Below are 144,179 nucleotides of genomic sequence, written 5' to 3' on the forward strand. Positions count from 1 at the left end.
ACCGCGGCGGGTCACACGTTTTAGATGCGACGCTGAGAGCATCTCTTGTCGGCGGCCCTGTCCTTCCTGCGTGCGTCCGTCGTCGGCGGCGTCCGCACTCTCCTCCGCTCACCCCCTCTCCTCTCCGATAGCGAACACTCTCTCGCGAGGGGCATTGGATTGGATTGGATTGGATTGGCTTGGCTTGGCTTGGCTTGGCTTGGCTTGGATTTGTATTGGATTGGATTAAAGTGGATTGTGTTGGATTGTGTTGCGTCATAGCCGCGGCAGACGCACTGGCGCCGGCGCGTGCCCAGGTGAGAGCGAACACTCTCAACATCTGCGGGTGTGCGGCCCAGCGCGCTCTCACTCCGCCGGTGGGCGGCGCTGCGCGCGGTGCTGCACATGTGCAGTACTCTCTCTCTCCGCGGTCTCCTCTCCTTCGGGCGCGCTGCGCATATAACCGGTGTGCCGCTCTCCGGTGTCCTTTCAGTCGACGGTTGCTCTCCGCTTGCGCTTGAGTTTATTCTCATAGGAATGGCTTTGGTTGCCCATCGCTCCTTTTGCTGTCCTCCAGCACCGGCATTCTGCGAAAAACCGCCATTTTCATTTTTTTTTCCAATTCATAAAATGGCTGCCGCTTTAAGTAAAAAAGAGCACATTCGAGTTCCTACATGATTTGAAGCCGGGGGTCTCCTGTGAAGGGGTTGAGTGCGTTACCATCGTGCAACCTCCACACGTTGGGCAGCCGTGGAAACAAAGTGACAATAACGCGTGCTGCGTAACACGTGAACGTGATTACATGTGAGTAGAACAGGGGCACCCCAATCACGCAGAACTGTGATTCTGGAGAAGCAGTGGCATGTGTTACAAGTCTGCTTGTTGGAGTAATTCGAGCCAAAAAGGAAGAAGGAAACCAAAAAAAAAAAAGAAACGCAAATGCAGTGTAGCAGTGAAAATTTATTTGGTGAGTATTACCAGGCCTTCTTCCTCCTTAGCACGTCTGCAGACTTAAGTACCCCGAAGCATCACTGTTTGTATGCTCTATTTTACAATGCGTACAAGCGGTGACGGTGTGCGTCAAGGCGGACAGCGGCCGGTGCGTCGACGGAGGCACGTGGCGAGCCGCGCTTCGACTTGACGTACTTGCAACGTACTTAAGAAGAACTTGTTGCTGGGCGAGTTAATGAACACTTGAGATGGTTTAAGCACTAAAAAAGAACACATGAAAAACGATGTCCTCTCGCCCTTCATAGGTGTATTTATTTATTTCACAGTAACCCTAAGACCCTCCGGGGGAGGGTATTACGTAAGGTGAAGAGTACAACAGTGAAACGCAGTACAGTGTATTAATGTAAATAAAACACAAAATTGGTTAAAACACAAAATCAAAACAAAACTGAAAAAAAGAAGTTACAGTGCATCACGTAAAAAACGAACGCAGGGAACACACCAAAAATAGTAGTTATCAGAACCGCATGTAAAAACTAATGACAGCTTCACTGAGACGTTTACTAGCGTGCGGAAAGAAAAAAAACAAAAAGAAAAGGAAAAGATAAAGTTACAAGTGAGGCCGGGAAGTGGTATTAGGTCTGCATGCCATCTGTGTAGAGCATCTGTAAATTTACAATGTGCTATGGCAGATTATTCCATTCTATCGTGGTTAGAGGTGTGAATTATTGAGCAAATGAGATGGAACGGCGTGTCATGCGCTTGACTTTCTGCGAAGGATCACGACGCGGAAAGATGGGTGAATGCTCACGCACCAAGTCATTATGAAGGAACACGTAATAGTAAAGGTCGTGACATAGTGCTAAACCAGCTACACAGTGACGATGAGATAAGGCTTCAAGCTCGGCGCGATTTTTTATGTTGTTGCACTGCACACTAAACTTTTTTGCACCCTTTTAGCCCAAAAGGGTGTAGCTTAAGTGGGAAAAGGGTGTTGGGAGGCCTTTACACGCTTTTTCTTGAATCTCAACACCCTTTTCCTAGCGCTACACCCTTTTTCTGTGAAAAAAGGGTGTTGATCAACTTCAGCACCCTTGGTTTTTCATAGGGTGTTAAATGGGTGTGGAAAATGTGTTCAGCTGGTCATTGAATAAGGCCATGTTTGGATGCATATTAGCATTGTAAAGAAGAGGACATCGCCTCATATACTTCTCTACTCGCAAGAAATTTTCAAACGCAAAAAAATAATTGCTCACATGCAATGATCGCTCGTTTCCATATGCGGTGCACGTCATGCCCCAAGTTTAGCTTTGGCACGTGAAACACCAATTTGAACCTTCAAAATTAAAAAGCCTCTATAGTCGTGTGGCGAAAACGGTGTTGACCGACTGCAACACGCTTGGCTTTCGGTAGGCTGTTGAAACGGTGTGCAATAGGCGTTCAGTTGCAAAAAAAGAACAGCGGAGCTGGGGGTCGACCTAGTTTCTTCCGGTGTTGCAAAGTTTTGTTATGTTTGCTGAGTTTTGCAATGTTCTTGCTAAAGTAGGATGACCGCTGAGGGGTGAGGGCAAGATAACCGGACTTTACAAGGCTGTTCCAGTGTGCCCCCCCCCCCCCCTCTCACTGCCAGAGGATCCAAGAGGGAAACAAGCTAGGTTGGCCCCCAGCTATCCTGTTTCTCCAGCCTTGCATCAATATTGCAAGCTGTGCAATTTTTTTTTGCTTTTTAGAATCCGAAAAAGACAAGTAACTTTGAAATGGTACAGTAATAGGTGCACATACGCCTACGCCCCTTGTGCTCACATTCTAACATGCTCGAAAGCCGACTTCACTGTTATAGTACCCTATCTGCGGTGGTGCACCCTTTACAGGTGCCGAGTTCTTTTTCTTTGTATTTTTTTGCTGAAGCCACCGAACGTAGCTCAAGCTTAAAGAGCTTCACTGGTAATAAGTTATGCCAAGTCATATTGCTTTAAACATCGTAAGGTACAAAACATCCCCCACTTGTAGGAAATGTTCAGTCCACCCGTGTAAATAGGTACAAAATGCCTCCAAAGTTGGAGGTCTCTTCACCTTTTTCTTTGTTGGCGGTCTTTTCTTACACCCTTTTTCTTACACCTTTTTTTCTTTACGCCCTATTTCTTAGATTCCAACACGCTAACTTGTACCTTTACACCCTTCTGGGAAAAAGGGTGTTGAAATAATGAACCCCCTTTATGAAGGGTTTTGAGGTGGCGGGGAAAGTTTGTTTGGTATTGAATGAAATTCTATAAGTTATGGAACACAAAAACAACCTCGCAATTAAAAAGTGTTTGCAAATCCGCGTGTTGATTTGTACATTCTCATAGTAAAATCCATACTTCCAAAATTAGCGCTAAGATATCTGTTTTTTTTTTGCGACAAGCCCACCGACTCGATCGGGGGGCTTTCCTTTGCTGGATATAAAAGCAAGAACAGCACATGTATTACTGAGTAAGTATGCACTCCCTGTACCGTTTGCATCCAGTTGGTTTTCTTGATCAATTCATTTGTGTTCCAACTGTAACTTGTGCGTATTGACTGTTTGGGTTGAATTCTGCGCGCTCCGCCGATTCACATTGCCACTGCGCATGCCATCACCTTAAAAAAAGGTGTGAGGCTCAACACCCTTTTTTAATCTGTACACCCTTTTTTGCCAAAACACCTTTTAAGGGTGCTGGCCATGGGACAAGATTTTTGCACCCTTTTCGGCCAAAAAGGCTGAAAAAAGTTTAGTGTGTGGTATGCTGTGAATAATCCGAATAGGTGCAACGTGCAGCACGGTTTTGCAGGGATTATAAATCAGTAATTAGGTATGCGTAATTAGGATACCATATGGCTACAGCTTACCCTATTTTACACGTATTAGTGTTGTGTAAGCCAATTTGCGTAAGTGTGCAGAAGCATGTTTGAGGTTATGTTTCAGAAAACCAAGAGAACGGTTTGCAGATGCGAGAATATGGTTAATGTGATCATTATACCTCAAGTCAGGGGTTGGGTGAACGCCAAGGTATGTAGAAACCTGTTCCACACGACTGTGGTTTAGGATTTAAGATGTTGATGCGCTGAGTGCCTGATTAGTGAAAGGCATTAATTTTGTTTTAGTAAGATATAAAGGAATTAGCCAGAGTTCAGCAGCATGCGTTTACAGCGTTCAAGTCTGATTGAAGAATGTCATTATCACAGTAAGAATGAATATTACGGTAATTACACCGGCGTCAAAGTAACAACACGACTTTCTTTGGTCTGATTACTACCCCACTTCATCACAGCCCCTGAAAGAGAGTTGATGCCAACAAATGTTTGTACCCATAACTCCTCAAAGCAATGGAACGCTTAACTTATTGGCGTATTTTGGTACAACACGATAGTACACTTAATTATTGCAATACGCATATTACAAACAGTTCAGAAAATCTTTTATTAATTCAATGAATGAACGCCCACTTTTCGAGCTTTTTGGCCCTCCGTGCCCTTGCGCCAATAAAAGAGAGGGGCTACTAGTACTACTAATCCGTAATCTACACCGTATTTGGCACACCGTAACCTCCACGTGTTTAGTTACTGGAACCGCTAGATGCCAATGGCGCCATGACACAGCATCCAAGCCCCCCTTCCAAACAAACACATGGACGCGCACACGAAAATTGTGACATCTTGTGGCCCACCTATTGTGCACACACATATTGTGACACGTATTGTTCGTACCTGTCACATATTGTGACAGGCATTGTAACAAGGACGCACATAAAGCACGCGCATACACGTTGCTAGAGGCAATATAAGGGTAAAACCTGGATTGTGTCATCATAAGCAAAACAAAAAAAAATGTTGAAGATATACAGCGAGCTGCCTAAAACCCAAGTTTGATTGCATGCGCTTTTCGTTCAAACTACGGGCGAATAAGGCTGCCAACTAAACCCCTCCATTCCCACGCCGAACAGTTGCCAAGAATATCGAAATGCTATGAGGAAAAAAATTCCCGTGAGCTTCGCCGCAGCCATGACGCAGGTCTCCGTATACGGCAGTTCCAAACGTTCGCCTGTCGCACCTGTTCGCGAGTGGCACCCTCACCGCTGTACCTTCTGAAACAGAAAAATAGCGAAGCTCGGAGAGCAACAATAAATCCCCTATCCGCCACCTCCGCCGCGATAGGAGCGGGGCAGCGCGCACGCAGCCAAGAGTGACCTTCCACCGGCCTTTTGTCTCCGGCCATCAAAGCATCCTGGTCGAGCGTCCAGTGCAAAAAAGCGAGTGCGGCCGGCAGACGTGCCCGCCCGTATAGGTATACGGTACCGGACCCCTCTGGCAATGCACCACGCTTGGCCGTCGAGCATGGCATGGCCAGGCCGAGAGTACGGTCGTTCGAGAACCGTCGCCGCTGCGGCGTGGTTTCGCTTCTGGTTGGGTTTTCCTTTTGTGATGCAAGCGCGCGCTCAACCAAGCGTTGCGGCGCAGCCTCCTCGCCAGGGTCGAGCCGATCCTTTTGTTCTAGGGCCGCGCTGGCAGCGGCCACGGCCAGGTCTTTTGAACGGCTCGCGGCGCGCCGCAGCAACGCCAGCCACAGCCAATTAAAAGGACGAACCTGCGCTGGTGGCGTCGATCGTATACGCGGCGCCACCGGCGCCGCATGTGAAATCAGGTGCGCGCACACTCTTTGCTTTGCTTTTTCTCTCTCCTGTCTTTTCGTTGCGCTTGCCAGACTCCCCAAAAAGGCTCCCTGCCATTTCCTTCGGCACGTCCTCGAAGGCTGCCCCCGCTCTGCTGAAGTCCTTTGTTCTCTCGCAGATCGTGCGGCGTGTTTCGACAGAGCTTTTGCCCACGAGCGTATGCGATCTTATCGCGCCCCGCGACAGTCGGACAGAGATGACGCACACCGACCCATTCGTATTGTTTAGTTTCCTATTGGCATCGCCATCGACAACGTCGTGGATGCCCTTGTTGTTGTTTTTTACGTCTATTCGGGTGGGTTCGATCTAACCTGATTCATTTTAGCTGAGTCACGGGCTCGAAACTGCAACGAGAGATAAAGGGTCACCTTGTGACTCGGCCAATATGTAACAATAACGCCTTACGACACCGAGTACTATACAGCAACAAGGTGGTCCAAACATAACACAAAAACGCGAGAAGATAATGTTGTTTTTGATGTCTGGCTACGTATATTTTTTGATGCTGTGTTAACACTTCGCACAAAATATGGAAACTGTGATGGCGCAGCCATGCCTGTTGAGCACCCCTTCACTTGGCAAGGGGTCATTCATGCATAGCTTGCAGTTTACAAGGGATTGAGAACGTTAAACAAGAAATAAGGTAATTGGGTTCACGTAGCCAAGTGTGCATCAAACATTGTAAAGGGGTGGTCAACCCTGCATTTCCCAGATCCCTATGCGGTGGCTCCCACTTAAACTGGGGAAAAATATTAATACCTCACCTGCACGGCACTGTGTAGAACTCCGTGACGAGTTTTCAATTTTGACCCCCTTGAGGTATAGATTGCTCACAAACCTTCACTCCAGCTCACCTCCAAGGCCAGGTGCGTGATCCGCCACTGAAACCTGAATATCTGGCTTTTGTAAAACTGACCTGCGAAAGCCTCTCTCAAAGCGTATGGACTGACTCCAGTAATTAAACGTTTTAGTAAGCGTTGTTGGAATGACGAGTGAATAGATGTTCGTTTTTAGCGATTAACAATATTTTCGAATATGTTTTCTCTGCTCCAACATGTTTTATTAAAAAAATCGGGGAGGTCGCATCGTGGCTTCAGAGTAGGAAACCTGAAATACCAGAAAATAAAGTATTTATTCAAAAATTAAAGGCAGAGCCACACTTTGTAGTGCTTTATCAATCGTCGCATATCAGGAACTATGAAAGTACCAGTGGTTAGTCATTTTGCCCTTGCAGCAAAAGGAATCAAGCAAATGACGTGCTGGTGTAGGGCGGTGACCGTTCGTCCGAGCTCGCTAAGGGACGACTTGCCCAAAGATGTTGCTGTTACGTATCCAACAGGCAATGGGGTGGTTTTCAGCCCCCGCATAGCAGACTCCTCGCAAATAATCTTGTTTATTGTATGATAGAACCGCATGTACACAACTGTATTTGAAGGTTGTCGTTGTCGACTGCATTTGCATCGGTCTCTAAACCGGCTATGACGCAGAATTCAAACAGTTATTTTAGCTCACCTTCCCCGGTAAAGCCATACGAGATGTGTACGAGATTCTGAGACCAGGTTGTCGGATCATATCTCATGCCTTAAGCTACTTATCGTTCACGAATGAGACCTCGTAGCTCGAATGAGATCTCATGACTTGTACAGGTTTTCCTATACTAGGAGTTCTTGTATGTTAAGTGACGTCTCACCATTCATACCAATACAATTCTTGTGTGGAATCTCGTTCACAAGCGATAGGTTTTATGTGCATTCACATAAACGCACTAACAGTCAGATCTCAGCAGCACACAGCAAATGGAGGGAACCAATAATCATGTGGCTCCCAGAAAAGTTGCTTGACCTGCGGTGAACTTGATTCTATAAGTTGCTGAAAGTTATACAAAACACAGTTCTGTGATGCTCACAGTTGTCCTAAGCATTGATGCCCTATTGGTGCAGCTCAACTATGTGTCTGCTCGTTCGCCTTCAACCTTTTAGTGATGACATGGCTAAATGCATAAAAAACTGGGACCTGAAGTAACAAATACAGCGATCACACATAAGTACGATCTAAATTCAGAGGTGTCAAAATTGCATAAATGGAAACTGAATGCACAGAAAGGCTGTGTGATATGCTTGGCGAACTGGAATACTTCATTAAAAATAAATTTTACCACAGCACGGGTGATGTGACCAGATATCATGTGTCACTGGCTTTGATGGTTAATTCTATTTTGCTGGATTTAAAATAATCAATAGACAAATTAGTCAATAACAGAGCCCACCTTCCACATGAAAGAAAAGGAAAACAACAGAAGTTATGGTTCTCGTTACCAGGAATTCTCAATGTCCCACGGTTGCCTGCCCAATATAAAAAAATTGCTCCATGTACCCCATTCCATTCAGATCGTTCCAGGGTATATTCTTCTGGATTATGTATGACCATATGTATCTTTAACCTATTATAATATATTAACTAGTTTCTTAGGCACTGAAAGCAACTTTTGCAGGCAAGGTTTGGTTCAAACAAATCCCCATTTACCACACACTCACACATCGATAGAAGGACAATGGGAGTCACCTTCGTCGTGCAGTGGACATAAATATGCTAATGATGATGATATACATTACAGTATAACTTGTACATACCACAAATGTAAACGGTGCTCTTACTATAACGAACTCAGTCTTTAAAAGTGTGCGTGATAGGAAAATAATTCAAATATATAAGCTGGAGTCGTCTTACCCCAGTTACACTTCTTTTTTTTTTCATGCCTCACTTAATAGATCGGTGCCTTATTTTTCTAAGTCGTTATTAACAATTTCATAGCAACTATTGCAATTTGAGTTCCGAATAAAATCTCAAATCACCGTTTGTGACAGGTGCGGCCGTTTTCTTTCCGGAAAATAAAGTACGCAATACACAAAAATACTGTGGAAACTTGCCTGTATACCTCACAGGTGTAGGGCTATGTAGTGAGGACAACAGAATGAAACGTGACTGGGGCCTCGCACTGAGTCATTCTAAAACAGAAGTGCACCGATCTTGCAGCACGCACCCGGTGCAGCTGACTTGTTTCATCCACATGCAGATGCAATCCCACTTTTCCCTTTTTCTCGGCGTCTTCTCGCAGTCGACAACCCCACAGATTAGGTTTTTTTTTCACTTTCTTGTAATAGCTCTATGGCAACACTAGGTACCATGCTCAGTTGACGTACCAGTATGAACTAAACAGAGTGCCGCACAAATGTATAGACATACCAAAATAACTGCTTCATCCATTCCAAACGTCCCAGACGCAAAATGGACCCTCACGAATTTGTTCAGTAAAAATTGTGGGTTATCCCCTTATGGCCCACAATGCTTCCTCAAAATGTTTTAGCCCCAAAAAAGTTTGTTCTATTTCTAACCGCCCTTTTATCTCCAGGGTTTAGAGCAAAGTAAGGTCTGTCAAAAAATACATTAAAAACTCGCGTCTTTTTCAATCGCCGCCATTTTTTTTCGTGGACATCATATTAAGGCCCTGGGCTGGTTTATGCCGCATTTTAGAAACATTTTTGATTTTTTTTGCTGTCATTACGCCATTCACAAAATACACGATGTTTAGCACTTTCAAACATTTTTAGCAAATACAAGCACAGTCTCTGAGCCGATGAAGCAATTGTTTGTGTATTTCACCATCGTGGAAAATAGGTAAAAAATATATTGACACTAAAAAAGGGGAAATGTGCGAGAAAACATTTGTCAAATTAGGAAAAATCTCTTTGTGGGCCCACATTCACCCCAAAAATGCGCATTGCTGTGCTCGTAGTAAATATATCCAATACAAGGCATTCTTTCGTAAAAATGATCGCAGTTTATTTCAGAAAGTTTAATCAGAACAGTTTTTGTTATAGCCGAGAAAAAAAATTATGAATTCCTACAGCGACACTACTTCACCCCGTTGTTCCACAGAGCGTCCTCTCTGCGCGGCATGCACCTGCCTGCAAGAAAGACGCGTGAGCCAGCGGGTTCGCGCTGCAAGAATACCTTTCCCTGCAATGGTATTTCTTAGCGTCAGTACAGGAAAAGGGATAATTGGCATGTTGGTTGGAAAACTACAATGTGGAGCTAGCGGTGGTGCGCCCATTCTATGAGTACGTGTAGCTCAACGGCTGGCTGTACATCCGATGTGCATATCAAGCATCGGTGAAAAAGCATCGGCGCCAGGTCGAAAAAAAAATGTCATGTTCTAACAAAGCTTGACCGCTCGATTTGAGCATTTATAAACTTCACTGTGAGTGCTAAGCATAATTTCGCGTTTTGTACACGAGCGCTCTTCACGTTAATTGCCACAGAAATTAAATTTTCCCGGTTCGCCGTATGCGCCGTATGGAAGTTTCAACATGCGTATTTATATAGCAGCAAGTTAGCACACACCGAACAGGCAACCGCTGATTACGTGGAACAGGTATGCAAGGCTGGCAGCGGCAGTTGAGCGCTGCGGCTTTTTCCTCCTCACACGTCAAAACATGAAGAAGCGATCCCAGAAAAATACAACTTTCACAAATGCAGGGTCATTCCAGCCCTTCATATTCATAAAATCACGCGTCCAAAGCCGAACATTTTAGCGTAGGCGGGGAAGGAAAACTTTCAACACAAGCTTTAGAATGTTATTAATACGGGCATAATTGTATCATATGATGTTAAAGCCTTTAGGCTTTGCTAGTGTAAGAGAGTGCGTAAAAAAAAAATCAATTACCCCTCTGTCGAAGCGACGACGATAAAGGTACGCGAAGCTTTCCAAAATCAAGCCCAACACCAAACGAACTAACCCAGAAGCGAGTGAACCCACATCACATCACATTTGCATACACAAGAATGTATTTCTTCTCGTTACGATTTACTGCAGTTCGATTGTGTTCTCTAGTGCTTTACTTGATACGGGCATTCCATGACTTTCTTTAGCGTTCAACCATCGCCGTCGTTAGACGGAGGGGTACATTTTATATCTAGTTGTGCACTTCCATTCATACCCCCCCCCCCCTCCGCCCCAAATCCAAACTGCTTCGACCGTACCGGAATGACGCAATCGGATAGACGTCGGCTTCATAACGCGAGAGACCCAGGTTTTATTCCGACCACGGGAAGCGATTTAATTTTTCTTCAGTTCACCCACGATCATCATCACCGTCAGAGAACGTTGACTATCCTGCAGTGCGTTTTGGGTGGATAACAGAGGACGTCAGTGAGAGGTTGAAAGCTTCGCTTAAATAAAAGGACCCGAAGCCGCCAGGCAGCTTCATGCTGGACGAAACGCGTGAATAGGAAACTAGGGGACGGATGCCAATCGAAACAGCGCTCAGACAACCTTAATGTACAGTTTATCGTGATTAAATATCTATGATGGTTGGCACACACTACTTAGTTGGGCGCTAAGTCATAGTAACACCCAAAAAAGGGTACTGGAGCGTTACAGCACCAGTGAGAGCCACGGCGGAAAAAAAAGCCCACCATTGGCGATTGACGTCACATCGCCCAACATGGCCGCACCCAGGGCGCTGCGCTGTAAACGGTCTATAACTTCCCAGTTGCCACTTTCACTCCATATTTCATGGCACAAAAGAAAGAGAATGAACGATTAGCTTACGGACAGTGAATAAAAAAATTGGCCGCGTATCTGCTCCTTTCGTTGCAAATGTCGTCAAAAGACGATAAGACATTTGCCAAGGAAATGTCCCCCTTTGCTTTCCCGCTCACCTCTCATGCTGTTCGTGTACCGTCGCGCTCATTCCAAGGTAAACACACTAAAGGTTTGCGCAAGGCGATTTGAATTTACCGCGTTCCACTGCTACAGGCCGGGTTCCTCGATGCCAGCGCTGCAGTACGGCGGAGACGCGCGCGAATGGAGGCGGCCGACTAGGCATGCGGCTGAAAGGAGGAAATTATTCCACGTTTTGATTGGCTCCTGAAACCACTGTCAATTGGGGACAAAAGTTAGGGACATTTAGGGAATTTGTTGTTGCAGCGAGCAGGCTTGATGTGGCTTCGCGCGTCGCCTCCTAGGGAATTCCCTGTAAGTAGCTGAGAGGAGGCGATGGCCAGTGTCTAGCAGCAGACGACGCAAGAAACGGCTGGAACTGACGCTTCCTTTTGTAATTACTTCAATTTTTACGGGTATCTTGCTGAACGATTTTTTTAATGCGGAGCGTGCCTGCCTGACCGTGTCCATGGTGTCGCCCCGAGTTTGTCCTGCGCTGGTTCCTTTATTCTTAAAAAACTTCAAAATTTCTTTCTCCTCTGTGTGGCCCTAATATATTACTGCTGGCCCGCGCCAACCAATAATCAGATTTGGAGGAAGTCTTCTTCATTATTTCTCCGACACTTAATTACCTCTGCGTTTAAGTTTCTGCTTCTTTCAAGAACGATGAGAAAATCAAAGAGAAATTCCGTTCACGGCTGCGAGATTTACTACAACCGCGCGTGTACCCGGGAGAACAGTTATCGCAATAGCAGTTTTACTTGTGCAGTGTGCCACATTTAAACTAAAAAGAAACGTAGGATGAGATACTGCCCCTTCTAGTCAGTTTCCAGATGTGGTCATTCCAAAATGCATATTTATTGGCAATAGATGGTAGCGTAGCTTATTTAGTGGATCTAAGTCTAAACAAATTTGTGTTATTGCAGGATGCTTGATTGCTATGACACTAGCCCTTTGTAGTAACCGATGTAAAGCAAGCATTAGATTGCTTCCAACTTACAGGCTTCAAGAGCAGATGTGAAGGCCAGTATTAAAATATGCAAAATCTTGAGAACCTGCTGTTGTAAGAGAACCTGCAGTGTAGCATCTTTAATAATGTCTTCTTGTGAAGACCTTTAACATGTTCCTCGGACAAATGTCTTATAACCTTTCAGCTTGAGAGGTACTACTTGAATTGGTTGTGAATGTTGGCTACCTGGCAGTTCGTTTAAACTGCAGCATAAATACCAATAAGTGACCAGGGGACGATGACGTGCAAATGCTTGGGTATTGTCCTCCATGTTATTTCCACGTTCCTGTACAATGTAAAAGGAATATACCAAATGAAGGAGACAGTTTTTAGTTTTATTTCATTAGTTTTATTTATTTTATTTTAGTTTTATTTATTATTTATTATTTAGACGACATATCAGAGGTGCTCAGCACAAACATTGTAGGTGCATCCAGATGCTTGTTGAGACCCCTGTCACTGAAAAGTAAAAAAGAAATAGCATTTTGAAAACTGGTCAAGCACTACATATATTTCCTTAGGAACCTCCCATTCACAATTCAAATGAACAAACAGCTTAAACACAGTACACTATTATTGTGTTGCTTGCGTGTATGTTTTTTAGTATGCGTGTGGACACTGAATCTTTTTTCCTTTATTTTTTTTCTTGTACGCACGTGGCAGAATTCTCTTATGTTATTATTCTTCGTTTAATCTGCTCAGGTACCACACACCTCATTAATGTGCGTGGGGCCATAAGGGTATCTTGAATAAATAAACATAGAACACCAAATACATGGTGCTACATCTACAAATTAACGTTCCTGTAGCAGTTAAAAAATTTATAAAATAAGTAATAAGATGGCACATTTCCACACATTTCGTAATACAAATAAAAACACGGCCAACTCCAGCTTTCTTCAAAATTTTGTATACCAGTCTCTTTGAACCAGGCAAAAAAACTGTAAACATCTTGAAAACAATTTTATTTGCACGTAAATTGCAGATAGCTTAACTTAGGTGTCGCAGAAGCTGTTGTACAACAATGACTTACTTGCTCGTCTCTGTTTTTCTGATTTTGCCCTTCTACGAACAAGTCACATCCTACAGTCGCAATGAGGTTGGTCGACCTGTTAACATTTACAAAATAGAAAGCTATTGTATTGTGCTTATTTCTAACATTATTTTAAAGTTCTTACTCTCACTCCTGTGACACCTAAGGCTGATTCAGCTGGAGAGCACCCCTATGCAGCAAATTCTATAGCGGTATGAAGTGGCAAAGATTTGGCAAAACAAAGCCTTTTTGTGATGTAAGGATGATGCTCTACCAGGTGAGTGCAAAGGGTGGAGATTGCTTCACCTTTGCACGATAATGCATTAATCACGACTAAGTTCAGTTAGGTGTCCTCGAAATTTCAGAGAAGTGCCGAGCAAAAACTGTTTTGAAGAACAACTCAGAAAAACTAATGGCCAGAAATGGGCGGCTGGGCGGCCAGAATGTTACGGTCTCTCTTAACTCCAAACTAAAAACAAGTCAGCTTAAAACAAGTAAAAAATACCTTAAAGGAGTAGCACCACTATTAAACGTTCATAGCATGATTAGGCTCTACTTAAAAGGAATACTTGAAATATCAAAGCTGAGATACCTATGCAAAAAGTTTCCTTTGTAGCTGCAGATTTTAGTAGCAACCATTCAGCATAACATATTTTAAATCAATTTTAATATTTGCATGCACAAGAAAGCTCCGAATGAATACCCTTTCGACACTCGCATAAGCAAGATACGTGGAGTGCCTCGCCATGCAGTTCGCCCCAAACTGCCGACATTAGGGCTCCAGTGACTTAGCCAACACACTGGCTGCTGATGGTGCACGCTGCACTGCCTTGTGAATCATGTCACAGTTTTGGGACTGATATCGTGCAGCCCAGACGCGTGCGGCCATGGCCAGCTTGGGCCACTCTAGGGCACGCATCTAGTCTGACCATGATGCAATGAGAACAGCGACATCAACAGTGCCATTCTCTCATGGCGGCCGCCTTGGTGTTCGTTCTGTCCAAGCCAAAACTGACACGAATAAACAAGGCTCAAAATAATTATATATCCTGAGGTTGACTATCTAATGTTCCATTCTATGATTCCTGGGCTGGTAGGCACCCATAGAAATGGGAAAAATGCAACACGAAAATTTCATACCAGTATTTTTTTATTATATTTACATAGACAAATGAACTGCAAGCTAATGACCCTTTCTGCCAGTTGTTGCCCCCATCTGTCCATCATTCCTCAGCTGAGCATGAAAGACTGGTACAATAAAGTGTCAAGTTTAGATTTGACAAGTTTGCAAGCTCAGTGATTCACATTGAACTTTTTGTGAACTTTCTTTACAAGGATTTAACCTATAACCACTCCTCCCTGGCTTGGCTCATGTACAATGCTTAAGCTTCACGCACATACTGTACTTGGTACAGTTTCATTTACTAAAGTGAAGCATCCAGCCTCTCGCTGATGTGTCTGTAGTCCACCCAAAATGCACTGCAGAAAGCCAACTTTTTCTAATGATGACGATCGTGGGTGAAGTGAAAAAAACATTAAAACGCTTCCCGTGATCTGAATTGAACCTGGGTCCCTCATGTTATGAAGCTGACATCTATCCCATTGCGTCATTCCAGCACAGTCGAAGCAATCTGGATTTGCATAGAAGTGGAAAATTACACAGGAAATGTACACCTCCATCTAACGACAATGGTTGTACACTACGGAAGGTCATGGATTGCCTGCATCAGTAAAGCTCTAGAGAGCACAACTGCAGCGCATCAGACTGTCCCAATAAGAAACAGGTGTTTAGTACTGGGCTGGTTAATTTGGTGTTGGACTTGGTTTCGGAAAGCTTCACATCCCCCATTGTTGTCGTTTCAACAGATGGGCAGTTGATTTTTTGTTAAGTCTTCCCGTCAGTAACTAGGACACAGCTACATATTTGGTTGTCATACTACCAGGGTGGTCTGCGAGCAGACACAGTCTGTCTGCGGCTAATTTCGAGTGTACCACAAAACGACCCACTTGCGGAGGCATTCACCTGCTTTCCATGGGTACCCAGAAAGGATGTAGACCAAGCCTTGCTCTCCAGGCCCTGCACCAACATCGTAGGGGCCAAGTCCAAGCACTTCTTTTTTTCCACTGGAAGCCCTCCTATGCAGATGCTGCAGGAACAAGATTAAATGCTGTGTCAGCACAACTGAAAGTTGGGTAGGCTAATAATACATCTTTGAAAAACAAAATGCGTAAAAGATGGCGACGTGGAATAAGACCACACAGGACAACCGACTACAAGAAAAAGAACACACATACAGCGCATTGTCCTGTGTTGTTTTCTGCAAAAGCAGAAGTGGGCAATCTCTGCCGCATTGTTAATAACAAGGATTATTCAAGTAAAGAGAGGAACGAGTGCAGTGTTAACCTTGCGCAGCCTTTAGTTCATTGTACGATTGGCATGGTTTACAGAATTCCGTTGTCATGTAAGTCCGTGTATGTGGGCCAGACAGGACGCCGTCTAAGCGTCCATCTCGGAGAGCACTTGTTTACGGTAACGAAATCAACGGGTGCAAATCTTCTTGCACATGATAAAAAGTGTGGGTGCCACCCTTTGTTTGACGAGGCTGTGGTGTGTCCCTCCTGCCTGTACGCGTTATTTGTGTGCTTTCAAATTTTCAGTGGCTTTATGCCCTGCCACATCCTATTTGTCCCATATGCAGCTTCTTCCATTCACCTTCAAAGTACACTTTACTGACAGATGCTCCTGGTGCCTCCTCATAAAGGGCCCAAAATGCCGCTTAACCTTCACAGCCCCTTGGACGATCTGATTCTGCCGCTGTCATTTGGTCTATCCTTTCTCTCTCCCTCTTCTGTCTTTTTTGGCTCACGATTTCACGCTTTTGTTTTTCCCTTTGGCCGCGATATCCTTACGTTCTCTGTACAGAAGCGACGTTTTCCATTCATTTCCCGCAACGCAACTTAACTGCCCGAAGAGCTAGAACTCTGATGCGTGCACACGACATACTCGCGAGATTAACGCTATCAAACACATGCATACTTACGTTCGAGGCACTGCACCTCACAGATCCAGGACAGCGCTTCGGGGAGTACACGCCACCGGTTCGTTCAAACTTGAGCAGTGTTATGGGCTCCTACACAAAAGGAACAACAGTGAAACGCCTGAAACTGCGGCCGGAGTGTGTGGGGACATAGCATCGTAATTTGAATTTAGCGTGTGCTGCATACTTGAAGAAACAAGGACTGGGAAAAGACAAACCACAGACACGTTGGCTACAAAAGCAGGTGTTGGTTTGCGCGACAACGTCTGGTTTGTCTTTTTCCATTGTCTCTTCCTCGTCCAAGTTTGCAGCGCACGCTAAATTTGAATTCAAGATTAAACATCAATTGTCACAATACTATCGGGAACGAGAATGACAGCTAGGAGGCCGAGGCGGCCATGCAAACAAGAATACACAGTACAGTGGTATAAACACAAAAACTAAACAAACATAAAATAACGACGTTACTGACCTTGCTGGGAAAATGAGCGCATAGATGCCCTCTTTTCCGCTCTTCCGCGTCTGTGACAGCAAACGCCAGAGAGCGCCATGGCTGATCTACGCTGAGCTCAGGCTGCAAGTCTCTTGAAATGGGGTAGTAGTATGAAGGTAAGAAAGACACCTGATCGGATAGGAATATCGCACCAATACTAGCATTCACGGTATATTCACGCATTTGCAGCTTCAATTGATAGCAATCAACACAAACTAACACGCTGGGTACTGACAGCGCAAATCGTTCACTCGGGATGGACCCAGGGAAATGCTGTGCCTACTTCGGCGTTGTCCCTAGGCGCTCGAAAACAAGCCCAGTGACGTCACGTTTTGATCACGTGACCCAAGGATTTCTTTCCTCCTTTTAGCCGCTCCGGCCGACTAGAAGGTTTATAGAGCCGCGTGGCCGTGCTCCACGTGCGTTCCAAGCAGAACGTGGAACCCTAGCTAGTGGAACCTTTCGTTGCTGTTGCCGCGTGATTTTTCATATGCCGCCAGCAGGCGGCGGTTTTCTGCAGTAGATGTAGAATATCATTTGCCATCGAAAAACCAAGCATCCATGAATTTTTTAATAAAGGAACACTGTAAATATACCTTGTGTACTAATTTCCTGTCTTATATTTGCGTAATGTCTTGTTCTTGTTCAACAAAGTTGACAAGTATGAACATATAAACCGGGCTTAGACGTTTACATGTGGCTGCGAGTATATAAGACTATTGTGCAATATCAGTTTTACTTTGGCCGGGTGGCTGAATCGAGTCACAGACAGACAGACAGACAGACATACAGACAAGCCCAAATTTCTGTGTTTAAGTAGCCCAAGAAAGACTATCGTCCGCTAACACCGCTAAGTAGAAGCAATGATCCGAACTAATACATATAGATTCTTGCACGTATACCATTCTATAAGGGGGTGTCACCCCGCGCCTCCTAAGATTTGGCCGAACCTATAACTTGGCCATATTACAGCAAAGCTGTAAATGGCTAGGATCCAGCAGATCGTCTCCGGTCCCAGAGCGATGTAGACAGGAATCGCTAGCGAGCGTAGCACCACGTTGCGGAGCCCACTCCAGTCCCCGGAATCGTAAAACTGCTCGCCACACCCCCGGGGCATGGAAAAAATCACCTAGCGAGGGGCATTGGATTGGATTTGATTCGATTGGAATTGGCTTGTATTGAATTTAATTGAATTTGATTGAATTTGATTAGATTGGATTGGATTAAAGTGGATTGTGTTGGATTGGGTTGAGTCATAGCCGCGGCAGACGCACTGGCGACGGCGCGTGCCCAGGTGTGCTCCTCAATTGCGCAGTAGCCAAGTCTGACGCTGCGTCGGAGCCGCCTGATAGCCGTTTCACGTGGCTCGTGAAGAGCCGTGCTGAGCATGCGCGAGGAGCAGTGACTGGAGAGGACTGGACTTTCATGTAATATCCAGGAACAATGCTCAATTGCAAATTACAAACGACCCAGTCAAACCTCACGTTGAGGCTCGGCACCGCAGCTTTGCTGGCCATCCCTCTTCACGGGGTGGAAGGGCTCTAAATTTTTGTCGTAGCATTCGGCGGAAACATCCCATAAAGGGAGTGGCCTCCGTCCTGAAGGGGGGCATACATAGGCTGATCAATGAATGAATGAATGAATTAATGAATGCATTAATGTGGTCAGTGTATTTTATACGCAGATGACACAACGATATCTTCATCTGATAAAAACATTGGTGCTCTTATCTCAAAGTTAAATCTAGCATTAAGTGCCCTTATGAATTGGTGCAGCAGTAATCACTTAGTTATAAACCCCACAAAAACTAAATTTATGGTGTTTAAAAGTGCTCAGAGGTCATTATATACCATTCCCGTAATACGACTTGGTATTCATTCCATTTCTGCTTGTTCTGATGTCGTCTTTCTTGGCATACATCTTGACCCATGCCTTACCTTTTGCAGTCACTTTAACAATCTTAAGCAGAAGACGGCGTTTGGTATCCGCGCATTAATCAAAGCTCGCCCTTTCTTTTCCCGTGAAGCTCTACTGGCGCTGTATTTTGCGTTCATTCATAGTCATATTACTTACGGTATAGTCTCATGGGGCAGCACTTATGCTTGTCACTTATCATCAATACAGCACATTCAAAATCAGTCAATACGCATTGTCACTTCTAGTTCTTCGCAATCGAACGCCTACACATTACTACGCTCTTACAATATCTTGCCCGTAAATTTTTTGTTCCGGTTGAATCTCGTGACTTTATTCCACAAATTGCTTCATAATCAACTGGCATTCCCATTTATTGCATCTGATCTTTTGCAGAATAATAATGTGACCAGGTTTGCGGCTAATAAAAATTTCCTGTTACCCCCCGCTCATACTAATTATGGGAAAAAAACTTCCGCTTTCAGTGCGATATCCTTTTGGAATGCGTTACCTTCTAGTATTAAGTGTTGCACTTCATTTCCTTTGTTCAAAAAGTCTGTCAAAAAACATTTTCTCGAATAACCTTACTTGTGATCATTTACCTGTTTGACTTGTTTGTTCTTCAATTCCTTTTATAACATGTTGCGTGTTTTTGGCTTGATTTCTGATGTAAAAGTGTATTTTCATGTCCGTATTTTGTAAGAATTTTCAGTTGCTCTGTATAAATTTTACCGTCATTTTGTATCGATGAACCGAGGGTCCCACTAAAGTCTTTGGCTCTGGCACCCTCGTCTGTATATCCTAGATTTTGTAACAACTTATTTTTGGAAATAATAAAACTTGAAACTTGAAAGTTTATGTTGCTTCACCATTGCTTTAAAGGGACTCATGCTGTGTAAAGGGGCCATGCAGACAAAACACAAGTTTGGTTCATTAGAAATATTGCTTCATTAGAATCATGCTGACACCACATCTAACGTCCACTTCGCTCAAACAAGCTACATAATTAGGAAAAACGGCAATGTCCATGCGACTCACTAGCTCATTCCCCGCAATTGAACACATGACGTAATATGCACAGCTGTGCGATTGGCTGAGCCGGCAAAAACAAGCGCAACTTAGGCAGGGCTTATAAGTTTGCAGAACGAGCTATGTTCACTTAAATATAATGCATAATCATTTTATAGCAGGGAATTGTGGCGTAAGCAATGGAAGTTACGGAAGTACACGTAAATATAGAAGTACCAGTGCGTATTGCTGTTGGTAATGCGCGCACTGTGATTTTTATAGTCGTCCAGCAGTCCGGCGCTTTGGTATTGTCTCACACGACATTGGCCAATTAGCGTACGCGACATTGTCTTACGTGACCCTGTTTGTCGAGCTTAACCAATGTTTCCCGAAATGATTACTTCCAACCGCAACAAAAACAAGCCAGGTGTAAACACGGTCAGAATCAAAGCGAGGGCGGGCAGCGGTCCTGCACATTATGGTGGCGCCCAGTAGGAGGACTGCCGGTAAATAAGACGTTGCGGACTTCGCGGCAGTCTAAACGGCGTACTTATGTTCGCTTGAAGACCGGTCCTTGTTGCGTCATCGCAGACGTCACGAAACACACTATTTGGCGGAAGAATCGAAATTTTAACTTGCATTGATTAATTTCTCAGTGAATAAACCATCTTTTGCTCCGGACAAGGGCTGCGGGCACTATACAACACCAAATCTTTCGAATTAAACAAACTTGTATTTTGTTTGCATGGCCCCGTTAACAGTGGACGCTATATTTCGATTTATTCCATTTCATGATTACATGTTGATATGTCTAAATGGTGAAGTTTTTTTCTTTAGTTTGGGGTGAAAGAATGGTGCAATTTTCCATTTCTCCGGGTTTTTTAGATTTTAACCTTGTCTATTCACTTGCAATGTATTACAACTAAGCGATCCTATATATTGTTTTGGAGATTTTGTTATAAAGTAACGGGGTATATGCGGATAGATGCCTATACAAGATTACATGAAAATACGTTGAAATTATAAATAATCAGTGAATAATTTAGCCCAAGTTCAAGTAATATATGGCCTAAAATACGCATATTTCGCACAGACCTTCCTACATGTAAGGTAAGCTATAAGTTGTGAATCAGATCTCTGGTTAACGAGTTATGGGGCCTCAAATGGTATATATGATCTCACTAGGATGTGTGAAACTTCATATGTGATCCTATACGCCGGCGTAGATATATATACACATTACGGGTTATGACTCAAGATAGTTGTATTGTTTTCAACGGTTTTTTCTTCGGCATCACAAATATTACACCTACATCCATTTTCATTCAAAAGGATACTGCAAGTATCGGTTATATATTGATGTTTTACCTCGGGTTTGCCTCATGAGTTCTTTTTGCTGAACAGTGTTGACAAGCATGCAGTATGCTACCGGATTTTGTAGTTTTGAAATATTTTGCCTATGTAAACCTCTCGTTCAAGAATTCTTTTAACTTTTGGCTAGGCGGCTGAATCAACAGACAGACAGACAGACAGACAGACAGACAGACAGACAGACAGACAGACAGACAGACAGACAGACAGACAGACAGACAGACAGACAGGCAGACAGACAGACAGACAGACAGACCAAAACTTTAGCGTTTAAGTATCCCAGGAACCTTTACAGGTATCAACTGCTACCTAACAACTGAACAACTGAAATGCACCTAAGGCGTAACAATGATTTATTTGTATGTATTTGACACACGGAGTGGTAACACCACCCAACGCTGTTGAAATAGTTGCAAGGAAGTCACCGCTAAGGAATGTGCAATACCTGTGCGCAGTGATATCCCGAAACAATATGTGTCTCCGTGTGTGCAAGCGTCCGTGAAAGCGTATGTTCACTATTACTGTTCAACGATCGTGAACTTATTATACAAACTAGTGTTATTCACATTTGAGAAGTACCCGCAGACAGCTGTAGAGCGCTTGCTGCTCCATTTCCGCGCACCAGTTGCGTATTTTAAGCTCAGTGGGAATACAAAAACGTATAGCACGCAGCTCTTCAGTTACAACGACGATACATTGGTCGTTTCCCCCTTTGGAACTACATTTTGATGCGATTGTCGGCTTCTTCGCAAACAAGAGGGCGGAAAGTGTGAAAAAATTTTTTTCGGCAGCTTATTAAACATGAGAAATTTTATGGGACTCGAAGTGAATCTTGGCCAAAATTTGAAGCTGTTCTTGTGCAATTTTCAGTTTACATTAGGAAAAATTTCGCATCAGTTGCCCCTCTGCTCACTTTACTGAAACATTTACTAACGCTCATGCGAAACATTAAATTATTTAGTTGTAATTCGTTGCTGAGAACACATCCTGAATTTTTTCTGACGTGCCGCTCCAGAAAGGCGCACTATAGCCACGGCAACTGAATCTGGGGGACGACCATTCTTGTTTCGTATGTACTGGAGGTTTCACGTCACATGTTACTCTTTTGAGCGCGCAATACATCAAGGTCAAACTGAAGATTTCCCGGAATTTTTTTTAAAAAGCAGTCGTTCATAGGAGGTAGGCACATGCAGCTCTCTATTCAAGGGTGAACATTTTTATTAAACAAACCGCTGAAAATTTAGCTGGTTGTTGGCCATGAGCGGCGGACCTTCTAGATCTATAAGTGATCGATTGATCGATCGATAAATCAATCACTTGACCATTAACAATACTAAGATTACAAATTGATTGATTGATTGATTGATTGATTGATTGATTGATTGATTGATTGATTGATTGATTGATTGATTGATTGATTGATTGATTGATTGATTGATTGATTGATTGATTGATTGATTGATTGATTGATTGATTGATTGATTGATTGATTGATTGATTGATTGATTGATTGATTGATTGGATACCGGCATGTGTAAAGACATCTACGAGAAGAAAAATTTCTGTTCAGAGAGGCGCAATGTCACGACGACGGTCTCAGGCAGCATGGTGAGCCGGCCGAAGAATCCTCCAGAGCGGGTCCCGTCCCCACCGCTGGAGTCGGTCGACCTGAAGCAGGGCCTGTGCCAGCGAAGGGCCCTCGACGAGGGAGCCGGCGGCATGCTCGCCTGCACCGGCTGCCAGGGCCCCATCCGGGAGCGCTTCTACCTCCAGGCGAGTTCTCACACCTCGCACTCGCACCCCGACCATCTTGCTTGCCAACCCTTGTGCAGTTTCTTCAATCGGTGGTCATCTACAGAGCAGCAGAGCAGTGACGTAGAGGATAAAGAGAAACGTTCTCGCGTGAGCGGAGGGAAGGGAGGGTCGCTTTCTGTGTAAATTTACCTTATTTCCGTGGGGACTAAGCCCAGCAGTGCTACTATGGCAGATGGTCGTCTGAATCCAAGTAAAGCGAAATAAGCGTGACGGACAGTGCCAATCGACAAGCGTCATTGTAATAAGCAAAGGCGCCGGTGCTCCAGCAAAGTAAGCATGTAAGGCAATGTTCACACTACTGACGCAAAAGCCATATCGTGATCTATGGACGTAAAAAAACTGCGCGTCACGCAGTTCGGTTGGCTGAGAAGGGAAATGACGTGATTGTTTAAAGTTATTACGACAGTTGCGGCAACAGTTTGAACCCGGCCTAAGCGTCGACATGCGCTGTAGCTAAAGAAATTGGTCCAATCCACGCTGTGAAGGTGGATGGAAAGCAAAGCTGTAAATGACATAACAACAATTGGCCATGCGACGTCACTTAAATTTTCACACGCGGTTCTACAAAGAGTGAAATCAGAGATTCTGCCAGCCGTTACTTGGGATTCATGCCAAAAAGCGCCCTCCCCCTCCCCAGCCGCTGAATCAAAAACACAACCGAATTGGTATTCACCAATTTAGAAAACTGAGTCCCATTCGGGGCAACCAGTGCGCAAAAGGTAGCGTTTCTCTAGCTGCTAGATGTCTGTATGTTGTCTCTACATTTTGTTTTCCCGCCTTCCCGCCCTGCAAACCATTCCTTAACGTATCTTTGCCGTACGACCACTTAATTTCGTCGGGTCCGGGTTAGCCAGGAGGTGCTGTCGAACAAGTGAATGAAGCCGTGCGAAGGAAGCGAGCAATGGACTCGAAGCTGCGCCAAAACAGGCCCAAAACAATCGTCGCTAAAGAAGACGACAAAGCCGTACCGCCGACGCGCCCGCCGGCGAGCAGGTACCTCCGCGCGGGGGACGCTGGGTAAATTCGCCGCGCCATCTACAGTGTGCTCCGTGAGTACCCCCCCCCCCCCCGCCTCCGCCGCGTTGGGAGTTTATTGTTCCGTACGCCGCGAAAGAACCGTTGGCGGGTAGAGGTAGAGAGCTTTGCTTTTAAATCGAATTACGCTGGCGTGCTAGAGGAGATATTCAAGTATTACGCAGGGTATTCATGAATCCAAAAATGAAAAGAACTCTGAACTATGTGAAAGGGGGAGAAGTAGCTGGAGACCAATTCCGATTTCGTATCTTCAGGGCGTACAGCAGATCTGTGGTGCGCGGCAACCCGCGGATTAGTGCCGTGTGGTCTATCCGGTTGCCCGCAGGAAGGCACGGACAGGTCGACCACGGTACTTATTCCCGCTGGGCTGGCTGATATTAAAGGCGCCGTAAAAATGGTGGCGAAGGCTTTAAGGCCTGGAGCGTTCACCCTTTCCTCGCACTCTTTCCTCGCTCCGCTCAGCTGTTCGTCCGGCTTTTTAGTTTTAGCAGCCGGCGCGCCCGCTCCGCCTACTACTGGCTGCGTGGCACTGCTTTTCGCGTCGGCCGTGCTAGCTATGATACGTCAGTTCTAGCATAGGGGAGACTAGCGTTTGAAGGCCAGATAGGAGGGTTCCAAAAACAGCATGCTCGCTCTCCACAATAATTGAAGATTTCCACCTATGACTAGCAGCACCTGCCTTTCTTGCATACGGTGCTGTCGCGGCGAACAGGTATCTGCAAGGCCGGGTCGCGCAAAAAAACTTAGCATCGCCGCAGTTATTCGGTCACCGCTTTATGAAGCCGCGCTGACGAAGATCCCCAGCAGAGTCTTTCAGCGCACTATAATCTCTTTTACGCACTTGTAAAGTGATTTTCAGCAATAGTCCGGTCCTCGCAGGCGGCGGCGAGTTTTAGCTGCTCCGGTGTGTGACGATTCGTGTGCGGTCTATTACCTTTGTGAAGGTTGGTTGCCGCGGTCGCATGCGTAGCGTTTATGCCTACAGAAGACGCTCCGTGCTTGGCAGCGGTATTCATATTTTGTAAACGACGCGCTATATCAACAAACTGAGCTCCGCTTGGGTGACGGATGACGGCGATCGACATTCGTCCCTACAAAGGTACCCCGTTATGGAGAGTCGCTCTCGTAGACACCGCCCGAGCCGCCGGAAACACCTGCGGCTTCCCCGGAGCCGGAAACGTTGATTGGCTGCAGCATTTGATATAGCGGCGCCGTAGTCTTCAGCGCGAGTTGTGTCAGGATATGTCAGATGCGAGGAAGCTACGTTAAGGCTCCGTTGAATGGGGCAAGACTTGACAAGTAAACACACTAAACTTTTTTACACCCTTTTTGGCCGAAAATGGTGTAAAAATATAGTACCATGGCTAACACGCTAAAAAGGTGTTTTGGCAAAAAAGGGTGTGCGGATGAAAAAAGGGTGTTGAGCTCAACACCCTTAAAAAAGGGTGTTCAGGATGGTCAACACCCTAAAAAAATTGGGCCCATCTCCCCGCGAGGGGGACTCGAGTAAATGCGTCGCATAGGGGGTGGGTGTATTGCATTAACGTTTAGTGTTTGGGGAGTTGGTGGTAGTGAATGCGTTGTATCAGCAGCTTCTTGACGTAGTTTGAATGAGTCAAGGATATAAGGCGCGTTCGTAGCCTCCCATTCTGTGTCGGCTTTGTGGCGCAGTAGGTAGAGCACCATGTACATTGCGTTCCGCCCGCAGGGTCGAGGGATCGAAACCAGGCGCCGGATAGTATTTTTTTTATATAGTGTAGGGGGAAGGACATAAGGCGCGTTCGTAGCCTCCCATTCTGTTTCGGCTTTGTGGCGCAGTGGGTAGAGCACCATGTACATTGCGTTCCGCCCGCAGGGTCGAGGGATCGAAACCAGGCGCCGGATAGTATTTTTTTTTTGATATAGTGTAGGGGGAGGGGTGCGTACTACGACTACGGACGTCAACGCGGGTGACATCGTGAGTTACTGAAATGCTCTGCATTTAAAAACGGGTGTTGAGCATCCCCACATCCTTTTTTTAAGGAGATTGCATGCGCCATGGCAATGCAAATCGGCGGAGCGCGCAGCATTCAACACAGTCAATACGCACAAGTTACAGTTTGAACACAAATGAATTGAGCAAGAAAACCAACGGGATGCAAGCGGTACAGGGAGTGCACACTTGCTTAGTAATACATGTGCTGTTCTTGCTTTTATATACAGCAGAGGAAAGCCCCCCGATCGAGTCGGTGGGCTTTTCGGAAAAAACAGATATTTTAGCGCTAATTTTGGAAATATGGATTTTATTTGAGAATATCCATATCAACACGCGGATTTGCAAAAACGTTTTAATCACGAGGTAGTTTTTGTGTTCCATAACTTATAGAATTTTATTAAACACCAAACAAATCTTCCCTGCCACCTCAACACCCTTCAAAAAGGGTGTTTATTATTTCAACACCCTTTTTCCCAGAAGGGTGTAAAGCTACAAATTAGGGCGTTCGAAGCTAAAAAAAAGGGCGTAAATAAAAAGGGTGTAAGGAAAAGGGTGTAAGAAAAGACCGCCAATTAATAAAAAAGGTGAAAAGACCTCCAACTTTGGAGGCATTTTGTACCTGTTTACAACATTTTCTACAAGCATGGGGTGTTTTGTACCTCACGATGTTTAAAGCAATATGAATTGGCATAATTTATTACCAGTGAGGCTCTTCAAGCTTGAGCTAGATTCGGTGGCGTAGCAAACAATACAAAAAAAAAAGAACTGCGGCTCCTGTAAAGGGTGCACCACCGCAGATAGGGTATTATAACAGTGAAGTCGGCTTTCGAGCTTGTTAGAGTGTGAGCACAGGTGCGTATGCGTATGCGCACCTCTTACTATACCATTTCAAAGGTACTAGTCTTTTTTTGGATTCTAAAAGGCAAACAAATTGGTGCAGCTTGCAATAGTGGTGCAAGGCTGGAGAAACAGCATAGCTGGTGGCCGAATTAGCTTGTGTTCCCCCTTGGATCCCCTGGCAGTGGGGGGAGGGAGGGATACACTGGAACAGCCTTGTAAAATCCAGTTAAACTTGGCCTCACCCCTCAGCGGTAATCCTAGCTGAGCAAGAGCATGACAAAGCTTAGCAAACATAACAAAACTTAGCAACATCGGAAGAAACTAGGTCGACCCCCAGCTCCGCTGTTCTTTTTTTGCAACTGAACACCTATTTCACACGGTTTCAACAACCTACAGAAAGCCAAGCGTGTTGCAGTCGGTAAACACCTTTTTCGCCCCACGACTGTAGTCTTTTTAATTTTGAAGGTTCAAGTTGGTGTTTCACGTGCCAAAGCTAAACTTGGGACATAAGGTGCACCGCATATGGAAACGAGCAATTATTTTTTTTGCGTTTGAAAGTTTCTTGCGAGTAGAGGAGTATATGAGGGGATGTCTTCTTTACAGTGCTATTATGCATCCAAGCATGGCCTTATTCAATGAACAGCTGAACACCTTTTCCACACCCTTTCAACACCCTAAGAAAAATCAAGGGTGTTGAAGTTGATCAACAGCCTTTTTTTCACACAAAAAGGGTGTAGAGCTAGGAAAAGGGTGTTGAGATTCGAGAAAAAGGGTGTAAAGGCCTCCCAACACCCTTTTTCCACTTATGCTACACCTTTTTAACTAAAAGGGTGTAAAAAAGTTTAGTGTGAACAAGGAACGAAAAGAACGCTTATCTAGTGATAGCGCGCTTGAAACCTCGGCCTATTAGGCCCCCTTTAACAGTAGCATGCTGAGAAGTTTTAGAAATAACCCATGCAGTGGGCCCTGAAAACAATAGCGCTGCACTGAACCATTGGGGTGTACTACGAATCGATAAGGGCCAATGAGCAAGCTTAGCCTTGCTCATTGGCCCTTGAGCCAATGGCCAGCATGAGTTTGATGATTAGGGTGAGGTGAGGAATTTTCACGCTTGTTTTTCCCGTTCGGGTTACCGGTTTATCTGTGTGTGTTTGCCACGCCCCCTCTATATATCTTGTTCGTTTCAATAAAAAGTTTAGCTGATAGTCTGCACCCGTGTTGTCCGTTTCCTTTTTTTAAGTGTTAGTGTTTTCCCGCAGTTTCTCCCTATGAACCCATACAAATTTGCTCAGTTTATCGCTAATCTAACTCATGCAGAAACTATACCAAAAATTAGCAGCGTGTAAGGCGCAAGATATAAATTGTCTAGTGAGTTTTAGAAAGAAGTTATCTCGAAAGATCTGAAACTTATGTTACTTTAAACGAAGAAAAATATAATATCCACCCAACACCGCCGTTGGAGTATAAACGAGGAAGAGGGGTACAATGGTTCTCTTCTGAATTGTGTGAGCACCCTTGAAGGCCAAAATCAAATTCATTCGCCTACTAATGAATACAAACGTAGTACTACAGCTGCAATAAATACATCTTACTTGTTGATTAAGATGTATTTGCTGATGGTATTTCTTTCCGCTGCGAAGAGATAAAAGTGGTGGCTGCTGTCCATGAGAGAAGCCGTCAGCTATAAAGCGAATGTATCCACCGGGTGCGTGTTGGATTTAGTGCTCCTGCACAGGAGCTCAAAAGCGCCCGCCTTGCTATATAATCTCTATCACCCCTAACTAAACACGTTCGTAAAGAAACGTCTGCACGTTCGGCGTCCGCACAAGCTCTCTGCCAGGTGCGATATAATCTAAGGCAGCGAAAGACAGAGTTAGAGTGTTCTTAAGGGCCCAGGGGAAGACAAAACCCTAGGCGGTTATTTAGCTTTCATTCGCTCATTCACTCTCTATCTTGGAATGTGAGGTGCTGAAAAATTTACTGGGGGTGGTATCGGTCTACAAGGTATCAAACATCCTCATTCTGGCAGGAACCTCTTCCCTCTAGAATTACCATTTCTTTACTCTGTCCAAAGTCTAGAACCCTGGGAGCAATAACTTCACACACGTAATTTCCCCAACTACCCCCCCTGCCACTGGCTCTCATCCATACCACTACTGAGGTTCTTCATACTAATTTGAAAGGGAACAAGAGCGAAGACTTGTTCCACACGTGAGTCCCCGCAGTGACAGTCACCTTACCGTGACCCGCCCGCCCTTCAGGGACAACCCTGATGATATGTCGCATTCGATACATGAGCCCACAGGATCGCAGTCACAGCCACTGTTTCCGTTGCCAACAGGCTCTGGACCAGCCGTGGCACACAGGGTGCCTCCGGTGCTGCCTCTGCGGAACAGGTCTTGACTCCCAGGCGTCGTGCTTTGCCCGTGAGGGCCGCATCTACTGCCGAGACGACTACCTAAGGTGCGCCCCGTACCTTGGCTCCCTCTTTACTTTTGGGGGACGGTGACGTGTCAATGCATTCCAATGTTAGGTGTGTCTGACTTTGAGCGAAGAGTTGTCTTACTCCGCGGTATCAGCGGTGTACAATCGTGATACATTAAAATAGGAACAATAGAGAACGTGGATTTCAGTACATGCGGTGCGTACAGGCGACAGGCCGCGTATGCACAAAGCAAGTTACGAGAGTTCGTGACCAAGCAACAACCATCGTCTTACTATCGTTTGTTGGTCGTTCGGCATGAAATAAAATATAAAGGAATATAGCTGCTTGTGTCGTTCTCAGTTCGCGCAGCGACGAAGTTAGATAACGCTCGCGTGAGCGGGCGCCGTATGCGGCGGGAAGACAAACCAAAATGATCACACACCGAACGATGGTCATGCCGTACCAAGGTCGGACACGAACTCTCGCAACTTGTTCGTAACGCGGCTCGCCGCCTGGATGCGTGGCATGTACTTGATGTCACGCGCTCCGTTGTTCGTATTGTATCACGATTGTACATGGCGTGGACGGCCACCTATCGCTACTGCTGAGGTCACGGCCTCCGATTATGGGGGCGCTTCAGACTCCATAAATTCACCGTACGTACTACCGCGAAGTGTGGTGTGGCTCGCTGGTGACTGCTTCATCGCCACGCAAGGCCAGCGTGCGTTGGCGCCGCCGCACGCCGAACAGCCGCCACTGTCTCACTCTCCGTTTTCCACGTGGCTCTACGTATGCCCAGGCGTTGCCTAGCAGCGTGCGCTCCACGCTGTTTTGCTGCTGGCAAAACAGCCTGGAGCAAATCATTTCCCAGAGCTCTGAGGGCGCCGGAATTTTCCCGCGATCGGTGCACCGCTATGCGGGCGCTTCCTGGACTACTGCGGCGCCTCGGCCGAGGCGGCGGCCGAGGCCTAGGCGCCGAGGCAACGAGGCATGCAGCCGAAGCGGTGGCATGGGCCGCTGCGGCCACATGCCACCGCTCGCGCTGGACTGCGTATTGCGCGTCTTACTCAGGCGCCTAATCTGGCTTGAAAATATGTAAGTGCCTTTTTTATTCTGCGTGGCAGCACTCCACAGTCGCCATTTCACCACACAGCCCATTTAAAGTGAGCGAGAGCTAATTGTATGCCAGGTTTGCCCATGCTGTACACAGCTCGGGAACTCAGCGTGCCGTGTGTTGTTCTTGCCGAAATCACGGCCTGTGAAGGACCGAAAACATGTGCAGAGAGCGACGCACTATTCGCACGTGTTTTTTCCTCTCCAAAACCTGTTTTGGGGCGCTGTTCAAGAAGGCCCGAGTTCTGCCTACTCGAGTTCCCAGCTGCTTGGGTGAAGACAGTGTGATACCGGAGCATCCGATACACCTCGAGCGAAACAGGCGCAATCGTGCGACGCACGCTTGCATATTCAGCGCACCCTATAAATACGGGGCGATTACGTGGAGAAAGTACGGCTTGTGATAACATCGGCGTACAGCACTATCTGAAATCGAGATGCAGTATTTACTCCCTAGCGTAAAGTACATAACCCCATACTGCTTTCAAAACTCCGGACTGGCTGCAGGCCACGCCCAGCACGGGGCGGTCCGTTTTTCTCGATGTTCTATTCTTTCACTGAATTATGTTTCCCATGTGGCTTGAAGGTAGCCCCAGTGCAGCTCTATTTAAGCACGAATCAAGTAAACAAAGGGGTGCCCTGTAGCTTAGGGAACGCTCCCTGCTCCAGATCAGCTGTGGCTGTGTTTACACTTCTTTGGGTGTGTTGGCACGGCATGCGTTTACCAAAAATCGTCCAAATTCAGCGAGTGAAGAATGGGTTCGAGCATTGACGAGCGCGTTTTAGACGTTGAAGTTGTGTCATCTGTAATCGACTGTTTTCACGGTGTATGAAGATGGCCCCTGTACGAAAATCTTGTCGTCTCTCTTGCTCCTATCGGCTCGGACTAGAGCGAATTCCAGTTCGCACCTGACACCCTCGCGACTCTGGCAGCATTCGCTGACGGTGGCCTGTAGACTGCGCTATTGTTTGGTGCTAATTCCTTGTTGCTGCTAACGTGCATCGAATGAAGACGACTTCGTGGCTACGATGCTACCCCATCGACGAAGTCGATGCCATGGTTTGGGTGGGGATTCAGTCGCTATGCCGCGCCCACAAATGGGCTGGGTGTGTTTGATTGACACTATAGCTCGGAAGGAACTCGTTAATGATTTTGCACGACCTTCTTGAACTCATGACGCTCGTGGTAGCCGGCCCTGCGGCGTGGTTTATTGTTCATAGTCGCCGTAGCAGTCATATTTCTAGCCCGACAGATCTTTTTCTTTAACGAACCAGGAATTTTGAGCTCGTTTTCGTCTCGAGAAGTACTATGCATTGGCTGTGCAGTCCCCTGGCGACCGACTCTCGTGTGCGGTGACTCCCAAGCGGCTTTTATTCCATGAACGTCGCAGAGGAAGTGTGTGCGCTGCGGTTTTTTTACGCGACGGGCAGTTTCCGCCCATCGCGTAACCATATATATATATATATATATATATATATATATATATATATATATATATATATATATATATATATATATATATATATATATATATTTCCTGAGGAAGACCTGTCTCAGGTCGAAACGTTGGAAATAAAGACCGTACTTCTACTTTGTGCATATATATATATATATATATATATATATATATATATATATATATATATATATATATATATATATATATACACATGGTGTCATAGCTATCATGCACCAAGTTTTAAAAAAAGAGCGATGGAGTTACTTGAAGACAACCTAGTGCATAATGTTTGCAGTTCTGTGGAGGAACGGACAGAATTTTTTTACGTTAATAAGACTTCCTTAATTAATTGTAATTAATAATCTAACTCGAGAAGGACCCTCCTAATCATTAAAGTGTCAATGAGGCACTTGTAGGTAGCCGCGGGAGGCATCTAACTGCGGTATTTTCAGTGACGAACTAATTGCGTACTCCTTTATTCTGACTGATAATGAACCCCCGCGAAAATGAAAAAGACCACGTGACGGCTCTCCCGCCCTACCGCACTGATCAACCCTGGGGAAGAATACGAAGCAACTTTACTGATACAATCGACCCCAAAACCCGGCACGGCAAAATAAAGCCGCACACGGCCGTGATTTCGGCAAGAACGACGCACGACACGCAGCCTTCGCGAACTAAGTACAGCATAGGCAAACCAGGCTTACGATTAGTTCTCGCTCACTTTAAATTCGTTCGCTGATGAAATGTCCAACTGTGGAGTGCTGACACGTCAAAGAAAAAGGCACCTACCAAGATTAGGCGCCCGAATAAACCTCACTATACGCAGTCCAACGAGAGCATGCTTCCGCAGTTCCCCCAGGAAGCGCCCGCATGGCGGCGCACCGATCGCGGGAAAATGGCGGCACCCTGAGAGCGTCAGAAGATTCTGGTGTGTAGATGCCGGCAGCCGGACAGATTTTTTCCCGCTCAATGCACCATTTAATACTGGGGCAAGCATTCGCGAATAAGCATCTGTGGTACATTGTGTGAGTACTGGGACTCGCACGGAACGAAAAATCCTTTGGGTAAGCCTGGTCCACTACAGCTGAGGAGGCATATGCTGCTGTGTGTGTGTATGCAAAATCGCGCGAGTACAGGGACCCGCATCAGATGAGAAACTCATGATGTACGCACTCGCTATTATACCGCTGAAGTGTATGCGCTGCGCGTTGCAACCAATATGTTTAGAAGCCGTTTCGGGACGGCTGACTCCAACTTTGTCGCTGAACGGGCCATTAAGTGCTTTGGAATAAAAAGATCGCAGAGCTCAGCAATGAGCGGAAGAAAAGGAGGAGTATTGAGAAGGGGCCATCGTAACCCGCAGGGCGTTCGTGCGGTGCTGCGCGTGCGGGGCGGCCCTGTCCCCGCGAGACCTGGTGATGCGGGTGCGTGGCGGGCTGGCTTTCCACGTGGGCTGCTTCCGCTGCGCCAGCTGCCTGTGTCCGCTCCTCAAGGGTGACGTGTTCGGCATGCGCGACAACAGCGTCTTCTGCAGGCTACACTTCCAGGACATGGCCCTGCTGGCTGGTATGCGCTCCCCGAAGCGCCTCCCGGAAAGGTGTCTCTTTGAATCGGCAAATAGGCCACGCATAGAACTTCCGCAGCGCTGATCGCTCAGCATTGGGCACACACCAAAGGTTGCAGCAGTGCTGGTCCGCTTTATTACGGTCTGGATATATTAGCTATATCGGACGTAAATTTCTAAAGCTCTCACAACAACCTCCGGGAGAAAAACATGGAGTAAATTGAAATCAAATATGTGGTCATTAGACGCGCATTCAACAGAATACTTGACAGGCGATATCCTCAAATATTGGGCTACACCAAAATGTTATGGCGTGCTTAGTGCGATTATGCAGGACTTCTTCGCAGAGGCGACACAGAGCAAACCGGAGAGAATTTCTAGTCAGCTAAGATAGACAGATTCAAGTGAAGTTAGCGGTCGCAGCAAACGCAGCACCGGGACTAATATTTTCTTTTTTTTTTTTTTTGGGGGGGGGGGGGGGAAGGGGGCTGCCACATGGTTGCGCAAAAAAAAAAGCAATCTGCCTGAAATGAGCCCCATGGTCGAATTTCAGGTGGTTGGCACAATATTGTTGGCATTCAGTCCACGCATACGTCACTTTGCCTTACTCATACGCCACCCGTCAGCATCTTGTTACGTTCGAGATTGCTTATGTTTTCCCAGATAATTCATGCGATACATTCTCAGGCTTTCGATATATGCTTGCGCATAACGGAGTGCAACCTATTCTGGTGTGGCTGGCAACACCGGGGCTAACCAGACCGCAATCATTCAATCACGAATTTGATGTCATACAAATGTCCCAGCTTTAATAGACGAGACGCTACTGGGTTTCGCTACCAGAGTTATGACGTGCGGTCAACGATATTATGGCACCATCCAAAAAGGGCATACGCACCTTCAAGTATCATCGAAGTAGCGTGCCGCATCTTGGTGTCGGAAGGTCTGAGCAAGCAAGACAAGATTCACTCCATCGCATTTGAGTCAACGAGGTCCGCCGAAATAACAGGCCTTTAACAACCTACCTGTCCAACCTGCGGGGCACTCGACACTCACTACCATTCCCACTGCGAATGCCCCGCAGACCCGTGCCCCCCCGTTCCCTCCCCCCACCTCTAGGAGCAGATGTTGCGTGACCCGGGGGAGTCAGGCCAAGTCCTGACCACCTCCCGGGCCATGGCGGTCGCGGCGGCCCTGTGGGCCTCCTCCACCCCCAATACCTGATCCCGATAGACGAAAAAATGTATTCCTTCCTTCCTTTTTCCGCACGTTATCCACCGTCATACGTCGCGCGTTCCCGTCCAAGAACAACACAGTGTACGTGGAGGCAGCTACCAAGATGCAAGGAAAGGACACAGGGTGGGTATAGTCATCGACTCAGACATCTATGAGATCACCAGTGGTTTGCTGCGCCACAGTACCGTGACAGAAACCGAGGGGCTAGCGGTCGCTCTGTCCGCGGCGGAAGGTTTCCGGACCGGCCGATCACTTCCGATAATTTGCGGCTCGCGAGTCGCCTGCAGACATTTTATGAACGGAAGAGTAAGCCACCGCACATGCCGTGTACTCCTCAGGGCGAAAGGCGGCATACCACAACATCCTGTGCACCCAGCTACGATCCAACACAATATCATGTGGGCACCGGCGCCCGCCTTGATAGCAGGAAACGTACAGACGGCCAGAGTAGCTCGAGGCTAAACTACAAACCGAACACCCTAAGATCCTAATCTTAAAGGAGCACTGACACGAAAATTTTGTTACACTTTCATTGCTTTTATCGATGCTTAATGGCCTGGCGAACCTGAAACAGCACTTCAAATACTTCAGCGCGCGATAGTTAATTACATTGAACGGCCTGAAAATCGTTTGTTTCAAATTCCCGCGCTTTCATCCCGAACGGCGCATATGACAGACTCCCTGCCTGACCTCACCGCTTTGTGCGTACGTCACCGGCGCCCGCTTGAGAGGGTGTGGCGCCCGCTCGCCGCTCGTGGGGCCGCGCGCATGAAGTGACGTTACGAGCTTTTGACGAGCGCTGCCGCATCACTTCTTTTGGCTCTCCCTGGATGATGTCACGCTGATGTCCATTTGCTGAGTGCCGCTCCGCGCGCTGCTCCGTCGGCGCGATAAATGAGATCCAATTAAACTATGTTCTTCGCGTCGCAGGCCGCTCATATTTCACCCAGGGTATTCTGTTGAGTGAAGGAAGCGAACTGTGCAATAATATTAACGCCGAAAATTGGTGTCAGTGCTCCTTTAAAGAACCCACGCCAGTTCCCACGGAATACTCGGCAACACTGACATACCGTATTTGCACGATTCTAATGCGCTCCCTTTGTTGCAAAAAGTAGCCTTCAAATGTGTGTGCGCGTTACAATCGGGCTCTAAATTAAAAAAAAAGTATATAAATTAAAACTAAACCTAAAAATCGAAATTAAAAGCAGCCCAGAACTACTACTTCATCAACATGTTGTCTGAGAATAATACGCAACGCTCTGATGTTGTTTGGAAGAAGTTAAATTCTATGCTAAACCCTAATGCATCCACAATCATTCCTGATAACTTCGTACACAAAGGACGGGAATTGCGGGGTAGCTAACTGGCTACTGCATTCAACCGATACTTTATCCAGCAGAGTCAGGTTGTCAATAATGATGGAAGAAGTTCTCTTGCTCGCTACGATTCGTCATTGCATGCAAGTAACACCGAACAATCACTGTTTCTTACACCTACTGATTGCGCAAAGGTTTTTTCGTGTATTAGTGCCATTAAAAGCAGCTAATCTAGAGATGTAAATGGCTTCCAGATGAGACCTGTTAAGTATGTGCTGGACATTATATGCCCTGTGATTGCCCTCATCCATAATTTAATCCTCTGTTCTCGTGTGTTCCCTAAAGACATGCAAATTGCCCGTGTAGCGCCCATTTTCAAACATTGGGACAAAAACTCTCCAAGCAATCACAACCCAATTTTTATATTACCGCATTTTCGAAAAAAATTGAAAAAATAATTCATACTAGGCTGTTGTGGTACCTAAATAAGCATACCTTACTCCACGACTTTCAACACGGCTTTAGAAAACACCAATCAACAGATACGACTTTACTAACGCACGATGAAATAATAATAGAATCATTCAAAAACAAAACAATTATTGCAGGCATCTATATTGATTTCTCTAAGGCTTTCGACCTCATTGATCATAATATTCTACAATTCAAAATGTACAAATGTGAGATCAGAGGAATCCCGCATCCTCTGTTTGAATCATACGTGTTTCACAGGAAGCAATTTGTCAATGTTAATAACGCTGCGTCAGCTCCTGAACAGATCAGTGCAGGTTTCCTCCAAGGCAGCATATTGGGACCACTTCTGTTCGTGATGTATATTAATTATATAGTACAAAGTGTTAAAAATGCAGAGGTGGTTTTTTATGCTGATGGCAAAATCTTTTTTGTTACTGGCGTATCTGAGACAGAGGTAGAGGGAAAAGTAAAAGATGCACTAGTTGAACTAAAGAACTGGGCAGATGCAAACCGCATAAGAATAACTAGCTATAAAACGAAAGTGGTCCTATACCTACCGCGGAAGAAAGCACTGAGAGACATCAACGTTTGTTTGGGCAACGAAATAATAGAAATTGTGGACAATGTAAAGACACTTGGCGTTATTTTTTCTATGAATCTAACTTGGAATGACCATGTTAACTCAATTCAATCTAAAATGTCTTCAGTGGTTGGTGTAATGAATAGAATGCGGCATATTCTTCTAGAGAAAATGTGCGCCGTCGATAGCTCAGTTGGTAGAGCGGTGGACTGTAGAGGCTCCAGAGAAAATCAAACTACTGCTCTACAATGCATTGGTAAACTCAATTCTGCAATACTGCAGCTTAGTTTGGGGCACCACAGGAATGACTAACTTAAAAAAGGCACCGGCTTCAAGAGAGAGCTATTCGGTGCATATCAAATATTCTCTTTCTTTCGTCTACCAGCCAGCTTTTTTCTGAAATAGGACATTATTCCTGTGTTTTCATTTTATAATTACCGGATACTAATAACGTATAGATCGTTCACTAATAAGAATGACGACTTCATTACATGTCTGTCAAAATTGACAGGAAGAAGTTCAACTCGCCCTGCAGAGAAGGCATACACAGAGATGGTTTGTACCCACTCCCCGAACCACTGATGACACGCAATCGCAAACCTATAGTTTGCCGGTTCTACTTAACAGGCTGAACTCCAAAAATTTTCGTGTAACTTTCCATCCCAACTCGCATATTAGATTGCATTGCCAGCAATCTTGTAGCACCGTTTGAGCTCACGTGTTCTTTGGACATCAGTGTGTTCCTTGAATTTCTCAGAATTATTTTTTTATTCTGATGGTCAATCTTGTTGCAGAGAAAGCAGTTGAGCTTTTGGTTAAAAGCAAGAGTGTTTAATACTCGTGTATTTGTATATGCTTTTGATACTTTGTGAGCAACATTATGTATTATCCTAAAAACCGTTTTATGCAGTTCTGTTTACGATATGTATAAGGACTTTTTTGGTGATGTGGAGTATGTTTTTGTTGATTAAGGTTATGTTAATTATGTTTTAGCTATGACGAGTGTCGCACTGCCGACTCTCCTGCCATGTATACGGGGCTGGAGCCTCTGTCAAGCTGGGTCGCCAGCTTTTAGCTCCAGCCCCTCCTCCCCCCAAAAAAATAAAGAATTGAAGCGAATTGAATTGAAAGCAGAAATCGGCTTCAAAACAGCCGGCAGTATCGCCATGTACAGTAACTTCTCCCGAAATCGCACTCAATTCAATCCGAAACAATGCGTCAACATGACGCGAGTAAATTGAATTCTGACCTACACTACACATTCTCCGGGGGTCGTACCTTAGCCAGCTGCTGCGCATATTGTTGCTGGTGCAATTAGGACCGCGTTTCAGTCATTATGGCTCTGAAGAGGTACCACAATGAATCGTCGATTAAGTTCAAGGGAATTTTACTTACCCGCAGCAAAGGGAACTGAGGAGCATCACGCACATTGAATGAACCGGAGACATGAGTGCGCAGCGGGCGTAAACAAAGCAGTGCCCGTATTTTCGTACAAGGCCTAGAGCTGCGAATGAACAAACAGCCCGTCACGTCTTAAAATACGAAGATAAAAGCGCTTGAAATAACAGACGCTTTCAATGTTGTTTTCTCGATACGCGAGATAACGTAGCGCAAGGGATTTTCGCAGCCACAGTAGCAAGCGTCAAATAAAATGTCTTCTGCCAGGTACGTGGTGTCACGTTTTTTTTTTTTTTTTTTTTTTTGCACTAGCGTGGTGGAATCGGCGTCAAGTCTTTTTTTTTTTTTCAAATTTTAACGAGTAAACTTACCTGCGCGTTAGCGGCGTTACAAGCGTGGGTGCGTAAGAATCGTGCAAATGCGGTATTACCATGGTAACAAAAGAGATACCCTCCACCAAACAAATCCCTGATGAGGGCAGAAGCCACATACGGGAGGCAGCTGCAGACAGGCCCGTTCCCAAACTTAATACTGAGCAAAATTTACCCCACACAATATGGAGACACGTAACCATGGTGCCATCAAAAAACTCGTCCTCTAGCACACCAAACAGGAATTCCGATACACAAAGGCCGCCGCCAAAATTAAAAACCCTACTGAGGCACTGCTGGCCAGCGACCGTTGCGAAGACAAGATCCGTCAGGTTCAGCGGGTACGCGAGGCAGCAGAGGCCGTTGGAGTCCTGGACCAAAGACGCCCTTGCTGAACCCCGTCGGTAACTGTAGCACACAGCACGAGACGCCGTTGGAGGGCTGCCCAACCCTGAAAAATAAAGCTATAATACATATTTTTCTAGTCCAGTCCAGTCGTGAATCGCGTGCTGAAATCAAACTAGTTTAACGAGGGGCACTGTGTACTCTCCCGCGTGGCTGTGCGCATTGCCCACACCGTCTTGAATGCAGAGCACTTTAGAGGCTCGCCTTGTCGCCGTACCTCGCTGTAACGCGAAACGCTCGACTGCCGGAATCAGGCGGCGCAGCAAGATAACGGACCCAAGTAGAGCCTGGCGTACCGTCCGAGCGGCGTCTCACAGAGGCTTCGAAAACCAAGCGGTTTATAAAGGACTTGAACACCTCCAAACTAGCTTCAAAGAAGCTAACGGTCAGTTGTATACTGATAGCCTATCAACCCTAAAAGCAATTAACAATCCAAATAATCGGAACCCAAACATATTTAGAATTAAAGAAATGCTAAACAAAATAGCAAAACAGGTCAAAATAACATTACCTTACATTAAAGGTCACAGTGGCAATGTCGGTAACGAAATAGCGGACGAAATAGCTAAAAAAGCAGCAAAATATGGCGAAAAAATTGACTGGCCTATTTCACTACAATTTATAAAAAAACAGCTCAATATTAGCCTAAGAAAACATTGGAATGTTGAGTGGCGACAAGAAGGAAATGAAAGCTACACATTCCAATGGATAAAGAATATTCACAAAATTCCGGACCACTTTCCCACCAACTATTACACGTCACAGTTTATCACTGGACACGGTAGATTTCCGTTTTATTTTCATAGGTTCGCCATTACAAATAATAACATATGTGAATGCAGTGTTGTACACGTTCCTGTAAAATAGGAACGAAAGCTCGTTCCTCGTTCCTTCCCAATTTTGAAACGAGTTCCCGTTACAAGTTCCTTTATTGCGAAAGGAACGCGTTCCAGTTCCACTTCGAAAATTGGAGCGTGTCGCTACATTAACGTTACAATTAGGTTTTTAAATTAAAATATAGTTTCGTATAATCCTGGGGTGAAATTAAGTGAGAAATTTAAAACTGACATCGAACTACGTATATTATATGGATATTAACACCGCCGGCAGCAGACTATCTGGAGATAATAATAATCAAAAGAAAATCTCCAAGGCGAATTTTTTCAGTGAGCACCGGACAAACTCCAGACGGCGCTAGGACATTTCGGTGCAGGATGTTTCTGTGCGGAAATTTCGGTGTACGGACATTCCGGTGTACGGACATATCGGTGTACGCGCGTTTCGGTGCTCGGACATTTCGATGTGCGGACATTTCGGTTTGCAAACTTTTCGGCGACCAAATTATCCGGTGCTTGCCTGTTTGCGAGAGCCGTTATATATTTATTTCCGCTTAACGTGGGATATGGACAACAATCTGGAGCAGTGAATTTGTTTATTGATTGATGCCACGTTTGATCTTTGCCAGGTATTTTTAGAAATTCTACATTTATATATTTTTGTTTAATACCTATTCCTGGGGCACCGGTTTTGCAGCCGATTGAATTCTTTAGCACACGTTTTTTTTTTTTTTCATTTACGATTGGTTGTTAATTTATTTCGCCCTTTTTTAGCTAAGACCGGTGTTTACGATGGTCCGACGCCTTTTTTGTATTTTTAAAAAATTACACCCCCCCCCCCCCCCCAAATTACAAATTGCATGCACACTCTCATTATCCAAAACGCAAACATTAGCTAGCCCCTCAGAATGCAGAAAACCTTATGAAGGGTATTACGTAGGCTGGGCTGCCTTGCTAAAATGAATTTGCGAACACTGGTCTAGGATATTGTCGTGGAGGAAGAACGGGCCTTTTTGAAAACAGCCGCAGCTTCTAATGTCCTAAATGTTGATTAAGGGCGTACGGGTTGTGCATACAAATTCCACCCATCTTGTTCGGGAAAACCAACCTTCATTTTATGTTTACATGCCTACATTCACCAGATTTTAATTCTATGTCCTAGCCCCCCCTTCCCGCCTGCACGCTCGAATCTCGTCCACATTTCTTTTTCAGTCATAATATTTTTGGTTTCCCCTGCAAATCCTACAGGCGTGGCGGAGTTCACGGTCTCCGAAGCCTCACCGCAGCGATACAAAAAAAGCTTTACATTCACCAGGAACTCACGAAACCTCTATAATGTGCAACAAAAAGCCACCCAAAAAGGCGCTGAGAACACAATGGCCACTATCATTTGCTGGCTACGCCCTTCCGCGAGTCGCGGTCATACCGATGGCGCCCCCACTCCCGGCATCGCTCTTTCTTCGCCTTCAGTCTCCCCATTGGGAATCAACTCTTCAACTCGCCCATATCATGGACACCCCACGCATACATTGGTTTCTCCCATTATAAGGAGCAAAAAAAAATTGAATAAGGCAGTGTGACGAGAGCGGCGACAGTCGTGTTGAAGTTTTCGAAGTCCAGTTGACGCAATGGTGAACCACAAGTGACACCCCTCTCTCTCTACCAAGGGGGCTTGTAGCCGCCGGGCTCAGCCTTCCCCTCCCCTAAGTAACGCCACCGTAAGTGCGATCGTTGGTTGGTTAGTTTTAAGCAGAACCGACACCCAATGCAACAAATACGACATTGATGGAGAAAATAATTAAAACGGAATGCACACGCGCTTACTACATCGTTTTTCTGTGGCTTTTTTTTCGCAGATGCTTTGCTGTGTGTGTGTGTGTGAGGGGGGGGGCACAGAACGGACTAAAAGCAGCAGCGTCTTGCACCGTTGGGTGAAGTGAAAGCAAAGCGCTTCGATAACACTTAAAGTATTAGGGTTGTTCACATGAATGTTAAAATAAAAAAAAAGGTTGAACGCATGCAAATTAACAACGTTAATTTTTACCATCTACTACAGAAATTGGGTTTTACGTGGCAATGCTCCGCGAGGGTTTGGCGTTAGTTTTCACGCACGGCGGCGCAAGCACTAGTCTCGAACGTAAAATCATATCAAGTCACGAAATTACAATATTAAAGCTAAAATGTTCAAAGAATGCCTGGGAGATCCGTGACTCAAAATGTCTGGGCCAAGACGTCGTGCACCAAAATGTCCGTGCACAGAAATGTTTGCACCGAAACCTCCTGCACCTAAAGGTCCGAATCCGAAATCTCAGGATCCCTTATTAGACAATCTTTCCCCGCCAGGGACCAATTCTATCGGCCAGGCGCGCGTCCTGGCCTCACCAGGCAAACGATGAAAGGTCAAAAGCATTCTCGCGGCTACGCTATTCACCCGTCGAACGCCGCGTAAGTTCAACCAGCATGAAAGCAAGCACAAGCTGCGGCCTGCTGCGTGGTTATTCTTCTGCCTTTGACCTTCCAGGAAGTACTTACGGCTGAATGGCGGGAAAATTGACCAGCTTATAGGAACAGAAACGCAGTAGCGACTTGTGGATTTTCGTACTCGAGCCTTGGCATCAAAAACAGCCAAATCGTAGCGATGTAACGGCAGGAACGCCGTTCCTGCCGTTCCTTCAAAACCCTAACGAGTTACCGTTACAGTTCCACCGACCCTTAATAGAACGGCGGCGTTCCTCCGTTCCTCCAAAAAGGAACTAGTTCCAGGAACGCCGTTCCTTGCAACGCTGTTCCATACAACACTGTGTAAATGTAACCTACCAGCAGACAGTTTTGACCACTATTTACAGGACTGCCCAATAAACAAACACAGAGAAGAACTTCTTCATATCCATAGAAATTATCTCGTAAGAAGGAAACCAGAGCTAATAAAACATACAAAACCATTAAAATTTTAGAAGAAATGACTATACTAATTAACGCTAATATTCAACAATACTAACCCCTCAAATATTTTGTCACAATTTCACACACACGTAGAAACAAAGTCAGCGGCAAATAACGCGATAATAGCTTTTAGATCTTTTGTGTTTATCATTGTTCTGTAGTGAGTCATTTTCGGCGTAATTATCTTGTTTAATTACCTTTTTCCATTTTTTTTTTAATTTTAAATCCAAACATCCATTTTCAATGTATTTAATTTACCCGTTATACCTCGGTGGAACGGGAAGGGTTTCAGTTCATGAGCCCATTTAATAAAGTCATAACCGTTCGAAACTCGTGAACCGGTGCCGTTTGTCAAACATGTCCCCGTTGTTTAGCGCAAAGAACTACTGCAGGTACATTTAAGGCAAACTATATGTAATTAATTGATTGATTGTTGGGTTTAACGCGCCGACGCAACGCAGGCAATGAGGCGCGCCGTAGTGGAGGGCTCCGGATTAATTTTCACCACCTGGGGATCTTTAACGTACGCCGAAATCTCGTACACACGGACGTTTTTGCTTGATTGTAATTAACAGGCAGCGCCCGTGTTCTTTCAATTAGGAACGCTCGTTGGGTTGGTTTTAACGATAGCAAGCGAAAAAATTCCCCCGCATTTCCCCGAGGGGGAGAATGTGAAAGTGCGAATGCACGGTTGTCGGCCCGCTTGCGGCGCTTGCGCTCGGCCCCCGCAGCCCACCGCCTCGCCGCCTTCTCTTCCATCTCTTCCATCGGGTTTGTAGTATCACGTGTACACCACGCAGTTATCAAGCCGCTATAACGCCGCTGAGTCGCCAACGCACGCCGCTGACGACGTAGTTTGAATGCGTTAAAGATATAAGGCGCGTTACTCACACTGATATCATCGTGGCGTCCGTGGCTTAGTCGGTAGAGCGTCGCGCTGCGGCCGCAAAGTCCTCGGATCGAAACCTGGCGCCGGATGCTGTTTCTTTTTTAAATATAGAGGAGCACTGCGGACGCCGCCGCCGCCGCCGCCGGCGGTGGATGGTTTGGGGTCGCTTATAAAGTGCATTCGCACTTAAAAAAGTGGCAGTGCGAGAAAAAAAATGGCGTGTTCCAGACTGCGCAGAAAGGCGCCGGCACGTGCGGTATGAAAAGGAAGCCCAAAAAGAACAGAACCCCCACTGGTGCTGTTTCAGGCAGGGTGCGCGCGAGCACTGCGAAGGCGGGAAATTTGAATTGCATTGGACAAATCTCCGTTCCGCTCATCAAGAGAGGAGTGAGACAGGGAGCCGAAGAGTGTAATGGGTGGTAGCAGTGAGCGGACAACGGCGCTACAGGCCATTATGGCGAATCACTGCTCTGCACTTCCGAACAACTTTCCCGTTGAGTGGAACGGCTTTTATTTTGAAGGTAATAGCGCACAGAAACGGGGACAAAGAAAGGAACACACGGACAAGCGCCTTCTATCAACTGAGTGGTTTATTAGAAAAAACACAGACTTTTATACCCTACAACACTGCGCAGATCAGTACAAGAACCCATCACCGGCACACATAGCAAAAAACGTGTACACTCATCAAATCACACTAACGCTGATAGTAGCGACAGCTCCTTATCTAACAATGTTACTGAGGGATGGCTTACACAATCTTCTTTTTGGTGGGAAATATGGAATGCCTCAACGATCTCTCTTGACGTTTTATTGTGATGCTTGAACAAAACGACAGTGTTGTCGAAGCATGGTGTACATCCACACGCGTTGCAATGTAAAGCCAAATGTGTGCACGGGCGTCCTTTTAAACTAGATAAGTGTTCTCTCAGTCTTATATTTATACACCTTCCAGTCTGACCGACATACACATGACCGCACGTCATTGGTATCCGATACACGACATCTTTTACACAATCAACAAATTGCTTTCCATGTCTTACAGTACACTCATTCTTGCCTTCATTCCTTCCTTCTTTTTCATACTTTTGTTTGACCATGCAACACACACTTCCTATTTTGTTCTGTGCAGAGAACACCACTTTTACATCGTAATTTTCTGCCACCTTCTTAATTCTATGGGATAGTCCATGCACGTAAGGTATTACAGACACCTTAGACCGTTCCTCTCTGGGCCTGCTTTCTTCCGTCGTGCGCTGTTTTTCCTGTTTTAACTTTCGGAGCAACCGGCTACACGATGCAAGCAAAACATTTTGCGGATAACCAGCGTCCCGCAACCGGCGTATTTGCTGTCCGAAAGCGTCATTCATTGCGTGACAGCACGACTTAAGCAAGGCAGATCTTAAGCATGACTCAGCAATCCCATTCTTGACCAACCGCGAATGGTCTGAGGCGTAGCTAAGGAGAGGCTTTCCAGCACGGGGAGAATACGCCCAGCATACAACGCGTGTGGATGTACACCATGCTTCGACAACACTGTCGTTTTGTTCAAGCATCACAATAAAACGTCAAGAGAGATCGTTGAGGCATTCCATATTTCCCACCAAAAAGAAGATTGTGTAAGCCATCCCTCAGTAACATTGTTAGATAAGGAGCTGTCGCTACTATCAGCGTTAGTGTGATTTGATGAGTGTACACGTTTTTTGCTATGTGTGCCGGTGATGGGTTCTTGTACTGATCTGCGCAGTGTTGTAGGGTATAAAAGTCTGTGTTTTTTCTAATAAACCACTCAGTTGATAGAAGGCGCTTGTCCGTGTGTTCCTTTCTTTGTCCCCGTTTCTGTGCGCTATTACCTTCAAAATGAATCAGTTCCAACTAGGCCGGCTCGCAGTGATGCTTCGGCTTTTATTTTTTTTTTTCTTCGTGGTTTACTTCTTGAGGAACGTGCGATGGAATGTTCGCAGCCAATGGGAACATAACACAGCCAGCGATGCCCGGTTTTACCCTCAATAGGCCATATAATGCTTTCGCATTAATATATTTCGTAATCATTTCACATCAAGCCACTAAGCGGTCCCAGCAACTCCGAGCGTCAAAAATAAAGCGTGAGCAGTGCGTGGGGGTTCGTGGCAGTGCGTAAGCGTCAAAAGTAAGGGCGAGGTCTGGAGGAGCGGATGACTAGCACCTTACGCTGCTGAATAATTATACCTTATTTACGCTCATGGCTGCACGCAATGAATTTGGCTTCCTGCGACAGTGTTCAGCCATGACACCGTGCACCAACCAGGCTATGACCTTAGCGGTGTATACCATCACCCCACCATGTGAACGCTTCTCCGTGGGCGCACCTAGCCATAATGGCTGCCAGGGAGATTACCTCCCACGTTGGACCTTATCATCATAAAGATTAGCCCACGCGAAGCGGCACATACGCTTAACGGAGACTACAATGAAGCCCAAACGTATTCCTTACGCAGAAAAATACATCCCCGCTTCAGCGATTTCTGCTGTCTATACACCGCGGCCAGGTTCGATCGCTCTTTCAGACTCCAACATGACCGTCACAATGCTCGTTGTGGTGGTTCTTGCCCACAGTGCACAAGCGAAAATGGAAGGTATATCCTTTCGCCGAGACGCAACACTATCACGCAGCACTTTAGTAGCTCTCCTTCCTCGAGCCCTCCCACTCCCCCCCGCCCCCGGCCATACGGCACAAGAAAAAAAAACCTAAAGAAGCAAACCTGCTATCCATTTTGTCGCAGTAATAAATTTTCACGTTCTTGTAAAAACAAATCAACTCAGGTCAATAAAGCGTCCCTGAGTGAGCCTTTTAGATGCGACGCATCTCTTGCTCTGAGGCATGTCCCTCCTGCGTCGGCGTCGGCGGCGTCGGCGGCGTCCGCACGCCACCTGCGCATGCGCGCCTCTCCTCCGCTCTTCTCTCCGACAGCTGTGCGCAACACACTCACTCCGTCTCGTTATCATAAACAACAGCTGCGTGCGCGCGCTTCGCTCCGCTCGCGTCTGCTCCGGCGCGCAAGTGCCCGCATGCGCGACTCTCCTCCGCTGTCGCCTCTCCTTCAGGCGCTGTGCATATAAAGCGGGTAGCGCGCTGCGGCGGTTCAGTCAGCGCTCGCTCTTGTTCGACGCCGCGTGCCTTTGCTTGACGACTCCGTGCTTGACTTGATTCTTCCGATGAAGACGTGATGGAAGCGACGGTCCCTTCAGCGAGTGGGCTGACACAATCCAATACCAGCGTCAGCGCAAACGCTCAAGGCAACGTTACGACCAATTGAACCCCCCGATGCGTCGCATCACATCAGGGTTCCCTCGCTGGAAGATGGGCGTAATTTTGTTTTGTTTTTTTTTTGTTTCTTCGAACAAAGCTACGCTATAAGAAATTTATGGTGCACTGAATACACTCCGCGACGTTTCAAATGGCTTGCTTGGCACGTACGTTCATCCACGAAATTCGTCTGCTTGCAAACCCGTCCACAAGTACCCACGCAAGCATGAAAGTTTACTGCACCTTTCTTTTTGTCCACGCTGGCAGATTTCCGAGCACCGCTTCGGCGGCTTAAGCTCGGCGTGCGTGTGCAATTGGGCGGCGCACATAGCCGCCTGCAGAGGGATACGCGAGGGATTTCCTCGGATCATCTGCTACGGGGTGCGATGCAGCGATCTGGTGCGGCCCGCCCCTCGGCGTGTAAGCGGCTTAAAATCCATGGCAACGAGAACCACGGCTCAACAGTGCGCGCTTATAGAGCCAGAAAAATCTGCCAAGAAGCTCGCCGCCCCCACTGCGCTGCAGTTCCTTCGCTGTAAGAGCAAAATGACCAAGCGAACCGTGTCTGCATTGAACTGTGTGAATAAAGTTAGTAAACCGTTGCGTGCGTTGCTCTTTGTCACAGCGGATGCAACCCGAATTTTTATTCAAAGCACGGATGAATAACTGACATTCAAATTTGCGCATAATCCTCAGTGTCTGGAATGTGGGTGTAATGTGAACAGTAAAAAAGTGCGAGCTCAGTCTGTTCATCTACTTGTGTAACGTGCTGTAATGCGTTAGCATGGTTACCAGAAACCTTCAATTTACACGCGCAGGAACAATGGCTGGGACCACACATGCAAGTAAATGACGAAAGTTAGCCTCATCTTATAAGAAATCAACCTCTCAACTTCCAAATAACGAATTAAACGCAAGATTATCTGCGAGTTCTCATGTTCGTGTGATAATAAAGTGGTGTGAGTTTTCTGATAAACACAAGTTCTGTCGAAACACGCGTTTCTGGTACGCGTCAAAACTCAGGCGATTTCCATCATGATTAACGAGGATGGGCGGCATGTTCGGCGGGATACCTTTCGCATTCGTAGGTATGTAATTCGTGAACCTAAGCGTTCTTCAACTGCGTAGGATGTGGCTGCCCTGATGTATTAGTCGGTCGCATAATCGCAATACCGAAAGAAGCCTTAGCCCTGCAATGGACACAAACACACACAACTTAGAGTGATGCGGTACTTTCGCACAATTTCATTGCTCTCTTTGCAACCTTTCGTTTATATTTAAGGTACCTTGAAAGACGTGCCCTGTTAGGAGTAGCAATGTGCACTTGCCTGTCCGCTCGCGCCCCTTGGTTCGATTTTCATTCCTGGCACTGTCTGTTTAATTGGTGGCGTGCAGGATTTTGTTAGCTCCCGCTGCTCACAACGTCGTTTTTTCGCCTGATTGGGCACAAAATAGGCCTATTCTGTTTGCCATTTCGGACTGTCCAGAAGCGCTCCAGAGCAGCTCCGCATTTTCTTTGCCCATAGAATTTTTATGGCAGGAGCAGTATCGGGCAGCCCACGAAGAGCTCAGAGCTGCTCTGTACAGGCAAATAAAAGAGACCAAATGTTTTCGTATTAAAACAAGCTGACCGCAACACAGCCTATTATCGCGCCGCGTTAGAGCAAGCCACCAAAAACACATTCCAAAAATGTATATGCTATCTATGCCTTACAAGTTTTATCACATAAGATATTTCTGCATCCATCGATCTTGAGGGCGTGTTCCTCATGTTTTTCCAGCTCTCAACTGGTGGGACAACGCGAGCTTTACGTTGCGTTTGTCCGTATTTCGATACGCCGAACAAGAGCCAGCTTCTTACGGTCATTAGTTTGAGCAGCGCACTTGAACTGCTCTCGATTAGAGCTAATGTAAATTGGTCGATTTTTTTGCATTCCGAGGAACTAAATGCAAGAGAATCGTGACAAATTCCAACTACCATTGAGCGGTATTGCAATGTAATGATGTTCCGCAACATTGGTTTCAAGTAGACGGACACCTGCATCTATTTGAAAATACGTTATGCTACCACATTCTTAGATATCTTACCACTCATGGGGATCATCTCACAAAACACGGGTACACAGTGACTGGTCAGTGTCCGCAGACCGGCAGGAAACGGAAGTGGGGCTATCACCGCTGAACGCGGTAAGACTATTAGACCATTTCACCATTGCCATAGCGGGGCCATAAATACCGTGAGGGCTTTAAGCAATGAAATGGCGCCTTACGTTTATATGGGGCAACTCGAGCGCAACTGGGATGGACAATTCTGTAGCCTTGAATCGGACAACTTGCATCACAACACTTGATTTCGTCGAATCATCACCCCACGCAATGCGCTGGGCGTAGAAACTAGAAATTTAAAGAGCACATTCTTGCGAGGACAAATAGATGCACAACCATAATACATTTTTGTCGAATTTCAAGCTAAAAATTTTCAAAAAGGGCTTACCGTTTTTTTTCACATATTCTTCAATATCTACACGCCCATAAAGTTATCGAATCGATTCTTGTATCTGAATATTGCTCACACATTTGTCTCAAAAGCGAATTCCGTATTTTTACCCAGCTTGATGAACTCCGAAGCGGCCGTCTAGAGGATCCAGCAAGTTAAACGACAACCGCGGACATAAAGTACATAGAAGTCGCTAGTAAACTGCGGCGACTCCGGCGTATTACATGCGATTTAGGACTTTTGTCGCGACATGACATGTTCGTATTCGTTGCACGTGTTACACTGCGCCAATTGAAAGCGCGCTTTGTTTTAAAAACCGCGGTTTAGCTGAGATAAAAGTGCGAAACACTTACACGCACACGCACGCGCACGCACGCACACACACACACACACACACACACACACACACACACACACACACACACACACACACACACACACACACACACACACACACACACACACACTCACACACACACACACAATCACACGCAAGCACGCACGCACGCCCACACGCACACACACACACGCAGGCACACATGCACACGCACACACGCGCACGCGCACGCGCAAGCGCACACACGCACGCACGCACACGCGCACACGCACACGCGCTCGAGCACAAGCACACGCACGCACACGCACAGACGCACGCACGCACGCACACACTCGTACGGTGCGCAACACCCTTGTCTATAACACTGAGTTCAACTTCAACTAGTTACCTCTCAAAAATGCGGACTCAAACTTCTCACAAAAAACATTGAGGTCAAAATATATGGTTAAGACTTCAGAATGACACAATAGTTTTCTTTAAATGCTTTTCGGCCGAGGCAAGATAAGGCTATAAGTACGAAACCGGTGTTATAGACAAGTTTGTTGCCCTCTGTACACGCACACACGTACATGCACACGCACACACACGCACGCACGCACGCATACGCGCGCACGCACACGCACACGCACATGCACGCACGCACACATACCCACGCACAGAAAAGCCAGTATACTCCAACGCCAGCGAAGGCATAAGGGAAGGATATCTTAAGCGTGTTGAACTACGCTTATTTCTTGAAACGAAATTGCAGAAAAACGTGTTCCATAGATAGGCAGCGAACCCACGACCTTCAAAATTCGCGCAGTTCTACACCAAATATAGGCTACCGCGGAGGCGTTCTGCTGCTCAGCATGAGGACTTGGGTTCGATTCCCGGCCGTATAGCCGCTTTTCTGATGGAGGCGAAAAGCAAAAACGCCTGTGTGTACGAGATTTTGGCGCACGTTAAAGAATCCAGGTGGTCAAAATTAATACGGAGCCCTCCACTACGACGCGCCTCATCGCCTGCGTTGCGTCGGCGCGTTAAACCCTACAATCAATCAATCAATCAATTAATTAATCAATCAATCAATCAATCAATCAATCAATCAATCAATCAATCAATCAATCAATCAATCAATCAATCAATCAATCAATCAATCAATCAATCAATCAATCCGGCTACCACGGAGGCTGTGCTTCCCTCATATTTCTAGACTATTTATGTGAATGTAATGTGCGGCGGCCGTTTTTCTGATGGGGCCGAAAGCAAAAACGCCGGTGTGTAAGAGATTTCGGCGCACGTTAAAGGTCCCTAGGTGGTCAAGATTAATCCGGTGCCCTCTACTACGGCGCACCTCATCGCCTGCGTTGCCGCGTTAAACCCTACCATCAATCAATCCTTTCAATGTACAGTAGACGAGCCCCTCGTCCTCAAGTATGATTATATATATATATATATATATATATATATATATATATATATATATATATATATATATATATCATTGTGTCCTACTGAGAAAAAATACTGGTTCAGTTGAGGTTCTGGTTTGGGCGAATTCTTTTTTTTTTCGGTTCAGGTCCGGTTCCACTAAATCGCGTACCGAACCGGTTCGCGAGCAGGTTCGATGAGTTGAATTATCAGCTCAGTGAGAAAAAGAATACTCAGGATTTTAAAACCCCACTGCAAACATAATACCAACAAAAATTCCAAATGCCGCAGTTTCCCAATAACAGTGGTACAGTTTCAAAGCAAACGTTAAAAAATGGGGCCAGATATTCGGAAGAAAGATTGAAGTAGTGACGATTTACCAACTACTTTCCCGCCCAAACCTTATGTTGTCCTAAGGACAATATAACGCCACCGCCAAGAGATGTGTCTGTGGGATATATTCTCTACCCCTTCCGTTTTTGTTGAAATCGAAACCCTCGTTGTGAAATCTCCCATCACGCTAACCGTCAAACCCTAGAGTTAGGCCTGTGTACGGGCGCGTTTGAATACCAGCGTTTCATAGCAGTGTTTAATACCAGCGTTTAGTGCGAGCGGTGTAGCATAAGAAAAAAGTCCTGCAGCAGCAACATAAACGCTATCGATGAAATCGATTATTTAATTACCGAGAATAATTTGTCAGCTGTCACCTTCTCTAGGGTATAAGCCGCAATTCATTTGAATACATGCTTTAGTTAACCTTAGTCTTGTCATTATTGCTCTGGTCACTAGAATACACTTTGCGTGCGGTAGCTATCATGGAAGTGTGCGCCACAGTGAATATGTCATCGTTCCTCCTGACCCCAGGCCACGGTTCTGTCCGCCATATTGCGAAATCTTATAACAGATAATGCCATTTCAAATTGAAAGTATAATTTGACGAGTGAAGCACGAGATGGGACTTTGTGGCGGAAAGCTCTTAATTTCGACGATGGCAGTACACTCAATCCTGAACGAGTAGCAGTAGCAAAAATTCCCCGCATTTCCCCGAGAGGAAGAATGTGAAAGTGCGAATGCACGAGTTGAATTTGCGCGGTTCGGTAATGTTCGCGAAAGAGAGATCACACACACACACACAACTACAAAGAAAGAAAGATGCATTTATTCACAGACACCTATTTGTGTTGTCGTTGTACTTGATTGCTAGAGCGGATCTCAGCTTTGAAATTTCGTGTCAGTAATCCTTTAAGCGGGTGCATTAGCCCTTCTCACGCCCGATTCCTGGCCAATCCCTCACGCCCGATTCCTGGCCAATCCCCCACGTGGGTATATGCCATGTCAGCGGCCAGGCAGCGCGCGCCCATCTCCCCCCGTTGCCAAGGAAGACGAGGAGATTCCTGGCCAATCCCCCACGTGGGTATGTGATGCGGACATCGCCGGTGGACGCAGGTTCAGGGTCGCTTAAGGAGTGCATTGCACTTAATATAGTAGCGAGTTTGGCAGTCTCTAAAAGTGCACCCCGAAAAACAAATCACAGTTGAAAACTGCAGAACAAGCAAAAGAAACAGGCGCTGGGTAAATGGCACAGTGTGGGACCGGACTGCCTTGCATGCATGTGTTATCAGCCTTAATGCTGTTTTTCCTTCCAAAAAGAATTTTGTTGTAAGAGCAAGGTCGAGGGATGCAGTTTCTTGAAAAAGAAACATATGCGCACTATACGCTAACCGTTAACTCTGCTAGATCACTGATTATTTCTATCAGTTAAGAAAAATTCGAACTTGCCCGCTCTACCGTCCTGAAATACTGGCGATTACGGGTTAGGAACCACGGCATTCGCTTTCTTTGCATTGAGGACACGTTTGGTTGTGAAGGGTCGTACACAGAAAAGGACGCGTAAACAGCAGTACCCACCTTTTAGTGTTTTGCTTATTCGATTTTGTTTATTTTGCACGTAGTTATTTAAAACCACGGGAAGTGTTTCTCTTTTTGTAGTTTTTCAGTGGAAACACACTTCTGAATAATATTGGTGTGTTTGAAACTCCCACGCTACACCTCTGATGCTAGGCGCAGCTTATTTTGCCGGGCGGCAAATCATTTTGAACCAGTTGGGAATATTTAACGTGCGTCGAAATCTAAACCCATGGAAGTTCTCCTTTGCCGTATAGATCAGAAAAGTGGTCGCGGGGGAGGGCGATCTAACCCGCATCCTTATGGTCAGCAGCAAACGTCTTAGCCACTGAGCAACTCCTGCGGGCCACGCTTGTCAAGTATGTGCACCTTCCTGGTGGGCGACCTTTTCAAACAAAGTAGGAAATGAAGAACGTTTGCACGCTTCGGGTGTGGGCCTTCGCCATAGCGCAGTACAGCACTCTTGCAGCCGGATTGCTCCTGCAGAGTCGCAGCGAGAGAAAAGCAAAGCCTTTTAATATCGCCTGCAAGCTGCTCATAATTTCAATTCGTTTGATGAGCCTTGCCCTCTGTTCGCTCTACCAGCTGCCACATACCACTGTTATGTACTGGTCGGCGTTCCTTTTCCCTGTTGCGACTACAAAGATAGTGTTGATAGTGTTTTGGTTGGTATGGAGGGAAAAGTGCATGAGAGGATATGAAGTTGATGGTACGTGAAAGAAAAAGGCCTGAATGGCATTGAGTGCGCAATATTAACAACGGATGGTCGAAGCGTTTCGTCGTGAACCGGTAACCGTTATTTACATTTCGGTGCAGTTCCGGGGTTCGGTTCGGGTTTGGTTCCGGTTAGACACCAAGATATATATATATATATATATATATATATATAGCGAATCAGAATAGGAAATGAGGGGCTCGTTGAAAATAACACAGAAATAAGGGTTGGCAGTCGAGAAAACCTCGGAAAGCAAAGGGGAGGATGTGGTAGATCATTGAAACAGATTAAGAATTTGGAAAGAAAGAAAGAAAGTGAAGAAAAAATGCCCGCCAGGTGGGATCCGAACCCACGACCTCCAGAATACCGGTCTGGTGCGATAACCACTACGCTACCGGCGGGGCGATTTTCCCATTCACTTTCTGGGGTATTTATGTTAGGTATGTTTGTTTCCTGTGCTTGGGGGTGGTAGCCAGCGCCATTCGGACTAATCGGGGTGAAGGGGACCTTCTTTTTAACCCCCGGGTCGTGACTCGAGTGTCTACGACATGTCCAGAGTGGTCGACCAGCTTTGAACCCTCTTAAGCTCCCTTTGGCAACAAGACCACCCCCAAGCACAGGAAACAAACATACCTAACATAAATACCCCAGAAAGTGAATGGGAAAATCGCCCCGCCGGTAGCGTAGTGGTTATCGCACCAGACCGGTATTCTGGAGGTCGTGGGTTCGGATCCCACCTGGCGGGCATTTTTTCTTCACTTTCTTTCTTTCTTTCCAAATTCTTAATCTGTTTCAATGATCTACCACATCCTCCCCTTTGCTTTCCGAGGTTTTCTCGACTGCCAACCCTTATTTCTATATATATATATATATATATATATATTTAACGAATAAGAAAATGGGAAATGCGGGGCTTGACTGCCAACGAGGTTTTCTTGACTGCCAACCCTTACTGCCAACGAGGTTTTTTTGGCTGCCAACCCTTATTTTTTGTGTTATTTCACCGAGCCCCTCATTTCCCATTTTCTGATTCGCTACATGCTTAGCGAGGGCCTCTGTTCTGGCAGTCTTGGTGCCAAAGGTAGCTTAAGAGGGTTCAACGCTGGTCGACCACTCTCGACATGTAGTAGACACTCAAGTCACGGCCCGGGGTTAAAAAGAAGGTCCCCTTCACCCCGATTAGTCCGAATGGCGCTGGCTACCACCCCCAAGCACAGGAAACAAACATACCTAACATAAATACCAGAGAAAGTGGTGGGAAAACAGCCCCGCCGGAAGCGTAGTGGTTATCGCACCAGACCGGTATTCTGGAGGTCGTGGGTTCGGATCCCACCCGGCGGGTATTTTTTCACCACTTTCTTTCTGACTCAAAAAATTCTTGATATATATATATATATATATATATCAGGGTGTCGAACCGGAACCGAACCGAACCGAAAACCGGAACTGAACCGGTATTTTTGCCGGAACTGAACCCGAACCCGAACCGTTATTTTTTGAGCACGCTTAACCCGAACCGGAACTGAACCGAAAAAAGAAATAACGGTTACCGGTTCATGCCGAAACGGTTCGACCCTCCGTTGTTGACACTGCACAGTCAATGCAATTCGGGCCTTTTTTTCTTTCACGTACCATCAACTTCGTACCCGCTCGCGCACTTTCCCCTCCAGAGAATTGAACACTATCACGCTCTATGTAACAACAAGAGAAATGATTGATTGATTGTGGTGTTTAACGCGCCGACGCAACGCAGGCGATGAGGCGCGCCGTAGTGGAGGGCTTCGGATTAATTTTGACCACCTGGGGATCTTTAACGTGCGCCGAAATCTCGCACACACGGGCGTTTTTGCTTTTCGCCTCCATCAGAAAAGCGGCCGCCGCGGCCGGGAATCGAACCCGCGACCTCGTGCTCAGCAGCGCAACGCCTTAGCCACTGAGCCACCGCGGCAGGTAACGAGATAAATGAATGAGCACCAATGTAGCGATGGTCTGTTGCTGCTGGAAGCGCGAGCGTAGTGCAAGCTGACCAAACGACATGTCATTCTCCGCAGCTTGCAGGGGATATAAAACGACTTTGCCCTTCCCTAGCTGCGACTTTAGTGGAGCAATCAGGCTGCAGGAGTGCTCCAGTGCGCAGCAGCGAAAGCCCACACCCGATGTGTGGAAACTTTTTGCATTTCATAATTTGTCCCCCCCCCCCCCCCCCCCCCCCCAGGCGGGTGCCCAGACAGCAGCACCTAAGGCTCGCATAAATAAAGTTTATTCCTTCTCCTCCTCCTCATAATTTGTTTAAAAGGTCCGACACCTGCAAATTGTTAATACTTGACAAGTGTGACCGCAGGAGCTGCTCAGTGGCTAAACCGCCTGCTGCTGACCACAAGTGGCTTTGATGTCCCTTACCCACGACCGTTTTTGAGGACAGTACAGTTGACAAGCTCCATTTTTTACAAGTACAAATAACAACAGATATGTCAGGGAAAACTGTTAAGGTGCGCACTTAATCCCTTGGCAAGAAACTGCAGCCTTTGACCTTGTCTTGGAAGCAGAAACAGTAATAAAGCAGATGACACGTGCAGAAAGGCAGGCCGGTACCTCACACTGTCCCATTCGCCCAGCGATCATCTTTTCTGTTTGTTCTGCAGTTTTGTCTCTTTCAGATCTGCTTTTTTTTCGAAGGTGCACTTGTACTGACTGCCCAATTCGCTACATTACTTCTACTGCTACTCGTTCCGGAGGGGAGTACTGATTTGATTTGATTGTGGGGTTTAACGCGCCGACGCAGCGCAGGCGATGAGGTGCGCCGTAGTGGAGGGCTTCGGATTAATTTTGACCACCTGGGGATCTGTAACGTGGGCAGAAATTTTGTACACACGGGCGTTTTTGCTTTTCGCCTCCATCAGAAAAGCGGCCGCTGAGGCCGGGAATCGAACCCGCGACCTCGCGCTCAGCAGCGCCTTAGCCACTCAGCCACCGCGGCGGGTCGGAGGGGAGTACTGCTGTGGACGAATTAAAGAGCGTCTACCCAAAAATGTTCATCTCATGCTCCGCGCGTCAAATTTCCCTTTCATTTTTTAACAGCATAATCTGTCATAAGATTCCGCAATGTAGCACACGGAACGATGGCCGGGGGTCAGACGGTACGATGACATACTGATTGTAATGCACACTATTAAGCGCTGATATTAGAACGCGCCAGTACGCAGACCTAAATTTAAGGCTTCAAGGTTAGTGTGATGGGTGATTCCATAGCGACGATTGCGATTTCAACAAAAAATGAAAAGGCAGAAAATATATCCCACCGTCATCTCTTGGCGGTGGCTATATGAATAGCCGCTAGGACAGCATAAAGTCTGGAAGAGAAAGTAGTTAAGAAATCGTCACCACTTCATCTGTTTTTCTAATATCTCGTGAATGTTTAAAGTTTGCTTTGCAATTGCGCCACTGCCCTTGGGGAACAGCAGCATTTTGAATTTTTGTTTGTGTTTTGATTTTACTGTCGCTTTAAACTACTATTTTTTTCTAATTTCAGTGACAATTCAACTCATCGAACCGGTTCGCGAACCGGTTCAAGCTCCCGAACCGGTTCGCGAACCGGTTCGGTACGTGATTTTGTCGAACCGGAACTGAACCGGAACGAAATTATTTCACCCGAACCCGAACCGTAACCGAACCGGTATTTTTTTCGGTTCGACACCCTGATATATATATATATATATATATATATATATATATATATATATATATATATATATATATATATATATATATATATATATATATATATATATATATATATATATATATATGTGTGTGTGTGTGTGTATTGCAAATTCAAGATTCATTTATGTGCGCGAACAAAACAAACAGCGCTCCCTCCAAACAGAAATGAAAATGTCGAAATACGGCCGCCATTAGATCGCGTGGCCGCTGGTAATCTCCAATCGTCTTCAAAGTAGGACGCGAGTGCGCGGAGCACACATGGTTGCTCCCGAGCTTGCAAAACGGCCCTTTGGAAGTCCGTGCACTCAGCCCCGTCGCCCCGAGGGGACTTCGCTCGATCGGATTATGTCAAACGGCGTTGGGGGGAGGCGCCAGCGAAACACAATATCGATCTCCGCTTCAGGCTTCTGCTCCGCTGAAAAGCCGGCTGCGTCGCTGTCATGCTCCCCGCTTAACTCCAGTGCGCTTCGGTAAAAGCTGTAGCCGCGGAAATCTATTTGCGATAGCTCGCCCTTGGAGGGCCACTTGATGCAATGACACTCAACGCAGAGGTGAGTTTGTTCCTGAATGAAACGGCCCTTTGTTAACCCGCCAGGCATCTGCATGCACTCTTACTGGAAAGTTCGCTTAAGTTTCCTTTACCTGACGGTGTCACCCCCCTTTTTTAATGGCGTAATTTTTACTCCAGGCCCTGTTATGTATGCCTAACCCAGCGAAAGACTGCTGCGTGCATGCGTTACTAAGCTCTTCCTACCCTCTCAACTTTCTTGCGTTAAATATACCCTCTCTTGTGGCGTTTAGTGGCTAGCGCCTAAGGCAGATGAAATTGTTATAAGGCATGCGAAGTCGGCTTTTGTTTTGCCTTTATTATATACGTTTTTGTGTGCCGAGGTTTTATCTAAGTCATAACATTCTGTGCGCTGAACAGCTCCTTTAAAACGAGAATTTAAGGTGAATTCTTTTGGGGACCAGACACACCAACAAAATTTACCATTCCTTGCTAAAGAAAATTCAGAGAAGCGCGAAAGCTTTTTATCAACAAAACTGCGCCAAAAATGCGTCAACACCTTCGCTAAAAGTGCGTCCAATCGACAGACCGCGTAGTTATCCTGATCGTGCCGGCTCTGATGCACCGAATGTATCCGGAAGCATACCCTACTGCCAAGTGCCAGCTCTGCTGCAGGGAGACTGCAAACCAGAAGCACATCTTATGGAACTGTGTCACGAGCCCAATGGAAGCGAGGTCAAGAACCATCCCGCCACGGCTTGCAGAAGCCGCATGGAGCTACACCTACGAAAATCAACACTGGGCCGTCCAGCAGGTCCTGCGGGCGCTCGCAAGGCATGAGACTCGCGAGTCGGCAACGGCGAGCTCACGTCTCGGATGAGTAGCCACCAGGACGACGCCGAGGCCCGCGTCGCGGCGCGTAACAACGTCGTTCTGCCGGCTTAAATAAAGTTTAATCAATTCAATCAATCCAATCCAATCGACAGTGAAACCTTCAAAGACCCAAATCGCAAACGAAGCACGAACCCATGCGACGATTTTTCGCGCACTAAGTAAACGCATCTACGAACGATCTAAATGTACACCGATACGTGGTTTATAAAATAAAGATGTACTATTGTACTGCCTCTTGGTGATCGATGCGTGTATTGTCTTATGAAGTACCGTTCCTTTTTCGCGATTTTCAAGTAACCGTTTCGACACAGTGGAGGCCCTGTTTCACGCACGCGCCGTGTGTCCAGAAATCTTATCAGAGCTTTTCGGTCGTCCAACCGGTCTATGGGAAAATGCATTCGTTTTTTGACAGGACGCCATCGGCCCCATTAAGAACGCTTTCGCTTTAACATGGACAGACGCAAGACCAGCGAGTCCTGCAGAAACGCCACTTATTATACCTGTGGGTAACTGCCTTCTAGGATGGGTACAGTGGAACCCAGTTCTTTCACAGCGTAAGCACCCGCCGAGAATAGGGCAGTTGCAGTGTTGTACGGAACGGCGTTCCTGGAACTAGTTCCTTTTAGATGCAAAGCATCTCTTAGTCGACTCTCCGTCGTCTCTCGGCGTCCGGCGTCCGCACCTCTCCTCCCCGTTCCCCTCTCCACGCCAGCTGTGATGACGCCGCTCTCCTCCTCGCCGTTCGGCTCGTCTCGTGCCGGCTCAGGAAGACACCGGCAACACTCGCTCCAGGAGCCCTAACCAGCTGTTATAACGCCGCTCTCCTTCCCGCCGCTCGGCTCGTCTCGTGCCGGCTCAGGAAGACACCGGCAACACTGTCGCTCCAGGAGCCATAACCAGCTGTGATAACGCCGCTCTCGTCCTCGCCGCTCGGCTCGTCTCGTGCCGGCTCAGGAAGACACCGGCAACATTGTCGCTCCAGGAGCACGTAAAGGGGAAGCGTGCTCGTCTCGTGCCGGCCCAGGAAGACACCGGCGACACTGTCGCTCCAGGAGCCATCTCATGGTCGGGGCTATGTCCCTCCCTTGTTGCGCCATCCACACCCCCACTGCGCATGCGCGTCTCTCCTCCAGCTGCATAAAAGCAGGTGCACGCGCTGCGCCGCTGCGCGGCGTTCAGTCTGCTCCGAGACACCGCCTGCGACGGTTCTGCTCCGGTGTGGAACCTACACGGAACCCCCATGCTTTGCATCACCACGTAGTTCCCTTCGGGGAGATGGTGTAATTTTTTTTGGAGGAACGGAGTAATGCCAGCGTTCCATTAAGGGTCGGTGGAATTGTAACGGTAACTCGTTATGTTTATGAAGGAATGGTAGGAATGGCGTTCCTTCTGCAAACGTTACATCGATAGGATTTGGCTCTTTTGATGGCAAGGCTCGAGTACAAAAATCCACAAGTCACTGCTGCGTTTTGGCCACCCTTCCGCGGAACGTGCTTCCTCGAAGGTCAAAGGCAGAAGAATAACCACGCAGCTGGCCTCAGCTTGTGCTTGCTATCATGCCGGTTGAGCTTACGCGGCGTTCGACGGGTGAATAGCGCATCCGCGAGAATGCTTTTCACCTTTCATCATTTGTCTGCGGAGGCCAGGATGCACGTCTGGCCGATAGAATTGTTCCCTGCCGGGGAAAGGTTGCCCAAGTCCGAGCGGCGCTGCAGGTAACTTTGGAAACCACCCCACCTGTATATTGTCGGGGGTAATTACCGCATCAGTGCGGGCGAGCCGTCGGTGCGTTGTTATCGGGAGAGTTGCGCTCTCTGTGAGGTCATTCGAAGGGTCACGGGTTATCAACAGAGCTGGGCGCGCCGCAGTGTCTCGAGATGTTGTACTGCTCGAAGTCACAGGGCGCGCAGTTTGTCACAGCGCGGTATGTCGCCGATCTGGCGGGAATCGGTCTACGGGAGTGTCAGGTCCTTTTGTAATGCACGCGCCGTGTTGACAAAGTACAGGAATTTCGTCATTGGTGGACCTAATTCCGTCGCGCACCATATGGGGAATACCTGAGAGAGGCCGCTTGAACGTCAACGGCCAGCGTTCAGAGTTGCTTATCAAAGAGCGCTCGTCCTGTGTGCCTCGCTTAAGTCTTTGTTTCTGTCGGGCTGTATTATTAAGATGAATCACCAACTAGCCCAATACCACACTTTCCTTATCAAAGAGCGTTTGGGAAAATTGTCACCACAAGTTTTTGTAGATTTGTTTTGTTTTTTCGTTTTCGCGCGTGCGCAATGGTATGCTCGGCGTTATTTATGTATGTTTCTTGGTCGAATAATATTTAGTTGCAAAACTGCACCGGTCCTTGTGTACTTCTCTCTGTGTGGTGTCTTCCTTAGCACAGCTTACACCTTTTAATAATGTGAACCATGTCACCCAAGAACAAAGTCCGTCTAAAGTACTTACTTGCCTCGGATTCTGATGTCAATGTCAGCTAAATAGAGACACACTTTTTCTGTAAAAGCTAATTTAATTTTGTTTTAAAACCGTAAAACGTTAAAGATATTCTGGGCGCATTTACGTTGTTGCCTTGCAATTCTGCGAGTTTTTTAATTGCCACTGCTATCATTATCGAACGGCATTTTTTCGCTATGTAGACCCGCATGGCCAAAGCGAATGTCATTTATAGCTAGTGTCGTTCGCGTTAAATGACATTAAAGACCTATGTATTGTTCCTTTCTGCACGGTTTCTTATGCAAGAAATTCAATTATGTTCTTGCATGTGAGTAACTTTCTATTCGCATATCTGAAGTGCAGTAACCTTACTGCGCATTTGTAAGACCTAAGTGGGAAGTGTCATATGTGTTGCACCTATAATAAACGAGCACCAAAATCGCAATTAGACAAGTCGGGAGATTGTCTGGTGCTCCCCGAAAAAAAAAATCATCTAGGAGCGTTTCTTTGCATTCTTTTTATCTTAAGATAAACTGCTTCCGGTTGTGTTCATATTCCTATATTATACGTAGTTCGATGTGAGTTATAAATTTCTCACTTTATTTCGCCTCAGGAATCCCACACCATATTTTAATTAAAAATGAAATGTGACGGTAATGCAACGACACGTTCATATGTTCTAAGTGTAAATGGAACGCCTTCCGTTCGCAATAAAGGAACTTGAAACGGGAACTCGTTTCAAAATTGGGAAGTAACGAGGAACGAGCTTTCATTCCTGTTTTAGAGGACCGTGTACAACACTGGACAAATGCGATGGAAACGCTGGCGTTCTGCGCTCGGATTGAGGTTTCCCCTAAGCATTCGGGGCCATATCGGCCGTGACGTAAACACAGGCTGCCATTCGCATCCAACACTGACGAGCAAAAAACAATGTTTATAGTAAAGAAAGCATGGCTGCCTACACGAGATTTCGCAGCCCACCTCTACGCACCAGTCCATATTTTCCTCCTCCTCCTCCTCCTCCTCCTCCTCCTCCTCCTCCTCCGTCGGAGGTGCTGATACGAGCCGAACACCGTAGCTAGCAATTGGAACCTTGGGGTCATTTTAGTCCTGAAGCACTATCAATTACCCTAAATCTGGCGGTATAGTGGGAAATTTTGCAAGCCTACTTTGTGAAGCCTGCGGATGGAATCGGGATGACAGAAGTGGGGTGGCTGTGGACGGCGAAAGTTAACTGGCGCGCATACACGTTTCTATTATAGCAGCAGAGGGAGTGGGAAGCACTGTAGTGCTACTACACGAACCATACTGGTACCTTGGTACTGCAGGGATGGTTTTAGAGCCCGTTGTTCACGCAGTTAGCAGGTCCGAGGTTGTGGCATCCCGGGAGTCTGTGATAATTACTTGTGCACAGGCTAGTTGCCTGATAATTTGCGGCAACAACAGCGTAAAAAGTTGAAAATTCTGCTGCCGTTGAAGTTGGTTTGAGACTCAGGGTACATTTACGGCATATGTCTAGAATTGCTAACTAATAAAAAGACAGAACGCACAACTGTTACCTATACTTCATTACAACTTCATCCGGAATTAACCGCAGCCTAGCTAGCTATGCATGCGGTCATTGTATCCTATACAGGCGAAAGGAGTCATGAGTTACCTTAAAATAGCTAGAGTGGCGGGTCATTGAAACGTATGCGCACAGTCCCAGGCAATTAGCAGGACCAGTAGAGGCTTGCGCTACGGACGCGTCTTTAGGCAAGGAATGTAGACTGGAGATGCGCGGAGTAGGAATAAAATAGGGCTTCCAGGAATATCAAGGCAAACAACTCAAAGGCGATTAATTATTGGTTGACATGCTTTCGTCGTATAAAAACTCGGACACATTCAAGAAATAGCATTTTGGTGAAGCAAGATTGACAAAACCTTACGCGCCGCTCCATCCGCCAACAGCGCATTCCCGTAAGCCACGCGCGAGAAAGGCAGTTCATTGCGTCCCGCTAATGCGCCGAGCAAAAAGCGCATGGTCCGCGCCACTGCACCTTCCTCTTTGCACTCGGGAAGCGAGCCGACACATGTTCTCCATTCAAGAGCACGTGACTCTTTACTAATCCCTCTCGCTCCCCCGGCCGTATTTCGCCGCGATTATTAGGCATCTCGACCCTGAGCGAAATGCGGATTAAGGCGGCACGCCGGATGCTGCTCGGTGGCAAGTGGTAGGTTAGCAATAAGCTCTCCTAACACGACGGGGTGGAGGGGGATCGGGAGTCCGTACTGGCTCTTGACAAGAGCGCAGGGAGCTGTTGCGGTTAATCCTCGAGTTGAAACCCGAGACAGAGCAACTAGCGCAGTGGCACGCGCCAACGTCCCGCCGGGCCGCACGCGCAAAGCGACGCATTCTGTTTTGCGCGCTTTTCGGCGAGACAGGAGAGCTGCTCTAGAGGGGCTGTGGGCGCGCTGCCTCGGTGCTGCTACGGCGTGTACGAGTGGGCGAATGCGTTTTATGAGCTCCTCTGGGACCTTCGCGGCTTTGTCGAGGGTGAGCGGCGTGGCCTGCTAGAAGTGTCCTCATCTGAGGGATATTTCTCTCACGAGGATTTCGGCTTCCGACCCACGACTACCCCTTTCGAGCATATACGGGGCTCTTGTTGCATGTGAGTAGCGTGCGCATGTTGGTGGTCGTTGGAGGAAGGCGACCGGACGGAACCCGGGAAAGGATTCCATGTAGCTCTGTATTTCTGTCGATAAGCTTTCTGCACGTGGGATCAATTAAACGTTGAATAAATGCCGTTCGATGGTTTAAACTGTGGCCAGGAGCATCTAAAGCACGGCTGCGTATAAACGGTCACTCCAAGCAAGAGCTACAAACTATTTCTTTGCTTTGGTCCGAAATTCTTTGAAAGGACATCGCAATTATGCACACATCTTTTTTCCTACTGTGTTCTTACTATGCCCTGCCGTCGCCAAAAAAGGGAAGAATAACCACGAAAGTTTGGTTTTAAGTAGGTTCCACTTCAGGACGCTTGTAATGTTTTCCGAGTTGTACGGGTTATTGACACAAAATATTGAAATTCCTCCGCAATGTAACAGTGTCCAACCGCTGTCTGATGTCAAAGGCATGTATGAGACCATGGCTAACTCCTAGTTTTCAGCGATGTTGTTGGCAAGAATAAATGTGTTTTATTTAAAGACGGTAGTAAAAGTGTGGCTGCCACGTGAGCGGCGGCCCAAATACTTTGCAGAGCCACCAAATTAAAGCGCGCCAGCTTCCGAGATAGTTGCAACGCAGCGCCTACCTTATTTTCACGCATGTTCATTCGCCGGAACAAGCATTTCACTAAGTCGACGCTCTCCTGTTTGACAGAAAATCCAAACAGTGCAGTTCGGGTGAACATGAGCGACCAAATCGAGTTGACCGAATATGAGTCCCAATCTATTCGTACTTTAAAGCTCGGCTCAGAGACTCGTTTACAATGTGATTTTTATTTATCGCCCTACCCTAACTTTTCAGTGCTGTTGTAGTTTACATTTAGAATCTAAATCAAAAGCCCCGCCCATTTGTGTCTGCTTTTATGACATGAAATGCGTTCGACGTGCAAAAATAACTGGACAGTTTTAGTTAATATATATTTGTTCTTCTGCCGCTGCTGTGAACTTCAGTAACCACTAGCCTGAGCACGCTTAAGCCTGTGGTAGCGCCAATTACGCACACGTGGGTGCCGGTTTAAATCGTTGTTTGTTGCCGGTGGTGAAGGGGAGGCTTGCGGGAATGCCTGCGTTCGCGAGACTGTGTTTGTGTTCAAACATACCTCTAGCCCGGGTTAAGCTTGCCGACAGGCTTTATTAAAACCAGGCTTCAGCAGGTAGGGGTTTCCATTAAAGTCACAAATAACGGCTAGTTAACATCAATGGCCACGCTGACGAGAAGAAATTGAAAAAAGAGCGAACGCCTGTTAATTACGACACAAAGCCGGGCGCTGACATGCTCAAAAATATCAACCCACGGACCTGAAATGTGCTGCTAGCCACGACCGTCCTAAAAAAACTATAACCCCTTCCCTTTGGATACAGGAACGCATGCGAAGCTTGACTTCAGTGAAAAGGAAAACGACCAAAGCCGAAACCCACTGAGCGCAAAACGAAAACTCTTCTGCCAAAATCAAAAGGAAATGACCGAAATTAAAACGCAAAACCATCGATCGACCAAAACTAAACCCTTTCAGTTTGCTGAACTTTAAGCGAACACAAATGTTTGGTATACGTTATTGTAGATTAATCTTCTGCGAGTATCGGGGACGTTTATTCTTCAATGGCTGGCCGCTTCTCCCCGGAGTGAACCACGCGCGGTCTACATATGCCGCGATAGAAGCTGAACTGCCGAACGAGGGCGAGAGACCGCTCCTACGATGTGGCGTAATGCCAGCGACGACGCTGATTCGCTACCATTGTGGCGTGATATGCACGATACTTGTGCGCGCGCGCCGGCACCAACTGCTTACGGCTACAGAGAGCTGCGCCCGAGAAGGAGAATCGCCGGAACGGTTTCAATCTATAATTCACTCTATAAGCTCCAGCAGGGACACAGTCAACACTTTATCCCTGACCAATCCTCGTATTGTAGCTACGTGCCAAACACTTAAAGGGCATCGTCGTAATCATCATCATCATCATCATCATCATCATCATTAGCTTCATTAGAGCACGTGAATAACGTTGGCTTTGCCGCAAGGCGTTTCGGCGTAAAGCACCACCGACGGCGCCAGTCGGCCAATCCAAACTTCACTTGAAAAAATCCCTACTGCAGATGTCCCCACCAGAGTTAGATGTAATGCAGAAATCCAATGGGGCCCCCTATCATACGCAAGTGCTGAGGGATATTGTTATTGCAGTAAGTTCGTAATGTGCCGGAACAGGCAGGTGGTTATTTTATTTAAGCACTGCGAAGATGTTCTTAGAAAAAAAAAACGTTTGGACAAAGGCAAGTACACACCACTAATGCAGTTATAACGCATAAACTACGCATAAAACTAAACGTGCATAGAATCTAGAGCTCTTTTGCGTGCTGCTTTGGAAGAGACATGGATCGCTCCGCATACCCTTTTGGAACGAGCACGCGTTGAGCGTGTGATTCTACAGCGCGGCCCCTCCGCGTTACTCGCGCCTCGCGGCCTTCTGTACTTCGTGGGGCCGTCACAGCCATTTGCAGTGCCCGACACAAGAGTCAATCGCGCTTCGCCTTCAGTTGCCGTGTCTCTTGTCCACCGCAGAATTTTAGCGTGCCCGCTATCCCGTCGCCGCCCACTGATTTAAGGGACGAGCACTTTAGGGGCTCGGGATGTCGTCCGTCCAGTGTCGTTGGGCGTCACGCATCCAGGCTAATACTGAAACTAGGCAAGATAGGGCATCACAGCCGCTCTCATTATAAAGTCACTGGAACTACGGAAGTACCACCATCCGCGGGCAGCACGCAGGCGACATTGGTGTGCAATTGCCAGATTAAGTCCAACGCTGCGGGTGCGCCGTCTGCGTCGCATAGAAATCGCCGCTCGCGCATGTCAGAACTTTTAGATGCGACTGCATCTCATTCACTCGCCTTGTCCCTGCATCCGGCGTCGTCGTCGGCGTCCGCCCCTCCCCCATTCTCCTCGCCGCGCCAGCGGCGCTCTCCGCCGCTCACCACCTCTCCTCTCCGATAGCGAACACTCTCTCGCGAGGGGAATTGCATTGGATTCGATTGGATTGGCTTGGATTGACTTGGCTTGGCTTGGCTTGACTTGGATTGGATTGGATTTGGATTGGATTGGATTAAAGTGGATTGTGTTGGATTGTGTTGCGTCATAGGCGCGGCAGACGCACTGGCGCTGGCGCGTCCCTCACCGTTATGCGCGCTATAAAACGCGGTGCCTGCGCCGCTCCGCTCCATCGTTCCAGCGCCGTTCCTCCGCTGTCCAACGCTGCAACGTGAACCCCCTATGCGTCGCATCTACACAGGGGTTCCCGCGAGGGGAGGTGGGAGTTTTTTTATAGTGGCGCACTCGCCATTTCTGTGGGTTTATTTGAGAATTCCGTGTAATTTACGAACCAAATAAGAAACATTAAACAAAGAGGGTTTTTTTTTGCATGGTAACTATATTGACGCCAAGAGCAAGTAATACGCTTTCCCGTGCGCCATATCGGGACTTCGTGTGCCGTAGAGTTGCGCGCTACTGGCTTATCGAGCGCTTAAATTGCACGCACTGTTTAGGAACATATCATCTTTATCACAAGCTTGTTGTTCTTACCGAACGGCAAAAACAACCAGCGCTCGCATAATCGCTCGTCGCAAGTATGAACACCGCCTTATCGCGCGACACACGTCGCCCGCGTGTCGCGCGCCGTCGCGCGACGTGGGCGAGTCGCGAGTGGGGATGTGCCTTGAGACTGCGCCCAGGTTGGTACGCTTGTAAATAAATTATTGTCACATGGCAATTCACCCCACCCCCCTTCCTTTTTTGCCGTTCATTACGCAATGTTGCCTTTTTATTGACACTTTTGTACTCGACATTTCATACGTGCGGTATGTTTGAAAGTACATTGAGGACAATTAGCAAGTATGACCCTTTCGTTGCGTTCTCAGTTTATTTGGCGGCGAAACACCTTAGTTCCCGAAAAGTCCCGAATTAAGCAACGCATTTCTTGTTTCTAATTTTCCCCGCCGTGTTCTGAAAGCAGAAACGTCTCGAAGGCATTCCCGTCAATATGAACTCGAATTCTGGTGAACCTTTCTATGAATCGACGGTAAAACTCCCGGTCGTCACTTCCGAGCACCTTTGCAGCCTCCTGATTAATGTTGCTGCAGGATCAGCGGTACAATAGATAGTCCAGACAGTATGCCACTGAAATTTGAAGCAGTCAGGGTTTAACGCACACTTCTGTGGAAGCTGTACAACGAAAGGATTATCTGGTATTACATGGAAGTGAATATGGAATAACTGGTCAAGGCTGTAAGGTATTTGGTAGAGCACATATTCTGTGCTACCCAAGGTATCTAAAGGGGAAAGAACTGAATACACGTTTAGTTATCTATGAAGAGATAGTGGGGGAATGTTTAAGGATTCCGCATCATTAGGGTAGTGAGTGGTTATACTAAACCAAAGTAGGACGTGCTGGCTAAAGGTACAACAAATGCACATTTTAACTCCTACAAGGATGAAGCTGTTGAATGTTTCTACGAGAATGCCGGATCGGCAAGTAATAAGGTAAACACTCAGCACGTACTCGTAAACACCCAGTATGTCCCAAAAATACAAGAGAAGGACATAGGAGAACTTGCATCAGAAGCTTTGTAATATGTAGAGCAAACAACTGACGCAAGGTCCTCCTTCCATTAACTAAAAGAGATAACTTCAGAATAATGAATTTATTTGTACAAATGGAAGAACAGAAAACTTACACGGAAAAGTTCATAAATGAAATCGACTTACGCCAAGTGTTTGTCGGTGCATTGAGCAGTATAGGGAGGTGCAATAGATAAGGTATAGAAAAATGACCGCCGGATTTCAGAAAGAAAAAAGATGAAACAAGAAAAAAAGAAGCCAAGTAAAACTTGCAGTAAATAAGACATGACATCCAGGAGTTTAGCCTGATGGTGATAAACAAATTGGCGGAATTAACCGACGAGGATGAAAATACCATACACGTATACTGAATAATAACCTAACTTCGACAGCCCCAGAATCAGCTGTACTTGTAGAAGGTAGAAAACGCCGAAAAGATATCGCCGAACGTTTCTTGAAAACGCCATAATATGAAAGCCTCAACTTCGAGGGATATAGAGAGAGAGGAAGGGAAAAATATTTTTATTTGTGGAGCAGAAGCTGATGTGTGGGCCTCGCCCCGTGAACAGAATCCCTACACCGGGTTTCCTTGGCTTCGACTAGCTGTCCTTTCTCGGCTCACCAGGTTGAACTGGGTATCCGGGTCGGAACTGGCCAGGGAAGCCCTCCACTGCTTCAAGTGAGGGTTGGGAAGTGGAGGCAAATCGGGAGTACGTTGTAAAACCCATACATTCGGGTATAGGGTGCCAGGCTGGGGACAGTGAGCACAGAGGGAAGGCTGCTGAGTGGGGAAGATGAGGAAGGGGGGGGGGTGGATGGGGATAGGCATTTGTTTGGAGCCGCCGCCAAGTTGTAGCTTCGTCTCGGGAGAGGCGCCAGAGAGAAGGCAACCTTATCTAGTGACACTAGTAGTGGGAGGCTGCGGCGAGTTTGCCTGTAATGGGCGAGGATTTTTGTGTAGCCACTCAGTGGGTAGGGTTGATGTTGGGGGGCAGAAACTGGCCACCGTAGGCAAGGGCTTGGTGTATCAAATCGCCAGCCGTGGCCTGAGCCGCTTCATTGCTGGGGATGGCGGCGTACCCAGGAGCCCAGACGATGGGGAGGTCAGGGGTTGTCAAGCAGCCTGAGTACGGCTGATAGAGAGATTCGGCCATTCTGATAGTTTGGGCAAGCTGTCTGCGAGTTGGTGAGAATAGTGACTGGTTCAGGGCAGGAAGTGGCGGCCAGGACAATATGCATTTCTTCAGCTACACCGATTGAGGTTGGGGTAGTATGCGAGGCAGAATGCGAGGCCAGTATGTGAGGTAGGTAATTGAATTGAAAGAAGCACAAGTTAGTCGTTCGAAGCAAATCAATTTTCTGGTTAGAACGCGCCGAAAAACCTGAAAATAGAAAGCGTGCGAAGTTCACGATCAACGAAGAACCTCGCTATTGCCGGATGCACAAGGCGTACACTAAGAGATCCAACTGGCAACACAGCGAACAATATACACGAGGTAGTAAAAGTAGTGAAAATGTTCATTGCCAATTTCTACGCTAGCAACGGTGGGCCACAGAAAAGGGCTCATGGACTAACTTTATTCCCAAAGTTACTACAGCAATTAAAAAAGGTAGATGGGTGCTCGAGGAAGCGAAAAGGAGAAATATTCATTAAAGGAAGAAATAACTGTGAAACTTCTAAAAATGGAGAGAATATTGACAAGCAATGTTTACTAATTATTCTCACAATTCCTCACAACTTAAAAGAGCATCTTGCCTGGAAAAGTGCCCACCGAATTCTGTTCTACAAGAAGACGATGTCAAAGAGCAGAACTATGGACCCACTGTCAGCGTACAATGCGATGTGTCCAAGTTGCTTCCCATAGTATCAGTGGACCACATAATTGTCACAGTGGGTTTCTGTCACTTGGGAAAACGGGCCCTATGTAGAAAAGTTTGCTTAAGAATGCATCGCATTCACTACATCAATTCTGTGATCTAAAAATCCACAGTGCATAACAAACCTCTGCACATGGCCTTTATCAATTATGAATAGACGTTAAAATTGTGAGAACTCCTACAGTGAAGAAAATATTCAGAGACCAGAGAGTATAGGATACTTACATAGACTTCTTGAAGAGACCATGAAGGGTGTTACATCGATAAATAAGCGTCATTAAATTTTTTTCGTGAGCAAACCGCTGCTCAGCTCGGTCACAAACTTTTCACGAAGGTCGCATTTTGGGGTGTATTTTGTTTAACACCAAGAACAAGGATTACACTTACCTACTTATTTGGAAAATAAATGCAAACGATTTTCGCCTATGGTAAAATGGCGGCCAATTTGGACGTTCATGCCCAACTTGGTGCCAGGCATGTGCGAGCACAATAATTCTTCGTAGGAAGAATTCAAGCTTTCCTATATTAGGCACACTAGTGCACTCCATATCTCCTGAATTACTAACAGGCTGTCTAGAGGGGCTATTTTGTTACGATAATTGGGCAAAATATCTGATGCACATGAATTAATGGATATTATTTCAGCCACTTTAAAATTTATGACGCCTAAGCCTGTTGCGTAAATCAGCAGAATACCCGACTAAAATACTAGAGGAATTGTATTCAGCATCTTCGCAATATGGGAAAAGATAAACATCAGCAATTTGAAAGTAACGTTCAACCCCCAAGCAAGTAGTCTGACTCTCAACCTTCCAACCTACGTAACGAAATACAAGAGGTCGATGATTATAGCAAGCTAGTGCAAACTGTCAGTGCTGATCCAAACCACAGGACAGAAGTACGGGGTAAGTTATTCCCCGGGTTGCGGTGCACTCTGGAGGAGCTCTCGAGGAATGAACGAAAGGGTACTTTTGCCCCTAAAAATAAAGGTATGCCACTTGTGATGATGACTTAGCAGAAATTATGAGCCTTACTAACACGCTGGAAGAAAACTAAGGTCAGGCCAGCCATGCTTAAAAACAAAGATGGTAGAAATTACGCTTTGGGGGTAGGAAACAAGCGCCATGGATAAGAGAAAAAATCATCCCCCACACAGGTTAGGCAACTCGTGTGTACGAAAGACATCCTAGCTAAATTAGGGGCGCAGAGTCGGGCGGGACGGGTAAGGACCGCGGATTATAAGTACCGCATCTAATGAAAGAAAATATAACTCTCACGTGAAGTCATGTCAGCAGGTCGAAAAATTATTTTGCTACAAAACACACAATTTTCGAACTTTCCGGGCATGAGGATGCAAGTTCAACTCTTCGATGTACGTCCTCCACTCACTACATTCACTAAACCTAGTGCCGTACTTGCAGAGTACTGGGGAAGTAGGCCCTCTCACAGATTCGTGATTTCGTATAAAACTTCCAGGAAAGCGAATTCAGGGATGTTGGAAGGGGCCATGTATTTGCGGAAGCAAGGTATCACTGAAGGCACTAGGCCAGAAGTCTTCCAAGACGATGTACCATGTAGAGCAGTCGCTTAAATGCTGTTGTAGAGGACTGTGATGCGACATGCGGGGCCCTGGGTTCTATATCCCGCCACTGTGTTCCGAATGGAGATGAAACAGACACGAAAAAATTGGCCGCGTATCCGCTCATTTCGCAGCAAATGTCTTCGAAAGACAATGGTCGCCTGCCACCCCTGCCACGTAAATGCATCTGCTCTCTTTCCCGCTCCCCTTTCGCGCTCTTCCCCTCCACTGATCGCGTGCCATCCACTGGAACATTTCCTTCCTGTTGGACTTCTTGGAATGCACTACGCATTGCAGGACGATTGGGCGCAACAATCCCACACTCCGCCGTCTCCGACGCCCTCAGACGCCCTCACACGCCACGGCTCGAAAATGAACTTGCCATCTATACAGACGCCAGCGAAATCTGAAATATCATCGGAATGGCATGGACGTGCCCAGAGGTCTCTGCACTCTCGATGTATCACGCCATGTGTGAAGGAAAGTTTGACATCCACCTAAATGCAGCCATACGGCTACAAACTTTCAAACTTTCAAACTTTCCTTCACAGAAACTTACTCCCCCTTGGGGATTTCCCCTAAATCTGGTCGTTATCACGCCATGTACAACAGCCAAGTCATGAGCCTTGACGCAGAGCTTCATACCATCATCTATACTATACACATTCCTTGCATATGATACTGATTACCCTCTGCCGCCATAAATTCGTATCCTCACGGACTCGTACGAAACGTTGGAAACACTAAGGTCTTACAAGACCACAAATCCCTTGGCACACCAGACACTATACCAAGTGCATATTCTGCAAAGGAACAAAACATAGGACCGCATTGACTGGGTACCAGACCATAAAACCGCTTCCTCGGGCAACCACGCAGCCCACGAGGTCGCACTGGCGAGAACACAATTCCAACCTCCACTGGCGCCTGATGAAGAGTCGACACGGTCACCTACGCCCCTAGCAGCGAAGCCACTACACAGGTATAAGCAGTACCTGCGAGACCGGCTGAAAAACAAAAACCCAGCAGGATATTTGAGCGCTTTACAACCACGACAACGCTCCAGTGAGTCCTTTATGTACAAATTTCTCACCGACGTGGCCTACACACCTGAAATGCATCGTAAATGGTACGCTCCCCATTTGCCCCCAAGGTGACCATACTGTCGCAGAGGTACCCCAGCGAACCTCACTCATCTGGTGCTGTCATGTCCGGCTTTTGCCAAACAGCGAACATGCGCGGCACCACAACTGCACCCTCACCCGCACCAACTTGACACAGAATTACTCCACCAAATAGAACTTTATTTTCTCAAGAGTGGTCTGGCACGAGTTGCCTGAACGCGGTCCTAGTCGAGATAGACTATTTTGCCTGGACCGCCAGTTGGGATGGACTCATGCCAAGAGTGGGGCTGAAAAGAACTGAACGCTCATCAGCGCGAACAAGAAGTTACGCAGTGAGGTCCAGGAAATGTCCCATTGCCCCAGTGCTTTAACTCTCCTCTTTCCTTTCTCTTCCCCTGTTTAGACCAGCGGTTTCCCAGTTCATTAAAAAGTTTTACTAGTATACTTTTTTGGAATTCGGCCAGTAGGGCTATAAGGGCTGGCGCGAGCGCTTCTTGTATTTTTTGTGTCAAAACATTATTTTCACTGCGCATTTCGTTATTTGCTATCACAAAAATCAAGCAGCTATGCATTTTTATTAAAACGACACTGAAAATACCACTCATGTGTCGATGTTTTGCCTCAAATAAATCCAATGTTTTATTTTAGCTGCACAATGTTAACAAGTGTGAAGTGTTTTACCAGATTTAGTGGTTTTTGAAAGATTCGCCTATATATACTTCTTCGAGCACCCGCCAGATCAAGCCGAGCACGCATGCGTGCTCCTTGTGCTCGAAGAGTTTTCACTGGAAACAAAAGTTCCTTGGATGGGCCGACTGTGAAACTCGAGTGCATGGGAAGTGTGTGACCTGGCCAGATGAAGAGCTGACCATGCTGGAGTCTGGGGAGCGGCAGTTTACCTGCAACAAGTGTGAGTGTGCCGCCGCTTCCCTTAAGCCTACCCACGACATCGGCTTTTTTTTTTTTTTATTTATTTTACCCTCAGGGCATACAAGCATTGTAGAGGGGAGGGGCTTACATAGAAGAAAAAAAAGACGTCAAAAGCACGCGACAAAAGTTTAAGGATTGTACACACAAAAATATAAAACAATGTTTAAGAAACTGGTAAAGCAAATGCAATAACCACAGCCATAAACGTAATCACACTCGGAGCAAAAGTAAAAGCAAATGGTAGCGCACATCATTCGCCGTAAAAGAACACAGTAACGGCGGATCGACACAAGCACACAATACACTAAGAAGAAAAATAAAAAAAGAAACAATAAACAACGAAAAACAAAAAAGCACTCCTTACTAGAAAGTATTGGAAAAAAAATTCACAGCAAATTTGAACTTGACAATGCTTCCCAGAAATGGTTAGCGTTAGTAATGCAAGCTAATGAAGCAGGCAGGTGGTTCCACTCACGGCACGTTTTCGGCAAAGACGAATGAGAGTAGGTGACAGTGTTTTGGTGCGGGATATGAACTTTGTGACGATGGTCAAGACGTACAGATATGAAACGTGCGGGTTGTATCCAGCGTGATTTGAGTACATGGTTATTATGATACACTTTCTGGAATAGGCACAGATGGGGCAGTTTTCTACGTGTAGCGAGAGGAGTTAAGTTCAGACTGGATTTCATAGTAGTTACACTGGCCGTACGATGATAGTTAGAAAGTATGAATCTTACAGAACGGTTTTGTACAGCTTCAAGTTGGTTAGTTAGATTAGTATATCCAGGATCCCAAGTTGACGAAGCATACTCTAGTATGGGGCGCACATAAGTAACATATAACTGTTTTTTGAGAGAAGAAGGAGCTAAGGAAAAATTTCGCTTTAAGTATCCAAGCATGCGGTTAGCCTTAGATGTTATAAAATCAATATGTCGACACCAGGAGAGGTTGTTAGTTATGTGCACACCAAAGTATTTATATTCGACTACGGACTCTAATGGGGTACTGTTAAGAAAATAACCAGGACAAGTTAATTGATTACGGGATATCCTCATCACTTTACATTTAGTTATGTTAAGCTCCATATGCCAAGTTTTGCACCAAGTATAAATATTATTAAGGTCAGATTGTAGACATTCAACGTCAGAGGAACTAGTAATGTTACGATAAAGCACACAGTCATCAGCAAAAAGGCAAATAGAAGAAGAAATATTACTAGGCAGGTCGTTAATGTATGTAAAAAAAGTAAGGGTCCTAGCACAGAGCCCTGAGGTACACCTGAGCGCACAGGTACCTCAGGGGAGTTAGTTTGATTAGCAGACACAAACTCAGTTCGGTTAGAAAGAAATACTTCTATCCATTGTAAGACTTGGGGATCAATTTTCAAATTACGTAATTTCAATAGGAGAAGGTGATGATTAACTTTATCACACGCTTTGGAAAAATCCAGAAAGACACAGTCAGTTACAAAAGAGGAGTCAATAAATGTATGCAAGTCATTGGTAAACGTAATAAGTTGAGTTTCACAAGAAACGTTTTTTCTGAAACCATGTTGGGAATTATGAAAAAACTGATTGGACTCAAAAAAGTTAACCAAATGAGTGAATATTATGTGTTTGAGGATTTTACAAGGAATGGAAGTAATGGATATGGGACGGTAGTTTGAGGGGTTATGTGCGTCACCTGACTTGTAGAGTGGAACCACCCTGCCGGTCTTCCATTCCCTGGGCAAGTAACTTTCGTCAATAGATTTGGTATAAATGAAATACAATATAATGGAGCTGTACTCTTTAGTATTCTCAAGAAATTTAGAGGTTATGTCATCAGGACCACAGGATGACGACCTTTTTAATTTAGATATTATGGCTGCAATACCAGCAGGATCAAGAGTTAATGGGTCCATGGGGAAAAAAATTAAACTCTTGCACTCTGGCTTGACCGACGGAGCCGACGGAGCCTCGGCGCATTCCCAAACCCTACCGGGCGCGGCGATGGGGGTGCCCACTCCGTCCCCTCCGTCGGGGTCAGCGACCATACCGGTCAAGCAGGCTCCCCTGCGCGGGCTTCAGCAGGCTCCTTCGTCGCGCGGCCTTCCCGTCCGCGCGCTCGGGGGAACCTCCTCCGACGCCCAGCGCCCTGCGGACATGGAAACTGAGCACGGAGGCTCTGATCCTCAAATTTTATCCCATGACCCCGCTGGTATTGAAGATCGGCCGGCACGTACAGCTCCCACGTGGACCTAAGTCGTAAGCCGTAACAGCCGGAGGCGCCTCCGACAACAGCAGTCCCAATTTCTTGGTCAAACCTCCTACCAGCAACATGGATCCTCACCGAATGGCACCACCCCGCAGCGTCATTCCCAAACGGACAAGCGCCTACCCGCGAACCGCGACTGCCCCCTCTCCCGCTTGAGGATTACAAAGTGGTCATTCGGCCTCGTACCGGCCTCATCTTTGCCCAGTGGCTCATTCAGTGTGTCACCAACGCAGTCAGTGCCGCAGCGCAGATATCCGACGCAACACAAGACCGCATCACTTTTCCCATCCGAAGGGACCAAAACCTGGTTGTAGTGAGCACCCCTGACCTGGACATCGCCAAGAAGATCCAGCAAATCACCACCCTTAACGTGGCGAGCAAGCAGTATGAAGTCACCGCTCACATTGCTGTCCCAGACAACTCAATCAAAGGTATAATCACGGGAATTACAGCGAACACCCCCACCGATGAACCTATAGAGCATCTGCGGTCACCAAACGCTGAAATCATCCACGCCAGGATGATGGGCAAACCTACCACCGCCCTTCTCACATTCGTGGGTCTCCGTGTGCCTCATTACGTCCACTATTGCGGGGGAGAATACCGCTGCCGCGTATATCAACCTCGCCACCATGTATGCCGGATATGCCTTAAGCTCGGCCATCGAGCTGACGTCTGCCCGAGTCCGGACACGCACAGATGCAGCGCTTGTGGGACGGTGAACCCAGTGCCAGATCACGTGTGCGTTCCCCGCTGCGCCAACTGCCATGAAGACCACCGGCCCACGGATCCCCGCTGCCCGGTCCGCCAATGACGCCCATACAACCAGACGCATGTTCTTCGATCCTTGGCATCGATAAATCACTCTCCACCATTTCTCCCTTCCGCCACTACCCAACAGTGTAACACCACTGACTGTACCGGTAAAACTGTTGCCCATCAAACCCAGGGATTCCTGCAGTCCTCTGCCACCACCGAGCGTCCGCTTGCCGATTCGGAGCTACCGTCGACGGAGTCCCGTTCGCGCGGCCGCAGCAAAACCCGCGACCGGAGACGCGGGGACAGAGGCCGGTCAGCAAGCCATGGCCAATCCAGGGTACCAGGGTGCAGCCGGGAGGCCAGCGACAGCCGCGGAAACCAAGGTCCACCTATCATCCGGCCGCAGAGCACCAACCTCAAGGTGAGCTGGACAGAGTAGTCTCCTCCCCTCCCTTCTAACGACACCTCCTCGTCCCACCCCATCAAAACACCGTGCCCCACACCCACACCCGCACCCACAATACCCGATGCGCTCCAGGCGATGCGAACCAATCTCCAAGCCCAATTCACGGCCCCAATACAAAAACTACAAGCAGACGTCTACGAGCTCCGCCAACAACACACACGAACCTTACAGCACTACGCCGCCACCATCGACGAAATCCGGAGCCAGCTGCGGACGCATCCCGAGTCCCTTCAGAACTAACTCCGAACTCTCGTAACTGATGTCATCCGCGAGGTGCTCAAACAAGCTCAACCCCAGCCAATTCTCCCACTTACTCTGCCCGTAGACACGCATAGAGGAGACAAAGATCACCGAGACTTACGCTGCGTCCACCCCTACCCCAGACCCACAACAGATCGCCCGGCCAATGCTCCAAACTACGCCCAGCCGCCCCCTCAACACGGCTAGCAACTCGAGACCACTAAAACGACACACCGGCCATACTGCGAACCCCTGCGCATTTGTCAATGGAAGTTAGAGGCTACCACCGCAAGAGAGGGGCACTTTTACAATATATAGCCACGCACTCAAATTCGCCGGACGTAATTGCTCTTCAACAAGTCAGATGCGATCCCACCCTACCAGGCTACTCTCCGTACTCCACAACGGACGACCAGGTGTCTCTAGCGACGACATTTGTAGACAAGAGGATCGCGTCATTGATCACTCTCCAAGCAGTCCCCATCACATCCCGCACGTATTACTAGAAATCATTCCGAATACCTCCAAGCAAACAAGTGTATACTTCCTCAACATATACAGTGCGCCTCAGGCCAGACGAGACACATTTGACCACCTCAATGGTGGTCAAATGTGTCTCCCGTACTTATAGTGGGCGACTTCAACGCGGCACACCCTACTTGGCGCTACATGGCAGAAAATCCCAAGGGACGAAAGCTAGCCCTGACAATAGCCAGGTGCCATCGTACGGTTCTTACAGAACCTGGCCAGTCCACTCGCCTAGGTAACAGCGTTACACGGGATACATGTCCGGACCTCACTCTTACCCATGGCCTTAGCAACCACAGGTGGTCAAACCTTGGAGAGACACTCGGAAGTGATCACTGCATCCTCTTCACTGAGATAGCGGACTTCAGCACCAAGGTTTCCAACCGATCGGTTGCAATCACCGACTGGGTCGCCTTCCGCAAACGCCGTGCCCTGCCGAGTGGCGATAGCTCACCCGACACTGACCGCACATAAATTACTGGAGACCCCGAGCAATCACCTCTTCCTTCCCTCCCAGAGTGGATTAAACAAATTCAAAGCGATCTGGCAGACACTACTAGAACCGTACAAACGACAGCTCACACGCCAGACGGGGACAACCACCTTATATTGGGGATGCCCGCCGTAGCCTCAGCAAACGATGGTGAGGGAAAAGGCACAATCGGAAGCTTCGTAAACGGATCGCCTTGTTCACTGCCGAAGCCGAACGCTAGGCAGCAGGATTGACACGGGCCAACTGGCAAAATTTCTGCAAACAGCTGCAAGGTACTCTTGGAACAGCAAAGACATGGTCGCTGCTACGCAGTTTCCTCGACCCCAAGCAGACCAAAACAAACCACAAAAACCATCCGTACGTTACTCCACAGGGAAACCCTTGACAAAGATACTCTTCTCGCTACACTGAAACAGCGGTATATCAGCGTCGGTGCCCGCCCCAGTATCGGCCGTACCCAGACACCTCTGAGGCGAATATCCTGCTCTATGCTAACATGACAGAGGCGGAAGTGAGAGCGGCCCTTTAACACCTCACAAAAAGCACTGCACCGGGAGCGGACGGCATCCAATATAAGTTACTTCGCAACCTGAACGACCCCGCCATAACCCAGTTGACGGCTTACTACAACGACGCGTGGCGCAAGGCCACTCTACCACAGGAATGGAAGCACGCGGACATCATCCTGATACCCAAACCGGGCAAACCTTTTTCATTTGGTAACCTCCGCCCCATCTCACTTCATGTCTGGGCAAGCTTCGTGAACATATAATTCTTGCTAGGCTGCAACCACATCTCGAAGCCACCCACTTTTTCCCCGACACAATGTTCGGTTTTCGTTCTCACCTGGCCACACAGGATGTGCTCCTCCAACTCAAGCACGACATCCTGGATCATACCAACAGAGCTCAAACACGCGCCTTCCTGACACTCACCTAAAAGTTGCGTTTGATAACGTCGCACACGACCTCATTCTTGACAATCGGGCATCATCAAATTGCGGAGAACATCCCATACAATTACGTCAGAGCCTTTCTGGCTGATAGGACAGCCACCATAGGGTTAAGTGTGCACCGCTCACCACCCTTTCAACTGACTGGAAGAGGAACGCCCCAGGGCTACGTTCTATCGCCGATACTCTTCAATGTGGCCATGGCTAAGCTGCCTCCTCTACTCAACGCAATTCCGGAGCTTCGCCACGCGCTGTATGCGGACGATGTAACCATGTGGGCAACACGCAGATCGGACGGCCAAATACAGGGCGCCCTGCAAGAGGCAGCACATGTAGTTCTGAACTATGCCTCTCTGGGAGGCCTGTCTTGCGCAGCGGAGAAGACCGGGCTTCTTGTGTTACCTCCCCGCATGTGACCAGTAATCAAACCAGAAATCTCCGTTTTTTCGGCGCACGGCGCACGTTAAAGATCCCCAGGTGGTCAAAATTAATCCGGAGCCCTCCATTACGGCGCGCCTCATCGCCTGCGTTGCGTCGGCGCGTTAAACCCTACAATCAGTCCATCAGAAATCTCCGTTTACCTTACCAGTAATTTGATCCCCCTGCGTCACCAGATCCTGAGTTCTAGGCCTCCATCTAGAGTCTAACGGCCGCGCTACGCACACAGTTCACCTCCTCAAAACCCAAATCACGCAAATCACGCGCATGATCCGTCGCATCTCCAACAGACGCGCCGGCCTCAAGGAACCAGACACACTCGGCATAGTTCAGTCCCTACTCATCAGCCGCCTTGCCTACCACGTCCCCTTCCACAATTTGCTGCGCTCCGAAATCCAACGCCACAACACTGCCTTGCGGACGTGAATCAAAGCTGCCCTGGGACTTCCCCCTACACTTCTACACAACGTCTCCTTCAATTAGGTGTCCACAACACGATAGAAAGTGTATGACAGCTGCATGTTACCGGTACTTACCTACGGGTCAGAAACTTGGAGGCTCACTAAGAGGGTTCAACTTAAAGGCAATGGAGCGGACAAGAAGAGACCGGAGTGTGTCAGGGAACAAACGCGTGTTAAGGACACATTAGTAGAAATTAAGAAGAAATTAACGTGGGCAGGGCATGTAATGCGAAGGCAAGATAACCGTTGGTCATTAATGGTAACAGAGTGGATCCCTAGAGAAGGCAAGCGTTGCAGGGGGCGGCAGAAAGCTAGATGGGCAGATGGGATCAAGAAGTTTGCGGGGATAAATTGGTCGCAGTTAGCACATGGCCGGGGTAACTGGAGATTAATGGGAGAGGCTTTTGCCTGCAGTGGGCGTAGATAGGCTGGGGATAATGATGATGATGATGAACATGATAGAGGAAATTATTGAGGCACAACGACCTGGTCAGCTTATCCGCCTTATACCACCCGCACCGGTCGTCACGTGCTCGCCCGCCTAGGATACCCCGCGCCGTCGTCACCTCTCCCACCAAACCCTGTGGCTCTCGCCCCTGTCCTTCGTGCACGTTTACAAGTTGCCCCGCTCCCCAAAAACATGCACGCGGAGACAAACCAGGGCAGACGCCGCGCCTGAGCCGAAGCGCTGACCCGTCAGTACGGCCATGACCCACATGGGATCTACACCGACGCAGCCAGTTACCCAGCCAACCCCAACGCTAAAGGGGCAGCGGCTTCTACAATTGCTCGCAGTGCGCAAACAACTTGCTCTGTAGGCACCGATTCCATCAGGGTGGCTGAGGAAACAGCCATATTATTGGTTGTGCCCCACATCACCACCGCCCGACCCGCGGAAGCTGAGGACGACGATACCTGGGCAATTATAACAGACTCGCAAGCCGCCTGCCGTGCATATTCTGGAATCCTCTCCATCCAAGCAACCAACATTCTTCAACACTCCGATCCATCCAAGCTTCCCTTCATTCGTATCGTCTGGATCCTTGGCCATGCCTCCCTTCCTGGAAATGAGCACGCACACGCGCTCGCCCGAGAAATAACCCACCGGGCGTCAGTGGAAGCGGACAGACAGATACAGGGTGACTCCAAGACATCAGCTTCCATCATCCCATCCCACGAACCTCTCAACTATGCACTCACACTCGCCTACTACCGCACACCAAGAAAAACACCACCTCCACCCCACCACTCCCTATCCCGCGCCAACGCCACGTCACGGCGGCAGCTCCAGACACCCACGTTCCCAAACTTACACCACAAACACCCCTTCTTTCCCACCCAATACGCTAGCAACTGCCCGGCTTGCAAGAGCCCCACTCCCACCCTCTGCCACTCTGTATGGGGGTGTCCGCGTCCACCAGACGGGCTAACCTCTATAAGCACCCCTACCCTCGCCTCTTGGGAGACTGTTCTGTCCAGCAATGTCCCACAAGACCAGCAACGGCTGATCGAGCGGGCCCGCCGGATAGCGTCCGCCATTGGAGTCCTGGACTGAGGACCCCACTCATCGAGGCTGCTTTTCGGCTGACAAATGACTTAAATAAATGTTTTCACCACCACCCTTCTCGTACAATAATTCATTTTAAATTGTGGCCAGGTAGCTGAATCGACGGGATAGACTGACAGATAGACTGTCAGACGCAGACAGACAGATGTAGGAATGGATGGACACGCCAGATGGACGGACGTATCAATGGATGGATAGATGTACCAAACGGATGGATGGATGGATGGATGGATGGATGGTTGGATGGATGGATGGATGGATGGATGGATGGATGGATGGATGGATGGATGGATGGATGGATGGATGGATGGATGGATGGATGGATGGATGGATGGATGGATGGATGGATGCATGGATGGATGGATGGATGAACGAATGGTCGCATCGATGGATGGATGGATGCACCAAACAAATGAACGGACGTTAGATGGATGGATGGGTAGAATGACACACCAACGGTCGGACGGGCATAATTATCGTCGGATGGATGGACGCACTAAACGGATGGACGGACGTATGGATGGATGGAATACGACAGTAGAAGTGAACAGGCTTCTGTTGGAAACATGGTTGTAATAGCCCGACTACACAGCAATGAAGAAGCGCAGTACAGTTGCTGACGGACAAGAAAGCTGAATGTTAAGGGCAACGCACTTTGAAGCATACGCATACGCGTGCCAGACGCCACATATTTTTCTCAATTTTACCAAACGGGAGGCCATGAACCCTCGTACAACTACACTTTAACAAAATAAATGGTGAAAATCGTTTGTGCAACCTCCAGCCTGCCTATTTTCTTACGCTTATTATGCTTATTTTCTTCCCTTTGTATTAACAAAAATGCCTCATCTCCCTCAGCGACAATGCTCATGCGGTAGGGTTCTTGCGATTATGTCTTGTTGCTATTCAGCGTTTTTATTACCTATATTTGGTTCTCTGTCGTATTCTCGCGATGTTAGAATAATGCTGAAGGGCCTAGTTACTCGACTTTTATTACTGCTTTATTGCATCAGGCAAAAGAAACCGCGGATACCGACTCTTTTCTAGCGGCACCTTTCTAGCGGTAGCAGCCTAATGTCGCCAAAAGCCTGAAATAGATCGCTAATTTCGGCGTAGCTATCAGAGACGTGGAATAACCAATCATTGAAAATTGAGCTGGAAACATACTCGAGCACACCATTGACGACTTCCGTTCACTAAAGCAACATAATGGCTACGCAGAAAGTAAAGTGACAAGGAGCGACAGCCTTGCATGATTTACGCTTAACAATACCATTAATACCTTACTTTCGCGGATCAACATACAATATTCTGGTGTTTTGGCTTATATTTCCGTTTCTACATTTTTTTTTTTTTTTTGCTGACCGTACTCCCAAGAAGCAAACTTTACATAAAAGGCTAAAAATTGAAGTTTCTAGTAGAGAAAGGCCGCGGTGTCAAGCCGGTTGTATCACTTTAAGCTTGCAAGTATTCCTTAATATTTTTATCTCTCCGTGTTTATATGTATTCCACAGGCGTCACTGCCCGTTAGTTTTTTGGTCTAGTGTTACATATATAGGCGGTAATTTGGTTCATCTCGTTCACAACGAACGCTGGTTAAGAAGTGAAAAATAACGAAAAATAAATTCCTGTTCCGTGGTAGCGCCAAGCCTGTTGCTGTGCTTTATTGCGGGCCTGTTTAGTTTATTACCTCATTGGGCCCAACGTAAGATTCTAGTTATTATCGTGTTTTCTTTTCTACTTTTTCTCTCTTGCGCGGTGCACACGACCGCTCAACGCAGTGGACTTCTATTCGAGTTCGATCCGGCCTCATTACGGCTCTATCGTCAAATGCTGGTACAGTGGGACGCCCCAGCCCCCAGCCCCAAATACTCACGCCTTATATAAAGTCGGCGCTTGTTAAACAAAACACGCTTGCCTGCTTTTGATGCTGCGTGAATGTAAGCTTTACGTCGCCGCTGAAAAGAGAGGGAAAAAAAATTAGCAATAGACAAAGAGGGATGGGGAGAAAGTTTCTGCGCCATATCTTCCCTTTGTGCTGCCGAAACGTGCTCTATGCGGGGCTTGTGGTAGGGGCTAGCGCACTGGCTTTGCATCCCCCTCCTTTAGCTACCGAGCCCTGGGCCGAGCAGTGCCGTCGAGGGCACACGGGCGAGTGTGTCGCCCCGGAGACACGCGGCGCGCGTTCGTGCGCAGTCTGGCAGAAGGGCAAGTGTGCCCGACTCTTTTGTGTCGAGGAGGCTCTCCCCTGCCCGCCTTCTTCCACAGCCCGCGTACAGCCTGCTTGCTGTCTGCTATGTGTACGGTCGCTCTATCGTCTCCCGCTACTCGTGCGCGCCACTCGGAAAGGCAGGCTTTCAACGCTGCCCGGCCGAGGGGGCCCACCTTGCGCAACAACAAAAGTTCCTAAAGGGACGAGGGGGCAGTTGTGTCCCGGAGTCACGTGCCCCGAAGTGCTTTCCCAGCGGCGGGGGGTTCGGCGACAATGCGGCGCGCGTCATCCGGCCGTCATCGCGGCGTCCGGGACGTCGACGGAAGGGATCCGCGCGCGCGACCGGTGACTCCGCAGCCGCTTTCACTTGCCCGCTCGCTGAGTGGCGGCGTCGTCACGTACCCTGTGGGGCTCTCTCTGCCGAACTACGCTGGCTCCGAGTCGCGTGAAGAGGGGCAGGGAACGGCTAATATGGTGGTACCTGAGACACAGTCCGCACATACGCACATACGAGTAGCAGCAAATGACTTCCGCTATTCACTGTCTCCATCTTCAGGGTGTCCCTGTCATACTGAAGAGCTTAATTTCGGCTCATTTTTGTGAGCTCCACACGGTGCAACTCGGAAGTAGTTACGAGCAGGTGCGCTCAGCAATTCTGGCCCATGTGGTTGGGTTATATAATCGATTGATTGATTACGGTGTTTAACGCGGCGACGCTACACAGGCGAAGAGGCACGCTCCCGATTAATTTTGACCACTTGGGGACCTTTACCCTGCGCCGAAATCTCGAGCACACAGGTTTTTTCGCTTTTCGCCTCCATCAGAAAAGCGGCCGCCACGGCCGGGAATCGAACCCGCGATCTTGCGCTTAGTAGCACTACGCCTTATCCACTGAGCCACCGCGGCGGGTCAGCAATTTGGAAGTAACGTTCCACAGCCAAGCAAGGAGTCTTACTTTCAACCTTTCAACATAGGTAATAAAATCCAAGAGGTGGATGATTACGGCAAGCTAGTACAAGATAGTACAGCTGCGGCGCACCCTCTTCGCTGACCAGCGGTGTGTCGCCCGTACATGGCGCTATAGCCAAGTCTACGTACAAGCGAAATCATTTTTACACGTTTCTTAAAATGAAAAGACCCGGGGCCTCTTGCAAATGCATTATACGCCCATATGGGGTAGCTAGGAGCTCTGGCGCACGGGGGATTAGGGTGCGAAATAGCAGGGGGGAAATATTGGGTTGCGAAATAAAACGCCGGAGGGAGATCCAGACTGCTTTTGATAATTTAAAAGCTTGATACCCGCCAAATAATGGACTACATATACAACTAAATATCCAATATGTGCCTCATTGGCTGGAGACATCCCGCACTGCATAGCTACGCTGGTCGTCCTCCTTCAAAGAGTAGAATGGTGCTTATTTTTTGTCGCATACCTTTTAGGGCATTGTTAGAATGTTGTTTTCTTGACATTGGGAATGTGCTTTCAGTCAAATGCCTACCTTGAAAAGAAATACTGAAAACATTGCGACTAAGACATATTGCAAATGTAATTATTATATTGTATATGTTCGTGTTTCTGTTTTCCTCGGTAGGGTGTACTGCAGATTACACATTAAAAACATTGCATAATTTTTTTTACGAAAGCTACCATCCACAAGTGCTCAAGTGATGCCTCTGGGACAACTTCCATAATGAAGGGCTAATCCACGTCAAGGGTAAACTTTTATGTTGCTATTCTTGCTGGGAATGAATAATAGAAATATTGATTGATTGTACGGTTTAACGTGCCGACGCAACGCAGGCGATGAGGCGCGCCGTAGTGGAGGGCTCCGGATTAATTTTGACCACCTGGGGATCTTTATCGTGCGCCGAAATCTCGTACACACTGGCGTTTTTGCTTTTCGCCTCCATCAGAAAAGCGCCCGCCGCAGCCGGGAATCGAGCCCGCGACCTCGTGCTCAGCAGCGCAACGCCTTAGCCACTGAGCCACCGCGGCGGGTAATAATAGAAATATTCACAATCTCAGCCTTTGCAACCACTCTATGCGCAATCTGGCTTATGTCCTGATTTGTTACGTAATAAATCACAACTGTGTTAGCTATAGTTTTGACTTCACATTACTGGAAGGTGGTTGGGATTAGCGGCCATTGCTCATATCATATGGTAACTAAAAATAACATAGCAGCTGTCTTACGAAAGTACCACAAATCACACCGCGAATTGGTGATGATGTAATAGCCTGACCATTTGTAGCGAATATAAGGGTCAGCGAAATTACTTCTAATCCGTGCACCCCCAGTAGCATTTTAGTGTTGCGGCCAACAATATTTAGAAGTTAAAAAAAAATTTGTTCACTCTCCATGCTTGCCTAAATTAAGGAAAAATTCACAGCTGGGTAGCGTATAGGCGCATGCGGAGCAGCGTAAAAATTGGCCCGATAAGAGTACAGGCGAGCCCGCTTATAACGAACACAACGGGAAACCGAAATCACTTCGTTATATCCGCTTTTCACTATATCTGGACAGAAAATCTATGTATACCGATGGTAACGAGAAATGAAGATTTGTTCGTTATAACCGCTATATCGTTAAAACCGGGTTCGCTATAAGTGGGCTATACTGTACCTGAAACACGAAAAGCAATGTAGGAGATTTGTATGCTACTTCCTGTTTGCAAAGCGGCACCTTCTTTGGGGTTTTGATCATTTCAGCGGCTTTTCACGAGATTTCATAAAGTTCCAGTCTTCTTGTTTTGATCTTGCAGATAGGAGCAGCTGCAAGCGTATGCGCACTTCGTTCAAGCACAGTCAGCTCCGCGCAATGAAGGCCTACTTCACTGTCAACCACAACCCGGACTCGAAGGACCTCAAGCAACTGTCGCTCCGCACGGGGCTGAGCAAGAGGGTGCTCCAGGTGAGGACTTTCGACTTACATCGAATGGGCGCACGGAAGAACGGCTCGCACCACGTGTTCCGAGGTTTCATTTCCCCCAATAAGCGGAGCTTTCCTAGTAAAACTTAGAGCGCGACTGAACAAGGACGACAGAAAGACGACAAACACAAGGACGACAGAACAACGACAAACACAAGGAAGACAGAAAGACGACGGACACATGCGTGTCATCTTTCTGTCGTCCTTGTTCAATCACGCTCTAAGTTTTACCAAATATGCACCAACTTGTCCATCAGTGTGTTCTACTGGAGGAGCTTTCCTGCTCGGGGACTGGTAGCAAGCCAGCCACACACAGGTGTAGTGCACTAGGAGTATTCACAATCCAGCTGTTTCAAAACCCTTCTGCACAATAATTCGAGTTTCCTTATGGCGAACGAAAAAATAATAAATGTCCAAAGCTATAGAATGCGCAAGGCGCGCAGCGCGGCCCCATCCTCTGCATTTAAACGCCAATCGTCGCCTCTAAACGCCGAAGAGACAAGCCGAGTATTTTTACGCCATTTCACGTATGAGTGTTATCTACCATCAGCCATCCGCGTCATTTGTTAACAGACAGGGCAGAACAGGGGATCAGGAGTGCAACAGATGGCCGGGCACAAAAATAGCTAGATAACCATGATCTCTGGATTCAACAACAAAAAAAGCAAGTGACGGCATACATATTTATACATATTTGCAAATATTAGTGCGATAGAAGACCCCTAAGTCTTTAACGAGGTACGCCAATGGCTGTTGTACTCCTAGTTAACCATAGCGATTTAATAAACGCTTTACTAGTGTAACGAACCAATTGGTCAACTATTTAATTACATTTCGTTTTCAAGTACATAAAATGGCAATTTTTTCATAACACTTATGTTTTCATAACCACACATGCTTTCTTCATAACAAATGCAATACCAATATTGTTTCCCAGTTACCACATAAAATACTATCCAGTGCTTGCTTCGTTCTTCACTCATACCCTGTTGACAATGGTGTTTCCAAATTTGTTCTAGATAAAATTAAACCTCTACAACTACCAGAATTGTGAGGTTGGTGGTCTGTGGGAATTCTAAATCCCCGTTAGGAATATTACGACATATTAATGGTTACTACTTGCGTTCGCAACGCAGTTTCCTGTTACAAAGCATCTCGAATGCCCTTTGAGACAACTAAAAGATTCAGGCTTCCGTGCGTACGCATAGAAATAATGCAAACTTCGTCCGTGTTAATAGACATACCCGTTGCCGGACCCAATACAAAGAGATTTGCCTTGTTTCTTACTTCATTGCACACACGGACAGACTTACAGAATGTACATTTCTGCATAAAGAGGAAGCCCAGGGCCTGATATTTAAATCCCGAAAACAAGCTTGGTTGTAGTAATACTGCCTAACTATAAAAAATGGGAAGTAATAATGTCCTTGTTATCTAACACAGTGGTTATCTAACACATATGATTAGTTTCCGCCTAACCACAATCGCGAAGAGGACAGCCCCCAATCGGCTGGTCTTATTTCCTCTTTAGACACAGAATGAGCGCCTTCAGCACCGCCTTACAGCGACTCAAACGAGGTCTTTGGGGCCAGGATAAAGCACTTCTGAATCCTGAAGGTGCCCTTCTGCCTGTAATAGCGTTTCAGAATGACTTTCTGTGCTGATTTATAGAATGCAGCAAAAGGGGTGGAATGAGCCGCATGCATTAATTCCTCCCCGTTTCATGCACCCTCAATCAGATGTTGACAACCTGGGAAGCCATCCGCGAGTGACTCTATGGTCAAAAGGCGGGCAAGACTCGCTTGTGTAAACCAGCGCAATAAAGCGAAAGTAATGAGGATGACACGAAGCCACGGTGGAGGCATTGTCCAGTGTATTTGCTTCCCTGGTACGGCGCATTGCTTGCGATGTTTTCATTTGCATTGTGCATTAAATAGCTCTAAAACAACCGACCACATTCGCTTGGTGCAACACAGGAGAAGTTCTGTCACACCGAACGGGCTCCAACACCCAGCTCTGCATGCGCGTGCGCCCAGTGTTAGGCCCCTTTTCGCTTGCATGCGCGATGTGTTCCGCTATTACCAACTCGATATCGGATCAGAGCACCGCGGACGCGGCTTCCAGCTTGCTTGCGCTTCAGCTTGCCCCGCACTGACCACGCGTGTTTTGGCGGGGCAGGTGTGGTTTCAGAACGCGCGGGCCAAGTGGCGCCGCAACCTGCTGCGCCAGGCGAGCCACGGTCCCGAAGTGGCCCAGGACTCGAGCCCGCTCCAGGACCTGGGCGCCACCATCACGCTCGAGGAGCAAACCATACACTCGTACGCGAACCTCTTCTGAGCCGGCCAGAAGGATCCCGCGGCTGCTGCGCTGCCCGCCGGTGCTACACCGCTCAGACCCAAGGGCGGCATCCGGGAATGCCAACGTTTTCCTCCCAATGACGATTTCGAGCCACTAGATCCAACGCGTGACTAATAGATCCAACGAGTCAGTACATCCATACGTGCTGGTATTCACTCGTTGGATCTAGTGACACGTTCGATCTAGTGGTGACCTATGGGATCTCCTGTCTCGTTGGATCTAATGACTCGTTGGATGTAGTGACCATAAGCGCCAATGACGACTCCCTGTGTCTGGGCTGGTATACGTGCAGCTTCCTATGCTAGAGGTCTATAGGTGTTAGACGTTTAGGCTTTCGGGAAAGCATACGGTGCGAAATTGATCATAGAAACAGCGGCCTGGTTTTGATCTCTCTATTGTGTTTGGGGAAACGTTCGCCCATAGAATATGAAAAATTTGTACATTGCCACAGTCTCTTAGCACTAGCAGAGTAGAAGACATCTCTTAGTTCTTTCGGGCTTACTTAGTTGTTGCCCGCATGCAATATTTCAATACTTAACGATACGCCGCAAAATAATGTAAATTGCACATCACTCGTAAAAGTGAAAACCGAGAAGACTGTGCGTGAGGAGAGCTGTCGTTAAGCAATGTCACAGATGAAAAGACTACATTCCTAGAAAACATCAAACACTTCACACATACCCAGGACAATGCGAATTTCCATTCGATGCAATGACTGGCTGCGATTTCTCAGTAAGAGAGTGAACCATAGTGCCATGTCCGAAATATTGTAGTATACATGAAGCTGTCAGACCTGGCTCTGAATTCAAGAAAAAATGAGCAGCAACCGCACAGTTGTTGTGAATATGACCGTCAGGTGGGTTTTTTCCCCACTCAAATTCTTCAGTGACAGAAAATGGCCCGTTATGGATTGGTGGATTGTTTGACTCAGTTATGTCATTGATTGATTGTAATCGATTGATTGATGATATTAATTTAAATAATTTTTATCGAGCGTTTGCAAAGGCCGGTCGGTTGCTATGACCCAACGTATATATGTGTATGTATGTATGTATGTATGTATGTATGTATGTATGTATGTACGTATTTATGTATGTACGTATGTATGTATGTATGTATGTATGTATGTATGTATGCATGTATGTATGTATGCACGCATGCATGCTTGAATGCATGTACGTACATGCTTGAATGGACATAGACTGGCCGCAATCCTGTGATTCAGATTCGCCACGATGCATATAAATTCCCCAATTCATGCAACCAATACTAAAATATCGATTAATGACTATGCCCAGGCCACGATTTGACCCAAAAGTTTGGTATCCGCTGTGACATCGTGCTATGCAAGCTGACGCTCTGCATGCGCAGTGCTACAGCACAGGTCAGATTTTTGAGTCACTGTCATTCGCCGAATTGGCGTTGTTAGCGGCATAGATTGCTCGCTCGAGTGTATTGCAGTGAATCCGAAACGCAAGATTGCCTGGGAGAGTACTTGAGGTATGCAACGTGCGTGGTATGCATTTCATGTAAATGAAGACCTCAGCAATGCCACAGCTTACGGATGGGGCTGCAAGAAAAACGGATGGGTCTACCTGGTAACTGACATCCAGCAGCCCCGGATATACTAAAAATAATGTTTTATTTCGAAAAAGCATGTAGCGTCTAGTACCCGCATTCACTCAAAATACTAAGCCACTTCAAACCGTCAGCACTGGACTCACAGAGGGCACCGTATTTGACCTGAACCGTTTGCCGCTCGTATGGGGATAAACGATCTGCAGGCATGACTGAGTGAGTAGACTTGGGCTCGTCATAATAAAGACTCCTGGCCATAACACAAAACAAGCCTCTTGTTTTACATGAACTACTCTTATAATATATTCGAGAAAAAAATAGGAAGACATCGCCGTAAACTTCAAGTGGCTGAACACTGTTTTGAATTTTTGTCGCCAGTGGTTTTCAGGTGATAGTCGATACATGACTGCGCGAATAAATGTCACACATCAAACGTTAATGCTCTGCTGCGTGTCTACCTTTCACCGAAACATGCTGTCATCTGTGTAAGAATGGCCAATTGCAAGTGTTAGAGGTCGTTATTGGCATAGTTTGTTGTCGTTGCTGTGTTGCATTGCATCCAACAGAAATCAACGTTTCGGGCCCGTTGTGCATTTTCTATTCTTCCTAAGTAAAGGCTTGCCAACGGGCTCGGGATTTTTCAGTAAAGTTGACTGTGGCCGTTGCGCAGGTGGCGGCTCCTTGTTCATACTCCTTACGTTAAACGTTCACGCGCTGTGATGGTCGACGAAATAACATTGCATGCACAGTTATATTTTGTGTTAGTAATGTACATTATCTGTCATTGCAATTTTTGCCCACCCCTGGTGGTCAACTATTTCGGCGGCAATAAAAATACATTAACAGTGTTTCCATTGGTTGAGTGGCAAATTTCGCCTGTGTTTTCTTCGCATGGAACCTGTTGCCGTAGTCACCTGCAGACCCGTATTTTCCAACCTCTCCCGTCTCCTCCGAGCTCACGGAGAAAGTCTGCGCTTTCGTATACTTGCCTTTGCGTATAACGCTCCGCGGCGTTCATGTCACATCATAACACGCAACGCGCATCTCGATGTGTCTATAATCCGCGAGATGATCAGCGAGAGATGCTATATGGTGAAGCTTAAACCATTCCATCGCTTGACGCCACAAAAGTGCGGTGAATCGAGTTCACTTCCAATTTCTAATCACCTCTTTGCGACTATATATGCTACAAGGCTTACGTAAAGCACAGATCTGGAAACGTGAACAGATGTAGAAAGTTCTACTCCCCAGAGCTGCTCTTCTGTCCGCTGTACAAAAGGCTGTTAATACACAGGCCCCGTTTGACTGCCGCTAATTAAAAAAAGCAACCAAGCTTGTACGTCCTTGGTATAAGCATAAGTCCTGCTTAGATGCATTCGTCCTGCGTAAGTGGAGCGAGCTTAGGTGAGGTGTCGAATCGTAATCTAGAAATATTCGTGAGCCCGGACTAACATTTAAGAATATTTCCAGCGTTCCTTGTGCGGTGTAAAGAAGGCCAGGCATTCTGATGCTCAACATGAGTTCGGCTACGTTAGGGGTCATTCCACGCCGAACGTCCCAGACAATGCGCCCGACCATCTCCGATTGCACTAAGAAATATCATGGTTGATCACGTCAGTACACTATTCGTTACCGTAACCGATTTTTTGAAAACCTTTTGTCTGCCTCTTAGAGCAGTTAAAATATCGCGGCGGTTACGAAAACCTACATTTCGAAAGAAATTCGCAAAAGTAAAATGTGTACGGAAAACATTCAAGAAATTCCTCCTGATTAAAAAAAAACCGCGCTTCCTTGATGCAATGTATTGACAATTGCTATGGAAGTTGTCAATTCAGACGCGCTTTCAGGCACACACTTTCAAATTCAGACGCACATTTTCAGACACACTACAGTGTGTCCGAAAATGGGCTTTGCGGTGAAGCAGAGCGCGTTTTTTGGGCGATATTTACACGTTTTTACGGCTGTTACCACCTATCTAAGGACAATACAACTGCATACGTTGTTTTGTTGCTGGCGGTGTGTGCGGAAAAAAATATGGGAGCCCGGAAGCGAGTAGTTTCGGAGAGGTGAACATAGTACTTCAATTCCAAACTTTTCCAAACAAAAAAATTCCAAACTTTTCTGGTTCGGACGCTTGTCGTGCAGTGTAGCCTACCACGTAAAAGTGGAGGCTTAGGCTTGTTTTAAACGGTGTACAAAAGGCATTCATTTCTGAAAGTTTATTCGTGGTGACGTTTTGTTTTAAGGGCGAAAATACTTTTTTGGTTGAACGGCCACCCCGGCTTCCGTCGGGGAGCCGTAAGTGCACTTCACTGCAACGGGAGTGATTGTGCCGCAGGAGAGAGGTGCGGCGGCAGGGGAGGTCGTTACACTGCAGGTTCAATTGGCCTCTAACTTGGCAAAACAGTTTTTTCTATTCTACTCTAACGATGTTGCAGGCTTGGTAAAGGTTATTCAACGGGTATCTCCCGGCCTTCCGCAGTGCCGCAGACAAAGCTAGTTAGTAAGAGCGGAAGATTTTCAAGGACGGCGCCACTTGTCAATTAGTGAGTTTACGGCATGGTGCAGTCTCAAAGAAAGGTAACAGGTTTACGCGTAGGCTGGGCACGTTTAAAAAGCTTCTAGCCAGGAGGAAGAGGACACCAGCCCACTTGTTCTGAGTGTGGCCGGTACGAAGGAACAAAGACATCGTAGTCGACGTCATAGTCGACATCGCAGTCGAAGCCATAATACACCACTTCATGGGATGCCATCCTTCAGAAGAGACTGCGGACGTACGTATAAAATCACTTGCCGTCATTTTGGACAGTCCTGATTATACGACAGCGACCGTGGCTACTTTGAAGCAGAAAGGTTGAATGTTCGTAAAGACAAATTCGCTGCTGTCCGAAAACATCCCCTATTTTTCCAAGGGGCATCACCACAGTACAAGAACAAGAACAATTTTTATAAATATCTGCTGCCATGAAAAGTACTTCAATTTATCGGGTGAGTGGAACTTTTTTCCAGCGTCCTATGGAAAGAGCGCTTACCACGGGGTTGGCGGCACCATGAAGCAATTGGCAGCCACGGCCAGTCTTCAGGGACCTTACCAGGAACAAATACTTACACCCCATCAGCATTTTACATGGGCGGAAAGGAACATCAAAGGTATATCTTTGCTCTGGGAGCCATAAGATATGGTTGAGGAAATAAAAGAGCAACTCTCAAGAAGGTCTGAGTCGACAATTCCCTTGACAGCTAAGCGTACCTTTCAGCACTCTGTACCATCATCGCTAATAACTATCAGTGCTGGGCTCGCGTCTTACTCCACCACCCAGACTTTCCAAGTGGCAAGCATCCAAGTCAGTGACCACGGTGGAAGCTGCAGCATCCTAAATGCATGGAGGCCGCACTGATAGCTCATGTCCTACTATATCTGCAACACCTGTATGAACACAGCGAGGCGGAATTCATTTAAGAGCTCCAACAACTGATCATCTGCCGATGACGCCCTCCCGAAATCCAGTACCATTCCGCCGCACTCCTTTAAAGCAGCTAGCTACGTGAAAACGCAAGAGAGAGAGAGAGAGAGAGAGAGAGAGAGAGAGAGAGAGAGAGAGAGAGAGAGAGAGAGAGAGAGAGAGAAGCGGCGGCCACTGCATCTCTTGCTGTGGCGCATGAAGAACTCCCGATGCAGTGACGTGGACTTACGGCCCGCCGTTTGAGGCCAACGTGGCCGCTCACTATACAAATGATTTTTTCCCTTGAAACGAAAAGTACTCCGATTAAGCTTTCAGAAGTTTATGCCTTTTGTACACCCTTTCAAATAAGCTTGAGCCTCTATTTTTGCGTGGACCACCACACTGCACGATAAGCGTCTGAACAAGGGCGATTTCGCAAATTTTTCGAAGTCAATGTGTTCACCGCTGTTGAACTACCGGCTTTCCCGCTCCCATTTTTTTTTTCTGAACTTATCGCCAACAATATCAACAAGGTATGCAGCTACGTTATCTACAGGTAGCCAGTAACAGCTGTAAAAATGTGCAAATATCGCTCAGAAACGCCGCTTTGCTTCACCACAACAACCATATTCAGACACACTAGCAATCTTCAATGCACTGTAGCAAGAAAGCGCGGTTCTTTTTCTATCAACTGGAATTTTTTCAGCACGCTCCGTTTAATATTTTATTTCTTAGATGTTTTTTCCGCAGCGCTGCTTTCGCCACCACCGCGATATTCGAATTGCTGTAAGATGCAGAAAAAATATTTTTCCTCCAAACATCGGTTAAGCGACTGAATCGTGCTGGGATGTGATAAACAGTGATTTTTTATAGTACGATTGTACATCGTCGACCGCGTCATCTGGGACGTTCGGCGCGGAACGACGTTTGGAGTAAAAGCCAAATACAGGAAGAGCTGTCACGTACTCAGAAATCTGACTGCCGAATTCGACCCAATGAAGCCTTCGTTTATGGCGCCTCACAAAGTGAATGGCACGAAAAGTTTTCCAGGTTAGCGCCATCTAGTTCCGCCGCACTTACTGGTAGCTGTCACGAAAATTTGTCGCTCAGAAAAACCGCACTGACTCAAAGCAGAGAAGGTACAAGGTGCAGTGCTCGGACGGAGTTGTGGAACAATGCTGTCACATCTCGCGTGGCAGCACCGTCTGTGTCATCATTATGTCAAACACAGCACCTGTCGCTACTTTGAACACCTGACACGTCCGTCACTGCCGTGAATGGCTCCATCGAAGTCCATCGCGTTTACCACGGTATTACATGGGTTTGGAATCCCACCCGTCACTTCGTTTATATTATTTCTTTCTTCTAGCCTCCCCTCTAGATGCTTAGTGAAACGGTTCGCAACACCCTTAAGTCATCTTTAAAGGTTCGCTTTTAAAGGGGGGGTGCGTTCAAGAGCATGGTCAACTTACGGTCACTGAGAAGCGAAGCGGGGTGCTTGAGCTCTGCGGGACCGTCAAGCTGCTATCGGCGGCCACCGACTCAAAGTAATCTTTTTAGTCAAGGTCTGGCTTAATAGTGAGGCCGCTTGAATTCGAAATAAATGGTCTTCCGTCACGCCCTGCAGTGACCTCGGATGGAAAGGCAGTGTGCTACATCAACGGCACCTGTCAAGCTCAGCTGCATGGATGTGATTTTTTTTTTCAGTAGCCTGATTATATATGGACTGTTCAATGATACGTTTAGATGCAATCTCTGGTCCCACGCCGTGACTAGAAGTACCCTTGTAGGGTGACTGTAATTCCTCTATATAAAGTAGTGTGGGCGGTGGCGGTTTTCGCATAACTCTCGAGGGACGCACACACTCCACTTCATTGCAAACTCTTCGCTCAGTAAGAAAAGCGCCCACACTTTGAGCCCAGCCTCCTTGTGGCTTCACCAACCACGCTAGTCCACTCCACCACACGCTCTTTTGCGTCAGCTCGTTCTCGTGAACTCTACGCGCAAGTAGGAGAGCGTGGCTATCTGCTTTAACCCATTGCCGAATCAAGAACACTTCCCTCACCTCGGGATATCAAAAGAGCCGGTGCTAACTAGTGTCTCAACAAGCGATTACAGTCCACTAAAATCCAGCGTAGTACCATCGCTAAATTTGTCTAGAACAATTTCTGGCGGCGCGATAATTCTGGCATATGGGGAATGTAGTCCCATAACCTTGCCACTAAGAGTCAAGCTAGTAGCTGTAGGCTTTATAGCGAAATCAAATTTGACTCTGTTGTACGGGACTTGCTCATTTCAAGGCACAGGGTGTAGTTGCATTCAAAGAGTGTACTTCGTACAAATAATGACTGCTTCATTAGCAAGACGTCTCGCATAGAGAAAGTAGCGGATGGCTATTTTGACGCGAATATTTGCTAACGGAGAATGAGGCTTCGTGATTTGTGCGGGAAAAAAACAGAATGACGAGATCAAATTAAACCCTGTTCCCTCTGCGTGAAATCTGCTGAAACAGTGGAGCTGTGGTTCTCTTGTATCGGCTCGAACGTAAACAGGTGCTCGCCGGAGAATGGCAGCGCCGTTGCCGCGCAAATTCTATGGTTCGCGCAAATAAATCAGCAGCAAAACGACAGGGGTAGGAGGCTCCCTTTTCTCTCCCTTACCTAGTACAAGGGAGAGGTACTCACACCTGCGAGGCCACTGCGTATCTATCGGGGAGTCTGGCAACCACCAGCGAGGCAGGCCCCAGACCCACCTATAAAGGCTGCCGGCAGGTCTGGCTGCTACGTTTACATGACGCACGACCTACATCAGACGGACGAAAAGGCTCGCCCTACAACAGCGCCGCTGTGAATGCCCAGCCCTTTCACATTTTATCCGACATCTTTTCTGAACTGTTTATGCCTGTTGTAGTTACGTCGCCATAGCTGTTGGAATAAAAGCCACGCTCGATGAGGAAAAGCAATAGCTAGTGGTAGAGATCACCACTAAAAGCAAAAAAGATACTAGATACCGCCTTAGAGGGCACCTATGTCATGGGCCATTCAACCGTCCTTGGAACTGGATGTTCCGGTGTGAATATTCAGTACATTCACAAAAAAAAAAAAAAACAGACCGCGCCTGGAGCATCTCGTCGAGTTTGGATTTGTATAAAGTCCTTCCGTATATCCCCAGTAAAAAAGCGGGTTCAAACTCAACTGCTAGAAGCTAGTATGCAAAAGGTCCGGTCCGAACTTCACATCTTTGCCCGGTACGTCTTAAAGTGATGGTTCACCCTGTTTGTGTGATAATGTGTCAAATAAGAGGAAAACCTTAGTGGCACACCCATTTGCCGCATGATGAGGAATTAAGTCTACGGTTCATCTGGAAACTTCACATTGCATGTACTTGTTCTGCATGGTAACCGGTACTATGCTGTACCCCATCAGAAGTTGGAATTGTTTTTGATTTGATTGATTGTGGGGTTTAACGCGCCGACGCAACGCAGGCGATGAGGCGCGCCGTAGTGGAGGGCTCCGGATTAACTTTGACCACCTTGGGATCTTTATCGTGCGCCGAAATCTCGTACACACGGGCGTTTTTGCTTTTCGCCTCCATCAGAAAAGCGGCCGCCGCGGCCGGGAATCGAACCCGCGACCTCGTGCTCAGCAGCGCAACGCCTTAGCCACTGAGCCACCGCGGCGGGTAAGTTGGAATTGTTGCTCGCAACGATACAGCTAGCCTTCAAGTGAGGTTGTAGCAACGCGCCGACCTTCACAAACCGCAGCCCACATCACAGGCAATAGCCACAAGGACACTTAAACAATGAGAGGCAATGTTCCTCAGCTCTGAGCTACACCCTACACCCTCACTTCACAATTCCGCTTTTCCACTCGATTGATCAATCCTGCAGTGCAAAAAAAACCTTTAGGTGAATTCCGATGTGGAGCATATATTTTGACCGAAATATCGGTCTCCGCTGTGACATCACGCCATTCAAGAATGAAGTTCTGCATTGCGCAGTGCCACAGAGCGGATGACATTGATGAGTGAAGGAAATGCACATGGCTATCACTAGCAGAATTGGCTTAGTTGGCGGCATGCTAATCCAATTTCTCCAGGACATTGGTGTGTCAACGAAGTTGTAGCCGTCTTTTCATTTCAAGAAACTTTGAACTCAATGTCCTGAAGAAGGAGCGTATTTTACTATTTTTTTTTTCTCTCCTACTGCTCTCATCTCATTCACTACACCTTTATCCCTCTCCTCCATTCCCCGCAGAGTAACATGCCGGTGAACTGATGTCGGCAAACCTTCTGCATTTTCCTCTTTAATAAAGAGTTTCTCTCTCTCTCTCCGGATTTATCACTCCAGTGCACTGTAATTAAGCTGAACCACAGGATTGCCTTAGAGTGAAGAGACTCAATGCAACCTAGAACAACTCGCCAAGATGTCGCAAAGGCTCACGGGAACCAGTGTGGTAGCTAGTGCCACTCGGGCTGGGGGTGGTAGCCAGCGCGACTCGGACTACTCGGGGTGAAGGAGACCTTCTTTTTAACCCCCGGGCCGTGACTCGAGTGTCTACGACATGTCGAGAGTGGTGCTGGCTACCACCCCCAAGCGCAGGAAACAAAATACCTTAACATAAATACCTGACAAAGTGGAAGGGAAACTTCCCCGCCGGTAGCGTAGTGGTCATCGCACCAGACGCGTATTTACGAGGTCGTGGGTACGGATCCCACCCGGCGGGCATTTTTTCTCCCCTTTCTTGCTGTCCTTCCAAATTCTTCATCTATTTCAATGACCTACTACATTCTCCCCTTCGCTTTCCGAGGCTTTCTTGATTGACTGCCAATCCTTTTATATATATATATATATATATATATATATATATATATATATATATATATATATATATATATATATATATATATCACGTCTCGAACCACTGCTTTTGGAGTGGTTCGAGACGTGAAGGAAAGAGTGCAAGCATTTCTCGAAAGTGTTGCAGGGTCCCTTTAACCGTGTGCGGGATTATATGTATGCACTCGTGTGCGGGAGGCCACTTGCGCACGCAGGAATGCACACACGCACATCGAGAGTTAGTGAAAACATAGCTGGATGATTACAAGGCTTACGGTTCTGTCGTTATGCAGGCAGAAATCAGAAGAACACTAAAGATGCCACCTTGAGAGTTTACCCGTCTTCTTTTATTCCTTATCTTCCACAGCCTTCTAGTAAAAAGGATTTACCATAGCTTAAAAGACGCTAAGTCTTTATTGAGGACCTATGTATAGCGACGCATTTGTCTACGATGGCTCAAGCCTCTCTCTTGCCTTCTCCCTCCTTCTGCTCCCTCTGCACTAGCAATACGGGCGCCGTGGCGGGTGCGGCAACAGCAACCATAAACGAAAACAAAAAAAGATCTGCAGGAGAAATGATGTGCGTTGAGGACGCCAAAATGTGACAAGTTCGCGCTCATTGCCGCGGCCTTCCAGGCCTCCCGCCCTTCCGTCCCCCATCTCCTCGTGCTCGGCAAGAAAGAACACACCACCGTCTAGTAGAGCCGGCGCATTCATTCGCCTGCCGCCCGGCTCTTTCAAAGGACAGCGTTATTTCCGCAGAGTGGCAGATGCCGCTGCCGCGTGCAACTCGGGCAGTCGAGAGTGAACGCTCCAGCTTGATAGCAGCACTTCCTACAGTCCCGTTCGCCCCAGACCTACGCTGCGAAGTGCGGATCCCGGCGCGACATTTCGGCGGTGCAAGCGAGGGAACAGGACGGTGCGCGAGGATTTCGGCGGCCTGCATGCAGAAGCGGCAGAGACTCCACGGCATTCCGAGCCCACACCTCTGCTGCTGCTGCTGCTGCTGATGCTAGAGGCTCAGTCGCGAGTTGACGCGTATAAATAGTGACAGACCACGGTGCAGCCTGTCTCGGACCGCGGTTCCCCTTGCGAGAGAGAGAGGGAGGGAACTGCGGCAAGCGAGAGAGGCGAGACAGGACGGATGGAGGAAACCCGGACCGACCGACCGAGTGTGGGCGCTTGTGGGCGCTTGACATTCGGGAAAAAGAAGAGAAAAAGCGCGAAGAAGAGATAGTCAAGCAAAGGGAGTCTGAATGCTTGGTACCGTTGCGGGGAAGAGACCGTCCGTTCCCGGGTGCACACACACTGGAGCCGCGCTTCGTGGAGACGCGACACATTCGCGCCCCGGACGATCATCTCACCCGCATGTAACTTTTTCTTTCACTTTGCCGCCTGCCTTCTCTCTTTTGCTATTACCATCAAATCATGAGTGGATGCTAGTGTTTTCTTTCGACTTCCTTTTTTTTTTCTTTTTAGGCGGCTACTCACTGCCAGCCCAGACCTCAGTTCCTCCTCCATCGCGCCGCGCGCGACGTGTCGTCTTGGGGAGACACTCCTGTCGCGCGATTTATTCTCAGAGGAGACGCTGGAAAGCGAGTGCTTTCTTGTCCTTTTTCACTGTGCCTCTCCGACGAAACTTCTCTTGTTTTATGTCTGCTTTGCTTCTCCGTAAGGAGATCCGGGCTGCACTGGCCATATTTTGTTAGCTTCGTTTCCCGCAGTATAAAAATTGTTTCCTCGACTCATTTTGACAAGCCTTCAAGGAAGGCTTCTAGGCTTAGGATAGGCTGCAGGGAGTAGATTCCTGGAATTCTCCTGAAACGTAAAGAATGCGCCCGTTGCTCTTCAGTGTGAAGTGCTTCTGACTTGTGTTGATGGACGGGGTGTCAGTAAGATTGATTTCGAAAATAAAAAGGAGCGAAGCAACTGGGTAGGCTTCGTGACTCTGTCTTTCAAAGCTAAAGCACCTGCGGCGGGTCTGCAGTAAAGTTTCAGACGATGAAAGCACGAACAAGTGCCACGGGTGAACTGTTTTTTAACTACTCCGAAAAACAGGGGCTGTTTCAGGGTTCGTTTTATATAGGTATGTATAATCACACTTTTTCGTGGCTATTTAGGCGCTGAATTCCTGTATACTGGTGCCGCTTAAGTTATTGAGCAGGCTAAAGTTTTCCCAATTTCTGTGGCACTGATCGTTTAACTGAGGCCCGGAACTTTCCTCTCATCTTCCCTCCCTACATCTGCGTTTGTTGACTCCGGCTGGAACCTTGCGCATTTCGTCATAACCTAGGTGCAGTTGACAACTCATGCCTTGCAAGCATTGAGAGCACAGATGTACAAACACACACAAAGCTAACCAAAGGCATCATCATTATGCTGCTGTGTCTAAAGTTTCAACGGGATGTTCGCTTGAATATCGCGGCCCCTGCAGATCAGGTATCATATGCAACTTGATCCAGTTGAATTAATCGAACTGATCCAGGTTTTGTTGCAAATCGCCACACAATGACTGGAGCAGCGATTAGTTCAGTGTTCTGATGCTGCAAACTCGGGTTCAGTACTGTGTAGATTTAGTCTCATGTTGATGTATATCCTCCGCGCACTATTTTTTGCTCGTTTTTTCTTTCGCGAAGTTGATCTGCCTTATCTGAATTGCTTTCGTCGCCGTGCATAAAATTTCTACTTTTTAAATTTCTAAAGCTGCGAAACTTCTGCTTTCCCTGTGTTGTATTTTCTGAAGTGAAAGAACATTATTTTTTTTAATTACTGCATGATGCTAGAGTTGTCGCCATGACATTTCCGAAATTTAAATGTCAACCGCGGTCGAGTTGCAGCAGAAGTTCAGAGGCAGATATCGTCAGCGAAACTAGTGACTCTGATGACTTCTGGCATTTCGTCGACGAGACCGATTGGGGCAATATTAAACGTGTAGAGCTCAGTGCTCCTCCTTGCTGAACGCCGCGATTTTTTGGGGGTTGACTGTAGACCGCGGTCTGTCGTGGACGATGCACATCACCTCGCTGAAGACTAAACTCGCAAGCTTTGCGTATGTTCTTCGCTTCGTTGCAGGAATGAGATAGGGCCCATCTAAGACCGCTCTACTCCAGTTATACCGGAGCCTTTTTTTCTTGGATATCTTCGTTACAGCCTGCAAGCCATTTCCAACTTGCGAACTTCTTCCCGGGGCAAGCATAAGCAAGCTGCAAGCATAAGCCCTAAGAATTTGCCTAACCACGGTATACCTCTGCTGTGGGCACAATTGCCGAGGCACGTGTGTTTTTAATAGACGCACTTCTTTTGTGCGAACCCCTTCGAGTCTACCTTAGATGTTTCACAAGGGATGAACACAATTCATTATTGGGTCTTCCGACAACGTGCTCGAGAAATAGTTTTGCGGCCGCCATTTTGCACCATCAACATGGAATTCCATCAGGTTTCGCCCCAATGGTGGCTTCATAGAATACTCTGTGGGTGCTATCAAAACCACCGATCACATTTCCATCCCTGAAATTGTAAAGAAGTCTTCTTTGCCTTTAGTAGCCCTCAAAAAATTCACTCTAGCATTCTTGGCAGACAAATACCCCGGAACTGTGCATGTGATTATTATTATTATGATTATTCTGATTATTCTGTGACAGAATACAGGTCTACTGTGGCTGGGGTGATTCCAAGCTTGTGCGTTAACCGAGGCTTCTCACTAGACCACAAGACAACCTCCAGTGCTCCTGAGTTGGTCGCCGTCCGGGAGGCGATTCATTTAGTCTCCCGTGAACTACCTCAAGCTTGGACATCGTTTTGTGACTCAAAGCCAGCACTCCAGGTGGTCAATGGAGTTATTAGGCAAGGACCTTAGTATGCACTTGTTGCGGAAGTAATAGAATTATGCCCCTTTGCTCTGCATCAAGGACATGTCCACAGCATTCAGAGGGTACCAGGCCATTGCGGGCTAGCTGGTAACGAAAGAAGGTTTCTGCAAACGCAGATATTGCTTCTGGGCTCTTCATTTCATCCACCGGCCAAGCACTCTCATACCGTCTTGAGCGCCCAACGTCATCTACATCTGCTGAGCTTCATGCCATCAAACAAGCACTTCGCTACATTCTCCGCCAGCAGCCAGCACAGTGGGTAATCTTTACGGATTCGAAGGCAGCACTGCAAACTCTTCGACGTGCCAGCTGCTTCAGCATTCACGAACATATATCCCGCGATGTCTCTTACCTAAATCATCTAGTTTGTGTCGCCGGACACCGAGTGATACTGCAGTGGATCCCTGCCCACTGCGGCATCATAGGCAATGAAAAAGCAGATGAGGCTGCCAAGAGAGGATTGCAACTGCGCGAAACGTGAGGAACATTTTCTTCACGAAGCACGATGCCTCTAGGCTAGCAAAGGAGCTTGTTTTCAGGGAAAGAAGCACCTTCTGGTCTCTCCCGGAAAACCAGCACCCATTCCTGCATCATGTCGACCCAACTTTGGCACTGAGGTTACCGGAGCGACTTCCACGTCGGCTAGAGACTTTGCTCCATCGCTTACGTCTCAACGTGGCGCTAACACATACCTACCGCTATCGCCTTGGCCTAACCTCGAACCCCTATTGTGACAACTGCGGTTCACCAGAAACCGTCGAGCATATTTTAGTGGAGTGCCCTACATACTATCAAGCAAGAAACAATCTCGCACAGAAGATCGAGTGCCTCAACCACAGTTCCTTGACTTTAAAAGCACTTCTGGGACCATGGCCATCTCCCTCCTCTCAGCGTAAAGTGCTAACCGCATTATTTGAATACCTCAATGACATCGGCGTGGCTGAGCTGATATAGGACCAGACCATCCTTGCACTGTACAACCGTCCATAGACTTTTCACATCTCGCACTGACGGTCCCCAACGCACACGCTTCGTCCTTTTTTTTTCACTTCTTTTATTTTCTTCTTTCTTCTCTCCCTTCCACCTTTCTTCCTATTGCAACTTTTTCCCTCCTCCCGTACCCCACAGAGTAGCATGTCGGCGTTAACATGCCGGCAGACCTCTCTGCTTTCCTCTAATAAAGAGCTTTCTCTCTCTCTCTCTCTCTCTCTCCCCTTCGCAAGGTCGGACATGACCGCTCTTCTGTTTACCATTATTTGCCTTGCCTCGACGAGTCCCTCACCCCACCATGACAGCTGTCATAGAAGACTCTACCGGCTGGACCCGGACTGTAAGTTTCGGTTACCTCCTGGTATTCAGCGAAACCATGCCACGCTGCTTCATCAACTACGGCTTGGCGTAGCCTTTACCCGATCGGCGTTACGAGTGACCCCAATTGTGAACCATGCCGTGTACCAGAGACTATTTCGCATGTTCTCTGCAACTACCCACGATACGCGCATCCTCGAGAACAATAAGCGAGATCATTGGCCAGTTTTGGACTGTCGGGCTGTGTCTGATGAAGTACTGCTGGGCTCTAGGCCCAACGCGCAGCATTCCCACAAGGCATTCAAAGCAGTGCTGACATTTCTGCGCAGCAGCGGCCTGGCAGCGACATTTAGTTGATGCCCGTCTGGGTGAAGTTTAACACATGCACTTTATAAGTAGAGGCATCTTTTGTATATAGTCATTCTTTCAACTTTCAGTTCTCCGCCATCTTCATCGCTCTCATCCTCTATCCACGCTCGTTCTGCCGTTTCCCCTTCGCACACACACAACAGCTGGCCAGAACTAATACCACCAGGCCGACCATTCCGTGTGTTCTTATTTCAATAAAATATCTCTCTCTCTCTCTCTCTCTCTCTCTCTCTCTCTCTCTCTCTCTCTCTCTCTCTCTCTCTCTCTCTCTCTCTCTCTCTCTCTCTCTCTCTCTCTCTCTCTCTCTCTCTCTCTCTCTCTCTCTCTCTCTCTCTCTACATATCAACCATTCGTTTCTGCTTTTCTGTCAGCGACATCTGGGTCGGGGACCCGACATGCTTCTCGATCAGCTTTTCGTCACGCCTCCTCCCGTAAAAAAAGAAATTATGAATGAATGAATGAATGAATGAATGAATGAATGAATGAATGAATGAATGAATGAATGAATGAATGAGGAGATTTCAGGTGCCGTGGGAATAGAAAACCCTTGTGCAACGCATTTGACTGATTGACTGACTGTGGGGTTTAACGCGCTGACGCAACGTCGGCGATCAGGCGCGCCGTAGTGGAGGGCTGGGGATTAATTTCGACCACCTGGGGATCTTTAACGTCCGCCGAAATCTCGTACATACGGGCGTTTTTGCTTTTCGCCTCCATCAGAAAAGCGGCCGCCGCGGCCGCGAATCGAACCCGCATCCTCGTGCTCAGCAGCCCAACGCCGTAGCCTTGTGCAACGCATGTTGCTAAGAGCTAATTGCAACCCTTGTACCTGCATAGTGTGGAATTGAGCCGGTAAGTTGGAGCGCTCCAAGGGCTAAACCAACGAGCCTCACACCAGGCTTGGTGTTGCCGCTATCGTGGGACCGGTATGTCACCCATCGTTTCTCAACAATCCTTACGACCAAAACACATGGTTCATAAAAATTATGCGCTGTAATACTTGCTTGATGTACCTCCGGGCGTTGCTCTCCTTGTTATTACCTTTAAGGTTGCCGCTGCCATAGGATAGGATTTTACCCCCTGAGCAAATCCCACACTGCAAAAGAATTCGGCCAAAGTGACTGGAAATGCTATTCTAAAATTCTAACTTTTATTCGCAATTTCAGCGGTTCCCATCCCAAGAAAAACATACCAACTGAAGCGCTAGTCATGAGTTGTAAATGCGAAAGCATTTATGTCAGATTGAACGCGGCTAAGTAAGCCCTCCAGTTTAGCCTTGGAGTAATGTTTTTTTTAGTTCTGCTGCAGATTATGTTTTAATTTTGCGAGTCTTATAGAGAGGGTTATTTTTCAGTGCTGCTATGTTAACACGTTGGCTGCAGATTGAAATCATATGGAAGATAATACTGAGAATTGTACTGGGGCACGGAGAAGCCTGGACTGTTGCGCCGCTTTATGAGGCCAGTGCGGTTTGTGCTTAATGAATTATCCCTGCCTCCGGAGGCCGAACACCGGCGTCAGCCACAGCCCCGCTCTCCGCTTTCCACATGGTTCTGTGCATGCCCAGCCATTGGCTCTCAGCGCAGTCCTTTTATCGTGTTTTATTAATGTGAAGCACGCCCTCCTATGGAAGTATCCGCAATCACGTGGGATTATGAGCCGTTTGCTGCCACAGACGCCGCCGACATCGACGGCGGTTATTTCTCTCAATAGCCCATTTCGTGCCTTCACATCAGACATTACAACCACACCGCTAGTGATCAAGTCACTAAAACGTCGGTGATACTAACTTTGGTGTCCCCGAGTGATACTTATAGGGTAGATGCGCCACTAGACTTTGCGATATTTGTGAACGAAAACTGCTGCGTTAAGAGGTCGCGGCCGGCTTCGCTTCTCGCCCTCGGTAAATGTCTTATTCACGGAACAACAAAATGATAACGCCCCTATGTTTACAAGGTTTTCGCGCACGCGAAAGATCCTCGCGAAGTTTACATTAATCCGCTGCCCTCCTCTACGAAACGCCTCACTCCCTGGATGTACCTGTGGCCCCTGAAGCCCCAATTGCAATTCAATTTGACCACTAAGAAGAGTGCTGTTTTCGACCGCATTTTTAACTTGCGTAGTTGTAGTAATGGCGAAGACTATATGAGGATTAAGCCGTACGCTACAAGGAATTGTCTTGTGATTCGAGGCAAGGCCTCCGCGCCTGGCCGTGATCGGTCATTGTGGTGCGTGATGGCAAATCGGGTCCCCGGGTATTTTGAGTGCTCGGTGAGATGTCCATTTAAGGAAAGCACGCTGCACAAATGTTCCGCTACAGTATCTTAAAGATAGCCTAAAATGGTTCAGTGACACCTCACAGCAGTAACCATTCACGTCCTGCTGACGCGATCGCAGTGGGAGTACGATTTATTATAAGGTGCAAGAACACCAAGAATATCCGACCGTTTTCTCATCAAGCACGAAGAGCTTCAGTAATGTTCTCGAGAACATCGTACAGTAACGATTGGGTTGTCGTCTATTTATAGATTTTGTTCAGTCAGACCAGTCCATGTCGTTATACTGTAGCACCCAACCTAACCGGTTGTTTTTGTGCCGTGAGAGTTATACTTCTGGCTCACTTTCTTCGTTCCGATCAAAAACTGGGTAAAATTATTTTCTTCCCCATCCTCTTATATCCCTCGCACCTCTAGTCAACTCCCACAGGAGAAGACGCTACGCAGAACAGCGTTCAACCCAAGGTCCCCTCACTTTGAAACCATAGCGAAGCCGCAGACGTCGGCGTAGCGTGAATACATCCGAAGAAAGTGGCTTTTGTGCAGCAGAGTATGCGACGCGCCACGCTCCACGCAAGTGCAAGTTCTATGCACGTCCTGCCCAGGTGCGGCCGGCTTCCCCGCAGAGGAGGACCTGGAGCAGGCAGTGACGCAAGAGTATAAAAAGAAGCGGCACTGGGCGGAAACCGAGGGGAGAGAAAACGGAACGCGAGGCGGGGAGTCGGAGCGAGAGAGATTCGGGGTCTTTCATTTCCGCGGTGGTCCTCCCGACCGCGACAAAACGGCGTCGATGTGCGCGCCGGCGTAGCGGCGTGCGACACGGGCACTTATCTCGGGAATGAGCCGCGGCGCGCGGCACCCTGGAACGCGGCGTCGTTAACGAGCACACGGCCACGGCTCTGGAGCCCCGGGCTTCGCGGCGAGCCGGTCGTATGTCTCCGGGGCTGAGCCCTAATGGAGCGGGCCTGCTTGGGGCTTATTTGGGCACTCGGCCAGTGGGTGGTCCCGGGGAGCCTAGGGCAATTTGTCAGCAGTTGTTGACGTCGCCACACGGGGCGGAAACGATACCGCCCGCGATCCGAACCGCGCCGCGGGATCGGAATCCTTGCTCGGCGCTACATTCGCCAGTGTTCGTGGAACCTTTCTTTTCCTCGCCGTGTGACGCAATCGGTCGGTTATTCTGAGTAGGAGGAGAGGCTGGTCGCTGACGGCACTCCACTGCAGCAAAGGGCGGCTGGCTGCAGGCAGTATCTGGAGAGGTGGCGCGGGGAAGGGCTTGGACTCGACAGATTTATAATACAACAGCATTGCTGCGGAATCACACCAATCGGAATTTATTACATATCTGGCGTGAGAAGTGGGCCCTGAAATTATAATAGATTATTCAGAACTCCATTATAATACAAAATGTACGTACAGCCTTGGTCAAAATTGTCTAGGTCCGGCAAAAAAGTTTCAAGGTCACACAACTTGAAAGCACAAGCTTGATGTTAAATCGTGATCGAAACATTTGGTGGCAGTAAGAGAGAAATATGCTTTTGCAAATTTTCTGCCACAGAAAATTCAGTCTCCCTCTAGATGTCAGCTTGAGTTTTCACTTTTATTCAACCTAGTACCTGTGACATTGCCTGAAATTGTTTGACGAAGTCTGTACGTTACTGCGGTAGCTTTACGTAGTACGCGAAAGAGCCAGAGTACAAGGCCGGATGTTTTTCCGACATGGCGTGAGGGGGAGCAAGTAGCACGCGAGATCCTTGTGTAAAGTACCGGGCTTGGTGCAGGCTGCATAAAGGGACATTCAAGAGACTTGTGATTAGCACAGCAGCACACGGTCAATATCGGGGGCATGATCAACATAAGATAGGGCTGCGCCGGCACCATCGCAAGGGAAAGTAGGCCGCGGCAAAACTGTACCCAGTGGCGATGCTGGGGCGCGATGCAAGAGTAGATAGAAGTGAAACAGCTGGCAGCATTATGGCGAGGCGAATTGTAATCAAAAGCCATGGGACAGACACACAACTGGACTAGAAGTGGCAAGGTTTTGTGCGTGATGACAGAATAAAAGCCGACATGTTAATTTCCAAACGCATAACCATCTTGGACCAGCTGCCAGCGCTGATCCAGACCACGACAACGTAGAGCAAATGGCCTATACGAGTCACGCGGTGGTCTGTGCAACGTACATGGACAGCAAGGCTGCGAGTGTTCGAGTGAGACGTCGTCAGGCCATTTGTTTGTAGGTGGTAAGTGCGATGCATATGTTGAGTCCATCACGAGCGTAGGAAGTCGGTGATTACTTTAGATTGCGGCCCAGATCTGTCGCGAGCTATTGAGGTGCATTATGAAGTAAAATAGAGAGTTTTAGAAACGCGTTTGCTGCATTTGCGCACTCTAAACGTTAAATTTTGCTGCACGCTACGTCGGAACCGCGAGGAGAGTTATAGTGCAGCATTTCGCCGGTTTTGCGTTGCGACAGGTTACGCTTACGGCGCCATCTGTTGAACCGAATGCGAAGCGACTCACTCATCTGGCTGAACGAGCACCTGGATTTTTTCGCGACTACCCAACCAACGGGACTAAACGCCTTCCCGACAGTATTTAAATAGAAAGGTGCATAACATAATACCAATATTATCCTACATAAGTATACTCTATAGCGGAAGCGAAGCGCCGAGGTAACTTGTTTTGGCAATCGCACACAACACGCAGAACCAAAAGATCGTGTTTGAGGTATACATTTTATTAGACTCGAAAAGAATCCCGGAATGCGTTTCAAATAAGCGCAACGTGACGACGTAACTGCTACTGCGAGGCCGAAGCACAAGAATCACATGCGACCTTTATGCCAGTCCCTTCGCGTGATTTGCGGGGTCGAACAGCAAGGCACTTCACTCTGGAGCAAGCGACGAAGGCTTTTAGCCACACACACTGGGTTTAGTCGTATCCATGCGCGTCCGCAGAACTTTCTACAGGGGGAGGCACACGTCTATAGATAGGGCTTCGGTGGAGGGGAAACGTTTATAGCAGCGTGGTCAAACTAAATGAAAGTCCGAAATTCGAAGGGCGGGCAGCTGCACCCCCCCCCCCCCCCCGCTTTGTCCCCCCGCCCTCCGTAAGCCCATGGTTGTCACTAATGATAACTAATTCCGAAGATAGCAAGCAGAGCCCACCCGCAGGAGCACATCGTGAAGCGAACGCGTCAACAGCACACACTCACAGCTTCGGAGGCCGGCCTGCACGAGCTTTGTTCGGGCGCTCAGCGATGTCACGTTAGTTTCGCTCGTCGCGAGAACAACGTACAAACCACGGGACTTATTTAAGTAAACAGGAGAAAAAACTTGTTCTAAAAGATGCAAATCACTGCTCACAGAAAAGTGTAAGCGTTGAGGGGCTCCGCTCTACTTTCCGCCATGTTGTAAAAACAGGGATGGCAAAGCCGGTAAGGCCGTAGCGTACGCACGCTTCTTTGTTGAAATAGCGTAGGTTCATTTTAAGTCCGCTAACGCAAAACCAACAGTGCGTACTGCGCATGTGCAGTGCAAACGACGCAAGAGAATGCACGCTAAGACTTTCCGTGGGGATGAAAACACTATACTAAAACTTACTAATAACGTCACGAAGAACAAAAACGGAGGTGTCACTAACGCTGCACATGTGCACTCTGTGGTCGGTTGCGACGGCTGTCTATTTTTTGCCTGTTGTGAACTGCAGAAAGAGACCGAACCAGTCGAATCCAACGCGGAAGAAGGGTTTGCTGGCTATGTTTGTTTGCTATTCGCCCCGAGCGCGAACACAGTCGGCCCCTGGCGGCGGCGGGACGAACCGCTCCTAGTGTGGATGGCGCTCTCGCGTCGTCTGCTTGTTCACGTTGCGTGCGGCGCAAGACGCGTGCTGCACACGACAAAACAACCAATATGTGTGCTCGTTTGGCAGTAAGCAATGGCATAGTTACCTCTGCTTGCGCATTTCCTCTAGAAACGCAATAATCAGCGGCCGTTGCGGGTTAATGCGCTGGTTTAATTCCACGAAACATCTTCGCCCTGGTCACCGCTTCAGTGTGAAACGTGTTATAAACATTGCTTCCACACATTGCACTTTTATTATTGTTGAGCACCTGCAGTCGTCTGTCGTTTCGGGAACATCGAAGGGTGCTTTTTGAAGGCGGCGTGGTGATTATTTAAAGGGACACTGAAGTGATATGTAAACATTGCGGGATTACTAGCGCAAATTGTAGTCCGGAGTCCCCAGGTCATGTTTCGACCACTGTAGGCGCGTTTACGCGATTTTATTTAGTAGAAAAACTAATTCGAAAATGCTGTCCTCCTTTCTTTACGCTCGCCCATTTTCTGTGGCGTTTTCGTGTGACGTCAGGAGGGGATGAGCTGGCAATTGGCTGCGCCACGGCTGCGCTACTGCACGGCTCCCCAGCCGACAGAGTCAGTCGGCCCACCGTTTCGTCCGCCGGCCGCCCGTGGGTCGTCGCAATCAAGGAGGTTAAAAAAAATTGCTTCGTCGCAATTCGTTCGCTTAGTTGAAACGAAGCCAGGACACGTTTGTGAATGGAAGAATGTGCCTTTCTTTACTTGGTTTGTTTGTACACTGTATCTAGCTCCAAGTCAAGGTCGCTTCACACAAGCGCACATGCGACGCTTCGCTGACTGGTACGCCAGTAGGAAAATATAAGGCCTCTTGAAGGCGGGAGAAGAGTCAGCGAAGTCAATATAGGTACTAAGCAAATAAAATCAACTGATATTTTTACCGTGCAGCGTAAAACTAGGGCGCGGGAAGCACTTTTTTGCGCTGGGCGAACAAGCACAGCGGTCAGCAGCATGACTACGCATCTGCGAACGCTTTTCCGTCTACGAAATGCAATTGCTAGACGTGAGCTACTGTGGAAACTCGGGCGACGCTTACTGCACGATCGCAGTACAACAAATAGTCACCTAAGCGGCTTGAAATGCCAAAACTAAATAAAAGTGTAAACCGGTTGTACAATATATACCCAATATTTAGCATGGCATTCGCGTCCCGCTCCGTGGCCTATAGCGGTCTGGGGCGCTAGGTATGTCGCCGCAAATGTTTTGCGAGTCACGAGTTCGAATTCCCGCGGGTACGTGCTTTTTTTTTTTTTGTAAGTTAACTTTTTTGTTTTCCGCCGATGTTTTCTATATTTAGTTCACCTTTTTTTGGGCCGCAACCTTCATGGCTACACGAACTAGTTCACAAAACGCGCGCAGGCTGGCACTGGCGCGCTAGCGAGTTCTCGTTGGCGTGCTGTTGCCATAAGCACCGACTGCTTGCAGGCAGTGGGCACAGGCCAGAATGAACAGACCCTTGGCCTGGTGCGAACACGCTTTTTACGATACAGGCATGAGGGAGGCAAGCTCCAAAGATGGGGGAAAAGCGCATGACATTTGGGCGTCTGCGGGTACGCGGAGGGCGTTCATGCACTGCGTAGGTCTCGGCTAGTGAATGCTACGACTACAAGCCGTCCTGGGGGGCTTATCTTGTGCATTTTACAGCCGACAACATGGCAGAAGCGCGGTACGATGATTACTGAGATATTGAGAATGCCCATCCAACAAACCCATTGGTTATGTTTTACAGAACCGAAACCGAAACCGAAACTTGTGTGATTGCTAACCTTGGGCATCGTCCAATCACGGCGCCCCTCCTCCCAACGTCACAGCCTTAGTTGGTGCGGCCGCCGCAAACCGCGCATGGTAGTTTTTCTTCTTTCGCGCTTTGTAAAATAATTACCGATTTGTCAACCGGATAAACGATGAAAAGTGAGCTAATTTGAGCCAGTCTACGCAGTGCAAGCAAAAACGGGAGCTTGACAAATTCACTTCAGTGTCCCTTTAAAGGATAAAAGTTTAGTACGCCAAACGGGTACGAAGCGACAAGACCTGTGCATACGCGGGCAAATTCCACACCCTTGTAAAATTGCGCTGTGTCCTTATAGAAAGAAGAAACAAACAAAAACATTTAAACTGCACACGACCCGTGCGCTATCGCCCATACATTACCGGACACGTATTTTACACCCGCAAGCGCCTGTGTGATCGTGTCCTTCCCGTACCTTTTCTAAAATAAATACTATTTTTGTACAGTCGTTGTTTATACTGAGGAGGAGGAATAAGCATTTATTCAATGGTATCGAGTTGCTAATTTTACGTATTATTTAAAATACGTTTCTATGGATGCGGAAGAGTATTTAGGGGGATTCTTCGGCAAAATTAAGCGGTTGTGAGTTTGCGTCTGTCGTGTGGCATTTCGTGTGTCATGTTCATATATATATCATTTTCAAATTCGACATGAATCACCTTGCCCAAAAAACGTGTCGCACTCAGCATAACCAAATGCCTAATATGGTCACGTCTTAACCTCTTAAGGTGGACCTAAGTTTAAAGAAAGAGGAGAAAACGCGTAATATAATGCACGTTGTTGCCCAGATGTGTGAGGGATGTGTGCCATGACTCGCTGTTTTTTTTTTTTTTAATTTTTCCCACAATGCTTGCTTTCAATACAATTTTTAAAAAGGCGAGCCACAATTCCTGGAAAATCCGGGACCAAAGGGGGGTTAACCAGTTTCAAAAATACGTACTGCTTTTTCACCGCTACAGAAGCTAAGAACACCACGCCTAGTGTAGTTTCGATTGTAAGTAATAGTGATAACCATAGTTTGGCTCAACGTTGGCAGGACCCCCCCCCCCCCCTCTTCCCGAAAAAAAACTAAATGCACAGAATTTCATTTTTTAACCAATCCTCAAAAATTAAATGCCAAGACAAAGGCGATAGTCAGTTTACAAAACAAAGTAGTTACCGGGAGCCCGTTGCGCTGATTCGCAACGAGAAATAAAAAAAGGAAATGTTTTACTACATCTGCAACAGAACAACTTCATTTATTGCCATCTTTAGGGTTCGTAAGCGACCTTGTACGCAAGAATGCAAACATATCTCGCTGTTGCAGGCACCTGTTAGATTTTAAAAGGAACGCAAATGGTCAACAGAGCCGCCGTAACAGAAAATGTGTGCTCACTGTGAGGTCCCAGAAGCTTGGTTTGCACACTGTAAACCTGCTTGTCACTTTGCGAAAACCTAGCTAAACATGAGATGTTGATTGTACCGCGTGCGTTGACAATTCAATTCGCAAGTTCACTTGCGACGAAAGCCGTAAATAAGTGATCCGAAACCGTTATTCATCAAGCCTTCCTTCAGAGTCGTTAAAATTTCATTTAAAAGACCCGTTAGAGCGGTTACATTTATATTTCTGCCCTGATCAAAATTCAGTAATTTTATGTTGCCTTTTGAACTCACAAAAAATATCGTAAGCTCTTAGAAAGAATTTCGGGGCAGTAGTGTTACCATTTCAGGGCATCCCACAAATCCAAGAATGCGTCATGCTACCAGTGAAAGCGATTGAGATTGCCGTTGTAAACTGAATTTCAGAGATCGATGCTTCCTGATTTGTTTTTATTTATGCTTTTATTGAAGGCTCAAAGTCGTAGTCTGGAAATATCGAGCTTGCTACGAGCCACAGCGTACAAGTTCATTGTGACAATTACGGCCATTCTGAGATTCCGGATGAGTCGTCGCTTTTTTTTTTTTTTTTTGCGTAGTAATGAAAACTGACTGCCGCTTCCATGCTATACATTGAACGTTGAGGAACCGAACAACAGCATACCACTCTTGTTTGCATCTTTCGTGCGCACATACGGCGGGAAAAAGGCACGAAGCGCGCCCACAGTGTGCATTCTTACGGGCCGCTCAGCGGAGCACCCACACTAGCAGCGCGACGCTGTCGCCACCTACATGTCGAGCTCGCGGCGAATAGCTATGAAGGGTTTGCTAACTAAGGAGGCCCGCTGGATGTGTATTAGGGTTTTCCGTAGTTGGGATAGAGCGTACAAATTAACCTGCTGGCGTAGACACCGGAAAATGCTAAGGCCAGAAATAAGCCGGGTCAAAATGGACTTTTCCTTTGTAACGAGCTAACGACGACCCTTTGTACCTTAAAGACGGAGATTCCTAGGTACCTCACAGAGCAGCCAAAAAGGAAAGACGAGTCCTCCGCAAGACTGAAGACCACTGTTCTGCACTCGTTCCTTGGTACAGTAATACAAGTTTGGAGCAGTGCTGTGAAGTGTTCGGGTGTTGCGGTAAAGCCCGCCCTCCTCAAACAAGTTACGACACGCCGAGCTTGTCCAGCGCGCATGTGCTCGAGGTCGGTAACCCATGCCAGCGGCGGCCGTGGCGCACATGACTCATCGTTTCCCCAGCTCCTCTTTGCGGAGAATGCGCCGAGTTCACGGGACCTCGCCGCTGATTCTAGGGACATTCAATCACTGCATCCAGGGAAGGTGTGTTTTGTGTATTTGTTCTTTTTCGTGTCGCGCAACATGCTGGAGGCCTGATGACAGTTGTCACTCTTGTATATAAATTCTCTCCCTTCGGCGAAACGGAGTGAGAACATCGTCGGCCCCAGAGTGTGCCGTTATTCCACTCGAGTCATGTGCGCAAGCTAGCGGGCTGCTGTTCCTGTGTCGTTGCTGTTCACCTCTCGCCATGCAGTAAACCAATTAATTTTTGCTCTCCGCTCTTTGTCGTCAACACCGAGGCAGCTCTTCTGCTTGCCGCTCGTTCACCACGCTACCACTACATGGCGGAGGTGATGAATCTCGGTACGAGGACGCCTTCGCCAATGTAACAGTACGCAGTAACAGTAACAGTAACTCCACAAACCACTTCAAATGATATACGTTCTAACCTCGCCCACTCCACCCTTGCCGGACTACAACGAACAGAACCCCGATCTGGACTAGAATGCCCAGGTCATCGAAGTCAAACTACATTTGCCAAAATTCGGAGGGTCACCATCCCTGACCCAGATCAACTAACAAATAGGCTTTGAAGAATCTTAATATCTGCTCAGAAATTTGGATTCTTAGTTATAAATACTTGCTGGAGGATCGGTACGGGATACCATGCATTGGGTGTGTTTATTTATGTTTTGTTTTGGCCGACCGGCTGTGCCGGGCTGTGTTATCTGTGTTATCCGTGGGCCAAGTGTAGCACGTGTTCCAGTCTTTTTTTTTTATGCCGCACGTGTTATCTCCTTTGCTAGGGAGAGTGTTTCAAACTAACGTCACCGGCCTAGAATAATCTTCATTGATCTACAGTGTTCTGTATGTAATTCCACGGTTCGAGAGACGCTCGCGCCGAGAGATAAATGCCCTCAGAGCAAATACTGTGGTATTCGATTCGGCGACACAAGCCTGCGCACGTAATTTTGTTGACTGCTGCTTCGCCGCCTCTGTATTCTTTGAGTTGTTAGGGGAGCACAAGTTCACTCCAATAAACTTGTTTTTCCTTCAAGACAACTGCGTCATCTTTGGCGTCGGGACAATACGCTTACCACCGTATGGAAGACGCCAAAGTATGCCTTATGCCTAAAACAGGCAAGAAGTCGTACATTTCAACTCTCCGGCCGTTTTCCCTCGCCTACAGCGTTAGGAGATTACTCGAGCATGCCATCCTTGCTACATTTAAATCCTACCTCGCCGACAGAAACGAGATGCCAACGACTGCATGTGTTCTGAACTTTGGTTCTATCCCTCCTTTAGACCGAGAATGTTCCCCGCAGATAAAAACCGTAATGAGGCAGGCCGCACGCCGCACGCCGAAAGCCACCCTGGCCTTGGACCTCAAAGGGACTTTTGATAACATGACCCCTAAAATGATTCTGGCCAACCTAAATACCAGCTACTGCTGCACCCGGACGTATACTTACATCAGAGACATTCTCTCCAACAGGAAGGACATATCTTGAGGTCGGTGACCCGCCCCTGGCCCCATTGGCGTGGGCGGCAGAGGCACACCGCAAGACGCAGTTCTTTCTCATCCTAATTTTCAATATAATACTTGCCGGCCTACCTGCAATCCTAGGCGCCGTCCCGAATCTACTCCCATGTATTATATGCCGATAACATCCAAGTGTGGACTTGCATAAGAAAACGGCCGCTGTTGCCACGGTCGCGCTCACGTCCACACTTCTCAGCAGCACAATGTCTTAGACACTCACCCTCGCGGCGGGTTAGTGTCAAAACACAGCTTAAAAGTTCCCGGCAAGTCTCGCTGCAAGGCGAGTTAACTTCTGGTCTGGAAAAAAATGCCTTCAGTGAAAGCACTTTTGGATTGGGTTCGAAGGCCGTTTCGAACCTGTTTCGAAGCCGTTTCAAACAGGCAAGAATGATACAATACACATGTCCTTCCTGGCGAGCGGTCTCGGGCATTGCAAATCCACAAGTGGCAATCCTAACCACTCTGCCAATGTTTCTTCGAAGAAGAGAATGAATATCCGTGGTTTCATGCACCAGTTTCGCATCAGTATGAAGAAAAGCAGGAGGATTAATTATCGATTACTCTTGGCATAACTGTAACGAGACACGGGAAAAAAATCCTCTTACGTATTTCAAGGCGAAAGTGGGGCCATACTTATTAAGATTTATTTATGGCTCACTGCTTTACCTTATTTGTCTCTCTTACTTACATTTCTCTTCTTCTCTTTGGAGCTAATTAGTTCTCCAGGCTTCTTACGGCAACACCCTGTTTGCATCTTTTTCTTCGCTTTCGTTTCTTCGTCTTTGGCAGCGATTACTTTAACAGGCAGGATGTCGGCACATGCCAGAGTCTCCCCAGAGTCAGAGTTCTACACGGCTGCGGTGCACCTGTTCTAATCGCCTGCCGCCCCGTTCCCTTATCTCGCGGCTTCCACTGGTGTAACTATGTTAAACTACTGGCAGCGTGCGCAGTGGGAATAGCGCAGTGTGAACGCACCAGGCTCCTACTCTGAAAACCCGGGTTCAAATGCCACATGAACTGAAATGTGTTTATTATTCACTCTTCAGAGCGGCAGCCATTTTCTGTACCTCTATATACAACACCTACGGTTGTTCACACAATGGAGCACGTCTAGGTACATTTGGGTGTTCACCGAAAACCGCACAGGGTGCATGCCTAGCCACCCATGTCCCATATCGATGTGGAGGATGGACCTAAGGATGAGGACGGGTTAATCAGTGGCTTGAGAGAATTGGCGGGTAAGTACCGCCAATTCTCTTTTGAAATGTGATCAATGTCCTCCAAACTGCCAAGCAAACTTCGCAGAGCTTGGCGCTGCTTTGAGGGGCAAGTCCATGGTTCTAGAATAGTCTTCAGAGTTACCGGACCGTGTTCTAGGCACTCTGGGTATTGAACGAAGTGCGATCTTGGTGTCATGTAGGCCGGACATTCTAACAAAATATGTACGCCGCAGATGCCGGCTTTCTTACTTGCTTCCTCGGTTGCTAATTTTATTGTCTGCTGGAAGCTTCAGTCAGTTACTGCTCATTTTCGCATTTCATGTACTCTCCATGACTGTCTCAGGCACAAGTCAACAGTCTATTCCGCCTTTTATTGTGCGTTAGCTGGTTTACAGTGCACGTAATGTCACCCGCAGCGTTCCTTGCGTTGTTCCTTCGTCCTATTCTTGCAATATTTGTTATGTTGTGACCAATCTAACATATTCCTACTCGTCCAGGTGTTCGCTCTGAATCGCGCAATATCACCCACCAAATGCGCAAGTTTTAACGGATTTCCTTTGATTGTTTCTATGTACAACGTATAACAGAGTAGCTGTATGTTGTGCATAAAGGATCAAAATAGCTTATTCTCCCATGGCTGATACCTTTATTGGTCATATTCAGCGTACTTTTCTCCTTCAGCCTCCAACAAAAACTGCACCGCGCGTAAAGGAATTCTCACGTTAGCAAGGGTACCAAAGTACGCTCAACACGCGACTGAACTTGCGTGTTCTTTCCGTGCAAACGCTTGCACGCTAGCTGTGGGTCTTAGAACTGACTGCACCGAGAGCCTGGAAAAGCGCACGCACGTTAGCTGCCATTGAGGCCCCCCTTCCCAAGGCTTGCATAAAATGCCGGAATCCCTGCGCCTTCAGCGAATGCGTACACCCAGTAAAAGTGTGGCGCCAGAGCTCAAGCGATCACGAAACGTCCGTGCGTGCAAGCACGCGCGGTTTCGAGCAACGAAGGAAGGCAACACATAAAACTGTACCCGGTTTTCACCAGTATACCGCATGTTCACACGTACAGCTCAACTTTAACTAACGCAGGTGCCGATGCCATAGGCTACTTTTTAAGTCTGACTCCGCGGGCAGTTGCAGTGTTTCAGGTTTATGAAGTCTACTTTCTTACCGTCCTAAAGCTGGAAAAACATACTATAAAAACTGCTGCAACGTGATCTTCCTGAGAGCGAGCGAGATGGAATTAAGTTTTTTTGCTCGTGGCTTTCTCCGGCGTGGTGTTGCGCGGTAACATTAATTAGGCAAAAAGAAGTCCCGTCGCTTCAGTGTATTAGAAACGAGATGGAAACGAATGCTCCCTGTGGCGAACAACGTGCATCGGAAAACGGGCAGCACCCTCATTGGGTTCAAGGAAGTGGGGCATTCAACACGAAATAAACAATGAAAAACACGTTAACTTAAGGGCGCAGGCGTGAACCCACGCCAAGTGCTTGCGCACTTCAGCCAATCACAACAGCCGGACGACTCCAAAAGCGCAAGAAACACTCATGTTCCTGTCGGCAATGGCGAGGGCCGTTGAAGTGAACCCCTCCCCCCTTTTTTTAACGCGAAGCTTTCTATGCCTCACTGATGTCGTCGATGTCTGAGAAGAACGTGAACGCACTGCAGGAAAGCCAACTTACACAATGGGTTTCTACGAAGGCACATCAAGCGCGCAAAGAAAAAACGTTCCCCGTGACCTGCATCGAACCTGGGTCCCTCGCGCTATGAAGCCGACGTCTATCCGATTGCGCCCTTCCGACACAGTCGAAGCAGTTGGAATTTGGGAATTTCACTTTGACTCAGGCTGCATAGGATAAAGCTTCGCATTTTAACCATCTTTCTCTTAAGAACGGGGCTTTGATTTTTTTGTTACTGTTGTTTCGAGAATACCCCATGCTCTACCCTGTAGAGCTCTGTATAATCGTGGGGTTGCAATGCCGAACGCGCTATGAATAGAACATTTGGCGTATGTTACTCGGCGAACTTAGCCTAGCGATTAGAGCCGCGTGTGTTCGTAAAACCCACTCGAAACCCTAGCCTGCCAGATAAAGCTATCTAAGATTGAGATAGCACTGTTCGGAGTCGTCCTATAGAGACAAACATGTAGAGGACAACAATTGTATAGCTGATGTGCAAAACACTGTGCCCGCAACAGCGGTCCATAAGTGCGCCGCGTCCTGGTCTTCTCGTCGATGCCGTTCATGAGGGAATGCGGAAGGCCCAAGTGTTTCCGTTTGCGCAGCTAGAGAACGGACGGTTCACTGCCTGACGAGTTGTGTCCTTGGCCCTCCGGGACAAGAACGTTCACTGCAGAGGTGCTAGCACCTTCCTCCGGTATATGCACCTGGCATTGCACCAGCTGTGCCTTCCGCCTTCCTTGTGTTGCAGTGCCTGGTAAAGAATGAGAGCCGCAGAAATAGACGAAGCATTTCCGTATCGCGCCTTTAGTGTTGGAAACTCTCGGAACGGGCATCATTACCTTTCTTTCGTTCCCGTCACTGTTCCTCGCCCGAGGTAAACCTCCTCGAGCTGTCTTTACTCGTATGCTATAGCAGTCTTGTTTGTTGGACGAAAAAATTAGGGGAAGCTTGCACTCACTCGCAAGACTTGAATGGTGCAGCTGTTGTATAGGTGAGCATTGCAGGACACATAGTTAAGTTTCAGTATCATTGTTTATTTTCAAAGTTGCAGTGCTAGTAATCGTCGTCATTTGCATCGAAGAGGTCGTCATCTTCTTCGCGGCGAGTGATGGATGCAAAGTCATCCTCAGCATTTTATGCTTCCACCAGCTCAACTGGCGAAGCTCGCACTAAGTCGCGCAAGTCTTGAATCATGGCTTAGCTGCGTGACGTCATTATACGTAAACACTGAAGGACCCACCACCAGGGATTTGTATGTTTGAAATTGTTCGTATACGTGTTCCGTCGTTGCTTCGCACTGTGCTAGTAGTAGTCATCGTCATATGCATCTATATCGTCGCATTCCTCATGCCAAGCATTACATGCACGGTAACGCTAGAAGACAGCGCTAGAGGACTTTTTAGATGTGAAGCATCTCTTGCTCGGGGGGATGTCCCGCGTCCGTGCCCCATCCGCAGCGCCTCTGATCATGATTGTGGCAGGATGCCCATAGGGATTGGCCAACCAAAGAATCCATCACGAGATAGCTTCGCGTTCAACCACCGTCGTCATCTTCCCGTAGGGGAACCGCTTAAGAAGAAGAAGGAGAAGACAAAGCTGCGAAGAGGAGGGCGTGTACGTTGCTCTCGCCCCGTCCGCAGCGCCTCTGATGATGATTGCGGCAGGATGCCCCTAGGGATTGGCCAACCAAAGAATCCATCACGAGATAGCTTCGCGTTCAACCACCGTCGTCATCTTCCCGTAGGGGAACCGCTGGAGAAGAAGGAGAAGAAGGCAAAGCTGCGAAGAGGAGGGCGTGTACGTTGCTCTCAGCCGGTCCACCAACGCCAACAACCTTTACCTCACCAACGCTGACGGAGACTACCGATTCTACCACAGAGACGACAACATCAACAAGAACATGATGAACGAGTTTCGGCGCCTCGAGAACCACCGCCTACTCACCGTAACACAGCATGTACTTGCGTGCCTTTGCCACCGTGGTGGACCCGGACGCGGAATTCCCTCTGGCGCTACTAAACACCAGATCACTCAACATAACGGCAACACAATGGAACCACACGGAACCCCCATGATGCTTCGCATCCTCATCAGGGTTCCCCACGGGAAGATGGTGTAATCTTCTTTTTTTTTTTTTGCTAAAGGCACTGCGCGAACCGGGGACTCGGCGGTCGCCGCGAGGCACGTGCTCACGAGCGCTCGGCATTTTTTGGTATTTTTTTCGGCAACGGCGAACTTACGGCTTTTACCACAGCTCCGCTGTTAAAAAGGCATCCGCTTTTCGTCACAGCAGGCTTCACTTTGCCCTTTTCTTCTTCATACTCATAAAAAAGGGGTAAGGGCAGAAAACGGGCGTGGCCCGTCAGTGAGATACGGAGTCCTGACGGGCTTTTGTGCTGTGCCTGGAAGCACTGAAACTTTCACCCATGGTATCACTTCAAGAAATTACGGAAAGACGTCTGGTTCATGGAGTGCACTTTCTACGCGGTCACGCCGAGAAAACTAGGGACACACTAAAGTGGAGTAGAACTAGAATAATAGGTTATTACTACTGCTATTGATCTCGCACAGCATCACTGCGGAGAGGTTGCCCCCTACGGGTTCGAGTAAGTCGAGCCACTGGGAAGGGTCGGCTCTCTCCGCGCGTATGAGGATCACTCCAAGCAAAAGCGATAACTCACATACCACAGGTTGTTTATTACGTGACGAACTGCGATACACAAACACTGCGTGAAGTTTTATTAAACCAGTCTCACGTGCAATCTACCAAAAAAAACGCTACAAGAAACCTGAGTGACCATGAAAATACGGCAAGCAGGTAAACCTGCAAGATATACTGCGTCCTCTTCTCAAATGGTGGCAACCGAAGTTCGCAAGGAGAGGTGTAGCGAGTTGCGCACATCAAAATACTTGCCCCCTGCTTCAACTCCTCAAAATGAAACTGGGCTTAGACTTCGATGAATTACGAGGCCATATTCAAGAATGAGCTAGTGGCGTGGGTTCACATCAGGGGCCTGGTATTCAGCGTAAGTGTTCCAGTGACGTTCTTTTATTTCGTAGCCTACCGAACCAACCTGAAATGTGCCTGTCCTCGAGACACCCCATTACTTCAGGAGGTAGAAAAAGGCCGTCGATGACGCACGTACAAACGGGGGGGGGTTGATGGTGTAGTTTCCATTTGTTCGGATCCTTATGCCCCATGAAGTGGAAATTTTAACCTTGACTTTAAACTTTTTGTTCCGAACACTCTGGCAGGCTCTCTAGAAATTACTTCGGAGGCTCTGAAGCCTCCCTGATAAATGTAACTTCCCTCCCACAGACATGCAAAACCGGCGATTTCAACCTCATTTGGTGACAATACAGTTACCTGTGGCTTTTTATTCATAAAGGCACTTTGTAAATATTACGTTCTGTTCTCCCGTGATTGCGCTGCTCTCAGTGAGAACAATCGCTTGGGCTTCAAGGAGGGAGCCTCGTCAACTTACAAACCAGTCTAAATTACCTGCTAATGTCATACTTTTCGCCTCTGTATACAATGCTGAAGAGTTTGCTGATTTGAGTTTGCGCTTTTTCCTAGTAAAAATAGTATAAGCAAGCCCTTACATCCCTAAAAATACTGAAAACCAAATAAAAGCAGTTTTTCTGGTGTAGGCAAAAAAAAAAAACGAGTGTATGCGCTGTTTCAGGTAAAAATCCCCAGGGTTGACTGTTGACTAAGTTTCTAGGCCTAATGATAACCGTGGTTTAGCCTCAGTGTGTAACGCCCCAAATTCTGAAAGAGAAACGCGAACAAAATGCCCAGAACATCAGAGCGTTCCGGTTCAGATCACGTATCCTTGATAGCTAGCGCTTTCAGTATCCCAGCTCCTCAAATTTTCTGGCACAGCGGGGCCGTACACAGAGGACAGCTTCCATATTCTAAGTTATCATCTCTCCTACTTACCGCTTTTCCTGTCTAAAAACACTTTGAGGGCAAATTCTGAAGACAAATTTCTGGTTGCGGCCCTGGTCGTTGTATAAAACCAGCCCCTATATTATGACTAGTACAAGCTTATTTTTCACTAATCTGAACTTACATCGCGGCTAAATCATTGGACCATCCGAATACGGATGAATGAGGGCATGGAGGAGAATGTGGAAAACCGTAACCGGGGGACCGATCGGAGCTCGGCGATGTGCCCACCGAGTTTGGTGACGTATTCATTCCTGGCAGTGGAGTGGGTTGGGTTACGCCAACGAAATGTATGAGGGACTCATGCGGGTAGCACGCGACAAAGCGGTTCTTGTTTTTTTTTTTTTTTTCTCTTGTCGCAGTTGAAAGTCGACCGGATGGATGTGGCCGGATATAGGTGGAAAATTTGGATAGGTGGAGTTTTAGGTGAGCTTTAGGTGAAGCTTTTGGAACATTTTCTCAGGTGGAGAAAAGCATCCGAATACAGATATTAGGACAGATAGAGCCCAGGGCGAGAGTCAGGCTTTTTTTTTTCAGATTCCCGCATTTTCTTCAACGTGGTTAGTGCAAAGCCAAGTTTCTACCCCTGAACACTCTGCCACTGTTTTCAATAACAGAGGTAACCTACTTTTTATTATTTTGGAGTGTTCTAAATTTATCTAGCAAGAAATAATAATTTTGCGCCTTATTTATCTCTCGTGGCTGGGATAAGCATTGAAGACTTGTCCAAGGTAGTTATATTTATCCACCTCTTCAATTTTTCTATTTCCTAGGCTAAAGGTGGGGCTTTGTGCATGTCTTTTAACACGAAAGGGTTTTATTGCCGGATATACGAAGACTTCGCTGACGTCTTATCCGTCACGGAAGTTACGCCAGTACAAGAAAGCCGCCTGTAAAGGGTGCACAACTGCACACAGGGTCTTCTTGCGGGGAAGCAACCTTTAGTACTAAAGAGTACGCTATACTAAGGGTTGTTCGTTTTCTGGTTTTATATTTTAACCCGAAAGTTTTTTTATGCCGCGAACCCCAAGATTTCACTGAGGTCATATCCGTCACGGAAATGGTGCCGCCAGTGCACCTTTGCCGAAGCGACCCGCCAGCAGGACGTTGTTCGCCAAGCACACCCACAAGAGAGCCGCCAACCCGCAAATCATGCTCACCTGCAGATTTCGCTGCACATTTCACTTTTGTCTTTTACTGATTCCTAGGACAGAGGAATCAACCGAAGTTTTTTACACTACTTTCGATTTCTTCAAATTTATCTTTAGCACTGCGACGAAGTTTTCGGAAGCTTTCGGCAAGAACACCCCTCTGACATCACCCATCTTATGAGTCAGAATTATGTTGGATGTTTTCCGGGCTAGAGGCACCTTTAAAGTGTTGAGGTGTTCGGAAAATACTTCTTCAAGCTTCGTTTTTCTAGTACAATGTGTGGTCCCTCGTTTAGGTGATCCACAGTTATTCTGTCTTCTCCTGACATTTACTCCCCGCCATTTGCTTCACCCACCATACCGCCACATGTAATTTATGCTCTTCAACCGGCCTGCTATACCACTCTGTATGGGGCCCAACTAACCCGAAAATTCCCTCCCAATCCCACCCGTCCCTACAAGCGGTGGATGGCTCGCCTGACCAGCACAAACCTTGTGACCCAGCAAGACCTGGGGAAGAGGGCCGGGCGAGGAAGCCGTAGCCAGGGGATCCCAGACGAAGGAAGCCCACCACCAGGCCCGTAACCAACATTAACTTTAAGGGTCGAGATTTCGGCGCACGTTAAAGAAATTAATTTCGGCGCAAAATTTCGGCGCAAAATTAATCCGGAGCCATACACTGCGGCGCGCCTCGTCTCTTGTGTAGCGTCGGTGCGTTAAACTTCGTAATCAATTAACTTTAACGGTGCTTTAATACGTGTCACATGGGCACTTTCAAGTGACAGTTCACTATGTACTTGCGCCATATGCTAGGCAAAGTGCCAATCGATAGAATATGCGTTCAGAAGCCTCCGGAGGGTCTAAGGAAAGGCCGTGTAGTACAAGGGTAATATAAGTTTATCCAATCATCAATCAGTATCCTGCAGCTTGACCTTTTGTTATCCCCTTAACCGCCTTTTCCACCTCTCGCTATTTCTCGTTACTTTAGTTACTAAAGGAACTTCTGGAGCCAAATTACTCACTTCAGTACTGTTTACTGGTCTAAAGTTGCTCACGTAGAACTCAGTATTGAACGTTTTCCCTACCTTCATTATCTCATTTATGTGCGTAATGTACCCCCTTGTCTGTGAGTGCATACGTTCTATCTTTCCCAAAATTAAACTCCTTCGTCTTTGCCCTATTTTAACATTTCTTCATTTTTTCGCAATGTCGAAGCATTAAATTCTTCAACCTTTGCCCGTGTGAAATAATTTGCCGTAGTCAGCAATGCTGTGGAATCTCCAGAGTGCTCAACATGACGCACTAAAAATTCATAACAAATTTATTAGATTTAGCAAGTTCCTGTTAACGATACTGTTACTGCTAAGTTACTATGAACGTCCGCTGGCATGTATAAAGATTAGAAGGGGGGTGGGGGGGAGGAGGGGGGGTCCGTTACACATGTTTCAAATGCAACATATTTGAATGAAGCCTCTCCTTAACTTAAGATTAGCAAAAAAATTGACATAGGCTCTTGTGATTAAGATGACGTCGTGTTTGCAATGCGGTGCACGCTGTGGAGAGTTTGAGCTTTTGTCAACGGTGTTTGGCGCAAGTTGAAGCAAGGCAGACTTTTACCTCAGGAATGAGGTTGAGCATGGGTTATCTCGACAAATTTGATGTGAGTATGAGTCGCAGCCAAAGCATGTGAGGTTGAATTTGCGGAAATACAGAATGACAAGAGTACGAAGGGCTTCGTCCTGAACACTGTCCTTCCTTTCGTCCTGCTCGTGCGCTGTTTTTGCACAAATTTGAAGCGTACCAGCCACCCCAAATTGCCCCTTTGTTCTATGCGAGGTCGCTTGCTACCTGGAGACGGGAGTACTCTTGAATGTCGACGAAGTATTTATTTGTTTGTTTGTTTATTTATTTATTTATTTATTTTCATTTGTTTGTTTTTGTTTGTTTGTTTGTTTGTTTGTTTGTTTGTTTGTTTGTTTGTTTGTTTGTTTGTTTGTTTGTTTGTTTGTTTGTTTGTTTGTTTGTTTGTTTCGGTTACCCTCATCTCCCGGAACCGATACATATAAAAAGATGTGCAAAAGAACTAAAATAATAAACATACAGTAGTACGTAAATATACATACAAAGGCTTCACACAAACCTATACAGGTATTGCCTGTAGCACGGAAAACTAACATTGTCACCTGGATATCAAGGGAAGTGAAACATATTGAAAGAAAAGTAAGCACTGTGGCGAGAATAGGGTCACAAAAACTACACTGAAGTGTAGTAATCCGACACCTTTTTCTTAAGCTGGTCAATGCTTTTAATAAGCATTAGGACTGTCAGTTTTGTTACAAACGACGAAAACGTTTGCCAATTATATGGTATTTGCTTTAAATATAGTTCCCGTGGCAGAGCCTCTATGCTTTCTGAGTCTTTTCAATTTTTATTGCTCAAATCAAGCAAGAAGAAAATGGCCTCGTATCTGCTGCTTTCGTTGCAAATGGCGACGAAAGAAGATCGTCGACTGGCGCCTCTGCCATGTAAACGTCTCCCTTGTGTTTCCCGTTCACCTCTCATGCCGTTCCTCACCCGTATCATTCCTCCCGAGATAACACGCTAGAGATTTGCTCAAGTCAACTTAAATTTACCGCGTTCGACTGCTCCAAGCCGGATGCCTCGATTCCAGTGATGCCATATGGCGGAGACGCGCGTGATTCGAGGCACCCTACTACAATGTTTATAAGACCACGTTGCCCTGTTCCACGTGCATTCCAAGCGGAACGTGAAACCTACCAAGTGGAACCTTTCGTTAATGTTGCCGTTTGACTTCTTAGAATTCCGCCAGGAGCTATAGTGACGCGGGCAACAGCAGGCGTCAATTTTCTGCAGTTGATGAAGTATTTCATTTGCTATCGCAAAAATCAAGCATCCATGAATTTTTTATGAACGAACACTGCAAATATCACTTATGAATTGATTTTCTGTCTCACAATTGAGTAATGTTTTGTTCTTGCTCAACAATATTGACAAGTATGAAGATTGCCACCAGACTTTGGCGTTTATATTTGGCTGTGGGTATATAAGACTATTCCGCAGACTCAGTTTCACTTTGGCCGGGGGGTTGAATCGACTTACAGACAGTCAGACAGACAGACAAACCAAAATTTCTGCGTCTAAGTAGCCCAAGAAAGACTGACTGTCGTCTTTAAAACGATTTCAAACGTTCGTTTACTAGCCAAGCATTTCTTTTTTGAAGCCTTAACGTACTTATATTAAAATTTTCCGCTATTAAGTGATATGTGGGCACAAATCACTTGTTATGTGGGCACAAACGTGATGTGTGGGCACAAATAGTTAGCTGGTGGTGGTGAAGCATCAGTTATTTTCTAGTGCGGAGAAGTGAAAACTATGGGTTAACTGAATGGCTGAGTTGCAATTATGCAGACTGCAGAAACATTGATAAAACAACAGGTTGAACAAGAATTTAAATTTTGTTCGATTAAACTGAAAGTGCAAATTATCAGAGTTTGTACTGTACTTTATCTTGTACTGCATCTTGTACTTTGCATCCTTCCAGTGCTGCCAAAGCAGAACACATATTGTCTGCGATAGGTTACACAAACCACACGACATGCCGGGCTGGTTTGTGCGATATGTCAGATGGCGTAAGAATACCTTGAAGACATATTGCAGAACGTTTGTTACTCATCGTCAAAATCTTTATATCATAAACACGTTGTCGATCTTCTTTGACATGATTGACTCTGTACGAAAGCAGACCTTTATGATCTTGCAGTATACTGGCATCTCGTAGAAGTCATTATTATGTCAAAGTCATGTCGTTATACTTATTCAACAAGTCATTGAAATCTGTGATATTGGACTTCTACGCTATAGGAGGACTACGAAATGTCGTTGAATCCTTACGATGTCAATGACATGTCGTAAAATGTATTCCACATGGCTTTGAAATCTTGGTGATATTGAAGACGTGTCGTTGAAATCTTTATGATATCATACATCTCGTGTGGATATTGTCGCCATATTTTCAGAAGGGATACACGTACCGGTGCAAAAAAGCGCTGAGAGTTGCATTATGAAAGCTGGCTGCCCTAAACAAAATGCAACTTCATTGAAAAAATGCAACTTATTTAATACACCCCCAATGTGCAAAAATATGCCTCTGCTGGCTGATGCATCCAGGACCGTGGGTATTAAAGTTTTAATGCACCTGGCTGTCCATGTCGAACAGGCATGTAAATAGTATATGGTATCATTCGCTGCTGACTTGCCTAAAAATAATTACCATGGGCTTTAGAATAAAACAAAAAATCAGCAAAAACTCCGCACTTGAAAAATCATTGTGCAGACCACAAGGAAAATTCCGTTTAGGTTTTAGTGGGGAAACTCAGTTGGCATTGAATTTCTGTTGACTTTCCGTTGAATGAGTAAGAACTCAAGAACTCAACAAAAAGTGAACATAAATTCAGAAACCATTTTTTTCAAGGGTAGCTTCCCTACGTTCTAATCGTTGTCCTAGTTTTCCGCTAGACGCTGTGATGCCACACAGAGGTAAAACTAAAATGTGCTAGAGAAATAAGGCCCTGAACAAAAAAGCTCCGAACGAAGCCTCCGAATGATCACTCCCATTATTCCCTTTCGCCCACAGACCGATCATCAGCAGGTTCTGCTACGTGTTGCCAACAACCGGTGAAATGCGGTAATTTGGCCGGGCGTTCCTGCGTGCGCGAGTCTGCTTTTCAGCGCCCCGCACGCTGGCCGGGTCCCACAGCGCGCGGTGGGTCTTCTGAGCGTGTTACAAGCTTATTTACGACGTCGGGCGACCGAGACCGCAGCGCGCACGACACAAGCGGCGGCGCTCTCCTTTTTTACGGGCGAATTATTGAAATGCGTCGCATCGGATCGAAGCGGTCGTCGCTTCGCTTTCACGCTTCTACCGCCGCCATTCGTTCGGCCGTACTGTGCCAAGGGCTCCCACGCGACCGTGCCCAAGCTAGCAGATCCCTTTCTGCTACGCAGCAGTGCGGTTCCACCCGCCTACCTGGGGCGGCAGTCTGGCAATTTCGTCACGAACGTAGTAAGGTTTCACACATGATAGTAGGGTCGCATCGGCTTTTATTAAAAAGTTACTATCGACATACGATGCTATACCTCGCTTTTCTTGGTGTCCTTGTATTCTTGCATGAGGGCCAGTCCGTTATATTAGGGTATTGCTTCTAGTCTCCAGGGATTTTTTCTTGAAATTTTTTTTTAAAGCATGCCAAAGAGGTCGATGGTTAGCATTCCCCTGACTCATTGAATGCGCTCAAGAAAACGAATTTACTACGTATACGACCTAACAGTGAAACGTTATGCCTAATGTCTGGTGCATACCCGACAATTACGGCTGTTTTTGTCGCTCTCGCTTTGGCGTGACGGCATCACTTCCGCGCACGACTCGCGGACACGGTTGGCGTGCACGCTGGAATCACAGAATGCAAGCCTATAGTAACGCTTGCGTGTTAAAACCTGTGGTCGCACTGATGCTGAGAGGACGGTGCCGCAAAGACTACCCGTTTCCTGTGCGTAATATAGAAGAAGAGTTCGAAGGAATATCGAAGAAATGTGGTGTCTTGTTTGAATAAACTGTTGCTGGTCGAGCGTGCGTGTTGCCCCTCCCGCTTTCTCCTTTAAGTACGCTTCTTCCAAGAATCGGATTCCGTGGTTTTTGCCGGAACTTCGACCCGATGCTAATGCAATGTAATCAGCAGAACGTACATCTTTAACACCTTTCTCTCAACTTTAAAAGGATGACAGCTGACAGCGTTGATGGGGAATCACAGAAGGCTGCTGGCGACAACAAGCGGCAGACAGCAACATCACGACGTGACACGAATTCCTTGTCCACTAAATTAGGACACACGGTCACAGCATGTGTATTTATTACGCCATATATAGTCTGGTCATGACTAGTAGAGCTCTTGTTCCCTGTTTCGCAGTGCTGCGCAACAACGCAAAAACCTGCTATATAGCAACCGCCCGAAGAGCTCATTTATTAAAACAATTGTCATCAATTCGCAGCCAGACGTTAAATTGCTTGCTGTTCAAAATCGTCATTTCAACTCATTGAATCTCACAACTCTTTGCCGCTGCTATTTCTACTTGCGCGCATGGCGAAATCCTTGCTGCGTTTGGTTTGGTAATTTGTCAGCCAGTTCGCGGGCGGCAATGTAAGAAGCCGCGTACCTCCCCTCCCTTTGGCTAGCTAATCGCTTCAGCGTAATGCCCTGCCGGCATACTGGACCGCCGCATTCAAGGAGAGTGGCTTTGAGCCATGCACCGTCACGCTCCCTTTTATTACAAAGTCGCTAGAGTAGACGGGCCAATAACTCCTGGCTATGGTGGTGAGCATGCTAGGGACATGCATGGTGGTGAGCGCCTTTATATTCCTTTTTTAAGGAAGGAGAGTTAAGACAATGAAGGAATCCATGCGCCAATGAGATGAGTATGTGAACTTTTTTTATGTTAGACTTACAGCAATGGGCGGCCTGCATCCTTGATGCTGTCACACAGGCTTGGGATATTTGGTATATTTATATATTTACGGAGTTGATGTGAAATAATATAGGTGTCGCAGCCGTTTACACTTGACTTGGTCACGACGACGCTCCTCACACACTCGCCGCAAGGGTTAGTGTGGTAACCGTATGCGATGCTACGCTGCCACAACCTGATGCTGAACCCAGTCACTACGAGATACGAGAAAAAACATGAAACTCAGATCGATACTACAGCCCCTGTTATGGGTACCTATTATTGGGAAAGCATAGATGACGAGATCGGAGGCAACTTTGCTGTACCGCATCCGAACGGGCTCAGCCAAGACCCAGGCATGGCTATTCAAGGTGGGCCTCGTGCGATTGCCTCTGTGCTCGCAATGTGCAGTGGTAGGGGATATACATGTAATGTGTTGTCCGCAGCATGTCGAGTGCACTGCGCTGCTCTCAGCGATACGAAAATTGGCAGCTCCACACAACACTCTGGACCACATCGTCTTCCCAAGGGGACACTGGTTGCTGCGCAGAGACGTGTCACGCCTTCTACTAAGCTTCCTGCAGGAGACAGAGCGGGCAAACTCGGGGTGAAAAGACCCTAACACAGACTAATTAGGAGGAGCTTGAACGGAGCAATTACCGGCATATCCAGCCAGGCTAACCCCGCCTGACCCCACACAACAACCACCACCACCACATTTCATAGAACGCCCGCTGATGAAGGAACAAATAAATGCAGCAGAGTGCTCCTGCGAATCACTATGTTGATGCCGCAGCCAGTGGGAATTGGCGAATAGGCCGTGAGCCTCTAACGGCACCTGTCATCGTTACTGTTCAGTTCCAACTAGGGGCTACGTGAGAATTTCGGTTTTTTATGTTGACGTCGCAGCCACATGGTAACGCTGTGTCTACAGTCCGTTCGACGTCACGATAAGCATACCGCTTAAGTGACGTCCGGTCGCGCTATCTGAGGTAACGTTGCGCCTGGAACTACTTCGCACTGGCTAACGTGTTTAGATGAACTAATTTAAAAGAGCTAGGCTTTCCTTAGTGTAACCTGGTTTAACGTAACCTGACCTGACCAACTTAACGTAACTGAAGCAAACGTAACCTGACCTAACTTAACGTAATTTAACATTATCTTACCAACGTCACCGTTCATTTAAACGCTTAAAACCTAAACCGTAACATAAACCAGAAAATCATTACCGAAAGATATAAAAACCACATGAGCGCTGGAGACCTACCTCGGCCCTTTGGACCACGAAGCTAAGGCGTAAGCACTGCATCATTATGCCAGACATTCCACTCCACCCACCCAGCCTTAAAAATACGAGGGCCGTCAGAGAGCGCTCTAGCCCTGCCTGCAGCGCTGAGCTAGAGCGCCGTCAGACGGCACTGTAGACAGTGCGAAATGGGAATTGGGGAATCTGCTGGGAGCTTTTAGCGACAGCTGTCAATCACCATTGGTCAATCACCTTGAGTGGGTACGTAAGAATAGTGGGTAGGTATGTTGAAGTCATCATCGTCACTGGCAAATCCTTCTGAACGGGTACGTGCTTGCGCCTGTATTCGGCCGTGTGGTCACCTCAACGTTGAGCCTGACAACGTACCAAGAACTTCAAACTCAACACACGTCGAGTGCATCTGCCGACGGCTGACGTTTTGGCAGTCGAAGCCCTCAACGTATCCATTAGGTCCACCTTGACTCACCTAGAGCCATGGAGCCGAAAGGACATCGGGGATGCGGGCCGCCTCGCATTCTGTAGGCCGTGGGTTGGGCTGTATTGGGTGTTTCCTCTGTCTTTTTTCAGCTCAATTACTTTACTTTTACTCCCTTTGCGCCGTCGGTCAACTTGTGGGCCTAATTTTATTTGTAGCAATACGTGTGTGTTTATATCAGTGTGCCGAACAAAAAATAAATAGCGGTTCGGGTTAACTCATTTCATCCCGGTTCAGTTCCACAGTTCGACTAAATCACGTACTTAAGCGGTTCGCGAACCGGTTCGGAAGCTTTGAACCGATTCGCCAACCGGTTCAAAAAGTTGTATTTTTATCGAAGTGGAGAAAAAAAAATTTGTATTTTAAACCATCATAAAAGCCAAATACGATTTTTGTTCGTTCAAAATACTGATTTTTCCAAATAAAAGTGGTGCAATATTAAAGTAAATCTTAAAGCGAAGCTTTCTATGCCTCACTGATTGCGCTCGATGTCGCGCCAGAATGCACTGCAGGAAAGCCAACTTTACACAATCGATTTCACAAAACGATGATGACGGTAGGCGAAGGCACATCAAGCGCCTCAAGGAAAAACGCTTCCCGTGGTCGGAATTGAACCTGAGTCCCTCGTGTTTTGCGCCATTCCGACACCGTCGAATCAGCTTCGTGTTTTAAACACCTTTCTCTTAAAAAGGGGCTTTGACTTTCTAGAGAAAACGTACCGTCCACTTTTTCGCGCAGGCATAATGCCGTCCTAGGGAAGCTACCGTCAAGAGACATGACTGGAGGATTTATTGGTGCCTCTTGCGTTTTATTGTACCACTTGAATGGTAACAAGAAGTCAGAACACTGCTAGCTGTGTTCCACATATTTCCCTTCTTACGTCGTTACGGGCGTCCATGGCAGAAAATTTGAAAGTTTTTCGAAGTTTCTGATATTTTCTGGAGAAAGCAACGTTCTTAAGGCCATAATGGAGTTGAGCGAGTGCCTAAAGGCTAGTTCTTAAAGATAATGCAAGGTTTGGTTGTGTCAGCTTGGTGCATTTATCGTCCCGAGCCGAGCATTTGCGACAGGCCCGCACGCAGGGAGGCGCGCACGCACACACAACAGGTCGCTCCGACGAGTTGTGAAGAGCACTCTTTTCTGTAAAAAAATATACAGTGCAAAACACTCTAGTGGCTACCAGTGAAGTCAGGAATCTAGTGGGCAACGCTGGGAATACCTCTCAATTCAAAGATATACAATCTTTTTCGAATTGACACTGGAAAGGTCGCATTGACCTGCGTCTTCTGTTATCCCCTGTTTTGGGTTTTAAAACTTTTTTCTTGCGGCGCCCCTTCGCCAAATGTAACGCTTTTTTGTGTCGTAGTTTTCCTCGCTTTGGTAAATCCAATGCCTCTAACAATAAAAGTAAATGGTTGCTCGTCAGCGCAAGTGCGTCTCTTCCTGTGCTCCGTCCGTCGATCTATTGTTTTCAGGGTCACGATTATGTACCAATCAGCCACTGTTTGACACTTTTGAAGTGCTACAAATAGGAAGTTTAATGTTTAATCCTTGGCCGGTGCGCAGTGCGTACAGCATCCTGGCGGCCTGCTCGCCTTTCTACTACAGTTCCAGCAAGGGCAGGGCAAAGTCGATCTTCCATATATTCTGCAGGCTGTGGAGAGTGTGACCTTTCTTTTTCCCAGCTTTGTACCCTGTTCGCGCTAGCAGCAGCAACATACCATTGCAATATTGCAGCGCAATCATTTCACATTTTAAGAGAGCGCTTATAGCGTTTTGATTGATCTGAATGAGAAAAGTGTGCGAAAGACTACGAATTTAATGGCGTGTGAAAGAGCAAAGCCCAGAATAACATTAACCGCGCGTTATCCGTGGATGGTCGAACCGCTTTGCCGTGAATCGGGGACCGTTATATCTTTTTTTCGATTCATGCAGCTCGGGTTCGGGCTCTGTGTGCTCAAAAAATAACGGTTAAGGTTCGGGTTGAGTTCCAGCAAAAATACCGGTTCGGTTCCGGTTTCCGGTTTGCTTCGGTTTCGGTTCTACCCCATGGTTTATTTCTGTACTACCCGCGTCATACCTATGCCCGCTGGAAATCAAATCCTTTGGAAGGCATCATCCCTAGAGCGAGAGTAATCCAAGAGGGCCCCTACATATCGCTGACGATTCGCCGGAAAAGGTCGTGGGAGTATACAGTGAAATCTCATCGATACGTTTTTCACGGGAACCGCAGAATTAAACGCATTATCCAAAAATAGTATTATCCAAATAGGTTAAAAAAGAAGGAAAACATACATGCTCCTTTAGCAAATCACTTTTACGGAGCAACCTTGAAGTTACTGCTCAATTTGCGCTGCCCTTCCTTCTCTTAAATGTCCAGGAGTAAATTCTTCTAAAACTTACAAAAGCAAACTGCCGGTATTTGTTGCTTTGTCAGACACTACCTTGTACGGCAATCCGTGTCGTGCCGTAAATCAGTGAAGGCAGCCTCCGGATACTTGAAAGTTTTGAATACCCGAGGAGAGCGCGATGTTGTCAATTGTTTCGCGTAGGACTGACCCATCGAAGTTCACTCCTGTCACTATAACTTTTTTGAACGATGTAAGCAGAATATTTTCCGTTTACTGATGCTTCGCACCTCATGCTTGTTTTGCACCATGTCCAAAAATTTGCAGCTTCTTTAGAAGTTACTCTTGCTAACCGACAATAGTGTTGAGCGTTGACACTGGCAAAGCGAGCTTGCTTGCCAATTCCACGCGCTTCCTCTTCGGGTTCTCTTCGAATGGTCGTCCAATTTCCACTTGCGCCTTGCATTTCTTTGGCGTTGTCACAAGCCCGGAAACACGGCCGTGCATAGCAACAAAGTAAAAAGAGAAGAAATCACTGCGCGGGAAGCACGGTTCATAGAGAAGCCGGGAAGGGAAGTCGCGCTTGCCGCGAGCATTGCGCGCCTTCTTCCTTGGTTTTGATACGATTTGCTACATGGCGGGGTGCATTGCCTGACTTTTCGTCAGCCTTGAACGGAATGGCCACGCATTGCAGTAACGTTTTCTCCGCAAAACCGGAGCTTCAGCTCCCTCGGCGTCTCTGCAACGTGCAGGTCGTGGCTTGTTGGAATGCGGTTGGACATGGTATACCGAAGAATAAACGTAAGATTACTAGAAATGTCGGTCGAGATCCGCTTAGGTGATCGTATTATCCAATTACCGGCAAAAATGTGATCGTAATAAACGGACTAAAATTCATTATTTCTAAGGGACGTTGGCCGGGAAGGAAAACAAAAATGTATTAGGCCGGAAAACGTAAAATGCCGAATCGTATCAACGAGATTCCACTGTACATATTTTCAACGTTTGTTCACGCAGGTTCCAAAAATTTAATTTTTTTCACAGCGTACTCGTGCAGCTTCATATTAAATAAGGTCGGTTAATTTACGTCATTTATACTTCTATCCTGTGAGATGAGCGACGCGCGTACGATATCTAAGCTATTTCACATGCCCGAAGTTTTAGAACATTCAGATAAAAAAGGCCCTTTGAAAAGTGACGAATTGGATCATGCGGAGCGGTGCCGTTATGGTTCTATCATCGCTCCTTGACTGCCGTGGAACCTGCAAACCGGTCGAGTTTCCAGAGTGGACGCCCCGCGGCGACTCCTCGATCGCGAGACCCACGACGTCGGCCGCGCTAGCCCGCTCACCTCCGACTCTCTTGGCTCCGGCTTTCACCGCCACCCTGCCTCTGGGCTCCCCACAGCGTTCAATTCATAACTCTATACGCGCCCGCGGCTCTATATGGAGCACGTTGCGTCCCGCGGGCCCTACGAATACATACTCGCCTCTAGCGGTCCCCGAAGCGTGGAAATCCTCCTCGCCGCGTATATAAATCGGTCTCCTCCCAAAGTTTCTCTCGCATCCACATCTCCCCCCCGCACGCACACTAGGTGAGTTCTCTTTGGATGAAGTCGTCACTTTATATTAAGGGGAGGGGGCGCTCGCTTTTTGACTTCGAGTGACGAGGCGTGTTTCCCACGCGACCCGCGCGGCCGCAAAAGTTCGAGGCCTCCCGCGATGCGCGCGCAGCGGTGTTCGCCCGCACGTACAGTGCGCTCCTATGCGTGCCGTCCGTGACTGGGTCGCCGCTCTTTGACTCGCGTGGTTTTCGCGCTCGTTTCGGCGCCGCGCGCGCACGCGCGCATCTATGCGCCGCACAGGCGTGCGACTTCTCGCCAAACATGGGCCGCGGGAACTGGATGGGTTTTCAAAGAGTTCCTAAAGAGATTCTAAAAGCTAGCGCGGTAGGTGACAAAGCGGAGGGCCTTACCACCCCATCCTTCCTCCCCTCTCCCTCTCACGCTCAAATAAAAAAGAGGCGATGGAAATAAGATTGCGACGGCCCGCACTAACGGCGAGGATGGGTAACCGGACTGACCATTGTTGTGTGTGCTTGTGGGGGGTGGCTACGTGCGTTCGCAATGACGTCTTGCGGGGAGGAAGTTAATATTATGGGCCATTCACTTCGCGGCGCACCGTACAGGAGAAGGGAAAGAAAAGGAATTTGTACTCGCCCAAACCCGGCGTGCTCTAAAAAGGCGGTGAGTGAGAGCGAAGAATAGCGCGGGCTTCCACAGAAAGCTGCCGGAAAGATAAGTGCGAGCGAACGACGAAACGGCGGAACAGCGGTAGATACCTGTCAAAACTTGCGGGACGCGCCAAACGGTGTTTCGAGGGCCCTTGCGGCAGTATAGGCGCAATGAAAAATAAAATAAAATAAGTGCAAAGGTTGGGGAGAGGGGGGCGAAGAACGGAAGAAGAAAGTATGTATGTAGGACACAGCGGGTCACGATTGAACCGCAGGCTCGAATGCGTGGGCTGCTAGTTTCACCCAGCAAGTGTGGCAGGTTCTCACTCTTTCTGCTGTCGTGAGAGTTTCTTTGAAAGGAGCTCGGAAATCCTGAAGGTTCGCGGGTCAGTGACCCATGGGCTTACCATTTTTTAGTGCTTTATTTTTGGGGGTCATCCAGTGCTTATGGTGACGAAATCGCGGAAGAAAAGCGTTTTCATAGCATAAGTCTAGCGAACTGCAGCCGTCATGAACTGTCACGGGGACGGTGCGATGCAGCGCGCGTTTGTGACGTGCCATTGTCAGTATCGTCTTCTCTAAGAAACTAAGGAATGGAAAAAGCGAAAATCCACCCGTCTTGTCAATGATTGCAATGGGGTCAGAATTAATCTCATACGGCCCGCAGCAGCGCGCCTCATAGCCCCGTAAAACTCCCACTAGAATTGTTTTTTTGCGTGCGTTCTTAGAAATAGCAGGCACCCGGAAAGCATTTACCGCCTCCGGCAATTCTTTTCACTACTAATTAGGTAATGTATTTATTGGCGGTAAATTATTCGCTACATTTTGTGAGTGCAAACTGCCAAGAAAATATCACTAATGCTTACCAACTCCTTATAAGTAATGCCAAACAGTTAACCCTTATTATTTATTATTAAAACGCTCGCTTATTGAAGCAAAGACAGAAAGGTATTAAATGTGTAATTATTAAATGGCTCAGTTAACTTCTTAACCTTCTAATATAGCCTCTAATCCTAGTTATGACAACTTATAAACCTATGATAACTTCCTAGTTAGCACAAGCGAAAGCAAAGTTTATGCATGAAGCGTTTCGTGAAGGTTTGCGTTTGCTTGCGATTTTGCCGCCTGCCGTCTAGCTATACCAACTGATTCATCCTTGCGCTTGCTCTGAACGGCACGCAAGGACAGCCCAGCCGCCGCGCCATCTATACCAGACTGGGGCACCAAGCGCTGGCGAAGTGCCAGCTGTTAAACCCTCCTCTAGTCCCGTGGTTCGCTTGCGCTGAACTGCACGTACAGATGACCCAGACGGCGCTGAGGGATCAAGCGCAGGCAAAGCAGCTTTTTCATCCTCGTCTATCTCGGGGTACCGAGAGCGGAGAGGCTTCAAGCAAGCCAGGCTATAAGAAAGAAAGGCGCAGCTTCAGCGGCGGTTTTTGAGGGTCACTTGCGAAACAATGAATCTCCTTGAAAGATGTGGCATTGTGGGATTTTCACATTAAGCGTCGCGGAACGGTGCAATTGATTACAGAGCTTTCGCTCTAAAATCAATCGCAGTGTTCCCCAATGCCGAGTGTAAAGATTGCTCGATATTAAAGCTGGTTTTCGAAAGAAAAAAACAGCTTAATAGTGTCACGGGACCGGTGGACAATGCCCCATGGCGCCATAGCCCGGCATCGGAGACGAAGAGGAAAAACCGGGGCGTGCAGACAGAGCGGACTCTGCCATGGCGGATTGTACGCAAAGTTATGACGCCACCAACATCACATCTTGTTAGAATCGCTAATGGAGGGACACCTGTTGTTATCGGAATGTGCTCTGCTCGTGTGACTGTAGCTGGTCATCCTCATCCTGGCCTCCGCATCGCATCGTCTCGGCCTGGGCGCAACCGTCGAGGGGCAGTTGGCCGTGTCGGGCAGCCCCAGCCCACAGCGACCAGTACTCGACCACGTCCCCCGCCCCGTGTCCCCAGCCCATGAGCAGCCGATCAAGACCTGACGTCATCAGCCGAGACCAGACGAACAGAAGATGCCGCGTCCCCAGCCCTCTCGTCCGACGTGGTTTGAGTTCCTCAGACGGTTGGCTTCTGCCTTCAAGACATCGCTGTTGTGGGGCCAGGCATCATCAAGGACATCATCGCCATCAGTTGCGGCACGGACTTCACCGTTTATACTCATCGCATCTCATCTTCACTGCCGCTGTCGACATCAAAACTTTCTGGCTGCGCGTCGACATCATCGAGCTCGCTGCTCATTTCTTTCTACGGATTCTGCGCGAAGGAAAAAGCTTTGCCGCGCGAAGAAATGGAGACACTGGTGTGACAGCTTGTGGACCAGGAGCTCCCTGGAGCTGCCCGACTGAGAGGCCCCAATTACCAAGCTGAACGTCGCACAGGCACCTCTGACCGTACAGCACCCGTATTCTGCAATGGCGTCCAACCCATCCATCAGCAGTCGCGTGAACCACTGATGATTGCACTCGAGTGCTGCTATGACAAGGCCGAGCTGCCGATCCCATAATTTCACGGTGAAGGAAATCAACGACACTGCCTTCGACGCATAGCACTGTGGGCACGACCGGGACGGTCGTCTCTGCCCGGGGGGGTGGTGTCACGGGACCGGTGGACGATGCCCCATGGCGCCATAGCCCGGCGTCGAAGACGAAGAGGAAAAACCGGGGCGTGTAGACAGAGCGGACTCTGCCATGGCGGATTGTAAATAGTGTAAATAGATCATTATCGTTCATTGTTCGTGTCCGGCCGCCACGTAACAATATTTACCGACCCATATACGGAAGAGAAATAAGGTCGCCATATATCTAAGAAATTAGTTGCGGAATTACACAATGAGACAGATTAGAAGCCTTTCATCGTTTTCTGAACGTTCATAGCAAAAAAGGTAATAACTATAATGGCCATTGCCGATGGAGTAATCAAAATTGGCGCCACGGTTCTTGAGTTGGGCGCGCATATTAAATGGCCTTGTTACCATACAGCAGTGTTATTAAGGCAGTAGCTTAAATGGCCCATTGAGCGCAAAATCCTGCTTCCGCGGCGTCCGTAACAGAAAAAAATGGGCAATCTCACGCATGAATGGGAATCTCCGTAACGCGAATCTGTCATCGTGGCATCCCTACTTAAAATGAACCCGCACGTGACATTTTTTTAGTATTATTCTGGTTGTCGTAGTTCCTTATTTTTTTAAAGCGGTAAACTGTGGCGAGTACGCCGAGAAACACAAGACGTAACAAGAAACGTTCGACGTCTCAATCTCTGTCGCGAAGACTCCACCCACTCGAAGCTCAGGGATCTGTGCCGCCAGTCGTTTTTTTCAAACAGCGGGGAGCCCAGGGTTATCTGGTGTAATTTCCCAGGGTGCCCCGCCCCCCTTCCAGTCACTTTCGCGGCCCCGCGGGCACGATACGCTAAGGTCAGCGTTATCTGGCGTAAAGTAAAACCCAGCGGCGCACCTAGCAAGAAAGCAACAACAGCAACAATAGCAGCAGCCCCCCGGAAAACCAGTAAAAGATCCAAAAAAGCTTCGCGTTAGAAAATGTGTCATGTTTAACACTTGTAAACCTAATTATCACGCGAGAAAGGTCTGGTTGGCTTGGTTTTGCAAAACGTATGCACACAGCGTTTCAAAAGATTTCGGCGTTATCTCTTATCTGATGGTGTGTCTGTGTTTCGTGAACACGAACACGGTCTTATGTCCGCGAAATACCTTGATTTTGCAGCCCGCCGTCTAGCTACATCTAATGGATGTTTGGATTCAGCCTGTCGCTTATGCTGGAGCGCACGCACAGAATGCCTAGCCGACGCGCCATCCATGGCGAGACTGAGCGACCAAGCGCCGGCGAAGTTTTCGCTAAACCCTCGCTTAACCACGCGGTACCGCAGCGGTGAGACTCTGAGCGAGCGCAGGTGGGACATCTCTCCGCAGAACATCACGTCACGTAGCGTCACACTCGCCACACGTGCGCTCCCGCGGATCAAGGTCAATGCGACATGATGAATGACCTTGAGAGTCATGACGTATGAAGCTCTCGCTCAAAAAAGCTCCTTAGGAAGCGTTCCATACCCCGAGGGGTTCCGTAGCACGAGGTGTTTTATCTCGAGATCTGAAACTCCGCAGAAGCGAGAGATGACCCCTCTGAAAGCGTTTCTTCGCCACTTCGCGAGCGTAATCGTCCATGGCAGAACACCACAGATGAAGGGAGCGTAAGAACGAAGCCGGAAGTGAGAATAAACAAGCGGAAAAATTCATTCCCGTCGTCAACTCTCCCAGTACGCGAAGCAAGAAACGAGCAGCAGCGCAACGCATGAGGGACAGATTGAAGCCATTCGGAAGTGTTAAGGATATCCTGGTCTCAGAACAAGGCTGCCAAAGCGGATTCACCGTCGTCTATAGACTCACCATCGGTTGAATCTCAGCGCAAAGGCCACAAATTCATACCGTCATTGCCTCAGTCAAGCCGCAAACCCTTACTGTGACAACTGTGAATTGCCGGAACAGCGTTCGGCGTACAGCCAGGAAAGAAACCGCCTCAGAAGATTGTATGCCTCAACAACGGTACCATATCTTTAAAACCACTTTTTGGACAGTGGTGGTTTTCATCATTTCAGCGCAGATTTATTATTTGTTTTTTTTTAATATTGGCATTATTAGATTATTCGCGCGACATCAGCGTCGCTAGGACGATTTAAGACTAAATATCCTCATCCTGTGAGACCATCCGGGTTTTTACGTCGCCCACTCAAAGCTACATGTCAGCGCTTTTTACCTCTTTCTTGTTTCCTCTCTCTTCCTCCCCACTTCCGTTAGGGTCTTTATTCCATCCCCGTCATCCCTGCAGAGTAGCATGTAGGCGACAAAATGCCGGCATACCTCTCTGCTTTTATCTAATAAAGAGCCTTCTCTCTCTCTCTCTCTCTCTCTCTCTCTCTCTCTCTCTCTCTCTCTCTCTCTCTCTCTCTCTCTCTCTCTCTCTCTCTCTCTCTCTCTCTCTCTCTCTCTCTCTCTCTCTCTCGGTGTTAAATTACAGTTCAGCGGTAATATTACAAAGCCGTTCGACAATACGAGAGGGCGCAGGGTGTCTGAGGTGTTTAACTATACATCAATTCTTTCGCATTCACAACCCGTAAGTCCTTAGGTGCCCTACGTTAGTTTTCATGGCTGTTTTGTGCAAATTAACGCACAGCTATTGTCTTAAATTGCAATTTACCCGCCGCGGTGGCTCAGTGGCTAAGGCGTTGCGCTGCTGAGCACGAGGCAGCGGGTTCGATTCCCGGCCGCGGCGGCCGCTTTTCTGATGGAGGCGAAAAGCAACAACGCCCGTGAGTACGAGATTTCGGCTCACGTTAAAGATCCCCAGGTGGTTAAAATTAATCCGGAGCCCTCCACTACGGCGCGCCTCATCGCCAGCGTTGCGTCGGGGCGTTAAACCCTACAATAAAACAAATTGCAATTTACTCAATTAAAATTTAAGTGGTCTAGCACGGGTCGTTTGAGTAGGCACTACCCCGATCGAACTGCGGAACCTGTACGAACTACTCACTCTATCGCGGTTACCATGAACTAGCCCATTAATTAACTGCAGATTCCAAGAAATGGCGCATTAGTTATATCAACTAAGAACTACCAGCTTTTATTTCTTTTTTCTTATTCTCCCTTCCCACTCCTTCCTTGAATTGTGACCATTGTA

General features: G+C 47.4%; 1 protein-coding gene across 1 annotated transcript; it reads left to right on the plus strand.

Annotated features, from left to right (window-relative positions):
* The first annotated feature begins 29,215 nt into the window (after positions 1–29,215).
* Positions 29,216–91,110, plus strand: LOC144141244 (LIM/homeobox protein Lhx9-like). Its single transcript, XM_077672807.1, has 4 exons — positions 29,216–29,334; positions 33,236–33,438; positions 87,564–87,712; positions 89,909–91,110. Exons 2-4 carry the CDS (start codon positions 33,291–33,293, stop codon positions 90,065–90,067), a joined length of 456 nt encoding a protein of 151 aa, XP_077528933.1. The 5' UTR covers positions 29,216–29,334; positions 33,236–33,290; the 3' UTR covers positions 90,068–91,110.
* Positions 91,111–144,179: the final 53,069 nt, after the last annotated feature.

This window comes from Haemaphysalis longicornis, unplaced genomic scaffold (assembly GCF_048455015.1).
Source record: "Haemaphysalis longicornis isolate Haplotype H1 unplaced genomic scaffold, Haemaphysalis longicornis Haplotype H1 scaffold_1, whole genome shotgun sequence".
Lineage (NCBI taxonomy): Eukaryota > Metazoa > Arthropoda > Arachnida > Ixodida > Ixodidae > Haemaphysalis > Haemaphysalis longicornis.

What these genes read in the sequence shown, in the direction of transcription:
- LOC144141244 (XM_077672807.1), top strand. Translation starts at nt 33,291, where the DNA reads ATGCGGGTGCGTGGCGGGCTGGCTTTCCACGTGGGCTGCTTCCGCTGC. An exon ending in GGACATGGCCCTGCTGGCTG is followed by an intron (nt 33,439 to 87,563) that starts GTATGCGCTCCC and finishes TTGATCTTGCAG; the next exon opens with ATAGGAGCAGCTGCAAGCGT. An exon ending in TGAGCAAGAGGGTGCTCCAG is followed by an intron (nt 87,713 to 89,908) that starts GTGAGGACTTTC and finishes TTGGCGGGGCAG; the next exon opens with GTGTGGTTTCAGAACGCGCG.